This window comes from Oncorhynchus masou, chromosome 28, assembly GCF_036934945.1.
Source record: "Oncorhynchus masou masou isolate Uvic2021 chromosome 28, UVic_Omas_1.1, whole genome shotgun sequence".
In the NCBI taxonomy this organism is placed as follows: Eukaryota; Metazoa; Chordata; class Actinopteri; order Salmoniformes; family Salmonidae; genus Oncorhynchus; species Oncorhynchus masou.
Genome location: NC_088239.1, coordinates 20,949,044 through 21,085,565, shown reverse-complemented (window position 1 = coordinate 21,085,565; position 136,522 = coordinate 20,949,044). Strand labels below are relative to the sequence as shown.

Below are 136,522 nucleotides of genomic sequence, written 5' to 3'. Positions count from 1 at the left end.
TATTGAAACCTTGGTGAATGGCATTTTGTTTTTTCCCCCTGCCATTTATTAGCGTTCTCTGTGTAAAGTTTGCATCAACTCAGTCTTAGTACATTGTATACACAAAAACATGCTTAGCCCCTGTGTATTTCTCAATTAGACTGAGTGAATATCTGATAAAGTGCTGAGACAAGGGGCATGAGGTCTTGGATTTGTAAGTGTCACACTGTTAAAGATCAAGAAGTGTGAAGCTGTTAACAAGGTGATGATGTACTTGTGACATAGCTGGCTGGAAATGGTGTTACATCCTTCAAGACCTGTGCATATGACCCCTGTATAGTATAATGCATGTTGGAGCCCTTTTGACTCTTACAACTTCACACCCTGGCCCTCGCTTCAGCCTTGAGGTTCTGCAATTAGCTTCCACAGCTGAACATACCATCCCCTGCCCTTCAATGACTCGCTAAGGATCCCATTCCCAGCTGCCGTGTGTCGTGCTTGATGTACTTCAACACATGGATTCACCTTAACCTATTCTTCTGTTGTCATTTGTCTCCATATATTGACAGACTGCCAGGCCATCTCTACTGCTCCCACACGGGCTAAGACCATCTCTCCCCTCACCAAGGCACGTGGGCTCCCTGACCGGGGGTGAAAGAAAGATATAGGTTAGTGATGCAGGAGTAGCCTCCACAAATCTTCCTCTAGCAACAGAATCACCACTGACCAAGGTAAGTCATAATGACATTATCTGTAAGTCCTACTGGACTGTCAGCATGCTGTATTCAATGTGCAGGTGCAGGGATATTATCTGTTTAGAAATGTGTGTATTAAATAGCTGCAGCCTTCTCACATAAATAATTCCTGGCCATGAAATAACACATACCTTCCTCAAGCAACTCATGTTAAGATTTTAACAAAAGGGGACTCTACCAAGGGCGTCATGGAAAAAATACAATATATTGTTTATTTTACGCATAATTAAGTAACATTTATCGAATTTACTATTAGTTTCTACTTTCAAATAATAGATGCATTACTCCTTTGCTTTTACCATGGCAGATGTCATTCACCTTCAAAGACAATATCCCAATTGAAACCTTGGTAAATAATATTTTCTATAGTTTTTCTCTTGTGATTTATTAGGATCCTATGTTTAGTGTATGCATTAACTCAGTCTTAAGCCCTGGTTACAACACTGTATTATTTTTATTAGGATCCAATGTTTAGCGTATGCATTAACTCAGTCTTAAGCCCTGGTTACAACACTGTATTATTTTATTAGGATCCAATGTTTAGTGTATGCATTAACTCAGTCTTAAGCCCTGGTTACAACACTGTATTATTTTTATTAGGATCCAATGTTTAGTGTATGCATTAACTCAGTCTTAAGCCCTGGTTACAACACTGTATTATTTTATTAGGATCCTATGTTTAGTGTATGCATTAACTCAGTCTTAAGCCCTGGTTACAACACTGTATTATTTTATTAGGATCCAATGTTTAGTGTATGCATTAACTCAGTCTTAAGCCCTGGTTACAACACTGTATTATTTTATTAGGATCCTATGTTTAGTGTATGCATTAACTCAGTCTTAAGCCCTGGTTACAACACTGTATTATTTTATTAGGATCCCCATTAGCTGTTGTGATAGTTAGGGTTGGATGATCAAAAGACGGGTTGCGAACTGAGTGTGATCAGATCTTCCTGACCACCTCCAGAGATAGTTCGGGACGTGTTGCATAATTGTGTAGATGTGTAAAGGAATCTGGACATTCAAATAGTTTAAATTGGGTCAACGTCAACATTATCCTGCCCTGTGACTATGGATAACGTAATATCACTGGATAATATAATAACTTATTTTATAATGTATTAAAAATGAAGAATGTAATAAAAGGCTAGTTAATGTAAAACAAATGTTTAACTGATATGTTACTGTGTCCCAGATAATGTAATAGGTTATTGCATTATCTGGTGGTCATTACAATATCAGGTGAGCAACAAACGTTTTGACCTGCTTGATACAAGGTCTCTGGCAAGGTTATTATTCAGAAATATTTTTTTAGGGGTCTCAGTTAATGACTACCCAGATTAGTGCAACAGACGTAGGAAGAGACTAGTGAAAGTGTGAAGCTGTCTACAAGGTGGTAATGTAGTGGTTGACATGGCTGGAAAGAAAGTTACCTCCTTCAAGACCTGTGTGCGCAGGACCTGTGTGTGCAAGTGCCCTGTATTGTCTACTGTAATCCCCCTTGACTCATACAACTTCACACCTTGTGCCTCACTTCAGCCTTGAGGTTCTGTAATTAGCTTCCAGAGCTAAACATACCAGTCTGTGTATCTCAATGTGTCCCAATCCCTCCCATTCCCAGCTGCCGTGGGGGTAGGGAGGGTGCATTTGAGACTTGCTTGATGCACTTGAACAAATGTTCACTTGGGGCTGAAGATCTGCCCTATATCGCAATGTTCCCTCATTCTTGGTTGAAGGGATGGTTCAACTAAATTACTAAATTACATATTGGTTTCATTATCCAGTAAGCAGTAAGACAGTAATCCATGCTTTGGTTTTGTTAACCTGGCAACTGTGTACAAATGCAGATTTTAAAAAAGCTGAATTTCTTAAGTACTATTCAACATGCAGTATTGCTTTCCAGAATCTTAGATCATTCCTCAGATATCATATAAAGATTGCTTTACTACATGTACATCAAGCAAATTTTCCTCTAGCACAGAATCAGCACTGACCAAAGTAAGTCATAATGACATTATCTTTAACTCCTATCGAACTGTCAGAATGCAGTATTCAATGTGCAAGGGATACTGTGTTTTTGACAGAGAAAATTGGATATTAACTCAGGCTTTAGATGTAATAATAAAAGTAAAACAAGTTTTTTTTTAAAGTAGTATAATTATAAACAAAAGCAGTACATTTGCTTAAGTGATTGAATTATACTTCAAATAAATTATTTGGGTACTTTTTTGGTTTAAATTTGCCCAAGTCACATTTATTATTTTTCGTAAAATTTATAATATAGCTTCCACAAAATAATGAAATGAAATTATTTATTTTTATAATTAAATGTCTGCTTTTATGTTATTTTTATTTCACCTTTATTTAACCAGGTAGTCCAGTTGAGAACAAGTTCTCATTTACAACTGCGATCTGGCCAAGATAAAGCAAAGCAGTGTGACACAAACAACACAGAGTTACACATGGGATAAACAAACAATCAGTCAATAGACACAATAACACAATAGAAAAATCTATTCACAGTGTGTGCAAATGTAGTAAGATTTGGGAGGTAAGGCAATAAATAGGCCATAGTGGCGAAATAATTACAATTTTGCAATTAAACACTGGAGTGATAGAAGATGAATGTGCAGAAGATGAATGTGCAAAAAGAGATACTGGGGTGCAAAGGAGCAAAATAAAAATAACAGTATGGGGATGAGGTAGTTGGGTGGGCTATTTACAGATGGACTGTGTACATGTGCAATGATCAGTAAGCTGCTCTGACAGCTGATGCTTAAAGTTAGTGAGGGAGATATAAGTCTCCAGCTTCAGTGATTTTAGCAATTTGTTCCAGTCAATGGCAGCAGAGAACTGGAAGGAAAGGCGGCCAAAATAGGAGTTGGCTTTGGGGATGACCAGTGAAATATATCTGCTGGAGCGCGAGCTACGGGTGGGTGCTGCGATGGTGACCAGTGAGCTGAGATAAGGCGGGGCTTCACCTAGCAAAGACTTTGGCGACGAATATGAAGCAAGTATATGGGGCTTTGGTGACAAAACAGATGGCACTGTGATAGACTACATCCAATTTGCTGAGTAGAGTGTTGGAGGCTATTTTGTAAAGGACATCGCCGAAGTCAAGGGTTGGCAGGATAGTCCGTTTATGTTTGGCAGCATGAATGAAGGATGCTTTGTTGCGAAATAGGAAGCCGATTCTAGATTTAATTTTGGATTCGAAACGCTTAATGTGAGTCTGGAAGGAGAGTTTACAGTCTAACCAGACCTAGGTATTTGTAGTTGTCCACATATTCTAAGTCAGAACTGTCCAGAGTAGTGATAAGTGGCAGCATATAACACTAATAATAACAATAATAATGTACTGGGTCTCTGGTTAAACATCTCAACACCATACACAGAGACCTGCACCAACTTATAACAAGTAAAAACAGACATTTAGGGCTCTATTCAATCAGATCCACTTTAGCCGACATCCACATAGCGGTTGTTTTAGCCGTGTCGGAGGTGGAACTGCATTAGAGCTGTCAAATCCACAAGTGGCTTCTGGCATTATGAATAAAGCAGACATTGCCATTGGCTGCACTAAGAGTTGTATTAAGAGAAATCCCATGCAGCCTGGTTTACAAGTTCAAAAACTGGAATGTGAGATGTAATCTACACCTCGATTAGGCTGATATGAATCCTCATTATCTCATTTAAGGATTTTCATCTTGAGTGTCATTATTTATATAAAGAAACAAAATGTGCTTCTCTGCATCGCTGCTAAAATCTGGGTAAAAGATTGAAAGGAATGTGAGTCTTATTCATTACATGTAGATATTGCTTGCTAAAGTCTACCAAACTTCCCAGCAGTTAGACAAGCTAGCTATGCAAACTTGATTGATAGCCTGAAATGGCTTCTAGGTAGCTAGTTATGAGTTTGGGGACCTACAGTATCTGGGCTGGCTAAAGCCAACTTCATAAAATTACTAGGTATTACAGCGAAACAACAACATAAAAAAAATGAACAGGGCAGCTCTGAGGGTGACATTCCCCCGTGCCCCCTATGTGCATTGTCACGCCCTGATCTCCGTCCCCTCCCTCCAGGTGCTCCCTCCTGTTCAGCGCTTCCAGAGCCTCCCTCCTGTCCAGCACTTCCAGAGCCTCCCTCCTGTCCAGTGCTTCCAGAGCCTCCCTCCTGTCCGGAGCTGCCAGAGCCGCCAGTCAGTCAGGAGGTGCCAGAGCCGCCCATCAGTCAGGAGCTGCCAGAGCCGCCCGTCAGTCAGGAGCTGCCGGAGTCGCCCGTCAGTCAGGAGCTGCCGGAGCCGCCCGTCAGTCAGGAGCTGCCGGAGCTGCCGTGGTCGCCGGAGCCGCCCATCCAGAGCAGTGATAAGTGGCAGCATATAACACTAATAATAACAATAATATTAGTGCCGGAGTCGCCCGTCAGTCAAGAGCTGCCGGAGCCGCCCCTCAGTCAGAAGCTGCCAGAGCCACCCGTCAGTCAGGAGCCGCCCGTCAGTCAGGAGCCGCCCGTCAGAAGCTGCCAGAGCCACCCGTCAGTCAGGAGCCGCCCGTCAGTCAGGAGCCGCCGGAGCCGCCCGTCAGTCAGGAGCCGCCCGTCAGTCAGGAGCCGCCGGAGCCGCCCGTCAGTCAGAAGCTGCCAGAGCCACCCGTCAGTCAGGAGCTGCCCGTCAGTCAGAAGCTGCCAGAGCCACCCGTCAGTCAGGAGCCGCCCGTCAGTCAGGAGCCGCCCGTCAGTCAGGAGCCGCCGGAGCCGCCCGTCAGTCAGGAGCCGCCGGAGTTTTTTTTTTCTGTCTCTGTGTCTGCACCAGACAGAACTGTTTCGTGTTGGTCTATTTTTGTTATTTTGGTCGTAGTGTTCTGAGTTAAAATAAATATACATCATGAACACGTACCATGCTGCACTTTGGTCCTCTTTACCTTCTTCAACCCACGACAGCCGTTACAGGCATGCCACCTCTGGTGTCTACTACGGAATGTGCATAATTTCACAGTCATAGTAGTGTTATAATTTCACCCAGGTTGAACTAATGTACTATTATCAGATTCCTCAAATATGGTTAGTTGGATTCCCAGGTATTCATAGGAAATGAGTGAGTGTCATGGTCGGTCTCAAAGACTGAGAAAATAGCCTTCATTTTACAGGACCTCACTTTGATGTTATCTCTATTTTTTGTTTTAGGACAGTCCATGAATTCTGTTAACTTACCAGATGTGTCAGGAGAAGCCAGTACAGAGGTGGTTAATGGTACAGCTTGTTTTCTGCCTTCCCCATGTGGGCAGCGTGGGAAGTACAGGGAGAACATTCTGAGTTTACAGCCTAGGAGGTCACACACACTGGTTTCACCCGTACTGTAGACAGGGGAACCCCCTGCTGTCTGTCTGTCTGCCTGCCTGTCTGCCGTTCCCCCTGGTTTCACCTGTACTGTAGACAGGGGAAACAGAAGAAGTGTTAGCTCATTGTTTCCTTGTAGTCTTTGTATTTTTAATTAAAGGTAAGCAAAATATTTTACTCCTTAGTGGGAAATAGATGTTCCTATATTTACCATCTGTAATAATATTTTGTTGATTAGTACAGTAATGTAATGAATGTTTTGTTGAATAAATATTGTGTTGATCAACAATGTGTAATGTCATTAATTGAATAAATGACTAAGGCAGAACTGTTTCAGTAGCCTACAGTAAGACATGTAGCCATGCTTGGTTAGTTGTCCATAATCTATGACCTAATAATATTTATTATAACCCTACCATTAACATCAGTAGGCCTAAAATGGTCTGATTGACAAAACTTTGCCTTCGTGTCATGCGAAATAGACATCATGCGTTTGAAAGGTTAGCTAGGCTCTTTTGGCTGTTCTGAGACACTTGTTTTGTGCTTTGATACTCTCCAGTGTTAGAGCTATGTACAGCAATATGACAAAACAAAAATGACTTCACTATAAGATTTCTGCAGTGACGCATGGGAGTGAAGTAGCTTAAGTTAATTACATTGACCTCTCAGACTGAAGTGAATCCCTTGCGAGCAGAACTTGTGCATTGCAGGCAGGAAAGCAAGCACAAATTCAAAGGACCAATGCAAATAGTAGAAGCTCACACAACCTTCAACACACAGTCCTCCGTAATTATTGGGACAGTGAAGCATTCTTTCTTCTTTTGGCTCTATACTCCAATAGTTTGGATTTGAAATCAAACAATGACTATGAGGTTAAAGTGCACACTGTCAGATTTAATTTTAGGGTATATTCATACATATCAGGTGAACCATTTAGAATTTACAGCACTTTTGTACATTTGTCCCCATTTTAGGACAACAAAAGTATTGGGACAAATTCACATATGTGTATTAAAGTAGTAAAAATGTATTTGGTCCCATATTTAATGTCTACATCAAGCTTGTGACTCTACAAATATGTTGAATGCATTTGCTGTTTGTTTTGGTTGTTTTTCAGATAATTTTGTCCCCAATTGAAATGAATGGTAAATCATGTATTGTGTAATTTTGGAGTCACTTTTATTGTAAATAAGAATAGAATGTTTCTAAACACTTCTACATTACTGTGGATGTTACCATGGTTATGTATAATTCTGAATGAATTGTGAATAATGATGAGTGAGAAAGTTACAGATGCACAAATATCATACCCTCAAGACATGCTAACCTCTCAACATTACAATAACAGAGGTTAGCATTTTTGGGGGGGGTATGACAGTTGTGCGTATATAACTTTCTCACTCATCATTATTCATGATACATTCAGGATTATCCGTCATCATGGTAGCATCCCCATTCATGTAGAAGTGTTTAGAAACATATTCTATTCTTATTTACAATAAAAGTGACCTCAAAATGACACAATACATTATTTACCATTCATTTCTATTGGGCACAAAATAATCTGAAACACAACCAAAACAAACAGAAAATGCATCCAACAATTTTGTAGAGCCACACGCTTGTTGTAGTCATTGCGTGCTATGAATAGGGGACCAAATCCTTAACTCTTTACTACTTTAATACATATATAAGTGAATTTGTCCCAATAATTTTGCTATGTACAAAAACTACTGTAATTTCTAAACGGTTCACCCAATATAAATGAAAGTACACTCAAATTAAGCTGATATTCTTCACTTTAACCTTGTATGATTTGAAGCATAGACTTGAAGTATAGAGCCAAAAGAAATAAAAATGCTTCACTGTCCCAATAATTACGTACGGCACTGTATGTTCATGAATTTGACAGAATTGATTCATTCCCCAGCCACATCTCACAGCTGGTGGTGGTGCTGCAGTGTGCTTGTTAAGATTCAGCTTCAGCCTAGTAGGACTATTGTATCAAAGCATCACAGCATTTTCAATTGATCTGTTTTTGATCATAGCCAGAAAAAATAATTACCTACAACCATTTACATGTTAGTAATAGAAACATGATCAAATCTCAGAGAGAAAACATCAAATCGGATATCAGAACCCTGAGCCTACCTTGCGCTGAGAACCCTATTTGCTGTGGAGAAGTATTTTTATTTGCCGTAGAGGAGCCTGCTAATTATAGGACCTGATTCATGTCTGCGGGCAAAGACATTAATCAAACACTCCCATGAAAGTCCATAATTGCTCATAATATGGTAAATACATGTAGAATCTGCTCCAATGTCATTTTATTTGACCATTATGTTAAACCTTTCCAAATGCAGGTTGTTCATCAGAAATGTGTGTTAGATAATAGCCTAATTAGTCAATGCAGCTTTTGTGTTTCACACTTGTTCACTATTTTCACAATCAATAACCCAAGTTATAGAGAAATTATATTGAAAGAATTGTATTACTGTATTTATTTCCAGATCAGCTTTTACCTTGTCTGACCAAGTGGAGAGGTTTACTTTGTTAGTGGACACAACACAGACATTACATTTATTTTTAAAAGACTGTCTACCCTCGACATTTTGAGGATGTATCTGTCATTAAGATTGTGTAAGTAAATAAGATGTCCTAAATGCTGTACCATTGTGAGTAGTGTAGTCCTGTATTGTTTGTGCTTGTCCAATTCTTTGAAAGATATTACGATTATTTGATTAGCTAACTCAATAGAGAAAGCAATTTTGTAATTAATGTGGCTAGATTTTGTTACCTGAAGAATACAGAAATCCAACATGTCCCCAACAATGCTTTCCTTAGCAATCATATGATGTGTTGGTAGATACTGTGCTCAGAGCTATGGTCTCTCTTTATAAAGAGCACTGGTGTCGGTTTGAGTGTTGGTATCCCAGGCATCCCACTGCATCAGTTATTGCTGTTGACTTTATTCATTCTTGCTCAAAATTTACAGAAAAACTGAAGAAATGCAGAATTTACATAATACAAAATTTAATTGAAAACAGTGTGTGGCTAAATGTGGGATAAAAGAATAATGAGGCCTAGCTGTTGCCATCTCTCAACTTGTTGGCATAACCTTAGCTGGATCTTTCCATGAAATTAGTCCCTTTTGCATCCCTTTTACCCCCAATTTCATGGTATCCAATTGTTAGTAATTACAATCTTGTCTCATCGCTACAACTCCTGTACGGGCTTGGGAGAGACGAAGGTCGCCGGCTGCGACAGAGCCTGGGCGCGAACCCAGGGTCTCTGGTGGCACAACTAGACCACTGCGCCACCCGGGAGGGGTCCCTTTGATGTTTTAAGTAGAAATTGTGCACCAATATTGAATTTTAAAAGCCCTTTAATGTGACGTGCCCTTTAATATAGACCACATGTGAAATTCAATAAATCCAAATAAAGACTTGCTAAAGTGTAAAGATTTTGCATTTTGACATGTCCCTCTGTCTCTGTGAATTCCAAGAAGATTTTAACCAACTTAACCCCAAAATGTTCCAAGTTTTCATCATCATTGTAAAGACCTTGTTATTTTGTTGCTTTGACAAAGTCATTACTGAAGAGTATTATTGATTTCATGTGATTAGTGATTCATTTTAAGGACGAAAAAAACCTGTCCCTCATTTTAAGGTCAACTCTGTTATGTGAACTGAACAAATATTTTTTTCAAAATAAACTTTTAACTCCTAATAGTCAAATTCCTGTGTAAAAAAAGCCGAGGTGGTTCTACTCTTTTTGGCCATTTGCTGGTGTTTTATGGTGGAAAACGGAGTGGGTCGAGCATAACATGTCAACCCTGTTACCCATAAATAGACAGTCTATAAAATAAATGTGTGTGAAGCTTACATTCAATTGCCCCTCCCTGTTGCAGCGACAAGCTTCCATTCCCACTGTCACAAAGGGATGTATGGCTGATTTAAGATGAAATTCTCAACCCTGTTCTGTCAAGCTGTTGCAGTCAACCCTGTTACTTTATTTGGCACTTAATAGGCACTTACTATAGTATAGAAAATGTTTTGGGATTAGTTGAACATCTACTCTTCATGACAGAATGTTAAAATTAGGTCATATCAAACGTTTTTTTCACCAAGTTACACTACGCAAAAGGGACTCATTTCGTGGAAAGACCCAGGGGTATTGTTAACGCCACATTGTTTCCCTCCCTTTGTCCTTGAGTGCAAAAATAACCCAGTGGCATTCCTGCTGAGGGCCTTTGTTTGATTGAGTCGGACAGCTTGTGAAGTGGCATACATAATAGAACCCACAATCTATACACATTGTGGAAATTCAGTTTTACAGCATGATGGACATTTTAAAGGCAATGTTTCCACTTTAGTGGAGGCTGCATTCACGGTAAAGTTGCATATGTCGGCTCAATCGGAAATCACCTTCACATTTCTATCAGGGAATCTATAACGCTTCGGATTGACTAGAGCCGCAGGTGCTATAAGCATTTGGTCACAAATGAATCCTACCATCTGCCTAATTGTCAAGGTCATGGGCAGGAAATCATTTTTGAGAAGCATTCACTACAAACTGGTGGGTATGACAAGTAGCTGAGGGTGGGAACGTCAATGCTGATCCTGAATGAATTATCCAATGGACTCAAAATGGCAGTTATTTAGTCAGGATCATTTACATGCTTATGACAGCAATTACAATCCATTATAACCCCATCATACAGTATCATACTTGCCAGCGAGTTACCTCATTTTCATTTGATTTACAGTAGACTACATATTGTATCTGTGTGTGAGGGTTGTGATTGCATTTCCTTCTAAAGTATGTATTACTTTTCCAATAAAATGAACAATGCTGCAATTGTACATTTGAAATTTGTTTTCAAAATATATTGAGAGAAAAACGTATGTATTCCCTGAGCCTAGTTTACAGACAGTGTGATTGTGAGTGTTAGCATAACTGGTGAACATATTGACCTGGTACTTGACACCACACACTTTTTCTGACTGCTCTATTTCTGTTCCATGATCCTGGTCATAACTACACAATCACCATCCTATTGCCAGGGAGCTAACATCAACCAACAGTCAAATGTCATGACTTCACAATCACCATCCTATTGCCAGGGAGCTAACATCAACCAACAGTCAAATGTCATGACTTCACAATCACCATCCTATTGCCAGGGAGCTAACATCAACCAACAGTCAAATGTCATGACTTCACAATCACCATCCTATTGCCAGGGAGCTAACATCAACCAACAGTCAAATGTCATGACTTCACAATCACCATCCTATTGCCAGGGAGCTAACATCAACCAACAGTCAAATGTCATGACTTCACAATCACCATCTTATTGCCAAGGAGTCAAATGAAATATAACTGTATTTGTTTTGTCACATGTGATGAATACAATTATTATAATAACAAGAACAATAGTAACACAAGAGTTACTATTGATTGGGTACCAGTACCAGATCAATGTGCATGGAGGGATATGATGTATTTGAGGTAGATATGTGCATGAAGGCAGGGTAAAGTGACTAGGCATCAGGATAGATATTAATAAGACTCAAATAAAGAACAGAGTAGCAGCAGCATATTATGAGTGTAAAAGTGTGTGTTTGTGTGTATTTTATGTCATTTTACACGTGTGTGTGTGTGTGTGTGTGTGTGTGTGTGTGTGTGTGTGTGTGTGTGTGTGTGTGTGTGTGTGTGTGTGTGTGTGTGTGTGTGTGTGTGTGTGTGTGTGTGTGTGTGTGTGTGTGTGTTTGTGTTGTGTCGGTATGCGTGTATTGTGTGTTTGTGTTGTGTCTGTATGTATGTAATGCATGTGAATGTGTGTGGGTTTTGTGTGAGAGTGTCAGTGTAGTGTTAGTGTGTATATAATGTGTATATAAAGTGCATTTGGAAAGTATTCAGACCCCTTGACTTTTTCCACATTTTGTTACATTACAGTCTCATTCTAAAATTGATTATATTGTTTTTGTCCCTCATCAATCTACACACAATACCCCATAATGACAAAGCAAAAACAAGATTTTTTTAAATGTTTGCAAATTTATACAAAAATAAAAAACATAAATATCACATTTATATAAGTATTCAGACCCCTTACTGCTCTGGAGTAGATTTTCATCAAGGATCTCTCTGTACTTTGCTCCATTCATCTTTCCCTCGATCCTGGCTGGTCTGCCAGTCCCTGCCGCTGAAAAACATCCCCACAGCATGATGCTATCACCACAATGCTTCACCGTAGGGATGGTGCCAGGTTTCCTCCAGGCGTGGCACTTGGCATTCAGGCCAGAAAATTCAATCTTGGTTTCATCAGACCAGAGAATCTTGTTTCTTATGGTCTAAGTCCTTTAGGTGCTTTTGGCAAACTCCAAGTGGGTTGTCCTGTGCCTTTTACTGAGGAGTGGCTTCCGTCTGGCCCCTCTACCATAAAGGCCTGATTGGTAGACTGCTGCAGAGCTGCTTGTCCTTCTGGAAGGTTCTCCCATCTACACAGAATAACTTTAGAACTCTGTCAGAGTGACCATCAGGTTCTTGGTCACCTTCCTGACCAAGGCCCTTCTCCCCCGATTGCTCAGTTTAGCTGGGTGGCCAGCTCTAGGAAGAGTCTTGGTGGTTCCAAACTTCTTCCATTTAAGAATGATGGAGGCCACTGTGTTCTTGGGGACCTTCAATGCTGCAGACCTTTTTTGGTACCCTTCCTCAGATCCTCTTCACAATCCTGTCTCGGGCCCCTACGGACAACTCCTTTGAGCTCATGGCTTGGTTTTTCGCTCTGACATGCACTGTCAACTGCGGGACCTTAGATAGTGTGTATGTGTATGTCCAAATCACGTCCAATCAATTGAATATACAGTACCACATGTGAACATCTCAAGGATGATCAATGAAAACAGGATGCACCTGAGCTCAATTTCGAGTCTCATAGCAAAGGATCTGAATACTTATGTAAATAAGGTATCTCTGTTTTTTATCTTTAATACATTTCTAAAATGTCAAAATACCTGTTTTCACTTTGTCATTATGGGGTATTGTGAGGGGAAAAAAACTTTAATTTAAAACATTTTAGAATATGGCTGTAACTTAACAAAATGTGCAAAAAGGAAAGGGTCTGAATACTTTCCGAATGCACTGTACAGTATAGTGTTGTGAGTGTACATAGAGTCCGTGCAAGATAAGGTCACTGCAGACGTAAGACAATGGGGAGCTGACACATGCTCCTGGGCATGGGAAACGTCTGGAGTCACCCATACACTGGTAGACTGTTCCAATAGTATAATAAATATCAGAGGACCAGTAGCTTCATCAATATTTATATACATAAGGTAAAAGCATTACCTTAGATTTATTGCGGTTTAACAGAATTAATGAACAGGTTATGGGAAATAGAATTGAGATGAAATATAGAACAGGGGAAAAAATGCTTTTTTCCTACATAAACACTACCGTTCAAAGGCCAGCATCCTGGAGTCGACTCTTCACTGTTGATGTTGAGACTGGTGTTTTGCGGGTACTATTTAATGAAGCTGCCAGTTGAGGACTTGTGAGGCATCTGTTTCTCAATCTAGACACTCTAATGTACTTGTCCTCTTGCTCAGTTGTGCACCGGGGCCTCCCACTACTCTTTCTATTCTGGTTATAGCCAGTTTGCACTGTTCTGTGAAGGGAGTAGTACACAGTGTTGTACGAGATCTTCAGTTTCTTGGCAATTTCTTGCATGGCATAGCCTTAATTTCTCAGAACAAGAGTAGACTGACAAATTTCAGAAGAAGGTTCTTTGTTTTTGGCCATTTTGAGCCTGTAATCGAACCCACAAATTTTTGTAACGTTTTTATTTCACCTTTATTTAATAAGGTAGGCTAGTTGAGAACAAGTTCTCATTTACAACTGCAACCTGGCAAAGATAAAACAAAGCAGTGCGACACAAACAACAACACAGAGTTACACATGGAGGAAACAAACATACAGTCAATAACACAATAGAGAAAAGTCTATATACAGTGTGTGCAAATGAGGCAAGTTAAGGGAGGTAAGGCAATAAATAGGCCACAGTGGCGAAATAATACAATTTTTGCAATTAAACACTGGAGTGATAGAAGTGCAGAAGATGAATGTGCAAGAAGAGACTGTCACACCCTGACCATAGAGATAACTTGGTAGTAGGTCACGGTGTGATTATGGGGTGTTCTTGTTCAGTGTTGGTGTTTTGTATGGTTTCCAATTAGAGGCAGTGATCTGTGAGCTGCTCTGACAGCTGGTGCTTAAAGTTAGTGAGGGAGATATGGGTCTCCAGCTTCAGTGATTTTAGCTATTTGTTCCAGTCATTGGCAGCAGAGAACTAGAAGGAAAAGCATCCAAATGAGGAATTGGCTTTGGGGGTGACCAGTGAAATATACCTGCTGGAGCGGGAGCTACGGGTGGGTGCTGCTATGGTGTCCAGTGAGCTGAGATAAGGCAGGGCTTCACCTAGCAAAGACTTATAGATGACCTGGAGCCAGTGGGTTTGGAGACTAATATGAAGCGAGGGCCAGCCAACAAGAGACTACAGGTCGCAGTGGTGGGTAGTATATGGGGCTATCGAGACAAAATGGATGGCACTGTGATAGACTACATCCAATTTGCCGAGTAGAGAGTTGGAGGCTATTTTGTAAAGGACATCGTCGAAGTCAAGGATCGGCAGTATAGTCTATTTTACGAGGGTATGTTTGGCAGCATGAATGAATGATGCTTTGTTATGAAATAGGAAGCCGATTCTAGATTTAATTTTGGATTGGAGATGCTTAATATGAGTCTGGAAGGGGAGTTTACAGTCTAACCAGACACCTAGGCATTTGTAGTTGTCCACATATTCTTAGTCAGAACTGTCCAGAGTAGTGATGCTGGCTGGGTGGTCAGGTGCGGGCAGCGATCGGTTGAAGAGCATGCATTTAGTTTTACTTGCATTTAAGAGCAGATGGAGGCCACGGAAGGAGAGTTGTATGGCATTGAAGCTCGTCTGGAGGTCAGTTAACACAGTGTTCAAAGAAAGGACAGAAGTGTACAGAATGGTGTCGTCTGCGTAGAGGTGGATCAGAGAATCACCAGCAGCAAGAGCAACATCATTGATGTATACAGAGAAAAGAGTCGGCCCGAGAATTGAACCATGTGGCACCCCCATAGAGACTGCCCGAGGTCCGGACAACAGGACCTCCGATTTGACACACTGAACTCTGTCTGAGAAGTAGTTGGTGAACCAGGCAAGGCAGCCATTTGACAAACCAAAGCTTTTGAGTCTGCCGATAAGAATGTGGTGATTGACAGAGTTGAAAGCCTTGGCCAGGTCGATGAAAACAGCTGCACCGTATTGTCTCTTATCGATGGCGGTTATGATATCCTTTGGACCTTGACCGTGGCTGAGGTGCACCTATGACCAGCTCGGAAACCAGATTGCTTAGCGGAGAAGGTACGTGGGATTCAAAATTGTCGGTGATCTGCCTTAGAAAGGCAGGGTAGGATAGATATAGGTCTGTAGCAGTTTGGGTCTAGAGTGTCTCCCCCTTTGAAGAGGGGGTTGACCCCGGCAGCTTTCCAATCTTTGGGGATCTCAGACGTTACAAAAGAGAGGTTGAACAGGCTAGTAATAGGGTTTGTAACAATTTCGGCTGATCATTTTTAGAAAGAGAGGGTCTAGCCTTGCTGATTTGTAGGGGTCCAGATTTTGCAGCTCTTTCAGATCATCAGCTATCTCGATTTGGGTAAAGAAGAAATGGGGAGGCTTGGGCAAGTTGCTGTGGGGGGTGGATGGCTGTTGACCATGGTAGGGGTGGCCAGGTGGAAAACATGGCCAGCCGTTCCAGGATACCCGGGCCAGGTCGATTAGAAAGGCCTGCTTGCTGAAGTGTTCTATGGAGCGTTTTACAGTGATGAGGGGTGGTCGTTTGACCGAAGACCCATTACGTACCCAAGTAATGAAGCAGTGATCACTGAGATCCTGGTTGAAGACAGCAGAGGTGTATTGGAGGGCAGGTTGGTTAGGATGATATCTATGAGGGTGCCTGAGTTTACAGATTTGGGGTTGTACCTGGTAGGTTCATTGATCATTTGTGTGAGATTGAGGGCATCAAGCTTAGATTGTAGGGTGGCCAGGGTGTTAAGCATGTCCCAGTTTAGGTCACCTAACAGCACAAGCTCTGAAGATAGATGGGAGGCAATCAATTCACATTTGGTGTTTAGGACACAGCTGGCGGCAGAAGGTGACGATGAGAGACTTGTTTCTGGAAAGGTGGATTTTTTAAAGTAGCTCAAATTATTTGGGCACAAATGCTCATGTTCCAGATACTCAACTAGTCTAAAGAAGGCCAGTTTTATTGCTTCTTTAATCAGACAACCGTTTTTTTAGCTGTGCTAACATAATTGCAAAAGGGTTTTCTAATGAACAATTAGCCTTTTAAAATGATAAACTTGGATTAGCTAACACAACGTGCCATTGGAACACAGGAGTGATGGTTACTGATAATGGGCCTCTGTACGCCTATGTAGATATTCCATAAAAAATCTGCCGTTTCCAGCTACATTAGTCATTTACAACATTCACAATGTCTACACTGTATTTCTGATCAATTTTATGTTATTTTCATGGGGGAAAAATGTGCTTTTCTTTAAAAAAACAAGGAAATGTCTAAGTGACCCCAAACTTTAAAACAGTAGTGTACATACACCATTCCTTACACCCAGACACCCAGTAACAGTTAACAATATATCTACAGTGAGACAAAGAAAAGCATGCTGTCTGTGTATGCAATTACAACACAATATGAGCCCCATACACTGGTAACTAGAACCATAAATGGTTCTTCAATTGTCCCCATAAGAGAACCCTCTGAGAATAATTACGTTTGTTCCATGTAGAATCCTTTCACTAACATGGAACTGTTTCACCACTAAAGTTTTTAAAGTAGAATATTGTTCAGCACAAAAGGCTTCTACCTGGAATCAAAAAGGGTTCTCCTATGGGAATAAACGAAGAACCCTTTTTTTGTAAGTGTGTGTTACAGGAATTACTCCATATGAAAGACACAGATGCTGAAACACTGACCTTTCCATACTGTCTCTGTCCTCACAGTGTTCCCATGGTAGTAGAGCCCAGACGAGTCAGCAGGAGTTCCACACAACTGGTTACGGGATGATGTTTACATTTCAGCTAGTATTACTACAAATAAAGAAACGCTAACTGGGAAGTTCTCTTGTTGAAGTAGCTTTAGGTTACCTTGTTTAAACCACAGAGCCTGATCCATATGTTTTGTCAGGGCTTTCTCTGGCGTTGAGTGACCTCTGCAAAGGAAGGGAGATAAGGGCAAATAATGAGACAGTGATGAAGGTGAAAGGATAGTCACATGCAATGGGGCAGGCAAGACATGCTAACATCCAGTACTCATCCCAGATCCAGAGGAGGCTGTTAGATGAGACACATGGTAGAGGTCAGATTTATACCCCTAGCTGCCCAGCCCTACAAGGCCAAGGACACAGTAGCCATCGCCCCTGCCTAACCCCTAAATCCATTGGATTACCCTTTCATCCATCCATTCATCCATTACCCAAAGGGCCATTCCTGGGCCATGGTCTGACTATTCCCAAAGTGTGTTGTGACTAGTATCTGGGACAGTGTCCAGGAATGCAGGATATTTTCTGTGTCATCTGCCTTATCTGGGTTGGATGTAGACCACAGGACATTGGTGGCACCTGAATTGGGGAGGATGGGCTCGTGGTAATGCCTGGAGCGGAGTAGGTGGAATGGTATCAATTAAAGTCAAAGAAAAAGCAGAACATGTCCCATCATGCTTTACCCAATACTCACCATTGGGGAAGGCATTTAAGGACATTATCAGGAAGCACTGATACATTATTGATACGGACCCACAATTGAAACCCATTTTTAAATATCCCCCATGTATGGTCTTGAAAAGACCCCCAAACAAGGGAGATATTGTGGTTAAATCTGATTACCCTCCAGAGAAAAGGGAAACGTTTTTGGACAAGGTTCCAGAGGGTAATTACAAATGTGGCCAATGTGCTCAATGCAGCTTCACGTACAAATGTAACTCATTTACCCCCCTTTGGAGTAGAAATGGTCAAGATGTCACGTAGGGGACTGGACATTGAGAGGAAACCTCTTGAAAGGGAATTTTTCTGGATCCACAGGGTCAACACACTGTCTCTTCTTGGCCTTAACGTGAAGTTTGACTTGACACCATTTTATAGTTTCAATAATTCCAAATTGTGTTTGTTTTTTCATACTAATTGAATATTGTATGTGTATGTATAATACGGTAAACATTGATCACATTCCCTGTGTATGTTCATATATTTTGATACATTGAATTTTAATATTGTGAAACTATGTTATCCATTTTTTACCTCCTGTTTCAGGAAGTGAGTACTGAGTACTGCCCCATATTATATATACACTGCTCAAAAAAATAAAGGGAACACTAAAATAACACATCCTAGATCTGAATGAATGAAATATTCTTATTAAATACTTAGTATTTAATAGTTGAATGTGCTGACAACAAAATCACATGAAAATGATCAATGGAAATCAAATTTATCAACCCATGGAGGTCTGGATTTGGAGTCGCACTCAAAATTAAAGTGGAAAACCACACTAAAGGCTGATCCAACTTTGATGTAATGTCCTTAAAACAAGGCAAAATGAGGCTCAGGAGTGTGTGTGGCCTCCATGTGCCTGTATGACCTCCCTACAATGCCTGGGCATACTCCTGATGAGGTGGCGGATGGTCTTCTGAGGGATCTCCTCCCAGACCTGGACTAAAGCATCCGCCAACTCCTGGATAGTCTGTGGTGCAACGTGGCTTTGGTGGATGGAGCGAGACATGATGTCCCAGATGTGCTCAATTGGATTCAGGTCTGGGGAACGGGTGGGCCAGTCCATAGCATCAATGCCTTCCTCTTGCAGGAACTGCTGACACACTCCAGCCACATGAGGTCTAGCATTGTCTTGCATTAGGAGGAACCCAGGGCCAACCGCACACTCATATGGTCTGAGGATCTCATCTCGGTACCTAATGGCAGTCAGGCTACCTCTGGCGAGCACATGGAGGTCTGTGCGGCCCCCCAAAGAAATGCTACCCCACACCATGACTGACCCACCGCCAAACCGGTCATGCTGGAGGACGTTGCAGGCAGCAGAACGTTCTCCACGGCATCTCCAGACTGTCACGTCTGTCACATGTGCTCAGTGTGAACCTGCTTTCATCTGTGAAGAGCACAGGGGGCCAGTGGCGAATTTGCCAATCTTGGTGTTCTCTGGCAAATGCCAAACGTCCTGCACGGTGTTGGGCTGTAAGCACAACCCCCATCTGTGGACGTCAGGCCCTCATACCACCCTCATGGAGTCTGTTTCGGACCGTTTGAGCAGACACATGCACATTTGTGGCCTGCTGGAGGTCATTTTGCAGGGCTCTGGCAGTGCTCCTCCTGCTCCTCCTTGCACAACGGCGGGGGTAGCGGTCCTGCTGCTGGGTTGTTGCCCTCCTACGGCCTCCTCCACATCTCTTGATTTACTGGCCTGTCTCCTGGTAGCGCCTCCATGCTCTGGACACTACGCTGACAGACACAGCAAACCTTCTTGCCACAGCTCGCATTGATGTGTCATCCTGGATGAGCTGCATTACCTGAGCCACTTGTGTGGGTTGTAGACTCCGTCTCATGCTACCACTAGAGTGAAAGCACCGCCAGCATTCAAAAGTGACCAAAACGTCAGCCAGGAAGCATAGGAACTGAGAAGTGGTCTGTGGCTAATTGCCTATAATTTCCACCTGTTGTCTATTCCCAAGATAACATGCTAGCTACTTCCAGACACAAATGAGCGAACAACTCACTAAACATTACTCACCCTTGCAGAGAAATAGAAGTAAACAGTAGCCTGCTTGTCTCTGGACACATGCACATCTTTTTTTAGTGTCACTGTTTTTGTTATTGGTTGACAAGAGCAGTTGAACTGGTGTCAGCAATGTTTTGCAAGGTAATAAAGATGATTATATCATTGCCAGCCAGCATTCAATAACACTGAAATTATGTTACTGTCACAAAAACACAATCTGGCCACCAGTCATGTTATCAGAAATAGTGTTAAAAAATCTCTTTACGTTGTTTTCTGGGGGGGAACTTGTACAAAACAAAATGTCAATGATACAATGTTAAAGGCCATGTACAAGATCAATATGATGTGGGGCTGTTAGCTTTCTGACGACATCAATACACAGACAAGACACTTAACAGCCCATTGTTCACTTAACATTTTATTTTCAATTAAATCAGGTTAAAGTTATTTACATAATTACATTGCTGGATTACTTAACAGATCATCTTAAGCAAACAGCATTGTCTAACATTTTATTACTAGTGTCAAGTTGTTAATAGTTATTTTCATCATCAATAATATCAATATTAAAATTATACTTGTTGAGTGCATTGTAAAGAAACTACCAAAGACCGGCAGAGGGAGGTAAGGTAAGTGTATTTTTCCCTCCCTAACTTCAAACCCCATCCTGCCTAGCCCACACCTCTGCCCTTCGCTCAGAGAAGGCTGTGGAATAGATCCAGTGAAAGTCACTATACATGATCTACCATTAATGTCTATTGGGTACAACATCATCCGAAAAACACAACCAAAACAAACTGCAAATGCATCCAACAAGTTTGTATAGTTACCAGCTCGGTGTATTCATTGCGTGCTACAAATATGGGGTCAAATACTACACTTTTGACTAAATGTAATATACTATAAGTTAATTTGTCCAAATACTTATGACACCTTCATATGGGGGGGGGGACTAGTTTTCATTTCTAAACGGTAAAACAGACATGTATGAAAATAACCTTAAATAAAAGGTGACATTATCTACTGTCGCCTCATATGAAACATTTGATCTCAAAATGCTGGAGTATAAAGCCAAATAAAAAGTTTTAGCTTCACTGTCTAAATAAACTCATAGGGGATTGTAAAGGTGTGTCCATCCATTCTCTACCATACATGTCTATTTACACAAGGTTTTCAGCTCTGAATGCACAGACACTCTTTCTATCATATGTTCCTATGTCTTCAGAGGAGCCTACAGTAAGGTGGGTCTGAGAGCCTAGACAAGATTAATGACACATAAACAGTATTGGCTCCAGGCCACATCTGAAAATGTAATTCATATCATTTTATCACATCCAATCAAGTTTGAGGTACTACAGTACATTAAAATGTAATTTTCTCTCTTTTTTATCTACTGATTTTAGGAGGGCGCCTATTACTATTTATTTGATGCAAGTTCACAAAGCTTCCTCAAACAACCCTCAATTATAACGTAACTCAATTCATCTTCAATCAATCCATGTTATTTTCCCCATTGCCTTTAAAAGCAGTAGACAGATGTGATCTATCAACTTGGCTAAGTGCCAAGCACAGTACAAAAGCACTCTTCCAAGATCCAGCACTATGTAACAAAACTCCTACTGTTTTGTATCAACTGATAAGCCAGCATTCATTAAGTTAACGAAACTAGGTTTATGGTGTTTACAGGACAGTAGATCTGCCTCTGTGAGCTGTGTGTGATGCCATGCTCTGTCAGATCATACACATCAAAGGTGGGCGTTCTGGAGCATGAGCACGAAGCAGCTGATGTCCTTCCCTGACACACAGGCCTTATAGGAAAGGTACGGGGGACAGGTCACTGCATGACGAGCACTCTCCACACCGCCATCCGACCGGGGCCACACATATGTGTGCGCATACACACATTCACGTACACACTCACTTCATTGGCAGAAATGGAGACAGACGAACGACGCATGGCCGCCCCACCCACCCACACTCCTGTGTTAGGAATGACTAGAAAATGATATGTTAGGAAAAGTAGATTGTGTGGTTGATTCTACCATGTCCCTTCACTGGCTCTACACAACCATCTTAACCAGACAGCACTTCTCCCTCTTCATTTTCACCCATCTTCCTTTCTGGAGCATGGACCTGGTGACACTCTGGGCTGGCGTTATGACTGAAGTGTGACGTTTGGGCGGCTAGGTCTCTGGGTTGGGGGTGGCCAGCAGGGGAACGTTGTCCCTCCTCCTCCGGCCCAGCGGGGGGCGTCGGTACTGCTCCCCATCGGCCAGCGTCTGGGGCAGTGGTTTCCTCTTGCTCTCAGGCAGCAGCAGGATGGAGAGCACGGCCAGCAGGGCCAGGGTGGAGTACACCACGTGGTGCAGGAAGTAGCCGTAGTGGTTGCGCAGGTCCATGAGGGGCGAGGTGAGGCGGCCCACGCAGCCCAGGCCCAACACCGTGCCCACGCCACTGCCCCTGGACAAGAGAATAAGGTCAAAGGTCAGTGATCTCCAAAAGAGGAAAGGCCAGCGAAGAGAGATAATACGAGAACCAAGCCTGAAATGACACCCATTGACATTGAAGTCTAACATGCCTTTAAGGCCAAATAATACACCTAATACAAAGAACAGGAAGACTCTTGTGACAGTCTATGAGTTACTGGTCCTTACCTGATGATGGTGGGCATGATCTCTGCAGTGAAGAGGACACAGAGAGAGGCAGCCGCCTGGGAGGAGAAAAGTCCCATCACTGAGAACACAGTGATGGCCGTCTCACTTAGATCTAAGAGAGGGACAGGAGGGAGAGTTAACTTAGCACTGAACTCCCCAGTCTCTGACTGGCTTGTGATTACAGCTGAAACTGAGACATGGCTTTGATTTTACTGCCATTTCAGTGTCCTACATGAACTGATATACCACCATTCAGCCACAAGGTGGCAACATGCAAAAAGGATCTGTGCTTCCAGTGATGAATGTCCATTGAAAACTTACGGAGTCATAACTATACTGAACAAAAATATAAACGCAACATGTAAAGTGTTGGTCCCATGTTTCATGAGCTGAAATAAAAGATCCCAGAAATATTCCATAAGCACATAAAGCTTACTTCTCTCAAATTTTGTGCACAAATTTGTTACATCACTGTTAGTGAGCATTTCTCCTTTGCCAAGTTAATCCATCCACCTGACAGGTGTGAAATATCAAGAAGCTGATTCAACAGCATGATCATTACACAGGTGCACCTTGATGCTGGGGACAATAAAAGCACACTCTAAAATGTACAGTTTTGTCACAACACAATGCCACAGATGTCTTAAGTTTTGAGGGAGCGTACAATTGGCATGCTGACTGCAGCAATGTTCACCAGAGCTGTTGACAGAGATTTTGATGTTCATTTCTCTACGCTCACAGCTTAGAGGGAATAGGGGACATTACATCTATTAAGGGCAACTTCCACCTTGAGCACCAACTTACACTCCACCAGTCCGAGGAGAATCAGAGATGCCAGCCCTGTCATTGTCATGGCGAGGAGCAGGATACCACGGCGACCGCACCTGTTCACGGTTGCCCATAACAACAGCCAGGCCCCTCCTCCCGCACAGACGGACAGCAGATAGGTCCAATAGAAGCTGGGGGCAGTGCCTCTGACATCACCCCGAAATGAGCTGTAACAATGACTAATGCCATGGGAAATGAACCTGACAGACAACAGGGGAGAGATGGAGATGGAAAATCATGGTCTGTTTGGCAACTATTATAGTCCTATGTGTGCTTACCAGTACAATGTTGATAGAAGCAAGGGCAAACCTATACATTAGGTTGTTTGTATGTAATGCATACACTATATGTGGCATACATACTGATACTACTATGTTTGCTTGATACTACCAGAATGTTGTTATTACTTGAAATGAGTAACCAGTGCAGTTACTGAGTAACTGTAACTAACATGTAACTAAACAAAGAAGATAAACTTTCATGTACTGTAACTACTGCCGTACTACTAATACTACTATGCGTGCAACTATTTAAGGCTAAAATCATAAATTGAAACAATACCTGTGTGTTTGTAAAAAAGCGAAGGGGTGGGCCTGGGGAAATGTAACCATTCTCAAATTCATAGACGGAGCTATGTGTAACCGATGTGAAATGGCTAGCTAGTTAGCGGTGGTGCGCGCTAATAGCGTTTCAATCGGGTGACGTCACTCGCTCTGAGACCTGAAGTAGTTGTTCCCCTTGCTCTGCAAGGGCTGCAGCTTTTGTGGAGCGATGGGTAAAGATGGGTAAAGATGCTTCGTGAGTGACTGTTGTTGATGTGTGCAGAGGGTCCCTGGTTTGAGCCCGGGTCGGGGCGAGGGGACGGACGACAGCTGAACTGTTACATATGGATGCAAGGACTGACCATCCATGATAACAAAATCATCGTTGTAACCATCTTTTGAGACTATACAGTGTTTGTTTACATATATTTTGTTTACAATTCATTTATATGTCCAAAAATGGATGTCGCAACTATGGATTCCAGCTTTAAAGTGTGACCAAACGTGTGTGGGCTAACTTCGAACAACACAGTTAGGTGACTTACGAGGTGAAGCCGAGCACACACATGTTTTTCCAGATGTTCCGGCTGTGTACAAGCTCTGGGAAGGACAGGTGGGGGTAAGTAGAGGGAGACGGCTCCGAGTCCAACTCTGCAATAACGACAACAATGTCACAACACCATGTCACGTTGGAGGCATCAGCAGAGACGTTTTCAAACAATAGACAGCAAGTCTCATGAAAAGACCGACACAGAAACACAACATGATTCCCACACACCTGTGAAGCTCTCGTCATCCCTCTCTCTATCTCTTCTTTCACTGAAGGAATTCAGATCAGCTGATCTCTCAGAGAGAAGAAGCCAGCGAGGAGACTCAGGAAATACTCCTGGAATACTGAAACAAAACAGACATTTTCATGTCAATTCCTAGCTTCCATATTACAATATACTCTCTCCTGAAACGGCAATGTTATATTAGAATTTAAAAAATAACAATCGAACCCACTATCCTGGCGTTGCAAGCACCGTGCTCCACCAACTGACAGAGGACTGCATTTTATTTTCTCTGTGTCAAATTTGCTATTTGCAATTAAAGTAAATGCTGTTTAAATAAAGGAGGCAGGTAGCCTAGCGGTTAAGAGCGTTGAGCCAGTAACTGAAAAGTTGCTGGTTTGAATCCCCGAGCCAACTAGGTGAAAAATCTGCCAAGGCAATTAACCCTAATTTCTCCTGTTAGTCACTCTGGATAAGAGTGTCTACTAAAATGTAAATGTAAGAACACTGCACCTTGAAGAGAACTGCTAATGTATTCTGACTTGAGCTAATTGTCGAATGAAGCAGTGGGCTTTAAATCAATACAATGCTCTCAACAAGTTAGTTTGCATTTAGGTCTTTAATCAAATTACTACCATATTCCCCATTCCCTTGTGCATAGGTTTCTGTCCTCCAACACAGCACACACACGCACCCGTAGGTGAGGAACAGAGAGAGTGGTGCAGCCCCCGCTCCGAGTAAGCCCCTCCAGGACTGGCAAGACAGAGCAACACCCAGCAACAGCAGCTCCCCAGAAACCGTAGTTAGTCCTGCCACCATGGTGACCAGCAGACGTAGTGAGGGATCACAGAGTTCAAGACCTTTCAATCAAACAAGCAGAACAATTAATGATTACAGACACAACAATGTTGTACAATTAGTAAACAGGTTTGGTCTTTGGTCAATTATCAAAATAGTTTTAAGGTGCAGTAGTGTTTTGATGCTATTATTTAGAACCTTGTGTACTATGGCAGGGGTTCCCAAACGTTTTCACTCGCAGGGCCCCCCCATGGCATCCAAAAACAGTTTTAAAGCTACTTTTCTTGCAATTCTATACATTTCAACATGTCTAATGTGTAGTCGTGATATTTGAGTGACAAAAAAATGATCTATGGGCTAAAAAAACGGCATTAAAAAATGGTAGCTGACATGGGCTAGTTGATCTGGATATTTCTGACACATTATGAATAGCTCTCTAGGGTACAGTGCCATCGGAAAGTATTCAGACCCCTTGACATTTTCCACATTTTGTTACATAACAGCGCTATTCTAAAATTGATTAAATAAAATTGCAGTAATCTACACACATTTATTAATTTATTAAAAATAAAACACAGAAATACCTTATTTACATAAGTTTCACCCTTTGCTATGAGATTCGAAATTGAGTTTAGGTGCATCCTGTTTCCATTGATCAAACTTGAGATGTTTTTACAAATTGATTGGACATGATTTGGAAAGGCACACACCTGTCAAAATAATGTCCCTCAGTTGACAGTACATGTCAGAGCAAAAACCAAGCCACGAGGTCGAAGGAATTGTCCGTAAAGCTCAGAGACAAGATTGTATCAAGGCACAGATCTGGGGAAGGTTACCAAAACATTTCTGCAGCATTGAAGGTCCCCAAGAACACAGTGGCCTCCATCATTCTTAAATGGAAGAAGTTTGGAACCACCAAGACCCTTCCTAGAGCTGGCCACCCGGCCAACAAGAGAAATCGAGGGAGAAGGGCCTTGGTCGGGGAGGTGACCAAGAACCTGATGGTCACTCTGACAGAGCTCTAGAGTTCCTCTGTGGAAATGGGAGAACCTTTCAGAAGGACAACCATCTCTGCAGCACTCCATTAATCAGGCCTTTATGGTAGAGTGGCCAGACAGAAGCCATTCCTCAGTAAAAGGCACATGACAGTCTGCTTGGAGTTGCCAAAAGGCACCTAAAGACTCTCAGATGATGAGACACAAGATTCTTTGGTCTGATGAAACCAAGATTGAATACTTTGGCCTGAATGCCAAGCGTCACTTCTGGAGGAAACCTGGCACCATCCCTACGGTGAAGTATAGTGGTGGCAGCATCATGCTGTAGGGATGTTTTTCAGCGGCAGGAACTGGAACACTAGTCATGAACAAAGGAAAAGATAAACGGAGCAAAGTACAGAGAGATCCTTGATGAAAACCTGCTTCAGAGCGCTCGGAACCTCAGACTGGGACGCAGGTTCACCTTCCAACAGGACAACAACCCTAAGCACACAGCCAAGACAACACAGGAGTGGCATCGGGACAAGTCTCATACCCAAGAAGACTCGAGGCTGTAATCGCTGCCAAAGGTGCTTTAACAAAGTACTGAGTAAAGGGTCTGAATAATTATGTAAATGTGATATTTCCATATTTATTTATTATTATTATTTATTTTTAATCCTAAATCCTGTTTTTTCTTTGTCATTATGGGGTATTGTGTGTAGATTGATGAGGGGGAAAAAACTATTTAATCAATTTTAGATTAAGGATGTAACCTAACAAAATGTGGAAAAAGTCAAGGGGTCTGAATACTTTGTGAAGGCACTGAATGCAATGACTTACATGACAAGAAGAACTATCCAATTTCAAAATTGCACCTTGTGCATTCTACTACTCCAACTTTCAAGAGTACATTTAAAGACAGACTGAGTTCCTTGGGGGGGGGGCGCACCCCCCTCTGCCGACCCTTCGCACAGTTTTGGAACCACTGTACTATGGCATCAGTATCTGGATAGTACTCACGTGTGATGTAAAGCGTGAGGTACACACCAGCACTAGCAGCAGCCAGGCAAAAGCGCATGACAATAAAGATAGGGGGGGAGGTAGAGACGCACACGAGCACGCCAAATACCACCGAGAGGGTTAGCGAGGTGAGCAGTGTCTTCAACCTGCCCAGTCTGAGAAAAAACAAGGAAGAGGAAATACAAAGATCTTAGGGCATAAGCAGAGACCTCTGAACACCATGGGGCAGTTTCATGGAAATTAAAGCCAGGGATAGGCCTCGTAAACATACCTGGATGAAGCTAGTAATGAAAAGGGTCATTTTAGATCAAATGTTTTGTAATGACCATGTAAATACATAGTAAAATACATATTATGGACACCTATTGTATATTCCCAGACTTTATCAGGACTGAGATGACAAATATACTCAAGCCATGTTCATTCCACCACATTTTCAGGATCATTGTCTAGATTCAAGTGCAGTCTAGGCCCGAGTCAGTGAAACTGTCGCCGAAAGCATCATTTTTGTTTGTTAATTCAATTGGCTTCATCTGACTCTCAATCCTCAAGAGGTCTCACCCCCCTAGTCTAACCCTCACCTTTTCCTCTGTATTTCTAGTGTCATCTTACCTGTCAGCAGCAAAGCCCAGTCCCAGGCATCCTGTCAGAACACCCAGGATGAAGGACACCTCCTCAACTGGGACCAGCCAGTACTGACCACACACCAAATCCCACTGGGAGGAGAGAGAAGGAAGGAGGTGGAGAACCAACAAAAGATTACAGAAAGAGAAGAGAGGGAGGTAGACATATGTTTCATTCCATCAATAGGACATTGTTCCAGGTAGTACAAAACAACTAATTTCAACAAAACTACACTATATTGAAATGTTATTTCAATCATTTCCATTTTGTTAGAAATAACTTGAGCATGGCTTTGTTATTACATCTGAAGTGCTCTGTTGGTGCATTTGCTACTGTTGAAAGCTAAGTGATTACAATGAGATAGCATAGTTTCTGGCCAGAGTCAGGAAGCTGCTGCTAACAATGCCTTATGTAATAGGACCCTATGCAGGGACGCATGAAGAGCCTGTCACATACTATCTATCACTCATCCTATCCCTGGTTCGGCATGGCTGAACTATATACACTGAACAAAAATATAAATGCAACACGTAAAGTGCTGGTCCCTTTGTCAAGACCCCAGAAATGTTCCATAAGCACAAAAAGCTTATTTTTCTCAAATGTTGTGCACAAATTTGTTTACATCCCTGTTAGTGAGCATTTGATCCTTTGCAAGATAATCCATCCATCTGACAGCTGTGGTGTATCAAGAAGCTGATTAAACGGCATGATCGTTACACAGGTGCACTTTGTGCTGGGGACAATAAAATGCCACTTTAAAATATGTAGTTTTGTCACACAACACAATTCCACAGATATTTTGAGGGAGTGCCCAATTGATATGCTGACTGCAGGAATGTCCACCGGAGCTGTTTCCAGTTAATTTAATGTTAATTTCTCTACCTTAAGCCGCCTCCAACATCGTTTTAGAGAATTTGTCAGTATGTCCAACCAGCCTCACAACCGCAGACTACGTGTAACCACGCCAGCCCAGGACTATTTCTGTCTGCAATAAAGCCCTTTTTGGGAAAAACTCATTCTGATTGGCTGGGCCTATGCCCTCCCAGGCCCACCCATGACTGCACCCCTGCCCAGTCATGTGAAATCCATAGATTAGGACATAATGAATTTATTTAAATTGACTGATTTCCTATTATGAACTGTAATTTAGCAAAATCTTTGAAAATGTTGCCTGTTGCGTTTATATTTTTGTTCAGTACAGTTACCTCACAAATGAGAGCATGGTCGATAGCATTCATATGGACGACGTGCTTGGAAAAAATAAGAAATGCCAAACTTGCACACAAACAAGTTCACAAACTGCCAAAACCAGTTATGAACATGAATCAAAAGCATTATAATACCCTTTGCCCGAGACCTATTCCATTTCTTCCCTCTTATACTAAAACCTCAATGTCAAAGGAGCATATAGACATCTGCCCTGTCAATTCTACTACAAATTGGTGTTACAAGGCATTTGCTTAAAGATGTTTAGTTCAGTATTTCTACTGAATCCTTATTGATTAATGGTGGAGACTGGTGAGGGTTGTTCTGGCTTCTGAGAGAAGTTGCTGAAGCAGCATAGTGGCGTTATACTGGTCGATCATGACTAAAGGTAAAACTACACTCTGAAATCAACCGCTGAATCGAGCCTTCTGTCTATGAACAGAGAGACTGGAAGGTGTTCCTGCTGTCTACAACCACTGCAGTAGTCTGTCTTTTAAATTACAATGACTCCTTGAGACCAGTGTATGTTTAGCTAACCACAGAGGGCAACAGGCCGACAGAACAGCTTACAGAAGCACCAGGTTTCCCACCCGCGTCACGCATGGAATTCAAAACAAACAGAGAGAGAGTCCACAGTGAGCCAAGTGAGAGCTAAAGACCATGGAAAATTGTGGGTGTGGTGGAAAACAGTTCTGCTAAAGACATTAGGCCTGAAGCGTCATCAGACATTTTATAATAAGTACACACATTATTACTGCTGCAAAGCAATGGATCATGTTTTCTGACACTGAGAGTGCTGTGACTGTTTATGACATTTTTAATCAAAGCAGTGTTAATGGTGTAGGCATTTTTTACCGTGTAAGGGTAGCAGTGCTTCACTTCTTATGAGAATCTACTCAGTAATGCATTACGTAATTTGGATTCTGAGACCGGGAAATACAAACTAATCAAGAAAACAATGAGACCGACAAAGTTCCTTGAGGTACCTCAGTAACAATGTTAATTCTCAATCCTTCTGTGACATTGTAGTCCCAGCCAGCATCGCAGTTCTCCACCCCGGACTGGGTACCGTTGATATACTGCTTGCACTGAGACAGCCCCCCGCTGTCACCCACTCTGCCCCCTTTCTCCCAGGGCAGGGAGGCGTTGAGGACCTGCGGGGCAGGCGAAGGTCCCGGGAGGCGGCAGTGGTGGGGTGACGCGAGGGTGAGCAGGGGATCCGAGGAGAGAAGGAAGGCCAGGAAGAGATTGGGCAAGAGGGAGAGACAGATGAGCATCCTCTGTTTCTTCCTCCCTAGGGCCAGGACCATCACCTCCCCCGTGGGAGGCAGGGAGGGGGGAAGCGGGAGGGAGGAGGAGGGAGCGGGAGACGAGGGAGTGGGAGAAGAGGGGAGGGGGGGAGGCGGACAGGGGGAAGGGGAGGGGAAGGGTGACTCAGGTGATGTCATGACTGAGGGTCAGAGAGGTTGTGATCGATCCTCAGATGGAGTGGGAAATATGGGAAATATCTGTGGAGGGAAAACATTTAAAAAATAATGATACTGACCATGACTACTTTCTTCCAAATATATTATTACCTGCAGAATATGATGAAATAACAACAATTGTTCAGAGAGTGAATGGATCTTCATTCTTATTTATTTACAGACTTAAACAGTCTTTTTTGGGGTTTTGTTACTTTTATAGTGCATAATCATAAACCCTGGCAAATTACATCTCCAATCCCATAATAGAGGGAGCAATGCCAACCACATTAAATCATGATATGCTTTATATTACATTGGTGGATATACCCATTCTATTGCTGGGTGACTCACACAGGAAGTGTTTATTTGTAGCATTTCTATACACTTGTAGGGAATACATTATACAGCTGTATCCTATTGCCCAAGATCAAAACAAGGTATTTGAACATGTTGTTGTGAGCCTACACTATCAGCCACAAGTGCACATGGTCCATTATGTTAATGTTCTAGGCTGCTACAAGGCCAGGAAGTTCTGGGAAAGGAATTCCAGTTACATAAGAGGCTTTTCAGACAGGGAACAGTACTGCATGGAAGGAAAAGAGCAAACGCATATTTTAATAGAGGTAACATAGAGCAACACACAAACCACCCGAAAAAAGAACATTCAAGTAACATTGTACGATCCCACTGGGCAAAGACGTCAATTCAACGTCTTTTACACGTTGGTTCAACGTCATTTCATTGCAATGACGTTGAAACAACGTTGATTCAACCTGTGGGATGAATAAATGACAAGCCTACACTGAAATGGTGGTGTCATATTAGGTCACTGACACAAGTGCACGCACGCACCTGCCCCGGGCAGACAGACAGCAAACTACATTATTCTGTAAATATACAATATTGTCACAGTTTGGGAGGCATGGGGACAATAGCAAAATGACTTACCCCTTTCCAGTGTTACTATAGTCGTCAGATATTATAATACATCCGGTAGGTTAACGATTGCCCACTGTCACTTTCAAACGTCCGTTTTGGTAAAGCCAAAACATTGCAGGGGATAAAGGCAACAGTGTTCCGAACTGAGTTGGATTTTCACCGCATTCCCTTTACTCTTCCTATGCGTCTTCTCTTTGTCGGCTGTCGATTATTCCATCCTCCTGTAACATAGGCTACTGTCCCAGGGTAGTATTGTATGAAGAAGCACTGGAAACTAAAGTCATGTCAGAGAAGAAAACGCAGTTTCAACATAGAAACCTAATGAAGCCATTTTTGGGTTATATTGTCATGCTCGACTTCTATGGTGCCTGATTTCTAATGTTGTTGCGCGACCCAAGTGTATGTCCGCCGACATGAAAGAAGTGTTAAGTAATTAAATAATACATAATTATTTCCGACATCATCTTAAAGGGGACGGGTGACAGCCATAGTCGAACCGATCCTCTCTGGGACAAAGGGGGTGGAAAACTGCAATGGGGGAAGCGACATTCAGACTCGTGAGAAATCGGGTGAAATCGTTGAGGAGACGTCCCCTCTTTCACTGTAAATTAAGACATCTGCCGCGTGGTGGGGCCATAATTCATAGATTATTCTCAAGGTTGAAAAAGCGCACATAATGAGTTGTACTACACTGGACAAAAATCAAAACGCAACATGTAAAGTGTTGGTCCCATGTTTCATGAGCTGAAATGAAAAATCCCAGAAATGTTCCATAAGCACAAAAATACTCTAAAATGTTGAGCACAAAGTTGTTTCCATCCCTGTTAGTGAGCATTTCTCATTTGTCAAAATAATCCATCCACCTGACAGGTTTGGCATATCAAGAAACTGATTAAACAGCATGATCATTACACAGGTGCTGGGGACAATAAAAGGCCACTCTAAAATGTGCTGTTTTGTCACACAACAGAATTCCACAGATGTCTAAAGTTTTGAGGGAGCGTGCAGTTGGCATGCTGACTGCAGGAATGCTCACCAGAGCTGTTGCCAGAGAATTTAATCTTGTTTTAAAGAATTTGGCAGTACATCCAACCTGCCTCACAACCGCAGACCAGTGGTGTAAAGTACTTAAGTAAAACTACTTAAGTAGTTTTTGGGGGGTATCTGCACTTTACTTTACTATTTATATTTTTTGACAACTTTTACTTTCACTTCACTACATCCCTAAAAAAAATATGTACTTTTTACTCCATATATTTTCCCTGACAACCAAAAGTATTCGTTACATTTTGAATGCTTCGCAGGACAGGAAAATGTTTTAATTCACACACTTATCAAGTGAACATTGCCGGTCATCCCTACTGCCTCTTATCTGACGGACTCACTTAACACATGCTTCATTCGTAGACGATGTCTGAGTGTTGGAGCGTGCCCATGGCTATCCGTTACAAAAATATATACATTTTTTTTTAAATGGTGACGTCTGGTTTGCTTAATATTTTTTATCTTATTTTATTTTATTTATTTCACCTTCATTTAACCAGGTAGGCAAGTTGAGAACAAGTTCTCATTTACAACTACGACCTGGCCAAGATAAAGCAAAGCAGTTTGACACATATAACAACACAGAGTTACACATGGAATGAAATAAACATACAGTCAATAATACAGTAGAAGAATAAGTCTATATACAATGTGAGCAAATGAGGTGAGATAAGGGAGGTAAAGGCAATAAATAGGCCATGGTGGCAAAGTAAATACAATACAACTATTAAAACACTGGCATGGTAGATTTGACAGTAGATGAGTGTGCAAAGTAGAAATACTTGGGTGCAAAGGAGCAAAATAAATAAATAATTAGATAAATACAGTAGGGGAAGAGGTAGTTGTTTGGGCTATTTATAGATGGGCTATGTACAGGTGCAGTGATCTGTGAGCTGCTCTGACAGCTGGTGCTTAAAGCTAGTGAGGGAGATAAGTGTTTCCAGTTTCAGAGGTTTTTGTAGTTTGTTCCAGTCAATGGCAGCAGAGAACTGGAAGGAGAGGCGGCCAAAGGAGGAATTGGCTTTGGGGGTGACAGGTGAGCTATACCTGCTGGAAGGCATGCTACGGGTGGGTGCTGCTATGGTGACCAGCGAGCAGAGATAAGGTGGGACTTTACCTAGCAGGGTCTTGAAGATGACCTGGAGCCAGTGGGTTTGGCGACGAGTGTGAAGCGAGGACCAGCCAACGAGAGCCTACAGGTCGCAGTGGTGGGTAGTACAGTGGGGCAAAAAAGTATTTAGTCAGCCACCAATTGTGCAAGTTCTCCCACTTAAAAAGATGAGGCCTGTAATTTTCATCATAGGTACACTTCAACTATGAGAGACAAAATGAGAGAAAAATATCCAGAAAATCACATTGTAGGATTTTTAATGAATTTATTTGCAAAATATGGTGGAAAATAAGTATTTGGTCAATAACAAAAGTTTATCTCAATACTTTGTTATATACCCTTTGTTGGCAATGACAGAGGTCAAACGTTTTCTGTAAGTCTTCACAAGGTTTTCACACACTGTTGCTGGTATTTTGGCCCATTCCTCCATGCAGATCTCCTCTAGAGCAGTGATGTTTTGGGGCTGTTGCTGGGCAACACAGACTTTCAACTCCCTCCAAAGATTCTCTATGGGGTTGAGATCTGGAGACTGGCTCGGCCACTCCAGGACCTTGAAATGCTTCTTACGAAGCCACTCCTTCATTGCCCGGGCGGTGTGTTTGGGATCATTGTCATGCTGAAAGACCCAGCCACATTTCATCTTCAATGCCCTTGCTGATGGAAGGAGGTTTTCACTCAAAATCTCACGATACATGGCCCCATTCATTCTTTCCTTTACACGGATCAGTCGTCCTGGTCCCTTTGCAGAAAAATAGCCCCAAAGCATGATGTTTCCACCCCCATGCTTCACAGTAGGCATGGTGTTCTTTGGATGCAACTCAGCATTCTTTGTCCTCCAAACACGACGAGTTGAGTTTTTACCAAAAATTACTATTTTGGTTTCATCTGACCATATGACATTCTCCCAATCTTCTTTTGGATCATCCAAATGCTCTCTAGCAAACTTCAGACGGGCCTGGACATGTACTGGCTTAAGCAGGGGGACACGTCTGGCACTGCAGGATTTGAGTCCCTGGCGGTGTAGTGTGTTACTGATGGTAGGCTTTGTTAATTTGGTCCCAGCTCTCTGCAGGTCATTCACTAGGTCCTCCCGTGTGGTTCTGGGATTTTTGCTTACCGTTCTTGTGATCATTTTGACCCCACGGGGTGAGATCTTGCGTTTAGCCCCAGATCGAGGGAGATTAACAGTGGTCTTGTATGTCTTCCATTTCCTAATAATTGCTCCCCCAGTTGATTTCTTCAAACCAAGCTGCTTACCTATTGCAGATTCAGTCTTCCCAGGTGCAGGTCTACAATTTTGTTTCTGGTGTCCTTTGACAGCTCTTTGGTCTTGGCAATAGTGGAGTTCTGAGTGTGACTGTTTGAGGTTGTGGACAGGTGTCTTTTAAACTGATAACAAGTTCAAACAGGTGCCATTAATACAGGTAACGAGTGGAGGACAGAGGAGCCTCAAATCAAATGTATTTATATAGCCCTTCATACATCAGTTGATATCTCAAAGTGCTGTACAGAAACCCAGCCTAAAACCCCAAACAGCAAACAATGCAGGTGTAGAAGCACGGTGGCTAGGAAAAACTCCCTAGAAAGGCCAAAACCTAGGAAGAAACCTAGAGAGGAACCAGGCTATGTGGGGTGGCCAGTCCTCTTCTAGCTGTGCCGGGTGGAGATTATAACAGAACATAACTGTGCCGGGTGGAGATTATAACAGAGATTACTTCCTCTTAAAGAAGAAGTTACAGGTCTGTGAGAGCCAGAAATCTTGCTTGTTTATAGGTGACCAAATACTTATTTTCCACCATAATTTGCAAATAAATTCATTTAAACTCCTACAATGTGATTTTCTGGATTTTTTTCCCCTCATTTTGCCTGTCATAGTTGAAGTGTACCTATGATGAAAATTACAGGCCTCTCTCATCTTTTTAAGTGGAAGAACTTGCACAATTGGTGGCTGACTAAATACTTTTTTGCCCCACTGTATATGGGGCTTTGGTGACAAAACATATGGCACTGTGATAGACTGCATCCAATTTGTTGAGTAGGGTGTTGGAGGCTATTTTGTAAATGACATCGCCAAAGTCGAGTATCGGTAAGATGGTCAGTTTTACGAGGGTATGTTTGGCAGCATGGGTGAAGGATGCTTTGTTGCGAAATAGGAAGCCAATTTTAGATTTAACTTTGGATTGGAGATGTTTTATGTGAGTCTGGAAGGAGAGTTTACAGTCTAACCAGACACCTAGGTATTTGTAGTTGTCGACATATTCTATGTCAGAACCGTCCAGAGTAGTGATGCTGGACGGGCGGGCAGGTGCAGGTAGCGATCGGTTGAAGAGCATCAAAATCAAAATCAAATCAAATCAAATTTATTTATATAGCCCTTCGTACATCAGCTGATATCTCAAAGTGCTGTACAGAAACCCAGCCTAAAACCCCAAACAGCAAGCAATGCAGGTGTAGAAGCACGGTGGCTAGGAAAAACTCCCTAGAAAAGCCAAAACCTAGGAAGAAACCTAGAGAGGAACCAGGCTATGTGGGGTGGCCAGTCCTCTTCTGGCTGTGCCGGGTAGAGATTATAACAGAACATGGCCAAGATGTTCAAATGTTCATAAATGACCAGCATGGTCGAATAATAATAAGGCAGAACAGTTGAAACTGGAGCAGCAGCACGGCCAGGTGGACTGGGGACAGCAAGGAGTCATCATGTCAAGTAGTCCTGGGGCATGGTCCTAGGGCCGCGGTTCAGTTGAAACTGGAGCAGCAGCACGGCCAGGTGGACTGGGGACAGCAAGGAGTCATCATGTCAGGTAGTCCTGGGGCATGGTCCTAGGGCTCAGGTCCTCCGAGAGAGAGAAGGAGAGAATTAGAGAACGCACACTTAGATTCACACAGGACACCGAATTGGACAGGAGAAGTACTCCAGATATAACAAACTGACCCCAGCCCCCCGACACATAAACTACTGCAGCATAAATACTGAAGGCTGAGACAGGAGGGGTCAGGAGACACTGTGGCCCCACCCGAGGACACCCCCGGACAGGGCCAAACAGGAAGGATATGCATTTATTTAGCATGCATTTAGTTTTACTTGTATTTAAGAGCAGTTGGAGGCCAAGGAAGGAGAGTTGTATGGCATTGAAGCTCGTCTGGAGGTTTGTTAACACAGTGTCCAAAGAAGGGCCAGAAGTATACATAATGGTGTTGTCTGTGGATCAGAGACTCGCCAGCAGCAAGAGCGACATCATTGATGTATACAGAGACGAGAATCGGCCCAAGAATTGAACCCTGTGGCACCCCCATAGAGACTACCAGAGGCCCGGACAACAGGCCCTCAGATTTGACACACTGAACTCTGTCGAAGAACTCTGTCGTAGCTGGTGAACCAGGCGATGCAATCATTTGAGAAACCAAGGCTGTTGACTCTGCCTATGAGGATGGGGTGATTGACAGAGTCGAAAGCCTTGGCCAAGTCAATGAATACGGCTGCACAGTATTGTTTCTTATCGATAGCGGTTAAGATATAGTTTAGGACCTTGAGCGTGACTGAGGTGCACCCATGACCAGCTCTGAAACCAGATTGCATAGCAGAGAAGGTACGGTGGGATTCAAAATGGTTGTTGATCTGTTTGATAACTTGGCTTTCGAAGACCTTAGAAAGGCAGGGTAGGATAGATATAGGTCTATAGCAGTTTGGGTCTAGAGTGTCCCCCCCTTTGAAGAGGGGGATGACCGCAGCTGCTGTCCAATCTTTGAGAATTTCTGACGACACAAAAGAGAGGTTGAACAGGCTAGTAATAGGGGTTGCAACAATTTCGGCAGATAATTTTAGAAAGAAAGGGTCCAAATTGTCTAGCCCGGCTGATTTGTGGGGGTCCAGATTTTGCCGCTCTTTGAGGACATCAGTTGACTGGATTTGGCAGAAGGAGAAATGGGGAAGGCTTAGGCGAGTTGCTGTGGGGGGTGCAGTGCTGTTAACCGGGGTAGGGGTAGCCATGTGGAAAGCATGGCCAGCCATAGAGAAATGCTTTTTGAAATTCTCAATTATAGTGGATTTATCAGTGGTGACATTGTTTCCTATCCTCAGTGCAGTGGGCAGCTGGGAGGAGGTGCTATTATTCTCCATGGACTTTACAATGTCCCAGAACTTTTTTGAGTTTGTGTTGCAATATAAGGATTTTGAAATGATTTATTCTTTTACTTTTGATACTTAAGTATATTTTAGCAATTACATTTACTTTTGATACTTACGTATATTTAAAACCCAATCTTTTTCGACTTTTACTCAAGTAGGATTTTTCTGGATGACTTTCAATTTTACTTGAGTCATTTTCTATTAAAGTATCTATACTTTTACTCAAGTATGACAATTTGGTACTTTTTCCACCACTGCCTCAGACCACGTGTATGGTGTTGTATGGGCGAGCTGTTTGCTGTTGTCAACATTGTAAGCAGAGTGCCCCATGGTGGCGGTGGGTTTATGGTATGCGCAGGCATAAACTTCGAACAATGAACACAACTGCATTTTATCAATGTCAATTTGAAACCATAGAGATACCATGCCATTCATCTGCCGCCATCACCTGATGTTTCAGCATGATAACGCACGGCCCCATGTCGCAAGTATCTGTAAACTATTCCTGGATGCTTAAAATGTCCCAGTTCTTCCATGGCCTGCATACTCTGTAACAGGCTGCAGGGTTAAATGTAACACTGGTTGTAGTCCACTGCTCAGATGTTTGCATGCATCAACTAATAGTTGCGTGCCACATCATCAACTGTGCCATTGGACACCAGATTGCTATCACATAATTATGTGGTTAGCTGTTATGTAAAATACATATCCAGGCATTTTAAGATTTGGCAGGGGTCAGCAACATCTAAACAGAGAAACACGCCAAACGTCGTCACTGGTAAAGATGAGGGGTAACTGAAAATTATTTGAATCTGATATTTGGATGAAAATACACTAAATTAGGGCCCTCGCTAGTGGTGCAGCTGTCTAAGGCACTGTGTCGCAATGTTGCGGTATTACTACAACCTGGGGTTTAATCTTAGGCTGTGTCACAACCGACCATGACCGGGAGTCTCATAGGGCGGTGCACAATTAGCCCAGCATCATCCGGGTTAGGGGAGTGTTTGGCCGGGGCGGCTTTACTTGGCTCATCGCGCTCTAGCGATTCCTTGTGGCGGGCCTGGCACCTGCAGGCTGACTCTGGTCATCAGTTGAACAGTGTTTCCTCTGACACATTGGTGAAGCTGGCTTCTGGGTTAAGCGAGCGGGTGTTAAGAAGCACGGCTTCATGTTCCGGGAGGACGCGTGACTCGACCTTTGCCTCTCCCGAGACCGTTGGGGAGTTGCGGCGATGAGACAAGATTGTAATCACGAAATTGGTGGGAAAAAGGGGTAAAATAAAATAAAAACAATACACTAAATTGTCCAAAAATATCTTCAAAATGTTGGAAAACATTTGGTGACATAAAGTGGTTTCTGTGAAGGGGTTTAACAAAATTATTCTGAAATAAATTGATCTAATATTTCATAATTTAAAAAAATGTATATTATAATGTAATTTAAAAATATATATATACATATACAATTAGGGGAGCCTAAAGAAAAATGATACACTTGTTAATTAAGAGATCAAAATTGCAAACAGTCTTTACAGTTTTTTCTGATTGCTGTAGCATTGTAGTTGAAACTAGGATATTTTTGCAAAACTCTACACACCTTAACCAAACCTTAACCAAACCAGCAAAGCATTATACATCTCTTTCAAAGCAAACAATTCTTGCAAAACTCTTCAAACTCTTTAAAAAAAGTGTGTTTTTGCATCAATACAGTATACACAAACTATCATTTGAATAAGCACATGAAGCACCAACTACGCACTGATAGTATAAATGAAAAATATTTGTGGCTTTTGCTTGTTCTGTGTGCAGGGCATAGCAGTTTGCAATCAAGTTGTGTTATACATGTAGTAAACACACATACACACAGGTATCCAAATGTGTAAAGTATGGATGTGTATTCCCGAATATAACACACCATCAATACAAATAAGGGGGGAAAGTTTTTTTTTCCTCAAAATGTTCCAACACTCCTCAAACAACTAAAGCGGAGTAGAAGAAAACAAAAACATTTGTGCTAGGAAAAAAAAGAACAGACACAAATTAGGCTACATCTCGCATTCTTTGTGGGTCTGTTGTTGCCACCACTTTGTCCCGGGATGTTGATGATGGCACGTGTCTGATGATATTTCTGCCACGTCCCTTGTTTTTGCAAGGTTGAAACCTGCCTCGTCCACATATATTAGCTCATGATGCACTGCATCTGCTTCTAGTTCCATGACTCTGTCAAAGAGACAGTAGGAAAAGACAGGGATCAGTCAATATGATGTAGCACAATACACTTCCAGATCCAGTACTAATGATAGGATAGTATAGCTTACCTGCACATATTCGTATCTCAGTTGTTTTACACGGTCTGAGTTTCTTTTGAAAGGGCCTCTGTACAGCTGCCTCATACTAATTGAATTGTGTTTCAGTAGACGAGACAGTGCAGAGAGACTCACTCTGTTGACATTTTGGAATATGGTGTTATCTGTCATTATGTGGTCCAGCAGTTGTCTGAGTCTGATGCAGTTATTTGCAATGACCATATTTACAATGTGGGTGAACAGTCGACCATGTTTCGAAGTATCCGGATTATACCTGCAACAGTATAGCGGCTCAGATTTGGGTGAACCCATTGTCCAGCCTCCGTCATGCCATGGTTGACAACATGGTCAACCACAGTCACTCTGATTTCATCAGTTATTGTGTTCCTGACTCCCCTTCCGCTTCCTCTTCCCCGTCCTCTCCTTCTCCGTGACCTACCTCACCTCTTCCTTCTCCTCCTCCTCGTTCTCTTACTTATTCACTTCTTTGTCCTCGTCTTCCTCGTCCTCCTCGTCCTCCTCTAGTTCTCACCCTTCTTACTCTCTACAGTTTTGCTAGAAGTGTGTTATTACATTTCAAACTGAGTGTAAAGCATTGAGTTGTGTTTACAGCTTTGCAAACATGTGTTATAAAATTACAAACTGAGTGTTAACCAGAGAACGTGCATTCAGTTTGGCACACTTGGTAAATGCATTGGCTACAGGTGTTAATGGTTCAGTGTTAAGATTTAAGGTGAGTGTGTTGGGGACAACTGAAAAGAAAAGTGACTAGGCAATCGGGATATATAACAAACAGAGTAGCAGCAGTGTGTGTGTGTGTGTGTGTGTGTGTGTGTGTGTGTGTGTGTGTGTGTGTGTGTGTGTGTGTGTGTGTGTGTGTGTGTGTGTGTGTGTGTGTGTGTGTGTGTGTGTGTGTGTGTGTGTGTGTGTGTGTGTGTGTGTGTGTGTGTGTGTGTGTGTGTGTGTCAGTGTAGTATGGATAGAGTCTAGTGAGTGTGCATAGAGCCAGTGCAAAATAATTAAGATAAATAAATAATAAAGGGGGTCAATGTCAATAGTCTGGGTAGCCATTTGATTAACTGTTCAGCAGTCTTGTGGCTTGGGGATAGAAGCTGTTCAGGTGCCTTTTAAGTCACAGACTTGGCACTTCGGTGCCACTTGCCCTGCATTTGCAGAGAGAACAGTAGGGTAGCCTAGTGGTTAGAGCGTTGGACTAGTAACCGAAAGGTTGCAAGTTCAAATCCCTGAGCTGACAAGGTACAAATCAGTTAACCCACTGTTCTTAGGCTGTCATTGAAAATAAGAATTTGTTCTTATCTGACTTGCCTGGTTAAATAAAGATTTAAAAAACAGTTTTGGGGCCTTCCTCTGACATAGTAGAGGTCATGGGTGGCAGGGAGTTCGGCCCCAGTGATGTACTGGGCCTTAGTCATATGATTAGATGTGCATCTTTTAATCGTCTACACCTGTCTGAAAATGTGGGCACAATCAGAATATAAACAAGATCAGGACAAAGGATGCATGTTCGAACCAGGTATAAACAGGGCTTAAGAGGTCTGAACCTCTTGAAGAGGTGTGTTCACTATGTCGCCTAATTACCCCGTTCCTTTGGGAAAGCATGTCCCCCGCTACATTCTAACAAGTGTCTTCTAACAAGTCGTTTTTGATGGATGTGCTGTGGAGCCATCCCAATTCTGACACCAATGTAGACTGTCAATACACCAAAACCGTGTGATAAAAATCCTGGTTTAAAACTACAACGACAATGACAAACGGTATTAAAACAGGTTTATGGCGGGGTTCAATCAGAAAACAATCAATCAGAAAACTGCTTGATGGGGTACGACAGTTTAACTTAGTTCATGTGGCGATTATACCTGAAATTATTCAATAATCAATGGCTATTTCATTCATTTAAAAGTCAAGAAATGGATGTGCCAAACCCAGATTGCCCCTTTAAGCTTTGTCTATGATGTTCAATATGACAATAAGTGTTTGAAAATCGTCTGTTAATTTCCTGTTGCAAAATACCCCCTCCATTTATTTTCTAGTTGTGGGTTTATATATCTTTTTCTAACATGCTTGCTGTTGAGTAACTTGGGATGAAGTGAAATACTGTCTTTCCTCATTCTGTGGAGACATTGCAGCAGTCCTGGGACCACAGATTGCCCCACAGAGACATTGAGGGTAATTTCAACACACACATGCACTCTCATAGCCATTGCATGCACCAGCATCAGTATACAGCTAACTATGCATTGTCTTACTCCCTGTTTAACAAACACAACATTTCCTAGAGGTAAAGAAAAAAGAAAGACTGTGAGCACATATCATGGTACTTTATCAAAGATATGTGGCCCCCAAAAATGTTTTCCTATCTATCTGTCCCTTGACTGCAATCGCTGCCACAGGAAGGCTCACTCCTGTGTGCTGATGCTATCTTTTTTGGTTTTCTGTCCTGTGCTGTGTTGAAATATTACCCGTCCCACAAAGGCTGGCCCAGCTTTCTACCCATAAAACGACCATGTCATTGTGTTTGTTTTTAACGGCCTTTGTGAACAGAGTGAAGGGGGGCATCTCTATATGTGCCCTTACATAAAATACTTCACTGGATAACTGGGTTTAGGCATAGCCATTACTATAGCCATTTTAGATGCAATACAATCACATTGAGGAGATTGGGCTAAAGTGGAATTATCATTATATTGAGGTGCGTTATGTTATATTATCAGCTAAAATGAGAAATGGCATATGCCTGGATTCATTTACTAATTGTCATTTAAAGCAGTAGTGGTCACAAATGTTTAGTGTTGTTCCCAAAATACTATTTTGGTCCCTTTTTGTAACTTGATTTTACTGTAAGTCAGCTAACATAGACAGTTGAGAAAGAGCTATAAAATATTTTTTATTAAAAAATGTTTGAATTGCACAATGACATAACTTTTGCCTGATATCTAACATTTCTTGACAACTGCCTTATTCTTAGTGGTGCTTAATTCAATGAATCTTTTTGAAACCATAAAAGTTATTGGGTAATCAGATTGGGTAATCATTCTTGCCATGTAATTTCAGAGAAAAGGTAGAGGAGGTAGAAAGTGTGCTGAAATCTATGTCATCTAACCAAAGACAAAAGGCTTTTAAAGTACTTGAACTTTGTGTTCTTTGACTCACAGCCTTTGTTGACTTAGGCACTAACCCTGCATTATATCAACATTTGGGATACTCCCAGATGAAAGCACTTACGTGACTGTTTTATAACAATGTACAATTTCCACCAATGTAACAAAAGAGCATATTTTCATACAGAACCACACATAGTTCCTGTCATTCTCTACAACATTCCCAACACACTCAACAGCCCTCTTCCCTGGCTGCATTCTCACCCCTGGGCTGTAGGTGACGCTGTGACAAGATGTGTTTGAGAGTGTCCAATTCATGTGTGAGTTGCCCTATGAGAATCTGCAGCCGGTGGTTCTCCTCATGCAGCTGCAGAGCCCTTTGGTGGGTGAGCTGTATGCGCCGCCTGGCCTTGTCTCGGCTCTTCCTCACGGCAATATTGTTCCTCTCCCGCCGCAGTCGATACTCCATGGTGTCCTTGGTCAGGCCTCTCTTCTGCAGGGGGCTTCGCAGGGGGCCGGGAGGAAGGGGGAGGAGGAAGGGAGAAAAATCCTGTAGAACAGGGAGGAGGGATGTAGAGGGTTTGGAAGGAAGAGATAACTTTGAAATTGAAAAAGACTAAATGGATGCAAGAAGAAAAAAACGTAACATTGAACTACATGTTAACTGCAACATTATGCATTCTCATGAACACAGAACCCAAGCAGCGTATCCATATACCTGTTGCAGTATGTGACTCTGCTGACCGACATTCTCTGTGGAAGGTGTGTTGTGACAAGGTGCGTAGGACAGGTATGACAATCCCATCATCTGCTCTGTCATTCTGTTACTGCCCGTCCTGACCAATCCCTGAGCCCCCATCGACTGGCTGTATGGAATCCCGTCCATCTGAGTCATATCATTGGTAAAGGGTGCCGGGGTCGATGGGTCAGGGTTCAAGGCCACGGTTGTAGAAGCGTGGGTGGGAGTCTGACCGAAGGTTGTGAATGTGGCAGAAACTGGAGGGCTATACTCTTGAATCACAGAACACTGAGACATCTGTTAGGGATTCAGACACATTATAGTAATGTTCACACACATTCATTATCACGTCCATTGTTAATTAATTACATGATAACTATAGGCCTATTGTAGTGTTTTAAATTGTATAACAACATTCTAGTACTAACATTGTCAAGATTTATTTCCATCTATGATGAAATTCTCTTTTTAAACGACACGTAGCCTACAGTACATAACTGTCGGTTATGTACGCATTTCAATATATTATGAGTATTTCCCACCAGGATAATGACTGACTTACCTCTGAATTTGTTTATCGCCGTACTGCCTTTTCTATTTTGTGAGTTCCTCCCTCAATGTTCTGCTTATAAACACTGTAAAGACAGGTACTCATCTGATTATCACACCATCACTTCCTCTAAGTTAAACACCACCTCTCTCTCGCTCTCGCGCTCTCTCTCTCTCTCTCTCTCTCTCTCTCTCATCACCCATGGGCTTGTTTTTTCTTATCGCCTTGTTTCTTGCCTTTAATTTACTTCTCCTTTTTTAGGATCACATCCTGACATTATTGGGGGTTTTTTACATTTAAAAAATGTATATGTGGCTGTACATGGGCATCTTTAAAGAAACATTCTGGGATATTTATTTACAGTTTTTTCTGAATGCTTAAACACTTAACAGTGATTCTTGAAGTACTATCTCTGAAACCATTAAAACTTGTAGCCAATGCATTTACCAAGTGTGCCAAACTGAATGGATGTTCTCTGCTGTACACTCATATTGCAATTTAAAAACACACTTCTAGCAAAATTGTAAACATTGGTCTCTATATTGATACACTATTTCACCAATTGCTTTTCCACATTGACAGATGTTTAAACACTTTTAGATAATGAGTTCACTTACAAATCGGAGCTTGAGCACTATAAATAGGCCACAGGTAAACATTTGGTTTGGACAACAATGGAGGCCAATATCGGACAGAGAGTAAGATTGTATTTTTATTTAACTTTATTTAACTAGGCAAGTCAGTTAATAAGAACAAATTCTTATTTTCAATGACAGCCTGGGAACAGTGGGTTAACTGCCTTTTCAAGGGCAATGGGTGAGAACTAGAGGAGGACGAGGAGGTGAAGAAGTAAGAGGAGGAGGGGAAGGAAGAGGTGAAGTAGGACGGGGAGAAGGAGAGGACAGGGAAGAGGAAGATGAAGGGGAGTCAGGAACACATTAACTGATGAAATCAGAGCGACTGTGGTTGACCATGTTGTCAACCATGGGATGAGCATGAGGGAGGCTGGGCAACAGGTTCAACCAAATCTGAGCCGCTATACTGTTGCAGGTATCATCCGGATATTTCAAAATGAGATAACACCATATTCCAAAACGTCTCTAGTCTACTGAAACACAAAATAATTAGGACGTGTAAAACAGCTGATATATGAATATGTGCAGGTAAGCTATGCAATCCTATCATTGGTACTGGATCTGGAAGTGTATTGTGCTACATCATATTGACTGATCCCTGTCTTTTCCTACTGTGCTACATTGTTTTGTTTTGTCTCTTTGAGAGAGTCATGGAGCTAGAAGCAGATGCAGTGCATCATGAGCTAATATATGTGGACAGGCAGGTTTCAACCTGGCAAAAAACAAGGGGCGGTGGCAAAAATATCATCGGGCACCGTGCCATCATCAGAGTCCCGGGACAACGTGGTGACAACATAACAACGTGTGCGGCTATTAGTCAAAACGGCGTCCTTCACCATCATGCAAACCTAGGCCCATACAACACTGCACCCATTATAAAATTTCTGGAAACCCTCCACAACAGACGAATCCCTAATGACCAGGGGCCAGAGCAGCCCAGGTACGTTATCATCTGGGACAATATTAGTTTCCACCGGGCTGCTGTGGTACGCAATTGGTTCACAAGTCACCCACTTTTCACTGCGCTCAATCTCCCCCAAAACTCTCCGTTCTTGAATCCTATTGAATAATGATTCTCTGCATGGCGTCGGAACGTGTATGTTCGCCAGCCCCACCAACGCATCTCCTTCTACAGGCAATGGATGAGGCTTGTGGAGACATGGATCAGGGATCATGCCAGGCCTGGGTACGGCACTCCAGGCGATACTTTCCACGCTGCCTAGCTCAAGACAACATCGCATGTGATGTGGATGAAGTTTTATGGCCAGACCCACAAAGAATGCGAGATGTAGCCTAATTTTTTTCTGTTCTTCTTTTTTCTAGCACAAATGTTTTTGTTTTCTTCTACTCCGCTTTTTTTGTTTGAGGAGTGTTGGAACATTTTGAGGAAAAACAAAAACACTTTTCCCCCTTATTTTTATTGATGGTGTGTTATATTCGGGAATACACATCCAGACTTTACACATTTGGATTCCTGTGTGTATGTGTGTTTACTACATGTATGGTACAACTTGATTGCAAACTGCTATGCCCTGCACACAGAACAAGCAAAAGCCACAAGTGCTTTTCATTTATACTGTCAGTGCGTAGTTGGTGCTTCGTGTGCTTATTCAAATGATAGTTTGTGTGTACTGTATTGAGGCAAAAACACAATTTTTTAAAAAGGGTTTGAAGAGTTTTGCAAGAATTGGTTGCTTTGCAAGAGATGTATAATGTTTTACTGGTTTGGTGTAAAATTTTGTGGTTAGTGTGTAGAGTTTTGCAAAAATAGCCAATAGTTTCAAAGATAGTGCCTCAGCAATCAGAAAAAAATGTAATGCTGTTCTATGGTCAATAATATATAACCATTAATTATTTAAGAATATAACCTATAAATGCTGCATGAACTTAGTACATCTCAACTGTCTTATCTATAGAAGTACATCGCCTACAACATTATCGGTCTTATACTACACCAGTGTACAAAATTGCAACAATTTCTAAAAACATGTTTTCCTTGTCATTATGGGGTATTGTGTGTAGATGGGTGAGAATGTTTTTTAAATTCAGGCTGTAACACAACAAAATGTGTCATAAGTCAAGGGGTATGCATACTTTATGCATACTGTATTTGTGTGGATATACAGTATGTGTTATGCACAATGAATGTTCAAAACATTAGGAACCCTGCTCTTTCCATGACATAGACTGATCAGGTGAAAGCTATGAACCCTTGTTGAGGTCACTTGTTAAATCCACTTTAATCAGTGTAGATGAAGGGGAGGAGACCAGTTAAAGAAGGATTTTTAAGCTTTGATACGATTGAGAAAATAATTTTGAATGTACCATTCGGAGGGTGGATGGGCAAGACAAAATATTTAAATGCTTTTGAATGAGGTAGGGTAGCAAGTGCCAGGCGCACCGGTATGACTGTGTAAAGAACTGCAATGCTGCTGGGTTTTTCACACTCACCAGTTTCCTGTGTGTATCAAGAATGGTCCACCACCCAAAGGACATCCAGCCTACTTGACACAACTGGGAAGCATTGGAGTCAACATGGGACAGCATCCCTGTGGAACACATTGGACACCTTGTAGAGTCCATGCCCGACGAATTGAGGCTGTTCTGAGGGCAAAAGGGGGTGTAACTCAATATTAGGAAGGTGTTCTTAATGTTTGTACGCTCAGTGTATAAGTATACATTATACCCTTACCAAATCAAATCTAAGTTTATTGGTCGTTGACACATATATCAAATCAAACTTTATTTGTCACATGCGCCGAATACGACAAGTGTAGACCTTACTGTGAAATGCTTACTTACAAGCCCTTAACCAACAGTGCAGAGTTAAGAAAATATTTACCAAATAAACTAAAGTAAAAAAGAATGAAAAGTAACACAATAACAACAACAATAACGAGGCTATATACAGGGGTACCGGTACCGAGTCAGTGTGCAGGGGGTACAGGTTAGAAGTAATTTGTACACGTAGGTAGGGGTGAAGTGACTGTGCATAGATAGTAAACAGCGAGTAGCAGCAGAGTAGAAAACGGGGGGGGGGGGGGGTTAGTGTAAATACGGTGGCCACTTGATTAGTTGTTCAGCAGTCTTATGGCTTGGGGATAGAAGCTGTTAAGGACCCTTCTGGTCCTAGACTTGGCGCTCCGGTGCCGCTTGCCGTGCGGTAGCAGAGAAAACAGTCTATGTATTGGGTGACTGGAGTCTCTGACAATTTTATGGGCTTTCCTCTGCCACCGCCTATTATATAGATCCTGGATTGCAGGAAGCTTGGCCCCTGTGATGTACTGTGCCGTACACACTACCCTCTGTAGAGGCTTACGGTCAGATGCCGAGCAGTTGCCATACCAGGCAGTGATGCACCCGGTCAGGATGCTCTCGATGGTGCAGCTGTAGAACTTTTTGAGGATCTGGGGACCCATTCCAAATATTTTCAGTCTCCTGAGGGTGAAAAGGTTTTGTAGTGCCCTCTTCACGACTGTCTTGATGTGTTTGGATCATGATAGATCGTTGGTGATGTGGACACTTGAAACTCTCGACCCACTCCACTACAGCCCAGTTGATGTTAATGGGGGCCTGTTCTGCCCGCCTTTTCGTGTAGTCCACGATCAGTTCCTTTGTCTTGCTCACATTGAGGGAGAGGTTGTTGTCCTGGCACCACACTGCCAGTTCTTTGACCTCCTCCCTATAGGCAGTCTCATCGTTGTCGGTGATCAGGCCTACCACTGTTGTGTCATCAGCAAACTTAATGATGGTGTTGGAGTCGTGTTTGTCCCTGCAGTCGTGGGTGAACAGGGAGTACACACCCCTAAGGGGCCCCAGTGTTGAGGATCAGCGTGGCAGACGTGTTGTTGCCTACCCTTCCCACCTGGGTGTGTCCCGTCAGGAAGTCCAGTGTCCAGTTGCAGAGGGAGGTGTTTAGTCCCAGAGTCCTTAGCTTAGTGATGAGCTTCGTTGGCACTATGGTGTTGAATGCTGAGCTGTAGTCAATGAACAGCATTCTCACATAGGTGTTCCTTTTGTCCAGGTGGGAAAGGGCAGTGTGGAGTGCGATTGAGACTGTGTCATCTGTGGATCTGTTGGGGCGGTATGCGAATTGGAGTGAGTATAGGGTATCCGGGAGGATTCTGTTGATGTGAGCCATGACCAGCCTTTCAAAGCACTTCATGGCTACTGACATGAGTGCTACGTGGTGGTAATCATTTAGGCAGGTTACCTTCACTTCCTTGGGCACAGGTACTATGGTGGTCTGCTTGAAACATGTAGGTCTTACAGACTCAGTCAGGGAGAGGTTGAACATGTCAGTGAAGACAATTGCCAGTTGGTCCACGCATGCTTTGAGTACACGTCCTGGTAATCCATCTGGCCCCGCGGCTTTGTGAGTGTTGACCTGTTTAAAGATCTTGCTGACATGTTTTTGCAGGTGCAGCGAAATGCTTATGTTTCTAGCTCCAATAGTGCAGCAATATCTAGCAACACAGTAACAATACACACATGATCCAAAAAGTTTACAAATATTTGAAATATCAGAAGAGCAATATCAGAGTCTAGATATAGTTGTATAGGATGAGCCATGACTACAATACAGTATATAAATATAAAGTGGGTAAAACAGTATGTAAACCTTGTTAAAGTGACCAGTGTTCAATGACTATATACAGTGCCTTCAAATATTCAGACCCCTTGAGTTTTTTCAAATTTTGTTACGTTACAGCCTTATTCTAAACCTTATTTAATAACTAACAATCCTCAGCAATCCACACAAGATACCCCATAACGACAAAGCGGAAATAGGTTTTTACCCCAAGACTTGCTGCTGTAATTGCTGTCAAAGGTGCTTCAACAAAGTACAGAGTAAAAGGTCTGAATACCTATGTAAATGTGATATCATTTTTAATTTTTAATAAATTAGCACAAAAAAATGTAAAATATGTTTTTGCTTTGTCATTATGGTTTAACGTGTGTAGATTGATGAGGGGTAAAAACAATTTAATCAATTTTAGAATAAGGCTGTAATGTAACAAAATGTGGAAAAAGTCAAGGGGTCTGAATACTTCCCGAAGGCACTGTACATGGGGCAGCACTCGTCCATAACCCAAAATATGAGGTTATTATGTTGTGTTAGTTGTTTAAGTTTTATTCACCATGGGCATTTTGCACAAGTGCATTTTCCATCATTCTTTGGATATGGAGTCAGCGTGATACGAATTACGAAACTCTTTCTTGCGATTCCACTGTCCCATAGCAATTTCCGTACACGCAACTTTCAATCAAAATGGCGGCTTCCTATAGCGAAAACGTGAGTTGAGCTTTATGTTTTTCGTTTTATGTCAAGATTTTGGATATCTTTTTAAACGTTGCAAAATTATTAACCTTATTGCTGCAATATCTCATGATTGAACACACCGCAATTATCCAGCCATTTCACACAGGGCCATAGCTAGTTACATAGCTAACAAATTAGCTTAGCCAGTAACGTTAGCTAAATCCTGTAGCTAGCTAACGTTAGCTGTACTAGTTAACTATGGGACAGTGTTTGTCTGGGCTTACCAACTTCGAAAGCAGTACTTATTGTAATATTTTGATTTGCTATTTTCTTTCAGGATTTGATTGACAGTGATGGCCCCAATGCTGTGCGGCTGTTGAACATTCTTACTGAACAGGTTAGGTTCAGAATACAGCTAGCTACAGATTTGACACCAGATAATGAGATATAACCAAAGATTTGTGGCATCCATTACTGAGCGTTAACGTTACAGGTTTGCCTATGCCAAACGACCTATACTAAACGTCTAAAATGTCTGTGACCAGTTGCAGGTGTTTCTTTTACATTTCGAAAAGGCTCCATTATTAAAATGAACATTTTGCTTCAAGAAATAATCCAACAATGTGTACACCGCCATCTTGTATATTTCAAATCTTCTCTCATTGAGTGAGGCAGGTGGGTCCACCCCAAAGTGCTGCATGTCATGATGACACTCCCCTGTCTCGATCAATGAGAGATTTAAAATTGACAAGATGTCTGCGTACACTTCATGGAGCAAACATTTTTATTTATTTTAGAACCACCTGAAACTGGGCACATATACATTTTAGAAGATTCAGTTGAAAAATCTATGACAACGTTTTGTATAGGCAAACCAGTAACGTCCAGTAATTGATACCAAAAATCTTTGCTTATATCACATTATCTGGTGTACGGTCCGTAGTTAGAATTCAGCCGGCTGTTTGTCTTCTGTAGCTTCCTTGCTAATGATGTGACATAGCTACGGTAGTGTTGTTTATAAGTCATATCTATTACTAGTTACTGAGATCTATTACCAGTCACTCAGATGTTTAAGGTCTGTCTGTACACATTCAATCCTAGGTGGCGTCAGTTACAGGGCAGGTTCGAGATTTGTTAAAGAGGGTCCAAGGTGGAAAATTCCAAACATCCAAGGTAAGTACTATAATAGGATTCACACATATGGCCGTTGAGAGTTCACATAAACAGGAAGCATTGTCTCACTCAAATGCTTTATGCAAATGTACATTCCCCACTCTCTTGTAGGGTTTATCTTTCCTTGACCTTAGATATCAGCTGCTGCTGTTTTACCTGCAAGATGTCACTCACCTGATCAGTCTTAAATCAGAGGGTGTTAGTGTGAAAGACAGTGGCGCCCTTCACAGACTGGTCACCGTCAGAACAGTAAGATGCCCTTCATTGCTGATCGCTACATGTTGTACCACTCAGTGTGTGGGGCTGTGCATGTGCAACCTCTCCCATTTTCATCATCCCAAATTCAAATTACTGTTGACTTTTTGCATAGTCTTCTTGGTCTTGTTTGGGCTCATGAATGCCATCTTGGACCTCTGTTGCTATATTCTAACTATTGTGTTGCTCTACTAGGTTTTAGAGAAGATGCGCCCTCTGGACCAGAAACTGAGATATCAGATTGATAAATTGGTGCGCACAGCAGTGACTGGGAGCTTAGGTGAGATGTGATATTGAGGAAAGGAAGCAAGTCTTTAATTGTTATGAAAAATGTATGTACTAATCAGAATGCATGTGATATACATTCCTTGATTGTATTGTAAATTGTTTATTTTATATTTTGTAGGGGAAAATGACCCATTGCAGTTCCGTCCCAATCCGGATAACCTTGTTAGCAAAGTAAGCACTTCTCATCTCTTGGCATCCCTCGGTCTAGATGAATACAATTATAAACCGGGTAGTTTGACTCCTGGATGCTGATTGGCTGAAAGTCGTGGTATATCAGACATAATAAACGAGGTGGTTTGAGCCCTGAATGCTGATTGGCTGACAGCCGTGCGTGGTATATCAGACCATATACCACAGGTTTGACAAAATATGTATTGTTACTGTTCTAATTACGTTGGTAACCAGTTCATAATAGCATTAAGGCACCTTGGGGGTTTGTGGTATATGGCCAATATACCACTGCTAAGTGCTGTATCCAGGCATTCTGCATTGTGCATAAGAGCGGCCCTAAGCCACGGTATGTTGGCCATATACCACATCCCCTCGGGCCTTATTGCTTAATTATGTTATTATTATTCATTGTGTTCTTTGTTCCCTATCACAGAAAGAAATCTGGTTTGCACAACAGCTTATGAATGTCTTTTAATTTAAAAAAAAAATTCCATAGCTAAGTGAATCAGAAGACTCGGGGGATGAAGATGGTGGAGAGAAGGCTGGAGGCGCTGAGAAAAAAGTGCCATCTAGTGGCAAGAAATATGTTCCCCCCAAGATTGCCCCAATGCACTATGGTAATGTCAAATATAAGTTGTTTTTTTTAATCTTCCTCTCTGTTGAATCGTATGTACACATCCCCCCCCATTAAAAATGCACCCAAAGCTGTCTTATTTCTGTGATGGATGATTTTACAAAACCATGGCTGTGATATATAAGACCTCTTTACTTGATCAACAGAGGGAGACCTGACCGATGCAGACAAAAAGAAGGAGCTGGCGGACAAGCAGAGGCGTGCCGCCCTCCGCAGCTCTGTGATCCAGGAACTCCGGCAGCAGTACAGCGACGCTCCCGAGGAGATCCGCGAGCACAGGGACTTCCAGACAGATAGACAGAGCCGAGAGCAGCTGCACAGGTCTGTGCTGTCATCATCAGACACATTGATCACACAATCATCAATTAGATTATTGATTTGTGACTCATTTAACTGTCTAGTACTACAGTAGTTTGAGCTCTCTCATTTGGAGGGAGTCCCTTCATGTATTTATTTTCTTCCTCTAGGAAAAACTTTGAGGAGTCGATGATGGTGCGTCTGCAAGTGCCCCGAAATGAGAGAAGTGCTAAAAAGAGAGGAATGCTGGGAATGTCTGGTCAGCTGAGTGGCATCACACGGTTCAGTGACATCACAGCCCTGACGGGCGGAGAGGGACAGGTGAGTTGGACACATTTATACACACCAGTCTTCTACAGGTCACACTCCTTGCTGACATGCAGTGATTGATCATATAAGATATATATGCCATTTCGCAGCTGCTTTTATCCAAAGCGACTTATGCTTGCATAATATTTTACATACAGGTGGTCCCAGGAATAATGGGCACACTTCAGATTTATTCTCCACTGCTGTGTTATGTTATTAATATATGAAAGTGTTGATATAAACATTCTCTGTGCCTCCCTCCAGGACACGGATAACCCGGGGCCCAAGAAGAAGAAGAAGAAACTAATGAAGAAGAGAACTAAAAGAAAAGGTGAGCCTGAGTTTTGTTGACATCATTGAATATGTATACATGCACAGTATTAATTTGATATTAATCTGATTATGGCAGTAGGCAGATTATGCAATAGTCATGTAAACACCTTACTCTGCTTATCTTAATATGCGTACAGTCAAAAACAAAGTAAGCATACACCGATGAAAACAATCTTTCTAAATATTAAGACACATAAACACCTTAATCGGCGGTCCAGCGGTGTATTTGATCTGCGCATGTGCTGAGCGAGCTTCCCTCTTTAGTGCGAGTGAAGTGTTTGGAACAATTGAATGCATGTGTTTTAGAAGTAGTTTTCACATACAAATGTTATATTTTTTTACCTTTATTTTACTAGGCAAGTCAGTTAAGAACAAATTCTTATTTTCAATGACGGCCTAGGAACAGTGGGTTAACTGCCTGTTCAGGGGCAGAACGACAGATTTGTACCTTGTCAGCTCGGGGATTCGAACTTGCAACCTTTCGGTTACTAGTCCAACGCTCTAACCACTAGGCTACCCTGCCGCCCCTGTCCGAACTCCGATTCAAATATGCTTCCCAAAAATAACATGGACGCTGTGGTAGAGCGTTTATTTTGGTTGGTTATTTTATTCATTTATCAGAGTGCCGTCAAATTAAAACATGTTTTATTAGTTGCATACACATATTTTGAAGATATTGCAGGTGTAGTGAAATGCTTGTGTTCTTAGCTCCAACAGCGCAGTAGTGAAATGCTTGTGTTCCTAGCTCCAACAGCGCAGTAGTGAAATGCTTGTGTTCCTAGCTCCAACAGCGCAGTAGTGAAATGCTTGTGTTCCTAGCTCCAACAGCGCAGTAGTATCTAAAAATTCACACCCATCTAAAAGTAAAAAAAAATGCAATTAAGAAATATTAGGACAAGCAATGTCAGTGGCATGGACTAGTATACACGCAGTAGTGAAATGCTTGTGTTCCTAGCTCCAACAGCGCAGTAGTGAAATGCTTGTGTTCCTATCTCCAACAGCGCAGTAGTGAAATGCTTGTGTTCCTAGCTCCAACAGCGCAGTAGTATCTAAAAATTCACACCCATCTAAAAGTAAAAAAAAATGCAATTAAGAAATATTAGGACAAGCAATGTCAGTGGCATGGACTAGTATACAGTATATACATATGAAATTAGTAAAACAGCATGTAAACACTATTAAAGTGGCCAGTGTTCCATGTCTATGTATATAGGGCAGCAGTCTCAAAAGTGTAGAGTTGAGTTACCAGGTGGTAGCCGGCTTGTGACAGTGACTGTTCAGGGCAGGGTACTGGGTGGAGGCCGGCTAGTGATGGCTGTTTTTCAGCCTCTCGGTCACAGCTTTGCTGCTCCTGTACTGACCTCACCCTCTGGATGATATGGGGGCGTACAGGCCATGGCTCGGGTGGTTGATATCCTTGATGATCAGTAGCCTGATTTCAGAAGTGTCCATGTAAACAGGATTATTAGGGAACTCGTTTTTCTTGCAAAGCATGTAAACGTTAATTGAACTACTACTAATCTGACAATCAAATTGTGTGCATTGCATTTAACAGTACTCATTGTCAGTCCATCAGTGATTTATTTTATGTTAAATTTTGTATTCAATTGATTCTCAATGTTAGACCATTTTACAATGACTTGGAGTGCAGTGATTATGCATCGTTAGCTAATCAACATTGTTCTTCGCCTGCAGCTTTCAGAAGATAGGATCACAAATGGAATCCTAAAACCACAATGCAGGATGAAGAATGGTGATTTAGGCTAAATGGGACAATTCACTTTGTATAACTTTTCAGGATTGTTTTGTGATTGTAGGTGCTTAAACCATGTGTATTATAAAGGAGAATTTCACCCAATGTGTTCATTTTCTTCGATATTATCATTAGTCCTTGTTTGACAGTCAGTCCTGTGTGCATTTCAAGATGATGCTCCAAAACATTTGAATATGCAAATTACCCCCCATTTCAAATTCACAGGGCAGATATGTTTTCCTTATTGGGCATCAATGGTGACTGGTTAAGCCACACTTTTTGGACAAGGGATTTTTATTTAAAACAATGCAATTTAAGGACAATCAAACATGGTCTAATAGAATATGGTTAAACATTTATCCAAACTGAATTCACTCTTGCTCAAATTCAAGTGTATTGTTGAATTACTACTGCCCATATTTTGTAACATAACAGGCTATTGGATAGATAATTTTAAATTGAAAAAAAAACAACAATCCACGGTCACTGGCAGACAAAATACAAAAGTTTAATTTTTTGCAAAAGCAGCACTATCAGTAATTGCATTAAATATTTCCAGTTTTAGCAGAGACAACTAGCAAATTAGTTTCACAGCACCTTACATGTATACCTACACTTCCTTAGTCACCCCGTTCACTCTGTCCAGTTTGAAATGTAGTGGAGACCATCAAACCTGGGCTTTCTGTTAGAGGTCACAGGTGAGCTTTTCACGAGGAAGAAAGTCAATCCACGTTTTAAATGTAGGAGATGAGTTAAAGCCCACAGTAAGAGAATACATTTTTTGCCATAGTATGCGATAATCAAACACTTTCTCTCACATTTTCATTAAGATGATCGAGACACGGGCTCATAAACTGTACATCAACATATTTTCTTTGCAGCAGTATGTATAGACAAATTGGGTAATCTCTACAATTCCAATACATGCATATAAGTTCCACTTTCAGAGATACGTCATTTACAATCAGGAGAAATTTCGAATTTTATGGCATCTTTATTTCCAAGTATTTGATTGTTTCTTCCTAAGCTAATAAAACCTCATTCACTGCTTAAGTAAGGTTTATTTTACATATAACACGAATATGGTATACTCCACAAATACAAAAATGCAATTTGCCTTGAAGTAAAATGTGTAAATTGTTAGAATAGTCATTCTAACTCTGAGGGTGTTAGGCACCTGCATCTTAATAAGGGCGCTGGAAAAGATCACGGTCACTGTTTCTTGTCTGTCCTATCCATGTCCACGAAGCATCGTCCTGCCTTTCAGGAAGAAGCTTTTACTCTTTTTGCCAAAATCAAGCATAAAAGTAGAAACTAGCGATTTAAAAAAAAAACAGCAGCAGGCCAACTTCACTTTCTTAAAAGAACTGTAATTGTAATGTCAAAATGAAGATTTCAGCCTAAATAGACATACACAATATTAATTATTTATCATGATGGCCATAAACAATACCTAGTAATGCTTATTTATACTGCCAGAAATATTAAAATGAGGGCACCTAACAAAGTACAAATAACTTTAAAAAAACATGTTTTCCCCTTTTCAACAGAAGTGGTAGAATAGGGCTTGAAATGCTTTTCTAAATATAGTAAGCTAAATAAACAATTTACTATATTTAACCCTAACTGTAAAATACATCATACTGAATGACAGTACACAATTGGCACCATTTCATAACAGAAGACTGATAATTTTTTATGGAGCTAGATAGCTGCCAAAAGGTTTAACGTACATATTGTTAGGATTGTAAGAAAAGCCATGCGTGAAATGTAGACGTGTTACGATTATGGACTAACATTTTAGGTTTGAACAAATCTTGTTGCAATTCTGACATATAATAACAACGTACACCAAACGGCCTGTGAGTGCTACTCGAATGAGCATAACACTGTATTAAAAAAAAACAGAAGTCAAGGAAAGAGGTATCCTGCACATTTTCAGGTTAAAAGTCTTGTTTCTCTAATAGTCCTCAGTTGAGTTTACTCCACATTTAGGTTACTAAATGTGCCGGGTTCTCTCCAGACCTGACTGCCCTTAACCAACACAAAAACATCCTATGGCGTTCTGCATTAGCATCAAACAGCCCCCATTATATGCAACTTTTCAGGGAAGCTAGAAACCAATATACACAGGCAGTTAGAAAAGCCAAGGCTAGCTTTTTCAAGCAGAAATTTGCTTCCTGCAACACAAACTCAAAAACGTTCTGGGACACTATAAAGTCCTTGGGGAATAAGAACACCTCCTTCCAGCTGCCCACTGCACTGAGGATAGGAAACACTGTCACTACCGATAAATCCACTATAATTGAGAATTTCAATAAGCATTTTCCTACGGCTGGCCATGCTTTCCACCTTGCTACCCCTACCCTGGTCAACAGCACTGCACCCCCCCACAGCAACTCGCCTAAGCCTTCCCCATTTCTCCTCCCAAATCCAGTCAGCTGATGTTCTGAAAGCTGCAAAATCTGGACCCCTACAAATCAGCCGGGCTAGACAATCTGGACCCTTTGTCTCTAAAATGATCTGCCGAAATTATTGCAACCCCTATTACTAGCCTGTTCAACCTCTCTTTGTGTCGTCTGAGATTCCCAAAGATTGGAAAACAGCTGCAGTCATCCCCCTCTTCAAAGGGGGGGACACTCTTGACCCAAACTGCTACAGACCTAGATCTATTCTACCCTGCCTTTCTAAGGTCTTCGAAAGCCAAGTCAACAAACATTACTGACCATTTCGAATCCCACCATACCTTCTCCGCTATGCAATCTGGTTTCAGAGCTGGTCATGGGTGCACCTCAGCCACGCTCAAGGTCCTAAACAATATCTTAACCGCCATCGATAAGAAACAATACTGTGCAGCCGTATTCATTGACCTGGCCAAGGCTTTCGACTCTGTCAATAACCACATCTTCATCGGCAGACTCGATAGCCTTGGTTTCTCAAATGATTGCCTCGCCTGGTTCACCAACTATTTCTCTGATAGAGTTCAGTGTGTCAAATCTGAGGGCCTGTTGTCCGGGCCTCTGGCAGTCTATTGGGGTGCCACAGGGTTCAATTCTTGGACCGACTCTCTTCTCTGTATACATCAATGATGTCGCTCTTGCTGCTGTTGAGTCTGATCCACCTCTACGCAGACGACACCATTCTGTATACTTCTGGCCCTTCTTTTGACTCTGTGCTAACAACCCTCCAGACGAGCTTCAATGCCATACAACTATCCTTCCGTGGCCCCCAATTGCTCTTAAAATACAAGTAAAACTAAATGCATGCTCTTCAACCGATCGCTGCCTGCACCTGCCCGCCCGTCCAACATCACTACTCTGGGCGGTACTGTCTTAGAATATGTGGACAACTACAAATACCTAGGTGTCTGGTTTGACTGTAAACCCTCCTTCCAGACTCACATCAAACATCTCCAATCCAAAGTTAAATCTCGAATTGGCTTCCTATTTCGCAGCAAAGCCTCCTTCACTCATGCTGCCAAACATACCCTTGTAAAACTGACCATCCTACTGATCCTCGACTTTGGCGACGTCATTTACAAAATAGCCTCCAATACCCTACTCAATAAATTGGATGCAGTCTATCACAGTGCCATCCGTTTTGTCACCAAAGCCCCATATACTACCCACCACTGCGACCTGTACGCTCTCGTTGGCTGGCCCTCGCTCCATACTCGTCGCCAAACCCACTGGCTCCAGGTCATCTACAAGACCCTGCTAGGTAAAGTCCCCCCTTATCTCACCTCGCTGGTCACCATAGCAGCACCCACCTGTAGCACGCGCTCCTGCAGGTAAATCTCTTTGGTCACCCCCAAAACCAATTCTTACTTTGGCCACCTTGCCTTCCAGTTCTCTGCTGCCAATGACTGGAACGAACTGCAAAAATCTCTGAAACTGGAAACACTTATCCCCCTCACTAGCTTTAAGCACCAGCTGTCAGAGCAGCTCACAGATTACTGCACCTGTACATAGCCCATCTATAATTTAGCCCAAACAACTACCTCTTCCCCTACTGCATTCATTTATTTATTTTGCTCCTTTGCACCCCCATTATTTATATCTTTACTTTGCACATTCTTCCACTGCAAATCTACCATTCCAGTGTTTTTATTTTTTTAAATTAAATGTTTTACTTGCTATATTGTATTTACTTTGCCACCATGGCATTTTTTGCTTTTACCTCCCCTATCTCACCTCGTTTGCTCACATTGTATATAGTCTCGTTTGCTACTGTATTATTGACTGTATTGTAGCGACCCGCACAGACAGCTGTGTGTTATGTGTTAGGCTAGGAGGTGGTTGTGTTGTACTGACCAGTACCCGGTGTTCGCGGGGTCCGACATGTCAATCAACCTGCTATCTGCCAATCACGGGAATGCCTGGAATGTTCTGATGCCGGGCATCCTGGTGGTTGGCGGAGTGGCATGGAGGGGGTTGGGCAGGGGGTGGAGCATTGGAAGTTAAGACCAGGTTCAGCCTTTGTTCTCTCTCTCTTACGTCTGGGCTTCCCAAGAGAAGGTCACGATTGGCTTGTGGGTTATCTGTCATCTTTTTGGCGTGTGCTACGGCCCAAACAGTAGCCTGTGTAAAGTTGGTTTAATAAACCGTCAATTCGCAAACTCAAGCCTCTGTCTGGACAATTGTTCATTTATGATCTTGTCAGGTCATTACATTGGTGTCAGAAGTAAAAACATTGATACAAGTTAGCCAGCTAGCTAGCTGACTTATGTGGCTAGCTACCGTAGGTGAGAACGGGGATTGAAAATGCGTCAAGGGAATCCGAAAGTGAAGGTGGAGGTAGGGGATGATTATGGCCAAGGAGGTGCGTGTGAATGGACGTCGGGGGTTCTGTCTGAGGAGATCGCCAGGGCGTCGGAGCGCAGAGGCCGCTTGAGGGAGGACGTTAGAGCGATGGCGGCTGAAGCGGGCATGAGTGCTTCGTCGACTGTATTTCGCGCGGATTCTGGTGGGCGGACCGAAGTGGCGACGTCGACACGGCGTGACGAGGAATCTGGGGCTCAGGATGTAAACAAACATGGCGGCGCCCAGTTCCCGGCTGCGTCCGTATCTGTTAGGACCCCGAAGTATTCCGGTAAGGCGGATTGGGAAGCTTTTCATGCTCAGTTTGAACTGTTAGCTCATTTTAGGGGGTGGTCGGATGAAGAAAGGGCACTGCAGTTGGCTTTATGCCTCACGGATGAAGCTCTGGCCTGTTTGATATTGATTAGCCCCGAGGACAGGCATGATTATGGTGCTTTAGTGGGAGCACTGAGGAGGCGCTATGGACAGTGTGTACAGCCCGGGCTACTGCGCTCCGAACTGAGTAATAGGCGCAGGCAGCCTGGAGAGCCTCTACGGGTGCTAGCTAATGACATTGAGAGCCTCTCTCGGCGGGCATAAGCTCACATGCCCCCCTCCGTGCAGAGCGAGCTAGCACGGGACCAGTTCATACAGGCGCTCTCTCCTACGGAGCTGCGCATACAGACCCAGCTGGCTCATCCTGAGTCATGTGCAGACAGCCTTGGAGATGGCTTTGGAGAGGGAGCTGGTGTGGGCTGGGGCTTCAGCTGGGGCTTTGGTGGGGGTGCAGGGAGACACACCCTCTGTGCGAGCTGGGGGGCAGAGCAGCCCGGAGCCGGAAAAGCCTGCTTGGGTGGCCGAAATGACAAAACTCATTCGGGCTGTGTCGCTACAGGCGGCACGAAACACAAGCCCTGGTCCCAGGGTCTGCTGGGGTTGTGGCCAGCCAGGCCATCTGCGCCGAGATTGCCCCATGTCCCCCAGAGCTCAGGGAAACGGCTCGGGGTCCGCATAGACCGGGTAGTGCTGACCCCTGGCTTTCTATCCCAACCACCATCATCTTCAGGAGGAGCCCACCGGCACAGACGGGAAGCAAGGCTCCACTTCCCCCAGAAGCAGACGAGGGCAAGCGGATGGAGCCTGTTGTTGTGGTGGGCCGGACCTGTGTTGGGGACTTTGTCATGTCCCTGTCACTGTGGAGGGGTGCCCTGCTCCGCCCTGGTGGACACTGGGTCCACAGTAACCCTGGTGAGGCCAGATATTGTGCCAGGTTGGACTCAGTGTGAGCCAACAACTGTGCAGCTCCGCACAGTCACAGGTGAGCTGGCACCCATGAAAGGGAAGGGAATAATGACTCTGACAGTAGGGGGCAGGACTGTGCGTCATCCTGTGTGGGTGGCGGCTGTGCAGGACCCTTGTATCCTGGGGTTGGACTTTCTTAGGAGCACAGGCTGCCAGTTAGACCTAAATAGGCACACTGAGCTTCCAGGGAGGGACGGAAGTCACCATGGCCCCCCCTAATGTCACATTCACTCAACCCAACAAACCCTTTACTCCAACAGTTAAAGCAGCAGAGACTCATGGCTGCGCCCCCTCCCCACAGCTGTGTGTGACTTTTCCCCAGTCCCCCTGTCACCTACGGCGGTGTGTTACATTCCCCCAGCTACCTCCATGACACAGCCCTCTGTGAGCCCGGGCCGCAACCCCCCAGCCCAGCTACCCCAGATGGGAGAGGAGAGGACACTGTCTGCAGTGAGGGAGATATGGGGGAGGAACTGTGTTGGTCTTGACCCCGAGCAGCAGGAACGGTTGTGGCAGTTGCTGTTTGAATTCAGAGACAGCTTTGCGTTGAGTGAGGAAGAGGTGGGTCAGACTCATCTGGTGCAGCATGAGATCGACACAGGTGATGCTCGACCCATCAAGATGCGTCCCCGCCGTATCCCGCTGGCACGCCAGGAGGCGGCAGACAAGGCTGTGTTGGAGATGCAGTGGGCAGACTTCATTGAGCCCTCAGACAGCCCCTGGGCGGCGCCAGTCGTCATGGTTCTGAAGAAGGGGGGCAAGCTGAGGTTCTGTGCGGACTACAGGCGGCTGAATGAGGTAACCAGGAAGGACTCATACCCCATACCACGTATCGATGAGTCGCTGGACCTGGTTAGGGGGTCCTCCTGGTTCTCCTCACTAGACCTCCGCAGTGGCTACTGGCAGGTGCCCCTCTCCCCAGAGGCCAGAGCCAAAACTGCGTTCTCCACTAAAAGAGGACACTGGCAGTTCAAGGTCCTGTGCTTTGGCCTGTGCAACGCTCCAGCTACTTTTGAGCGTTTGATGGACAGGGTGCTGGATGGCATCCCCGACAGCAGTGTCTGGTATACCTCGATGACATCCTGGCCCATGGCAGCTCCTTCCAGTCAGTCCTGGGGGCGCTATGGCGTGTGCTGGAGAGGGTGGCTGCCGCAGGTCTGAAGCTCCACCCCGAGAAGTGCCACTTCATGAGGAGAGAGGTGTCCTTCTTGGGCCACCGAGTGGGGAAGGAGGGGATCAGCACCATGGAGGACAAGGTAGGGGCTGTCAGAGACTGGCCCACCCCCACCGACCAGCGTCAGCTGAAGAGCTTCCTGGGCCTGGCCTCGTACTACAGGAGGTTTGTACGGGGCTTCTCAAGCGTTGCTGCTCCACTGAACCGCCTGCTGCCGAAGGACAAAGCTTTCACTTGGACAGTGGAGTGTGAGGAGGCGTTCAACACCCTCAAGCGTGCACTGATCGAGGCCCCCGTGCTCGCCCCCCCTGACCTCACCTTGCCCTTTATCCTGGACACAGACGCGAGCAATGTGGGCATGGGTGGGGTGCTGGCCCAGGTGGGGCCAGAGGGGAGAGAGTGGTGGCGTACTTCAGCAAAACATTTGACAAACATGAGCGCCGCTACTGTGTCACCCGGCGGGAGCTCTTGGCTGTTGTGGCTTCCGTCAAACACTTCAAGTACTACCTGGGTGGTCTGCCCTTTACTGTAAGGACTGACCACTCTGCTCTCCAGTGGCTCATGTCTTTCAGAGAGCCAGAGGGGCAGGTGGCACGCTGGTTGGAGGAGCTTCAGCCGTATGACTTCACGGTGGTGCACAGGGCAGGGGCACGCCACTCCAACGCCGACGCCATGTCCCGTCGGCCCTGTACTGCAGACGGCTGCCGCCACTGTGGACGGAGAGAGGGACGGGAGAGAGAGCTGCGGGCAGAGGAGGGTGTCTGTGCCACAGTGTGTCGGGCGAGCGGGCCTGTCTGCTGCGAGCTGCAGACTGTCGACGTGGCTGAATGGCGGCAGCAGCAGGGACGGGACACAGACCTACAGCCAGTGCTACAGTGGGTAGAGGCGCAGGTGAGGCCACCATGGGAAGAGGTGACAGCGCTCTCACTCGCGACCAAAGGGTTGTGGTCGAAGTTTGAGAGACTGCGGCTGGCTGATGGCGTGCTACAGCGGGCATGGAAGGAGTCAGCTACGGGAGAGGCAGAGGTGGCAGGTGGTGGTCCCAAAAGCATTGCGGGAGGCTGTGCTCCAGAGTACTCATGGGGGGTGGGGACTGGACACTTTGGGGTCACAAAAACACTGCGCCGTCTCCGTCAGGGCTTCTACTGGGGGCAGCACAAGAGGGATGTGGAGGACTTTTGTCGCCGCTGTGACAACTGCACAGCGAGAAAGGGCCCCCAGGCCGCTCTCATGCTCAGCTCCAACAGTTCCCAGTGGGGGCTCCCATGGAGAGGGTGGGAGTGGATGTAGTTGGGCCGTTCCCCACCACAGACAGTGGAAACCGCTGGGTGCTCACGGCCATGGACTATTTCACAAAATGGCCCGAGGCCTATGCTCTGCCTGACCAGGAGGCAGAGACCATCGTCAACGCCCTGACAGCGGGGATGTTCAGCAGGTTTGGAGCTGCAGAGTCCATCCACAGCGACCAAGGCAGAAACTTTGAGTCCCGTGTGTTCGCCACCATGTGTGAGAGGCTGGGTATGCACAAGACCCGCACTACTCCTCTCCATCCTCAAAGTGATGGCCTTGTGGAGCGCTTCAACAAAACGCTTGGACAGCAGCCGGCCATCGTCTCTTCCAAACACCAGCGTGACTGGGACAAGCACCTGCCTATGGTCCTCATGGCATGCCGCTCCGCTGTCCAAGACTCCACCTCCTGCACGCCTGCCCTCCTCATGCTGGGGAGAGATCCGCACCCCTGCGGAGATGGCGTTTGGTCGGCCCCTGGATAGCCCTCATGTTCCTCCGGGGCCGGAGTATGCCCGGAGACTCCAGGACCGCCTGGAGACAGCCCACACCTTCGCCAGAGAGCAGCTGTGAATGCAGGTGTGAGGCAGAAAAGGAACTATGACGTGCACACCCGGGGAAGGCACTTTGTGGCTGGGGAGCTGGTCTGGGTCTACAGCCCCCTAAGGAAAAAAGGCAGATGCCCCAAGTTGGACAGTCACTGGGTGGGGCCCTGCAGTGTCCTGGAGAGGGTAGGGGAGGTTGTGTACGGGTGCAGCTTCCTCCCAGGGGGAGAAAGGTGGCAATGCACCGGGACAGGTTAGCCCCATACAGAGGGGCCTCTTTTCCCCAAACCCCAGGAACCCCCACAATTCCCCTCTCTGGCAATGACATTCTCCAGGCACCCACCCTCAGGTGCCGCAGACAAGGCTCCAGACAGCCCACTCCCCGGTCTCCCCCTGTGTCACCGCGTGGTTCCCCAGAGCCACGGACTGTATTACCCGTTCCCGCTTCCTTGTCCCCCATATCCCTGCCTTCATCCCCTGGTTCCCAGAGGGGCACACTGCGACCATCACGGCCACGCAGGCAAAGGAGACCTCCGGGTCGCTTCAGAGACTTTGTTTGTTCCCTCGGGGACGAGGGACTTTGTGGTGGGGGGGCTGTGTAGCGACCCGCACAGACAGCTGTGTGTTATGTGTTAGGCTAGGAGGTGGTTGTGTTGTACTGACCAGTACCCGGTGTTCGCGGGGTCCGACATGTCAATCAACCTGCTATCTGCCAATCACGGGAATGCCTGGAATGTTCTGATGCCGGGCATCCTGGTGGTTGGCGGAGTGGCGTGGAGGGGGTTGGGCAGGGGGGTGGAGCATTGGAAGTTAAGACCAGGTTCAGCCTTTGTTCTCTCTCTCTTACGTCTGGGCTTCCCAAGAGAAGGTCACGATTGGCTTGTGGGTTATCTGTCATCTTTTTGGCGTGTGTTACGGCCCAAACAGTAGCCTGTGTAAAGTTGGTTTAATAAACCGTCAATTCGCAAACTCAAGCCTCTGTCTGGACAATTGTTCATTTATGATCTAGTCAGGTCATTACAGTATGTTTGTTTTACTCCATGTGTCACTCTGTGTTGTTGTACGTGTCGAACTGCTTTGGCCAGGTCGCAATTGTAAATGAGAACTTGTTCTCAACTTGCCTACCTGGTTAAATAAAGGTGAAATAAATCAACTAATGTAATAGATTTGTTTGCCAGCACAAGTCTAGATAGCGCTAGCTGTATTATACCTACAACAGGGAAGTTCCAGGCCGCTAGGTGTATCTCTACAGCATGGGCATATATCTGGGTGACGTAGACATCCCCATGCATGATCAAAATATTACTAATTCAATATTGCACCATCCCATTCTCTGGGCTCTGCAATCATAACCAGTAGTATATACCAGGAATAATGAAACATTCACTAAACACCCATTATTAATCTATGAATTATGACCACTGGTGTCTTTATAGATTATTTTAAAATGTATTTCATCGTTCAATCTTGCCAAATCATATTCTGTAGGAGGATTTAATATGAATTTAAAGTATTTTGACATTTATATGGATCGGGTCATAAACATCTGAGGTTAAACGTAGGCTAAATCTGGCAATCCCACACTTTACAATACCTCTGTTGCAGTGGTTTTAGGTCTCCGTATTTGCTTTTTTCTCCATCGCGACACTGCTTCCCAGTTGAAGAGTTTGTGATTTCTATGCGCAGCACCATGCGCCTTCCGAAAAGCAACTCTCAGCTTCAGGAGATGCCCTTCTGGAGGCATACAGCCAGTCATTATTCCCTCATTTTGGCCTATTTGCCAAATGAAGTGCATAGCATGCATGATGTGTGCAACTCTTCACTCCAACACATGTGAACATTTAATTATTCCTTCATTCAAGTCAGTCATCCATTGTCATGTGTCTGAATGGCAATAGGAACTAAATCAAAGAGAATGGAAGTTATTGTCTATTGAAATCCGTGTGTATTCAAAATTATCCAAAAGTCCGTTAGTCTATCACTTTAATAATTCAAAGTTTAATTTAGGCCTATTCAAAAAACTGTAGGCATTGCAATTTTGCTATTTTGGGTACTGGTGTCTTGACGAATAACAACTCCATTTGTGTTTAACTTTTTATTTTAGACCCTAGCTCACAGGCCTCTAAATACTTAAGAAAAACAGTTGAAAAAGCACATGCAATGGCTGATAGTGAAAACAGATCTGGCAATAATAGGATCGTCTTGACCATGTGTGACCGCTTGGCTATTTAGCTCAGTTCAGGTTTTTGCAAAGACTTCATATTTTGTTTTGTCATGTATTGTTATAGCCTCTGCGTGGTGGGGTTGGGCAATGCACTTTCTTGGTTACTACTAATGCAAACGGCTATAACAAGCCCACATACAGTGGAATTCAAATACAAAATGCCTAATTTAAGGCCTACAGTTTTTGCTCCCAAATACTGGAAAGTGTGATTCATCAGGTTACATGATCACCACACCAACCCACGCAGCTATAAAATGATGCAATTATATGGCCTTTCCATTCCATTAACAGCATGGCATATTTATATAGTGTAATAGGCTTAGCCTAAATCATATTTACTTACTTTTTTGCAGCTCAGGCGGTTATTCTAGAAAAGGCTCTTCTGTGTCTTAATAGTATAATTCGCACAGGTAATTTGCTTAACAAGACCCAAGCCTATACTACGCCATCTACTGGTATAACATCGTTATTCAAAGCCATTCTAAAACAAGCTCTAGCCTTATCTTGAAAATGAAAACCGGAAGCTGCAAAGAAACTAGCTTCTACGCTAGTTGCTTGACTAGCTAACTTCGCTTAGCTACGTTCGGTTCATGTCATTTGCAGATGCCACATTCCTGACACGTTTGTACGTATAAAAATTATGTAAACAAGTAAAGGGAGATGAACGTGTAACATCAAAATGTTAATTCATAGGGTTTGTACGTTTACGTTTCACGCATTGCTTTACTTACGCTCCTAACAATTTCGGTATGTTCAACTTTTAGCAGCTATCTGGCGCCATCATGTTCTGCCCAGCGTCCTCTGAGCCACACATACGCTATTCAAATGCCTGGCGACTCGTTACAACTTCAGTTTTATGCACGACAGGATTATATTATTGTGTAACCAACAAAAGGCGGTATTATTGTATTTTTTCATGTTGAGATCTAAATCCTTCCGAGAACACCACAGCGAGATTATACTACTTTTGCTACAATCGCTAGGGTCTCCCGTTTCATATGCAGTATTGTAAACGAAGTTGTGAGGATCACATGCAGAGGAAATAGATCCTTTGTCTGGATACGACAAAATGTGACGTGACGCACTGCAAATGTAATTTCACATACTGCATCTCAGATTGAAGCGGAGGACGGCATGTGAAGCGAAACAACCAGGGCCTTAAATGAGAGCACAGAAATGTATGTTGCGCCATTCAGATCGCCCTGTACACAAAAATGTCGGTTTGAACCGCTTAAGTATACCTAAATGCTTTGAAACTCTTGAAAAAAAAAACCCAAAACATGTAATTTTTTACAGTCTTTATTTTTTTTCTAATTACAGACTTATGGGTTAAAAATAAAAAAGCTAAACTTTTTTTTTTAAACCCACTCTTTTTTCCATAAACCAAACCCCTCCACACAAACCCACCCCCCTTAAAATAAAAGCTACACTCTTTTTAATGAATTACTTTAGCCCCTGTGCCACTGTCCGAAACGGGGCCAGGGCCCTGGTCCCCCACCCCTCCTCTGGTCCCCCACCGCCCCTTCTCTGGTCCCATCTTTCTCACTCTCCCAACTAAAACAGCTGCTGCCATCTTGACATTAACTCGCTCTATAAATATGTGTGGTGGTTGGTTGTGTAGTGTCTGCAAAGTGTGTGGGCCTAGTGTGGGTGTGTGTGTGTAAGACAGCTCAACGCTTGTTGTAGTAAATGCCCCCTGCGGTAGCCCTGTGATCGCCCTGGCCCCCTCCCCCCCACACAGAAAGGATGGGGTGAGTGTGCATAGCAGGAGCAGTGAGAGAGAGAGACCCTGCCGAGACATTGGGGGGCGCCGCGGCCACCGGAGCAGGGGTTGTCAGCCTCCACTGGTCCTGAAACCTGAAACGACAAGAAGTGGTCTAATATACAGAGAGAGGAGAGGGGGAGAAAGAAGAGGGACACGGAGAGGAGGTGAAGGACATGGAGATGAGGTGAAGGACAAATGGGAGGAGAAGCAGCACAGAAAGGCAGAGGGGTGCAAGGAGGGGAAAAAAGTACCAGACCCACAAAATAAAGTAAAGTTGGCAGAGCTCTGGCCATGCTTTCTTGGGGTGAATGCCATGGGCTAAAAGGAGATTACATTTATTTTTTTTACCCACTGAAAGGCAATCGCTGTCAGATACTGAAAACAAGAGAGCATGGGATGGAACCAAAGGGAAATGGTAACAAAAGTGATGAGTTAAAGGATGGGGCAGGGTAAGTGGCAACTGGTCAGAGAGACAAGGGAATATGAGAACTCCAATACCACAACCTAAAAAATAAACAACATTTTTGCTATTGGAAGTTTCACATGTACGGTACATAAAAAAAAGCAAAAAAGATTGACTTATCCTCGATGTTTGCTTTTCAAATGTAAGCATTTGGGGGCTGTGTTGGCTGTGACCCTCACACCCAGACAAAGGAGACACATCTGCAGCCTGAGATAACATCTTCTCAAAAGAAATGCCACCAAATCTCCCCAACGGCCATCATATACCTTACCAGGGTGACCGCACCAACTCCGCACACGCACGCTCACACACAATCGCACACTGCGGCCAGTTTGTCTGTCCAGGATATATTTATATATATTTTTTGTCTTTTTTTTGGGGTCTTTTTTCTTCTCAGGATTCCTTCCTTTATTGGGGGACTTTTTTCATTCTTTTTTTGTATGGGGACAAGGAGGTGATAGTAAGGGTGTTTGGGGGTATTAGTAAGGGGAATACCACGATGTTGTTCGCCCTCGGCCCCTGGAAAAGAGAGAGAAAAAGAGGGTGAGTTTCTTGGCTTAAAAAGACAGACACCAATTTTAGGTGTCAAGTGTGTGTGTGTGTGTGTGCAGGTAGAAAGGGGGCCTGGTGAAATCTCAATCCTTCAGGGAGACTGGGGGGGTGCATAAAGATTTTAATGTATACCATCTTAAATGGCATTGTGCCTTAGATAAGTGTTGAATTACCACAATTTCAATTAAGAATAATTGACCGTACAGAAAGAAGCTGAAATCAGCTTTGTCAACAGTGAAATGTGTAATTCTCAGATTATACAGGACTATAAAAATAATAGGGGTGTGGGGACAGTGAGGCACTCGCTCTCTCTCTTTCTCTCTCTCTCCTCTTGCTCTCTGTTGAGAGCAGCTCCTGAGGTCGCTGTTGGGAGAGAACCTGAGAACAGCAGCCTCCAACCCACCCCACAAACCCTCCCAACAGAATGACAGACACACTAGAACAGTCCTTCACATGCTATAGGACAGGCCACATACATACAGCATGCAGACAAAGACTCGACTGACCCATTCTCCCGACAACCTGGACCATCTCAACAGACACAGCCAGCATCAAAATCAAATCACACATTGCTTTTCCATTCTCACACATCACCACCGTCAGACCCAGGCATCCAGTGCCCACAAACACAGGGGTCACACTAAAGTAGAAACCACTGGTTAGAATGCTGAAGTCAAAATCAGGCTGCAGGAATGAACCCTCCATTCCGGAAGTGAAGGCAGTGGGTGGGACTGCCTGGCCAAGTGGCCATCTAGCCTATGTATTTGATGCACCAATGTGTAGTTAACAATCAAGTTGGTTTTAGCCTATGTATTTGATGCACCAATGTGTAGTTAACAATCAAGTTGGTTTTAGCAACAAGACAAAGCACCTGCACTCTCCCCATAGTGGGCAAACCACTACTGGGTGAGCCCATCTCTGGGAAATATGTATGAGCCCAACCTGGTCTCAGAATTTCTTATTCTGTAGATAAAATTCAAGATGCTCCATTTAGTACGTATTAAATTTGTGGATGTTCATCGCCCATTTCATATGATGTAATTCGTAACATACAGTACCAGTCGAAAGTTGACACTCATTCCAGGGTTTTTCCTTAAATTGTTTACCATTTTCTACATTGTAGAATAATAGTGAAGACATCAAAACTATGAAATAACACATGGAATCATGTAGTAACCAAGAAAGTGTTAAATCAAAATATATTTTACATTTAGGATTCTTAAAAGTAGCCACCCGTTGCCTCGATGACAGCTTTGCACACGCTTGGCATTCTCTGAACCAGCAAATTTATGATATTACGAATTCTAGCTAGTGGCTAACGTTAGCTAGGCTAGGGGTTAAGTTTAGGAGTTAGGTTAAAGGGTTACGGTCAGCTAAAACGGTTAAAGTTCTAGCTAACATGCTAAGTAGTTGAAAAGTTGCTAATTAGCTCAAATGATCTGTGATGAGATTTGAACTCGCAACCTATGGGTTGCTAGACGTTTGCAATTTATGTATTATGTAACCATATTAAAAATGTAACATATCATACTAATTTGAGTGTCCCGGTTTTACCTTTACTATATTATATGTAGTCTATGAGACCAGGCTGATGAGCTATCTATCAGAGTGCATGGGGCATGAGATTCTGACTAGACCAAAATCATTTTCAATCACATATAATTTCCAAATGACGTCACCCTACTAATTGTCTTAAATAGGACTTTGCAGATACTTTTTTTTGCCCGGCTAAAATATGCTATCAGTGATTGTTGATTGACAATCATATCAGCAGCTCCCACAGAGGGGACAAATAAGGTACTACAGATGACCAACGGATACAATTAGTCTAGATGAATGGAAAGGTTGTTCCATTGGTCAGAATCTCATTGCATGTCAGTTGGTGAGGATGCTCAGTTTGATTGCTCTGCAGCCCCCAGTCTCAGCAATACATATTGAACAGCACATGGGCCCAGAGACAGAGCTCCACCGTGAGCGCTCAATGAGTCATCATGGGAACCCCCCTCTCACCTCACACTGAGAGACACAGCAGGACACACACTCCAGGGAGACACAGACTCCCAGTGCACAGAGCTTTGATCCACTCCAGGTTTTACATACATAGGGGGTAGGCTTTTGTATGGATTGAAAACAAATACAGATTGCAGGGATGTTGCTTTGGAAAGGTCACAGGCAAAAAAGACAGCTCTGGAGCAGCTGCACCAGGTTAACAAACAGGATGCATATATTCTATTCCTCTGAATACAGTGCACCTGTCTCCTAACAGTGAATCATTAGAACAACATTAGTTAACTGAGAGGAAAAGTACAGCAGGAAAACTAACACTATACAAATATACACACGCGCCAATTAATGTTTAAGCAACAATGCTAACGTGTCTACCTAGAGAACTTATAGAAGCCATTCATGGTACACTAAAGACACCCATTTGCATTTAAAACTTACATGGCATCTTTATTGTCCTTAAGGTCGCGTCAACATTCTAAAATGGAATCCAACCATTAGCACCGAACAAATGAAAACAAAACCAGGCAAGTCACTCTTTGCCTGTCACCTTTTTAAGTATTAATGACCAGCACTATGGGAGAGATGCTCACTCACAGACAGTATGTATACGTAATGTATGTCCAAGTCGTACAAAGAGCCTGCCACGCATACATGTACAGCCTGGGAGGATCGCACTGCCGTGCACTGAGAGTTTGGCTGCCTCCTCTGAAACGGTTGTAGGTGGTGCATGCAACAAGACCGCTCCACACTGACTGACCCATCTGATTCCCTCCACCAGTCTCGCTTACCTTTCCACTCACCATTACCCCACTCTAAAAGGGAACCTATCCTCCACTGTGCTCTGGATACACACCTTCACTGATTTTGCTGGAATGTTGTTCAGCAATGCTAGCCAACGCTTCAGTCCCCTCCCACTACAGGCAGGCTGATAGACGTTCAGTGCCTATAGCAACAGTCTATACTATACCCCCCTTGGATTTCTTCACATTTTATTGTTACGAAGTGGGACGAACATATTTTTTAATTATACATTTATCTACACAATATCCTGTCAAAAAGCAAAATTCAAACTTTTTAAAGATGAAAATTAAAACACGAATATATCTTGAAATGGACAACACCTTTGGCAGCGATTACAGCTGGGTACATTTGAGTCATTTAGCAGACACATATCAAGAGTGACTTACAGGAGAAATTATGGTTGTGCCTTGCTCAAGGGCACAGATTTTTCACCTAGTTGGCTTGGGGATTCAAACCAGCAACCTTTCAGTTACTTGTCCAACCCTCTTAAATCACAAGGCTACCTGGGTAAGTCTCATAAGAGCTTTACTGTATTGTGCAATATTTACCCTTGATTCTTTAAATATATATATATATTCTTCAAACTGTCAAGGATCATGGCTAGCCATAGACTTAAATCAGCTTGAAAGTCTAACTCAGCTACTCAGGAAGAGTCACACTTCTTGGTTAGCAACTCCAGTGTAGATTTGGCTGTGTGTTGTCAGTTATGGTCATGCTGAAAGGTGAATTCCTCTTGCAGTGTCTGGTGTAAAGCAGACTGAACCATGTTTTCCTCTAGCATTTTGCCTGTGCTTACCTACAAGAGCGGCCTACAATTAAAAAAGAAAAAAAAGAAAATTGCATCCCATAACATTTTAACATGGAAATAGCGGTTTTATCATTCAGCCTATAGAGTCAGCCAATATGTGGTGTTCAATGTAGGCCCACATTCCATGAGATGTGAAAAAAAAATACAAAAGGCAGGGCTTGATATTACCCTGTCTGTTTATCCACTTGTCCTTCAGACAAGGTGACTGAAAATGCGTTGTTTGAGGCAAGAAACCACTTTACCAGGGCTCCAGTGGCACAGCGGTCTAAGGCACTGCATCTCAATGCAAGAGGGGTCACTACAGTCCCTGTTTCAAATCTAGGCTGAATCACATCCGGCCGTGATTGGGAGTCCCATAGGGCAGCGCACAATCGGCCCAGGGAAGGCAGTGTTGCAACTAAGAATACCTACAAGAAAATCTCTTGCACAGATCGTTTGGCATACTAAGTCTTGCATAGTTTGTTTTGTTTCGGTATGTTAGATTGAAAGTGGCTAATATTAGGGCCTCCCGAGTCTAGCACAATTCCCACAGTAGAGCGAAACGTTGATAGTGTTAAAAGGGTTCAACTCTAAAAAGTTGAGTAGTTCAATGCGCTCAATACTGTAACATGCTGACCACACCGTTCGCGCTGCAAAATAAAATGTATGCATACATGTTATTCAATCATTGCACCCACACTGCTCACAAGCTTCTGTATGGGCAGGTGCTAAAATAGAACTATGTTCTATTTGTGGGGCGCTCAGCAAGTCCTGCCTCTCCCATTTCCTCATTGGTTTTTAAGAGCATATACCCACATGGGTGATTGGAAGATGAACCAAAGTCCACATTCAGTTCATCTGTGGTAATGCGCCGTAAAATTGGTTGCCAACCACCATATAAAGTCCAAAGAAGAAAAAGCATGAAGGAGGAAAGATTACAAAAAACAAATTGGGTTTACCATTTATTATGAACTCTCAGAGTAGAGGACCTTGTGCATTTCAGGTATAATAAACAACCCAATGTTAATATCCCAGGACAAATTAGCTAGTAACAGCAAGCTAGCTAGCTACATTTCCATAAATGTTTAATGCTTTTCGACCTGTCCCCAGGTTCAGAGTTTGTTTTTGATATTTCAACCTGCGTGTCCTGATCACTTCTGGTGTGGCGGGACAAAATAAACATGCGGACATGCATGCGGTTTGGTCAGCATACAAGTCGCTCTTGATAAGCGCATTTGCTAAATGACTCAAATGTAAACATTTTTTTGTTGTTGTAAAAATCCAATTTTTATTCTGCAACGACTATTTTTGTCCTTTAATTTTTATTCCTTTGTAAAAGTGTAGAATTTTATTTTCACTGACATTATGGAGTATTGTGTAGATCAATTAAATCTATTTCAATCCCACTTTATAACACAACAAAATGTGAAAGACTGGTGTAGACTTTCTATAGGCACTGTACCTTCAATGATTCTCTATACACCCAGTTTCAACCACTAGCCCAGAGACACCTGATGGCCCCACTGAGTCTAGGGCAGGAGCATGTTTAGAATTGAGCATACTCTCTCTTCACTGCACATTTTGAAGCCAGGTCCGAAAACCAACACTAGCACCTGCCCCTTCAGTGTTTGCGCTACCAAATTACTTACACCAATTCGGTGCTTTAAGATCTGCAAACAGTGCGTGTGCGTGTGTGTGGGGGGGGGTTGGCTTCAGGCTTTACAGTGAGAAAATCATCTCCCTCTCTGCTCATCCTCACTTCCTCCATAATCTCACTAATTCTACCTCACTTTTCCCCTCCCCCAGGTAATGGCCTGCTGTCTCTCAGTCTCAGGGTATGAGTGTTCCGGGGTGCTCACCTGAAGGCCCGTCCTCTGCCTCTGGGCGGTGTGTAGCCACTGTAGTAACGTGCACGTGACGGGTTAAAGTTCCCTCCTCGTGAGCGGAAGCGGGCCCGAGGAAACCCGCGGTCTGTGGTGCTGATACCTGGCCTGTTTGTTCTCTTCACACCCACCTGGCAGGATCAAGACAGGGGAAACCAGAAACCACAGGTTAGACAATAGCACCGTGGCCACAGAGTTCAGAAGGGTACAGAGGTCAGTCCCATTTAACACCCAGTTAACGTAGGAAATGGAACTGAAATTCAGTTCATACAGAAATTGCTCAGAATTGAGATTTTCCCCATTTCTTTACTTAATTTGAAACGGAATTGACTGTGACAGTAGCTAGGTTTCCATCTAATTGGCGACAGATCTTCATACAAATATTCTAAAAACTGCATAAAAACAATAAACGCAAATCAGAGATTTGTTTCCATCCAACTGACTTGCTGCGGACAAAAAAAGGCTGTGCGTGATGATGTCGTACAAAGGCGCATCAAACTCATCACCATGCACTTTCACCACCCTGGGAAGTTCATAACGTAATTAATCTATAACCTAATAAACTGTAGTCACGGTGGAAGGACCCACACAGCACATCACGTGACTCCCAAGTTTACTTCAAAATGGTTATTATATCAATATTTGCCCATAAATATCTGTAGTTGCCATGGCAGGCATGACTTTTTCCCCCAACATGTACTTTACTCGCATACAAAAAGAATGAATGGAAACATGGTTTATGAAACAGTGTTGCGTCCTCACCTTAATCTGCCTTCCTCTGAACAGAGACTCGTCCAATGCCATGGCCGTCCTCACAGACTCCTTGTCTGAAAACTCGATATAGGCAAATCTGCAACAGCAGCAGAAATATAAGAGCGTCATGAAGCACTAAAAATCAGAGCACAAATCACTGAACAATCATGGACACCCCTTTTCAATAATTCCCTAATAATGACAATAACATGTGCGATGAGCAACAGTTTAGCAACCTGATCATTATCATCCTAACTGGTTTATCTCATACACAAATACAAGCTTTAGAAAATAACGCCAGGCTATTAGAATAAGCAGTTACTTTCAATTAACTAAAAGTAACACTACTGAGACCTGAATCAAACAGAATAATATTAGCTAGTATAATTGCATTACTTTAAGTGGAAAGGGAATGATAAAAGCTTTTATACTAGCCATGAATTGTACATGGCTATAAAATGGACATGGGCACTTGAGTGAGCTAGACCACCATGTCAGTAAAGAAATCCTCTGTGCTGCAGTCCAAGTCATCTCTATAGAAAGTTAAGGCAATGTGGTTTCAGTCTTTTGAGCGAGCCACTTTCTCCTCCTTAGCTGTTGCTAAGTGATAGACACTTCTACATTGTGCTGTTTATTTCTGATAGTTTTCAAAAAACGCAGATTTGCACTACTGCAAATGGGGGGAATGAGGGTGTAGGCATTTACCCTTTGGGATGCCCTGTGAACTTGTCACACAGGATGGTGACTCTGTTGACGGAGCCGCAACCGTGAAAGTGGGCTTCTAGCTCCTCCGCCGTGGCGCCGTAATCAACCTGTCCACAGAGAGGAAGAACAGTGAGATACAGCTGACAATGGCTAGTCAATTCCGCAAAACAGAATCAACTCGGTACCAAACTCCAAATTAAGGTTTTTACATTCAAAGTAGTGTGAAATCGTGAATGATGTCAATTTGAAACTCTGCTACACTCATCATACGATAGAATCATCTTGAACACCTAACCAGGTGAATTCCACATACACCCAAAATAGAAACACCATCTGAGGTTAAGGAGGGGGTGAAGCCTTACATTTCCAACATAGATAGATCTTGCGTCAGCTTCCATTTTCTCCTCGATGGACATGATGACGGGACCGGCTAGAGAGAGCAAAATTGAGACAAATTTATATACACTACCGTTCAAAAGTTTGGGGTCACTTAGAAGTGTCCTTGTTTTCCATGAAAACATACATGAAATGAGGTGCAAAATTAATGGGAAATAGTCAAGACAAGGTTATAAATAATGATTTTGAATTGAAATAATTGTGTCCTTCAACAACTTTGCTTTCGTCAAAGAATCCTCCGTTTGCAGCAATTACAGCCATGCAGACCTTTGGCATTCTAGTTATCAATTTGTTGAGGTAATCTGAAGATATTTCAACCCATACTTCCTGAAGCACCTCCCACAAGTTGGATTGGCTTGATGGGCACTTCTTACATACCATACGGTCAAACTGCTCCCACAACAGCTCAATAGGGCTGAGATTATAGATAGAATACCAGCTGACTGCTTCTTCCCTAAACAGTTCTTGCCTAGTTTGGAGCTGTGCTTTGGGTCATTGTCCTGTCGTGGGAGGAAATAGTCTCCAATTAAGCGCCGTCCACAGGGTATGGCGTTGCAAAATGGAGCAATAGCCTTCCTTCTTCAAGACCTCTTTTATCCTGTATCACCACCAAAGCACCCCCAGACCATCACATTGCCTCCACCATGCTTGACAGATGGCATCAAGCACTCCCCCAGCATCTTTTCAATGTCTCACGAATGTTCTTTGTGATCCGAACACCTCAAACTTAGATTTGTCTGTCCATAACACTTTGTTTCCAATCTTTCTCTGTCCAGTACCTGTGTTCTTTTGCCCATCTTATGTTTTTCTTTTCATTGGTCAGTCTAAGATATGGCTTTCTTTGCAACTGCCTAGAATGCCAGCATCCCGGTGTCTCCTCTTCACTGTTGACGTTGAAACTGTTGTTTTGCGGGTACTACTTAATGAAGCTGCCAGTTGAGGACTTATGAGGCACCGGTTTCTCAAACTACACTAATGTACTTGTCCTCTTGCTTAGTTGTGCACCAGGGCCTCCCACTCCTCTTTCTATTCTGGTTAGAGACAGTTTGCGCTGTTCTGTGAAGGTAGTAGTACACAGCATTGTACGAGATGTTCAGTTTCTCGGCAATTTCTCATATGGAATGGCCTTAATTTCTCAGAACAATAGACTGACGAGTTTCAGAAGAAAGGTCTTTGTTTCTGGCCATTTTGAGCCTGCAATGGAACCCACAAATGCTGATGCTCCAGATGCAATAAAACTGGCCTTTTTGTTTCTTTAAATCAGCACAACAGTTCTCAGCTGTGCGTAACAATTGCAAAAGTGTTTTCCAATAATCAATTAGCCTTTTAAAATTATTAACTTGGATGAGCTAACACAACCATGCCATTGGAACACAGGCGTGATGGTTACTGATAATGGGCTTCTGTACACCCATGTAGATGTATCTTTTTAATTATTATTATATATTTTTTTAGCTTCAATAGTCATTTACAACATCTACACTGTATTTCTGATCAATGTGATATTATTTTAATGGGATTTTTTGTGTGCTTTTCAAAAACAAGGACATTTCTAAGTGACCCCAAACTTTTGAACGGTAGTGTATATTTGGAAGGGTTTGATATTAATTCATCTCTGCCTTGTAGCTGCCCTGGAAACTTCTGTGAAATACAAAAATCAGTCGGTCTTCTCAAACAGTAATTTTTGGGAGACATGTTCCAAGGCACCTTATCACTCTTTCTTCCCAAATAAACTAACCTGGTGGAGGGCTAAGATTCATCTGTTTCTCCACCTCGTTCTGTAACTCCTTCAGCTTTTCTGCTTCCTCCTCCATCTCTCGCACCCGAGCTTTGATCGCCTCCAGCTCCTGAAAATAAATAAATCAATACATCAATACTCAATTGCAACACACACCACACTAGTCGGCAGGCTTGACAGACATCATGGGAAGAAAACAAAAAAAATGTACCAAATAAATTATTTCATCGTATTCATCCATGCCGTGCAAGCACATGACACACTTGGCAGTTCAGTAGCCTAAGATGACCCTGTTCCTGCACTAGCTGCTGAGTGGAACAGGCTCGCAGCACATGACCATTGGCCCGGGGTCTTTGTATCAGGCTTCACCATTCATTTCACAGACTGCTCGCTCAGCAAGAATCCCCACCGCCCCAGTGATGGCCAATAAGACAGTGGTGCCATACATCCTGTTGGGTGGAATCCCTTATTGGGTTTAGGCCTCCTTGACATTGCTGCATTGCAGCGCAGTGGGAGTTGCTCCAAATCCATCCTGGACTACTGACACAATTTGCATTGCAGGTTAATCCATTCCAGGTCTTGGGGATGTCTTGCATGGCCCCATTGATCATAACAACCAATAGACAAATTCAACAGCTTCGACTGGCTTCAAGAGGAAACAGTGAAATTCCTGGTAACTACATGGCTTACTTGATTCGGAGATGGCTGGCTGCATTTTGTCGCATATTTAGTGTAGTCTCTTCCCTCCTGAAAATATCGAAGGATGCAAGCCCAGCCCTAAACAAAATACCGCACCCCCAGTCTCGTGCTTACATAATTGCTTTCGAACACATTCATGCCAAAGACCACTATCACACATGCATATACAAATCAGAAACATTGTAGATAACATAAATGCAAGCCAACAGCTTTAATGTGAGTATTTTCAAACCGCATCTTTGCACACTACCACAGTAATATCCATTACCCACTAATTTATCAAGAGAATACCTACTTATAATAGTCAAAATTACATGTTTAAAAATGCTTGCGTTTCGCAAGTCATTCAATGACTTTACTGGGAGAATAAACATGCGTGTCAGGTGCATGTCTGAAACATCCCAATTATTAGCAAGCCAACTAGCCAGCCAACTACCATTATCTCGTCGACTCCCTCCCACTAACGTTATATCCAGCCCAAATATCCATAAATCCCTACTACAGAGCAAGTGCAGCATACTTTTCTACGCGCATTTTAGCTATATAACATATAGATAGTAAGTCAAAACATTAAAGCTTTTTTACTAGTCATTTAAATTTTCACGGAGTTGACCATCATGTTCCGTATGCGCATCAGCGCTTCCATTACAGCAGCTGTCAGCGTATGAGAAAAGAAAGGAGGCGTGTTTACCGTGAGCTCTCGCAATGTCTGCGGATGGACTCGCAATCCGGCGGCTAATGGCGGCCTGTCCTATCCTCGCCCCAGTCTACATCTCCGTATTGCATTTTTGCGACGAATATTTTTTCTCCACTAGGTCGACAGCACTGGCGCAGAGAAACTACCAACGCTGCTGCGCCAACATGGCCGCCAAAATCACGCATGTCACCACACATTTCTACTGAGCCTCAATGTCGGATATCAACCAAGAGATTTTAAAAAAGACCACCGGGAATAAAAAAAAATATATAGCTGATTGCAGCTTAAAATAACGCGTGTACACCCGCAATCTCTATCGTACAATACACATGTATTGTCTCAACTGGAGTGAGATTTTGGGCATAAACTATGCCCTTCACTTACCGGGTCCTCGATCGCGGCCTCTCCCTCCTCTAATCCAGGTTCCTCATCGCCAACACCCGGGTCTTCTAGTTCTGGGTGCCCTGGGTCTGAGTCCAGCAGGGATTCTTCCGTTATGCCCGAGTCCATTCCGTTACCGAACTCCGCCATCTCCCAATTCCGGTTTATCCGACGCGCCTCGTGGCTTAAACCAACGTTACAGGCCCCTACTCACACAGCGGGAGAGTGAGTGGGGCGAAAGAAAAAAAACGGCGGAAACCGCCGCTTAGGAAAGTTAAAACGTGAAATAAAAGGCCAGCTTCGACTCTAGCCTCTGTCCGAACGGGTTCCAACTACAATTGCAAAGGCTACTTCAGTTGTGTGTGTGTGTGTATCAAAGTTTCAGCGGAGAGCCTAACGTTACAGTTTATTTACATTAAGAAATATACATAACCTAAAAGATTCTCTTCGCGAGTGCTGTGTCCTCAGTTCAGAAATGGAAGTCGGGGGTGGAGTTACGTACTGCGGGCGTAAACTCGCAATCGTATTACTCAATTAAGCATTGTCGACACACCTTCTACCGTTTTTCGTTGTCGTCTATTGGATATATTGCAGCACATTTATGCATTCTTACCGATTTCGCTTTTACACTTCAAACTCTGATTCGATTAGAAGTATGTCAATCACAAAGCCCACCCATTTAGTCTTTCGACCGATGACTGAATTTTCATTAATTCTCTGCTCCTCCACGAGCACAGAAAGAACAAATGAGACAGATATTTCACCGGATGTATAAATATGAAGCATCCGCTTGGCGTTTGCAAAAACGACCAAATCTGTTTTTGAGAGAAAGCCCAGTGCCCAGCAACGGGAAAGATGGAACATTCTGCAAAATTTCTCATCGATTAAACGTTTTATCTCATTACAGTTTTCTGTTCCCAAAACTAGAATATGTTATGAACAGAGTGGACTAAGTCTTGTACACTTTACCTTTTACGAATATTTTTTTTAAATCACGTTATTTCGAAGGAGTGCAATGGCGAATTGAGTTATTGCACACGCGCACTTCACAGAGTAGGTGTTCCCTAACCGAAATAAACCGACGCATGCTAGAACGGGCCAATAGGCTCTCGCTTGCTCGTGCTTGGCTCTTCCCACTTCCTTGCTTGTTCTGCCCACTGTGACTAATTCTTTCCCATTGGAAATGACAGGCTGTGGTCTATCTTGGTTTAGTTATATAAATATTTGCTGCTAGCGTGACACCTTCGAGTCAGGTGAATCCACCTCAATCAATTACATATCTTTGGCAGCAATACACACTTTCAATATTAAAATAATAAAAAAGACAAAAATTCTCAGAAATGGTGGGGATTGATGTTACTGCAAGAAAAGTCTAGTGAGAGAAAGTGTTGTGAATAAAGCACATAGCTAAATGTTTACCATGTAATTTATACAGTTTGTTTTTTATTAAACTACCAGATCAGGTTGGGTTACAGATTAGGTTTTAATCTTGAAAATAAATTTGCTGGATGTGTAATAACTGTAAATATCTAACTGCAGACAACCAATGTATATTGAGAGCTCCTCACATGCGCAGTAGAACTATCATCAGCTTATGCTACTGCGTCCATGTACCCAGGCTCCATAGGCCTATCCAAATGAGCTTTCACAAAAGCCCTATAGGTATCTCACCTCTGCCACCAGTGTAGCCGACTGATGTACACATAGGTATTGGGTGCTATCGTACTATCCTGCAGTCCAGAGACGAGAGCTCTACCATCCACACCAACAGCCCAGGGGCCTCATTTATCAATCATGCGTAGGCACAAATCCGTGAGTAAACCATGTGTGGGATAATTTCCAAGCAAAATGTGAGATTGATCAATATGAACGGTTGCTTGTGTGTGCATAAATGTACGCACAGCCATGACCATGTGTATGCACAGTGCCAAGTGGTGAAACTGCTTGTCAAACGTAGAATTGGGAAAAGGTGTTGAAAATGTGTGAAATTGTGAGAGAAGGCCTAATAATTAAATCATTTTTCAATTTGTGAATTCATGCAACATACTGTATCTTAACAGATAATTTGACCCCCATCAGTACATTTGTCGTACACACAGGGGTGTACACACAGCGCCAAATAAAAATGTGATTCAGATTTTTTTTTTTTTCACATTTTCAAACTGTCTATTTATATTTTCCAACAGGGTTATCCATTTGAGTGAGTTTTTTTCTCTTGCCTGAATAGCCTTGTTTCACTGCCAAAAAGAAAATTTAACCATCTAGTGTTCAGCAAATAGCAATACAATGTCAAATACAGGTAGCCTAGTCAAATAATTAACATATAATTAACAATAATTAACATTAACATTAACCGTTACTCTCTCGCGGGAATTCCACCAACGGTCCGTATGTAGCCAAACGTAGCTGCTGCTCATTCTGTTTGCTCTAAAATTGATAAATGGTTAAAAGAAGTAAGGCTCACATCCATAGAGACATATACCAGCTCTACTGATAGTACTGCTACTACCAGCAGTACTGCACCTGTCGACGACACAAGTTGTTCTGCTTCCAGGAACACATCCAATGCTAGCATCAGTAATTCTACATTTGTTGTTAGCCCAGCTAGCATGAAAGTTGTGAATCTGATGCAGCCGAAGAGCTACTGCCCCCTTACCCGTCAAAGCACCGAACAACAGGCAGGGGCGTTGGACCATCGAAGAGGCGCAAATATGATGAGAACTTCATTGATTTGGGGTTCACTTATATTGGGGGTAGTGCCTTTCCCCAGTGACAGTGTGTTTTATGTGCAAAAGTACTATCTCACAACTCGATGAAACCTTCACTCTTGCGCAGACATTTAGAAACAAAACATGCCAATTTAAAAATAAGCCACGGGAGTTTTTTGAGTGAGAATTAAGATGACTTTCAAGTAATAAGACATGTATAAAAGCAACAGATACCATTAGTAAGAAGGGGATAGAAGTGTCTTATATGGTGAGCTACCGAGTGGCTAGGACAGGCAAGCCCCATACTATTGTGGAGGACTTAATTCTTCCTGCTGCTACGGATATGGCTGGGACAATGCTGGGGGAAAAGGACATCCTCTTCTGCAAACCACTGGAGAGGATATTTTTAAAGTACTGGACAGCTTTGTGACATAAAGTGGACTTTGGTGGTCAAGATGTGTTTGTATCTACACTGATGCCTCAAAAGCCATGACAGGGAGACATAGTGGAGTGATAACGCGCATGCAAACGGTACACTGCAGCATCCACCGAGAGGCTCTTGCTGCCAAGGGAATGCCTGACAGCTTGAAAGATGTTTTGGACACCCCAGTGAAAATGGTTAACTTTGTTAAAGCAAGGCCCCTGAACTCTCGTGTATTTTATGCATTGTGCAATGATAGGTGCAGCGATCATGTAACCATTATATAAAAAGATGGTTAAATAAAGAGCAAAATTATTGATTATTATTATTTGTGCCCTGGTCCTATAAGAGCTCTTTGTCACTTCCCACGAGCCGGGTTGGAACAAAAACTCATTATTATGTTTAATAAATGTATCGTATGTGGCAGGCTTACAATGATGGCAAAAAAAAAACTACATTTGAGAGTGCGCTGACCCTGGTGCTAGAGGGGGTAAGCAGCTGGAGGTTGAATGTTTGAAGGGGTTATGGAACTATAAAAAGTTTGGGAACCACTGAATTAGAGGCATGTGTGAAAGTGAAACCATTGTTGAAATAACTTTTTTTTTAAGACTGACATAATGGGAAATCGAATGCGAGATGGCTGATCTTGCTCTCTTGGAAGATTTGGCACACGCTACGTTTAGTAGAGAGCGCGTTTTGGAGACAGGTTTTTTGTGCATTACAGATTGGCTCATCAAATATCGTTTCCCAAAACCAATCTTATAAGATCTTTACGAAGATTTAAGACCTACTATAGACATGACATTCCGGTGCACATCAAAGTGCTATCCAGTGGTGGAAAAAGTACCCAATTGTCATACTTAAGTAAAAGTAAAGATAACTTACTAGAAAATTACTCACGTAAAAGTGAGTCACCCATTAAAAGTATTTGGTTTAAAATGTACTTAAGTATCAAAAGTAAATGTAATCGCTAAAATATACTTAAGTACCAAAAGTAAAAGTACAGGTATAAATCATTTAAAATTCCTTATATTAAGCAAACCAGACGGCACGATTTTCTTGTTTTTTAAATTTACCGATAGCCAGGGGTACACTTCAAAACTCAGAGGTCATTTACAAACGAAGCATTTGTGTTTAGTGAGTCTGCCAAACCAGAGGCAGTAAGGATGAACAGGGATGATCTCTTGATAAGTGTGTGAATTAGACCATGTTCCTGTCCTGCTAAGCATAAAAAATGTATCTAGTACTTTTGGGAGTCAGGGAAAATGTAAGAAGTAAAAAGTACATTATTTTCATTACGAATGTAGTGAAGTGAAAGTAAAAGTTGTAAAATAGTAAAGTAAAGAACAGATACCCTCAAAAACTACTTACTACTTGAAAGTATTTTTACACCTCTGGTGCTATCCATCGAAGGGGTTTTGGCCACGACACTTTTCAGCGTGAGGTGAAAAACATCCCTCGATGACGCAATGTTTCTGATGCAATCATCAGCAAAGCGAACTGTAACATAGAATTTTTATACACCGTAGCACAACAGGTTTAATTAAGTCAATGGGTTCCCAAATATCAATGGAGCAATAGACAGCACCTACATCGCCATAAAAGCACCATCCCAAAACGAGTTCAACTATGTGAATAGAAAAGGCTTCCACTTTATGTGCAGGTGATAGGTTATGTGATGCGCAAAAGACGCTGCTGAATGTGGTGGCAAGGTGGAATGCACGACTCGTTCATTCTTCAGAACAGCAAAGTTGACCTATACGCCGACAGGAGGGAGCTGATGGAGATGAATGCTTATTGCTGAGTGGTGCCTAGTCATTTGAAGTATATTTGCCAAAGCAACTTAATTGTCCTAATGGTCCACCTGGATGTGCACCAGAATGGCATGTGTTTGCCTTCATAAAGTAGGTCTACCCTATTAGATAGGTTTAGGGAAATTATATCTAATGAGCAAATCTGTACTTTCTGCAGAAAAAGTCCCACCTGTCTCTTAAAACATGCTCTCTGCGGAATGCAGTGTGTGCCAAATCAAGCAAGATCTGCCGTTTCTCATTCAACTTCCCATTATTTTCTTTTATAGTATTGATGGTCCCATGATTTATGAGCTGAAACAAAATATCCCAGAAAATGTCCATACACACAAAAAGCTTATTTCTCTCAAATTCTGTGCACAAATGTGTTTACATTCTTGTTAAGGAGCATTACTCCTTTGTCAAGATAATCTATCCACCTGACGCATATCAAGTAGCTGATTAAACAGCATGATCAATACATAGATGCACCTTGTGCTGGGGACAATAAATGCCCACTTCCGTCACACAACACAATGCCACACATCTCAAGTTTTGAGGGAGTGTGCAATTGGCATGCTGACTACAGGAATGTCAACCAGAGATGTTGCCAGAGAATTTAATGTTAATTTCTCTACCATAAACTGCATCCAATGTCGTTTTAGAGAATTTGGCAGTACATCCAACCGGATTCACAACCTCAGACCACGTGTAAACATGCCAGCCCAGAACCTCCACATCCGGCTTCTTCACCTGCGGGATCGTCTGAAGGGGGACTGGTGCTGAGGAGTATTTATGACTGTAAAAATGCCCTTTTGTGGGGGAAAAAAACATATTCTGATTGGCTGGGCATTGCTTCCAAGTGGGTGGGCATACGCCCTCCAAGGCTCACCCATGGCAACATCCCTGCCCAGTCATGTGAAAACCATTCATTCGGGCCTATTGAATTTATTTCAAATGATCAATATCGTTATATGAACTGTAACTCAAGTAATATCTTTGAAATTGTTGCATATTGCGTTTATATTTGTGTTCAGTATATATAGCATGTCAAAGATACGTTGCGTTCACAATGACATCGAAAAATAATTAAATGACTCTCAATTGCACACATTTTAAACTTATTTTCCCCATTCTACACTTGACAAGCAGTTCCCTTCATCCAACACTTGGCATTGTGCGTACATTGTGCGTACAAAGCCAATGTTCATATTGAAAAATCTCACACTGTTTGGAAATGAGCCAACGCATGGTTTATGCAGATTTGTGCCTACATATTATTGATAAATGAGGCCCCAGGTTCCTGATGGAGACAGAACTCTCATTACTATATAACCAGTCACACCTTACACACAGCAGAGTACAACCATGGCAAGAAGTCAGCTATGCTATATGTTCATCATGAATTTACAAATACATCAACTCTCTTGGCTATGATAACATGTAGCCTATATTACAAGAGACTAGTGAAATTGATTTACCAAGCAATGAAACTGGTTGACATAGCATGTAATGGGTAAGTAGATCGGTTGTTGTTCAATTTATTTTATTTGTTTTCTGTATACCAAAAGAAAACTGAATGGGAGATCCAACACAAAATGAAAGTACAAGTGAGGAAAAATATAAGCTTCGTCAATATTCTAAACATCTTTTAAACACACTGCCACCATTATTGTTCAATATTCATACCAATACCATCTTCCTTGTGAAAAGAGGCATCATTAAAACCGTTATGGTTCAATAATAATTAAAACCGTGATGAGAGTAATGATAACAATAGCAGAAGTAGTACAGTTATAACAATTGTGATAATCAAGTGACAATGAAAAATGATTAGAATAAAAAGCACGTCTCCATAAAACCTATCTACCTTGGACAATGCAACATTGTGTAATCCCATACTTGAAGCCCTGCAACCCAGTCCTTGTTTTAGACAAATGCTACAGCTCCACACCATTAAAAAAATTATTAGTAATTATGGAGGACATTTTAAAATGTTTAGTCTTTGAGCCCAATATAATGCCTTCCTCATGTTGTGAAGGCTGAAATGCATTAATCTGTAGCTCATGGTAAAAATGTTGGACTGGCTCAAGTGTCAAGCCATGGGAGTTACTTTACAGTTTGCATGAAGAACATCTCTCCTGCTCTCTGCCAACCTCAAGATTGCTTTTTGGTTTTTTTAAATGACAGAAAGCAAAAGAAAGGGTAACTTTGGAATATCAGTTTTTTGTAATATATTTCTTTTTAAAAAATCATTTAGTTTAGCATTTTGTTAAAACTATTAATAGTAACATTATTAATAACAATAATATACAACATAAAACCGAAGGAAAAGGTATTTAGTAGTTTGTGTCCTTCAAAACAGCACCTTCTTTGTTAGCTCCGTCTTGATTTTTTGTATGTCCCTATTGCTTACAAAAAGGTGACTAGAGTACCAAACTGACTCCCTTCTCTTTGTTTCTGGACGAGTTGCATTATTTCTATCCAGTACAAAGATGACAAGTATTAGCTTGCAACCACATGTTTCAAGACAAAAATATATATAAATTAAACCCCAAAAATTCAAACCCTGTTCTTTTCTTGGTCAAGTCTTTTTCATTTGACCTCCACAGGAAGTTGATGTATATTGATGGTTATAAGCAATAGCACTTGTTCCAATCTTATGCAATGATCCGTTGTGGATATTTTCATTGACCAAATAATAAAAAAGGGAGGAAACATACAATTTTCTTGCTCCACATACTCATTCAATAGATCTTGCACACCAGTGATGCATTAATAGATTGGAAATAATTTAACAATAGTTACTGGACTAAGACTCTCCTTGCACGGCGTTAAGGTCTGATCCGTCTTTTGTTTGGAGTTTAATAAGCCAAAACATACCTTTTTTGACAGACTGCAACAAAACAATGTTTCAATTTAATTATTGAGACTCACCATAAGACATCCAACATGCACATATTTCATTAAGTAGAAATACGCTCTGCATAAGAATGCTTAAGAATAAAAACGTTTCATACAATGTGAAACGCATCAAAGTGCTGTATAATGAGTCTGCCCTCTTCAGCCTCTTCTCCCCCCATCTATAGAGGATTGTCATGAAAACAGAGTGAGTTGGTCTCTAGTCCCATAGGGCTCTAGTCAAAAGTAGTGCACTATATAGGGAATATCATACCATTTTAGCCGCAGGCAATGTGCTAACAGGAGGGGATAATAATCTGTTCAGTTTAACGTGCCAATTCTAGTCACAATCAGTTAAAAGTACCTTTAAAATCCAAGTGAAGTGAAAAACACCATCTCTCACTGAACACACTCCACCTGTATCCGAACAAAAAGTTGGGGATACAGATAAAATCAAGACTGCTTTCGTTCAAAGCCACTAAAACAGAGCTACTTTTCATTTGTTCTGGTCAAATCTATCCATGTACAGTCAATCCCAGCAGTCCCAGTCTTATAGGATGCAGTTGGACTAACAAAATGACTTGGGAAGGAGTATACTGCGGGAAATGTAATATCAGACCCAGTCTCAAACAAGTGCCTGGTCCACTATTAAAACTTCAATTTCTAGGAGCACTTATGAGGATAAGAATCTTGCAGTCAGTCATATAATGGCCTAATCGTTTTGCATAAGCAGTCTTTAGGGGATAATACACAAGTATTGTAAGAGTCATTTTAAGGACAAGGATGAGACGACAAGGATTATAACTGCAGACCAGGAAAATATCAAAGAGGACTGGTACATGTTCATCAGTCATTTGATAACTTTTGATTAAGCGTGAAGCAGTGTAACAATAGTCGGTGTATCCAAATGAGTCCAGTTTGGAAACAAGAACTCGGCAGAAAGACGTCCAAGGAGAGGGAGAAAGGGCAACCGAGCCTTTCCAAACATCGAAAACCAAAGGATATTAGCTTGGAAGACCAGTGCCCAATTTTTGTTTCTTAAAATGTAAGGAGCCCAATGGGTCCCGAGTCTCTACCAGCACCGACGGGTGCCTTAGCTGGTACTGCTGGCTGGGGGTGGGGAAGCTGGAGGGTCCTCTACAACAGACCCTAAGGCGGAGACAGAACTGGACCCGGTATCAGATCCGTTGTTGATGATGGTCGCCGGCTGGCCAAAGTTAGTGGTTCTCAGAGTGGCTAGATGTCGAGGGGAGAAGACATGGGATCTTGCTGCTGCTCTGGACTCAAAGCCTGCATTGCAGGCCTCGCACCTGCCTCTCAGCATCTCTCGACCTGCTGGCTGGCCCCTGGCTGGGGGAGAAGATGGCTCCAGGACCGTCAGCTGAACCGGTTTGGGAAGGATAGGACGGTGGGCTCGCAGAGCATTGTACTGCAGATAGCTGCCTGAGCTCATGTCAACCTTCTTGGAGGGATCTGACGACACTGGAGACTAGAAGAGGGAGAGAGAGGGACAGAGAGACAAAGACGTTACTCCAACAAAAAAGGTTAGTGGTGAGTGACCTCAATGTACATATACACACTTCTAGACAAGGAGTAAAGTTTTAGGGACGGTTGCCCAGACACAGATGAAGCCTAGTCCTAGACCAAAAATCCTGCACAGTGGAGATCTCTATTGAAATATATTTTTAATCCAAAACTAGACTTAATCTGTTTCTGGGAAACTAGCCTTCAAAGTAAAAATAATATGAACAACTTCCCACACCAATGCATAGCAAACTGTACAGTCAAATGTCTCACCAGTTTCTCCTGCTGCAGCCTCCAGCGTTTCTCCTTGGCGCGGGTATTCTGGAACCAGATCTGCACCACCTTGAGTGGCAGCCCCAGCTCCGTCCCTACTGCCTCACACTCCAGCGCATTAGGGTGGGCGCACGTCTCATAGCAAGACTGCAGGATGGACAGCTGCAGACAGGACAGGTGTGTGCGCGGCCTGCGGGTGGTGGATTGGTGCAGGAAGCTTCCCTCCGATGGAGCAGTCTTGGCGATGGTGACAATGCTGACAGTGGTCTGAGGGCTTGCGCTTGCTGTTGTGGTGGTGGTTGCTACGGTAGAGGCAGCAGCAGAAATATTGAGCGCAGTGGTGGCAGCAGTGGCGCCGACAACTGTGGGAGCACGGGGGGTTGACAGACCCAACTGTTCCCTAGAAAGTGTGTTGATCTTAAAGGGGCCCTTGGCCGACCAGTAGTTGAGCCCATTTTGTTTTTGAGATGTCGCAGCAAGGGACTTGCTAATTGGAGTAGAGGGCATTTTTGGTACCATGCGGTTAGTGGATCCAGGCCCAGCTAGTGGCTTCTCTTGGTTATGATCATCCACTTCTTCGTCAGAGTCATTTTCCCCAACATCCTCTTCAGGTGTATATTTGGGAAGGGGGCAAGGCGGGGTAGGACGGGTCTCCTTGGGTACGACAGGGGGAGATGGAGCGATGCTTTTGGGGGCGATTTTGACCATTGTGACATTGTTTGTCACCTCCATTTTGGTCTTTGGCACTGCAGACACACTGCTGCTCACGGAGGAAATGGAAGAGGCCACCTCCTTGGGCCTGTTAGGAACTTGGTTTTTGATTTTGACAATTTCCTCTTTCACCTCAGTCTTTGGGAGGGCCAGTACTGGATTGGCTACAGTTGAGACGCTACAGTTGGTGTTTGATTTGGGGGTGCTGGAGAAGATGGGTTGTGACAGTGGCCAGGTGAACTTGATGAGCGGTTTGCCCACTGCTGCCAGAGTGCCATCACTGACGAAGCGAACCTCACCCTTGCGCTCCCGAGCCCGCATGTTCTGGAACCAGATCTGTACAACTTTCTTTGGGAGATGGACCCACTCTGATATCTGCTCAAACTCATGTTTCCCAGGATTTGGATCTTTGAAATAGCAGCCATAAAGCACATCGAGCTGCTCAGCCTGGATGATGGTCCTGGAACGTCTCATGTCCCTGTACCGTCGTGCTTTGGGCCTGCCTTTCTGGTCTCTCTCCTTCTCTTTTTCCCTCTCCCGCTCCTTTTCTCTCTCAATTATGGAGGCGTTCAACCTCTCTGCTGCCCTCATGTAAACAGTGCTGGCCTTAGCCATGTTATTGCCACGGACAAAGCCACTGCTGTTGGACGTTGCTTGCTCAGGTTTGAACTTGACCACACCGAGTCTCCCTTCCTCAGGTAACCCAAAAGCTGTGGGCCTTAGACCTAGCCCGTCAAGCAGACGGCCCTTTTGTGCTGAAGTCTTGTCACCCATGAGAGAGGTGGAGGAAGCAGATGTTGAGCTGTGGCTTTTCCTGATGCTGAGATCTAAAGCAGCCTCACAGTCTCCACCATTAGACATGTAGTGGGAGGTGTGGGTTAGGAGGGAGAGTGGCGATGTAATGAGAGGGTCAGAGAACCGGGTGATGTTAGGAGGATTTGGAAAGGCAGGTACTTTGCCTCCATCTCCTTCTGCAACTCCAAGCCCAACCACTGAGGGAGGGAGAGAGAGAACATAGGGGCTAAGGAATTGAGTAGAGAATGGAGCCAGGGACAGAGACAGAGGGAGGGAGTGTAGAATGCCACTTGGAAGCCCTCGATGGTCAATGGCGATAGAAAGTTGGGAAGGAGGATCAGCTTGGGCCTCTAGTTCCAAATCCACGTCGGGGTCTAATCTCTCCTTCTTGACCTCCACCTCCAACTCCCTCTTTCTCTTTCTTCTCTTTGCTCTCTGAGATGCAGCCTCCTCATCATCATCGTCATCCTCGGCGTCTGAGAGAAACACAGTGGTGGAGCGCAGCACCTTTCCTCCTCCTGAGCCCTTGTCTCCTGCCAGTTCTACCAGAGCCTCCTCTTTAGCAGGGCTGCCTGGCCCCTCCCTCATGGAACCAGTCAGACTGTCCTCCTCACTCACGATGACAGAGGTGTAGAATTCTTCATTGTCTGAATCAGAGGCCAGACACGAGTCCCCTTGGCTCTCCCTCCCCAACTCTTTCCTCCTTCCTCCACTATTGGACAGATCCATTGCGTGACTGCCAGAGGCCTCACCGCTGTCCCTTCCTTCAAGCATATCTATTGTAAGGGCACCTTCCTCCTCTTTGTTATCAAGATGCTTGTATCTTTTACCGTAGGCTGCAATGCTGCGCATGTGCTCTGCGCCCCCAGCTTTCTGCTTTTCTTTGGCGCGTCGGGCGTCAGTGAGCCACTTATGTACTTCCGCCTCGGTGAGCCCCACCTCCCTGCCCAACGACTCACAGTCATCACGGGGAGGACTGGCTGCGTCAGCCCCACTACGCGACTCCAGAAACGCACGCAGAACCTGTATCTGGAACTCTGACAGTATCGGGGGCACTGGGGAGAAGTGCCGAGCCCTCAAATTAGCATGGGGATTAGTTGGATCAGAGGAATTTAAGGCGCGTTTAAAGGGGCTCAATTTTGGTGACAAAACAGAGGCACAAGGGCTTGTGCCAACTTGAGATTTTTGAAGGGTACAATCAGGGCTAAGCATAAGATTTAAAGTGGTAGGACTTAGGCTTGAGTTGCTGGTAACAGACGGTGAGCGGTCAATACACTTGTCAATGTCCTCCCCTTTTCCATCTGCAGAGTTCCCTTCGTATGTTGTGCCATCTTTCATTTCATTATCTTCATCTATCCTACATGACTCAACCCTGTTATTTTTGCTTACTAAGGCGCCGATGAGATCTTGTGCATATCCTTTACTGTCCTCCTCAAAAATCTCTCTTTCTCCATCACATTCCAGGGGCCAATTTTTCCCTTTTTCAGCCTTAAGTGACCTTTTCTCAATTGTCGTCTCGTTCGTCTCTTCCTTCAATTTGCTCTTGTTTGTTTGGTTGTCTTCTGAACAGGTTTGTGTGGTTGCTTGGAGGTCGACAGCTGGCCACTGGTTCTGTAAGCTACTGAGTCTTTGGGCCAGGATAGCTTGCTGGGCAGCATTGAGACCTAGAAGGGGAACAGACTGTGTCAAAAGCTCTGGGTTTAGACTCTGGCTTTGCGTTTGGAGCCCATTCACGATAAAGGGCATGAGCATCTGATGCTGGGGTATGAGCTGAGGTGTGGCTGTGGCAGGGGACGCCCCAGCCGCAAACAGAGAGGGGAGGAGGGAGTGCGAGAGAGAGCTTGGGCTGGACGTGAGGAGGGTGAGAAAGGCAGAGACTGCCTGAGCAGAGGCTACAGGGGAGGAAAGCAGCGAGGGAGCCGGCTGAGTTTGAATAGGTTCTCCGTCTTTGGTAGTCATTGCTGCTGCTGTCAGGCTTGCCGGGATGACACAATTACTGCTGGTGGTGCAAACCAACTGTGCAGTGCTGCCCCCAGAGGTAACAAGTAAGTTAGTAGCCATGTTGTTACTTCCCGAATTTCCAGTTGCACCGTTGGCAGAGATTACTGCATTTCTGCTGCGGGTCTGGTGCAAAACAGATTTCAAATGACTCTCCAGGGTAATGGCATGGTTGTAAGAGACTCGACACACAGCGCACTGGTAGGGCTTGTTTGATAAATATGGCCGAGACAGAAAAGAGACTGAGGGAGCAGGGGTGTCATTTTCCCCACCCTGTTTTAGGGATCCTGTTCTCATCCGTTGCACATGGGATGCAGAGTTGTAGTGAACACACAATGTGGTCCTGGTAGGAAAAGCCTCTAAGCACGCATTACATTTGAATGGACGGCTGTCATCGCCATCAGCCATTACACCATTTTTTCCTGTGGACTTTTCATTGTCGACAAGTGTTTCTGTGGACTGATCGCTCTCCTGATCCGACTCCAAGACAACTCCACCTCCCTCCGGGTCTTTCACTTCAACTTCCTTATCCATCTCTTTGTCGCCAGGCCCAATGAGAGTGTGCCTACTGTTGTAATTCTGCTGGGGTCCTTCAGAGTTCTCATTATTTTGACATGGGTCTGAGAGAGAGTCTGAAGCTTCTAAAAGCTTTAGTTGTAATGATGCAGCATCTGATGTGAAGCAGAAAGACAAGATATTTCAGCAGGTGTTTTGGGTCCATGGAACCTTGACAGATCCTGATTAACTGACAACATAAATACAGTCATAGCATATTGATACTTTTAGGACTAAACCTTCAAGGAACAGGCGTTTAAAATTAACACAAGCTAATTGTTTAGGCTACTCAATATGTCAATGTGCTTGTATCCATTCAAATAATGCATAACTAAAATTCATAGACAGTGCAAAACTGTAGGTAATGCTGTTAATCAGAGGACAAACTCACCTGTATCATGCTTAACATCGGTGTCCACTCCACTCGCCCCCTGTTTGGGAGCAGCCTGGTAAAGAGAGAAAACTAACATTTTACCTTAAGACTCAATTTCGCAGACACAGGAACCCACTGCTTAGTGCTGCAATCCAACAGAGCATCTTGGTATAAATTGGTGACTCGTTCTATGATTCTATGACCTGCCAACCCTTTAAGAGTACCAGACGCACGCGGTAAATTGGAGATTCAACTCGCGCGCAGAAAACGCCAAATTGGAGTTCTCTTTCCCCCAGCACGCTCGTGAGCGCACTGTCTGCGAGTCTGATCGCAATTATAGAACTATACCAAATAAATTCTACAAAAGGTTGGAATACTTACTTGACAGCATTCCATTTACACAGATGGTAAAAATCACTAACAAGATCTAATTAGAAAGAACACAAAGGGCCTTTATTCTTGGAGTTTTTAAAATTTTATTAAACAAATAAGTTAGTCTCAGGTTGCGTGATCCTCGTAATGTTGTGGAAAATACAACTAATGGGATGCAGAATTAAAATGTATATCACACTCGCACAAATGCAACAAGTTACTCGTATTTTAATTTAAATTTCTTTCACGAGCAAATGCGAGTGAAGTGCTGGCACTTTCGAGCCCACTGAATGTCCATCTTATGTTTGCTTGAAACAATTAGTGTTTACCTTTCCAGAACACATGGAGTCGAAAAGGGATTTGTCCATGTGTTTACATACAGCTGACAGTCGGCAAACCCAGCATCACAACAAACAGGAGGGGCAGACACGGGGTAGCTACGTCGAAAAATTAGGTATTAATCTCCATTGACTCAAACTCTGTACATGTCTGTGTGTTGCCACTCGAAAAAAAAACAGGCCCTATTCATTTCTGCGTACTTTTAACTCAGATCTCGTATATGGACAGAGAATTGCGTAGTAGGTACGAAAAATGTGTGCATGTTAGAAGGTCTGTATAATAATGCACTAAATAAAGATTTGGCACATTGCACAAGTTACGTATCGTGAAATACAGTACCAGTCAAAAATTTGGCAACACCTACTCATTCAAGGGTTTTTCTTTCTTTTCACATTGTAGAATAATAATGAAGACATCAAAAACATGAAATAACACATATGGAATCATGTAGTAACCCCCAAAAAGTTATTTTATATTTGAGATTATTCAAAGTAGCCACCCTTTGCCTTGATGACAGCTTTGCACACTCTTGGCATTCTCTCAACCAGCTTCCTGAGGTAGTCACCTGGAATGCATTTCAATTAACAGGTGTGCCTTGTTAAAAGTTCATTTGTGGAATTTCTTTCCTTCTTAATGTGTTTGAGCCAGTCAGTTGTATTGTGACAAGGTAGGGGTGGTATACAGAAGAGAGCCCTATTTGGTAAAAGACCAAGTTCATATTATGTCAAGTACAGCTCAAATAAGCAAAGAGAAACAACAGTCCATCATTACTTTAAGGCATGGTCAGTCAAACCGGAAAATGTCAAAACTTTTGAAGTTTCTTCAAGTGCTGTCGCAAAAACCATCAAGCGCTATGATGAAACTGGCTCTCACGAGGAACGCCACAGGAAAGGAGGACCCAGAGTTACCTCTGCTGCAGAGGATAAGTTCATTGGAGTTACCAGCCTCAGAAATGGCAGCCCAAATAAATGCTTCACAGAGTTCAAGTAACAGACAACATCAACTGTTCAGAGGAGACTGTTTGAGCCAGACCTTGGTCAAATTGTTGCAAAGAAACCACTACTAAAGGACACCAATAAGAAGAAGAGACTTGCTTGGGCCAAGAAACCCAAGCAATGGACATTAGACGGGTGGAAATCTGTCCTTCGGTCTGATATGTCCAAAATTGAGATTTTTGGTTCCAACCACCGTGTCTTTGTGAGTGGATGATCTCTGCATGTGTAGTTCCCACTGTGAAGCATTGAGGTGGTGGTGTGATGGTGTTTTGCTGGTGACACGGTCAGTGATTTATTTAGAATTCAAGGCACACTTAACCAGCATGGCCACCACAACATTCTGCAGTGATAAGCCATCCCATCTGGTTAGCACTTAGTTGGACTATCATTTGTTTTTCAACAGGATAATGACCCAACACACCTCCAGGCTGTGTAAGGACAATTTTATCAAGAAGGTGAGTGATGGAGTTCTGCATCCGATGACCTGGCCTCCACCATCACCTGGCCTCAACCCAATTCAGATGGTTTGGGATGAGTTGTACCACAGAGTGAAGGAAACTCATCCAACAAGTGCTCAGCATATGTGGGAACTCCTTAAAGAGGTGAAGCTGGTTGAGAGAATGCCAGGAGTGTGCAAAGCTGTCATCTAGGCAAAGGGTGGCTACTTAGAAAAACTCAAATATATTTTGATTTGTTTAACACATAGTTACTACATGATTCCATATGCTGTTACATCATAGTTTTGATGTCTTCACTATTATTCTACAGTGTAGAAAATAGTAAAATTAAAGAAACTCTTTAATGAGTAAGTGTGTCCAAACTTTTGACTAGTACTGTATATTGAGGCAAATTTATAGACAGTAGTAAAATAGAACTCAACTGAATATACATTAAATGTTTTTAAATATTCTTGAATTATATAGGCCTACGTAGTTTATACTGTAGGCCATTTATCTTTTAAAGCAGTCATCTTGGTTTCCTGAAGCATATTTTTATTTGCTTGTTTGTAACAGTTAAAGACTTGCAACTTTGTAGTTGTCGTCAACTTCATTGTGAGGTTAACAGTCAGACAGAACCATTTGATGATGTTTAGTGGAGATCTGTCTATAAAGTGGCACGGTACACACAAAAAAAACTGCTTACGACGCAATTAGCTGTTCTATGAGTGGTCTAAGGCAGTCCGAAACTAACAAGCGTTTTCAAATGCAGCTTTAGTAACAATGGTTTTTGGAAACAGCTCGGAGATTTAACCATGTTCTTACAAAGATTCTAAGTTAGTTAAACTTATTCTTAAGAGGCTTTTGGGAAACGTTCTAAAATACTACAATAACATATACAAATAATGCATGTACAATAATTGAAAATGTATTATATTTGATGTCATCCAATAATCATTAATTAAACACAGACACAAAAGTCAAGTTCTGTTGACTCATGCGATGGGAGAAAAAATAAATAAATACTAGTCCAGAATGAACTTGCATTGCACTACTTACAATGTCCAGCAACTTGTCTACACAGTTAGGAAGCACACTATGTCCATCATTCAGGTGCAGAGCAAGGGAGCCCCTGTCTGGTAACCCTTGTTGACACAGGGGGCACAACCACACCGCCACTCCGTTGCGGTCAACGCACACTGTCTCACCAGACTCCTCCTGCAAGATCGAAATGTATTTTAGTGGAATTAAAAATATTTATTTTAAATCATGACCAAGGGTGTTTCTCTGTAGAACCAACATAAAAGCTAAACAGTGCAAATGTTCAGTAAGTATGTTGGAAATAAAAATAAACCTAAACAGAAAGTAATCCAAGTTCAGCCTCAATATAGATAATTAACTATTAGATAACAGAAATAGATAGCCTAATTGTTTAGGCTACATTAGACCTACCTAAATTGGTATCAATTAAACTTGGTCCAAATCAATTAAATCAACTTCAAATTAAATTCCTCTGAGGACTACAATTAACAAATTAACAGTGCAATAATTTTTTTTTTTACATTTCTGACATGTAATTGCAATGTCATGTGACACGAAGAAACATTTAAACCACTTCAATTAAAATATAAGTGAATGGCCTGAATATTGACCTTGACCAGCATAAACTGCCAGCGACGAGCATGATATTTAGGGTCATGCAAAACATGTCGTTTTATAACTAATAAGCGAATAATAGCCATTTGAACATCATACACACACTAACGTTAACAAAATAGCCTAATGGCCAACATACCTCACCATGAGAACTCAATGCAGTATTGTCCTTTTCCAATGCTACTCGGCAGAAATTGAATTTTGTGGTTAGGTTTAACGACTTACATCGTCGCTATTATTAAGATCCAAATTTGAATACTACTAAATTAATCGAGGCGCGATAAAAACAAAAACAAATCCCAAATACCAACACTTGTATTTGCCCACTTCCTTCCTCACCAATTATCTAGCCGTGCCCAGAAAATATCGTTTAACCAGCAAGGTTGCATGATTATTATAGTTGAGAAAGTGCAGTGAGTAATAAAACATAGTTTAAGGCTATATATAACAACGGCGTGGATAAAAATGCCCAAATGGCTCGTGATTCTTTAGCTAATTAACGTCCAACCTAATTAGCTACGCCGAAGTGTTGAATCAATTAGCTAGCAAGCTAGCTAGCGTTAGTTAGCCAAGCTATCGACGTCGCAATAGTTGTTTCTAGCTTGTGTTATGAAATGCAAGAAACACACTAACTCTGTCCTGCAAATATCAGACGGTTAAAAACTGAGACTCGAAACTACGTACCGCCTTGTCTATTCATTAACGTTGCGAAATTAAACAAAAGGACCAAAATAACAGTCGTGGCACTTAGCCTACTAGCTAACAAGAACTTAACCCGTCGCTGTCAAGCTTCCTCAACTAGTCAAAAAAAAAAACTAAGCCCAGGTGTATATGGCTACACATTCGGAAGTATACCGATCTACTACAAATAGATACACTGTAGGCTTTAGATATTCCGTCCAAAACATCGGCCTCGAGTGCTTCACTTATCCCTCGGATTGTGGGCTGCCAATCGGGGATCCAGTATTACACCACCCGCAGCCTGCTCAACAGCGCAAATTGAGGCCTACATGGACTAAGCTATTTAATTAATGAATATGGGTTCCCTTTACAGATGTGTAAAAAACGGCGCGCCCCCTACTCCCCCACCATTCCACAAAATCTGATAACACATTTTAATGATCTACTTCATTATACAAAATATTTAGTATTTATGAACATCTCTACAATCATTTTAGATGGCTTCGTGCAATAATTGACAAAAGAATCTAATGCTAAGCTACTTGAAACAGACTACTTGCACACTGCGCACGGCAAAAGGGGTGGTGGGGTGAAAAGAAACGGAGACGGAGGTTGAAAAGTTTGGAATTTAATGTTCGAATCCGGTGAATAGAACCATTTGATATACAACATTCATCTTTCGATTGAAACTATAATTTGCACAGCAATCTTTCAAACGCACAATCACAATTAAGCAAACGGCAATATCGTTTAATTAACTTCAGAGCAATTAGCTAATGCATTTACCTGCATGGTCGTCGCTCCAGCGCACGCTTCCTCTCGCTCTTTAAAACTGAAAAGTTTTCTCTTGCTCGCCCTCCCTCGCCTGTTCTCTCCCTCCCTCATTCGCCCTCTCTCTTTCCCCTCTTCCCTCTAGTAAACACACGACAGCTCCCCCCAAGGCTGATATCTATTCAGTAGGGAAGAATACATTTGGCGTCACTATAAAACCTTTATGTAACAATATTAGTTTATTCAGATAGCCTAATATTTGTCTCGTCGAACCAGTGCTGCAGTTTAATGTAATGAAGCATGATGAGAGGGACTCTCCAGAGCCATGTCCCTTGATCTGAAAAAGCATTTGTAGAATTCAATCAATCGGATTGCATACCCAAAATCCTGAACCTCTATGGAGTCATCAGATTAGGATGAAAATAAACAAGCAGGGCGAATAGCCTACATATTGAAATGTTAAACAATCACAACATGCATAGAACATGTATCTAGACAAAACGCTGCGTAAAATTTTACATCTACTTATAATCATGGTGAGACAATATATGTCTTTGATTCGAGCTATTTGGTCTCTATTTCGTTTCTCAATCCATCAGTAGGCTATTGAATGAGATTGGCATTTCCCAATTAGGCCTAATAGGACCCCTGTCCAATTAGGACACTTGTTACAGTATGTTCACCAAGCCCTTTTATAATACTGTACATCATATTGTGTAGTACTGCATGACAATAGTTTAATTATTCACGAAATATGGGGGATTACGGTTATAACAAAAATACAAATAGTATAGATTATAGGTCTAAAAACGGTACTAACAGTGGTTTTCCAATCTCTGTAAAGTAATTGTTCTGCGTTATTATGACGGGCTATGATGCTCATGAATGCAGTAAGCACCTAGGTGTCCACACTGCGCCTGCCTAAAATACTTGCGGCTGTCAGTGATTTAGTGAAAGCTCAATCAACAGTCTTGAACCTATTTTACAAGACTGTTGAATCGGTAATAGCGGTCGTTAAATGGAGGTGAGGTGTAGCCTATATGAAATGTTTAACGCTAATGTACTAATCTAGTGTTACTCCTGCACGCGCTCTGTATTACAGATCGTAGCGACGTTTCCACACGGCAGCAAGGCCAATATTGGGATTTATCATGTGAATTTATCATGTGTAGTTGTTAGATCAATTTATTTCACAGTGAGCATTTTGATGCTGATAAATTTGTGTCATTACAGAGTACAATGAGTGTGGAAGTGGAGAGGAAATTTGTCTGTGACGCTGACATTCAGAAACAATTGGAAGAGATAGGAGGTGTGTAGCCTCCAAGTTGTACCATTGTGCCCAGAGGGCATCTCCATAACTCTTGATTTTATATTAGAAACACCAAAAAATATGATTTATGTGGGCTACTTACAATATGCACCATTTTAATGTATAATGTGGGCTAACTACTAGATTAATTATAGTGGAATGCTGCTGATGAAGGTTGGTAAAGAAAGCTCAAATGTAGACTACACTGTTCATTTAGTTTTATCAGGACAGATTTTATTTCTAATACTTACTTGATATCATTTCTCAGTATACTTAGAAATTAAAAACAAAATTGCATCCTTTTCAGCAGTGAAAACTATTCATTCAAACGATATGTAATACATTTTCTCTGCACCCTTCCCTCTTTCTTGCAACTTTTCTCTCACCAGCGGTGTGTATTGGTCAGAAACAATTCCAAGACAAGTATTTTGACACCCCAGACTTCCTTCTCACCTTGAGAGATGTGTGGTTGCGTTGTCGCCAGGGATGTTGGGAACTCAAATGCACTACAGTTACAAAGGCAGAAGACATAGTGGGGGAGCCTCAGAAGGCAGAACTGTGTTCACGCTATCAGGAGATAACCAATCTGTCTCAAATTCAGTTGAAAGTGAGAGAGTTCATGACAGAAGGTAATGGGGAGCAAAAAACTGCCAACCAGACGCACCCAGTGGTCCATCAAGACACACCCAAAACTGAAGGTGCAGAGAATTGCCCTACAGGGAATGAGTCCTGGCTAATGGAGCTGAATCTGGTTTGCTTTGCAGAGTTCACAACACAGAGGTGTTCATTCACTTTTGGGGGGGAAGGAGATGAAAGTGGAGTGCGTGTAGACCTTGACCAGGCCGACTTTGGCTATTGTGTAGGGGAGATAGAGGTTCTCGTGCCACAGGGAGAAGACATTCAGTCTGCACTGAGGAAGATTGAAAAGACTGCCCAAAGACTGGGTGAGCAGGGGATGCTGGGTATCAGTCATTTATGCACTTATTATTCTTTCTCTTTTAATTTTCATGGTAATGCTTGTTTCTGCCAGAAAGCATGCATCATACAGATTGATGGCATATATGTATTGTACGAATGTCTTCTTATAGATAATTTGGTAGCACTTTATGTTACATCATGGAATAAAATGGTGATAACATGGTAATAGTAATGTAACAAATTATTTATACTCACAATAAAACATTCATAACCGTTAATTTCAGTATAATTACATTCATGTTTAAGGGTAATAGTTTGTTATAAGATTTTAAGGATGAAATAAGAGTTTAATAAGGAAAATGGTTGGAAAAAGGGATCTGTATTGTTACCCCTCTATACTATGGCACAAAGTATGTGGTGTAACCCTGAAATAAGAATATAATTATACTGAAATTACGGGGTATCTGGGCAAATAACGTTTCAATGTGAGTAACTATAACTTGTTACCATATCATTACCATGTTATTACAACTTTATTCTGTGCTGTAATGTCACATTTTACAGTTAATTTTGTATTTATGTTATATTTATTTTAGAAATATTTAATATTTTCTTTATTTTTCCCTATTTCACCCTCTCCCCCTCATCTTTAGGTTTGTCTGGCGATCAGAGGGTTCAAGGAAAAATGGATGTGTACCTGCAAAGATACTGCCCAGAACACTATGCAAAATTACTAAGTGCATATATATTGTAAGAAATAGTAGCTGGAAGGTAGCTGACTAATGTCATTGAAAATTCTGCATGTCCTTAACTTTATCTAATTCAAGTGGTTAACACAAAAATTATGGTCTATCTTTGTTATTACAATAAACAATGAAAATATATTATGATTGTTGCCCTTGATTTTGCTATCACAAGACATAATTTCATAATCTCATATGTCCTGCTATGCTGTCTGGGTGTCATCGGCCCAGTACATGGTATTCAACCACTTCTAAAGAATAATGAACTACCACCCTGTCCACTTGCAGAGTCACTGAATGATAATGACATCTGCCATTCAGCATGTTTTGGATCCACTTTTGCTGGAGACATAGGATGATTGGGAATAGGAATGTCTTCCAACCTCTTATCTCCACATGGTGTGGTTGGTCTTGTCCTGCTTACCGACCTTGAAATAACAAATCAACTAATACCATTGAGTTAGTATAGTATATAATAATCCCTTGCCAAATGAAATACAAAACTTTTTTTTTTAAAGATCATGTGCAATCATGCATTAAGATAGTTGTGTACCTACAGTTGAAGTAGGTCGGTTAGGACATCTTCAATGTGCATCACACAAGTAATTTTTCCAACAATTGTTTACAGACAAATTATTTGACTTACAGTTCACTGCATCACAATTCCAGTGGGTCAGACGTTTACATACATTAAGTTGACTGTGCCCTTAAACAGCTTGGAAAATTCCAGAAAATTATGTCATGGCTCTGGAAGCTTCTGATAGGCTAATTGACATAATTTGAGTCATTTGGAGGTGTAGCTGTATTTCATTTCCTACCTTCAAACTCAGTGCCTCTTTGCTTGACATCATGGGAAAATAAAGAAATCAGCCAAGACCCCAGAAAAAGAATTGTAGACCTCCACAAGTCTGGTTCATCCTTGGGAGCAATTTCCAAATGCCCGAAGGCACCACATTCATCTGTACAAACAATAGTACCCAAGTGTAAACACCATGGGACCACGCAGCCGTCATACCGCTCAGGAAGGAGATGCATACTTTGGTGTGGAAAGTGCAAATCAATCCCAGAACAACAGCAAAGGACCTTGTGAAGATGCTGGAGGAAACAGGTACAAAAGTATATTTTTCCACAGTAAAAAGAGTCCTATATCGACATAACCTGAAAGGCCGCTCAGCAAGGAAGAAGCCACTGCTCCAAAACCGCCATAAAAAAAGCCAGGCTACGGTTTGCAACTGCACATGGGGACAAAGCTCGTACATTTTGGAGAAATGTCTGATGAAACAAAAATAGAACTGTTTGGCCATAATGACCATCGTTATGTTTGGAGGAAAAAGGGGAAGGCTTGCAAGCTGAAGAACACCATCCGAACTGTGAAGCACAGGGGTGGCAGCATCATGTTGTGGGGGTGCTTTGCTGCAGGAGGGACTGGTGCACTTCACAAAATAAATGGCATCATGAGGCAGGAACATTATGTGGAAATATTGAATCAACATCTCAAGACATCAGTCAGGAAGTTAAAGCTTGGTCACAAATGGGTCTTTCAAATGGACAATGAGAAAATGGCTTAAGGACAACAAAGTCAAGGTATTGGCGTGGCCATCAGAAAGCCCTGACCTCAATCCTATAGAAGATTTGTGGGCAGAACTGAAAAACGTGTGCGAGCAAGGAGGCCAACAAACCTGACTCAGTTACACCAGCTCTGTCAGGAGGAATGCCAAAATTCACCCAGTCTATTGTGGAAGGCTACTTGAAACATTTAACCCAAGTTAAACAATTTAAAGGCAATGCTATCAAATACTAATTGAGTGTATGTAAACTTCTGACCTACTGGGAATGTGATGGAATAAATAAAAGCTGAAATGAATAATTCTCTCTCCTATTATTCTGACTTTTCACATTATTAAAATAAAGTGGTGATCCTAACTGACCTAAAACAGGGATTTTTTTACTAGGATTAAATGTCAGGAATTGTGAAAAACTGAGTTTAAATGTTTTTGGCAAAGGTGTATGTAAACTTCTGACATTAACTGTATATCTATAATAAACTAAAAATATATATTTTTAAGAAATATTAACAAAAACAAATGTATATCAGCCATATGAGATTAGGCTAGCTTGGGGAAGTGCTAGGTAAAGTGCTAAACCTTATGTCATCTCTATAATGTGTTGCTATCCCTGCGGTTTTTTGGATGTCCTCATTTCAGAGTTTTCCTGTGGAGAATGCCATCCATGTGTAGAGTTTTGTAGGCATGAGGTGAATTTTCTGAGGTCTTCACATCTAAGTTTCAACATGTCCTGTCAATTTGCACTGGCACAAATTGACTGACTTGGTAGCTTGTTCTCGCGTGAATAGGTCATGTGACACCAAAAGGGCTGGGGTTCTCGCGCAGTTTGCTCCAGTATTGTAAACCATAGAAAAAATAATGAGTTTCTATGTTGTAAACAACATGGCGCATCACGGACTTCGCAACTTCGGTCTGGTTTTATCTTGAAAACATCGGCAGCGAAAACGGCGTATCATCCACAGATAAAAACCGTTTTCTTAAACGGACTCGTGACAACATAATTGGCAAGTTTTTTAGCTTAATATACTACAACAAATAACTGTCAAGCGCGTGTAACCTTATACTTAGAACAGTGTAGGTATCTTTAGGCTAGGCTAGCTGTATTAGCTAACTAGGTAGCTCGTCAGACAATTCATGCGATGGTTAGCTCGTTTTTTGTAACGAACGTTAGAGCAAGTCGCTTGATGATTTTTGCCACTGCATTTTCTTAGCTAGCTAAGTCTTTGATAGTAGTTGTATGTCTGTGTCAAGAAGACACGGTCAATCTCTTACACGTCAGGCAGCTCACCCATACAGGTGAACAGATTTTTATTTTAAAGTAACTATCCTGTGTTTCCAGATTGTTATGAAATATTACTTATAGTTAATTACAACATGAGTTAAATAGTTTACCTTCCCCAGAATGTTAATTAAAGCAGCTATATGTAACTTTTTGGGGCGACACGAACAAATTCACATTGAAAAGCTATTTCACAGCGGTTTTGACAATATTTGTCGACATCAACGTTACTTTTTTTGTCACAAACTGAAATTAGATTAACTATTAGAATAAAAAAAACAGCAAATTGCGGTGCGATTTCTGCATATTGTACCTTTTTAAGTAACTATGTTAATAAGCAAATTTTCTGTGTTGGAATGGTGTTGGTGTAACCCAATGGTGTGGTTTTATGTAATGGAAAAATATGTATGCGAGTAGACAGCTGATTAGCCAGTTCATTCTCCGTAGGAGGATGACATCCTCTATAAGGAATTAGCAAGTATCAGAGCCATATACACTGAGTGTACAAAACATTAGGAACAACTTCCTAGTATTGAGTTGCACCGCTTTTTTTTCGCGCAGCGTTGGAGTTATTGACACACAAACCGTTCAAAGGCACTTACATCTTTTGTCTTGCCCGTTCACCCTCTGAATGGCAAAGTATGTTTTATTTGCCGCCAGGCTTACAGCTGTAATATGTCACTTTTTGGCGACCCTACCAAATTCACATGGAAATGTGTTATAGATCTGTCATTCAAATATCTGGGGGGTAGTTTTTTTTTTGTTACCCCTTTTTTTCACCCCAATTTCGTGGTATCCATTTGGTAGTAGTTAAAGTCTTGTCTCATCGCTGCAACTCCCGTATGGACTCGGGAGTGGCGAAGGTCGAGAGCCATACGCCCTCCGAAACACACTGATCGCTTAACCCGAAAGCTAGCCCCACCAGTGTCGGAGGAAACGTTGTACAGCTGGTGACCGAAGTCAGCGTGGTTGCGCCCGGCCGCTACAAGGAGTTGCTAAAGCGAGATGGGACAAGGACATCCCAGCCAGCCAACCCTCCCCTAACCCGGATGACGTTGGGCCAATTGTGTGCCGCCTCATGAGTCTCCCGGTTGTGGCCGGCTACGACACAGCCCGGTATCAAACCCGGATCTGTAGTAACTACTTTAGCACTGTGCCTTAGACCACTGTGCAACTCGGAAGGCTCGATCTGTCATTCTGGAAGCAAGTCTGAGAAGCGCTAGATCTGTCCTATGTACGCTATTTCTATGCTTCCCGTTCTTAAGTTTAGTTTTTGCATCTTTTATTTTCGGTTTTGTACACCAGCTTCAAACAGATGAAAAAACAATATTTTTGGTTATGGAAAAGATATTTCAGTGTTAGATCAACTGAAATTAATCAAACTATGTGACAAAATAAGTATAGTACAAGGATTCCATACACTCAGAATTTTTTGCAACTATGCAATGAAGGAGCGATTTCGTCTTAGTGTGGGAGATATATATAAAACACAGGAAATCACGTTTTTCACTGCACTGGGCCTTTAAAGCATTTGTCATCATTATTCACTTTTCATAGACAACATCATTGACTTCCCTGGCAGGCTCTCGGTATATGGGCTCTCAGTCTAGTTCTGGGATGTCCGGCGGTCGGGGCTCCAGCGGCAACCCTGACCAGTCTGAAGCGGAATCCAACCAGAGCAGCAGCAGTAATAACAGTAACAGCAGTAGAAGTCGTAGATCAGCTGAGGGGCAGCAGGGTGACAGGCAGTCAACAGCAGAGGAGGACGTCGATTTAGCTCAAGTGCTGGCTTACCTATTGAGAAGGTAAGTTGAAGCTGGGACTGGGAGACAGTCTGACCATAGCCTGTACAGTAGCCAAAGAGTAGACCTAGCACTAAAGAAGTTCACTCTGCTCCAAGTAAAAAAAAAATACTCAACACAAGCTCACATTACTGCTTCTCAGCAGAGGGGAAAACGTTAGTTTTTCTTTTATCATGGCGCTTATAAGGAAATCATGCCAATGCAGAATGGAGTGCGTTCTCCTCTGGAGTTGTGTCCTATGTGTAGCCTCATCCTAGTTCATGACAATGAGCACAAGTGTTCCCCATCCCCCTCCTCATCTTTGTGTGTACATGAAGGGGCCAGGTGAGGCTGGTCCATGGGAGTGGAGCAACAGGCCTGCAGCTTGTCCAGTCGTATTCGGACTCTGACGAGGACAGCGATGGGGCCTGGGAGGGGCGTCTTGGAGACCGTTACAACCCTCCCGGTAAATTAAGCTGGGTTTCATTGAGTGCACTAGTCACATTTAATCCTACTTTTTAATTTGTGTGCAAGCAATGGAAGACAAATGACCAAAAATCCGATATAGTGCTATTCATATAGATATTCCAATGTACTTGACACCACAGTTAAAATAAAAAGTATTGGCATTTTTGTTACACAAGTGTGTTTACACATGTACACCTACTTGCATGCCTCACTGTTCTCTTGCTCACTGCTCCTGTGTCTTGTCAGTGGACTCCCAGCCAGACACTCAGGAGTTGGACCGGAGTGAAATCCGGACTCAGATCCTCCTGACCACGGCCTCATCTGACTTGAAAGGCAGGCAAAGCTTCACCCACATGCTAACAGAGGTGAGGGCAAGTATTGTTGGGCAAGCATGTTGGGTCTACTGTGTTCCTCAGGTCTAGAGGGTGATTCTGATTTGTGTTACTCTCTCAGAGGGAACAAGGCCGATGTCGAGGCTCCAGTTTTTCTCACGGAGAGTGTAGTCGCATTCGCTCACAGTGAGTATTACCAAAACGCCTCTCATCCACACACTAAAACTAAGCACCATAAACCCATTGCAGAAACAAGTGAAAGGGGATGTGTTATGAATTGTTCCACTTAAAAGTTGTAATGAATAAAGCCTTATTTATCGGACCATTGACCTGAATGTTAACAGATGAGGAGCCTGTTGTTGCTGAAATCCATTGGTGTTCCATTTACACTTCTCAGTTTCCTGCCCAATCATGTGACACACAAGGACACATACCAGCAGAAAGCGTTCTGTGGTGTGTACAGTGACGATGGCAACATGTTCCTTTCTGCCTGCCAAGGTAAGGACGTGAACACAACCATTACAGTACACTGGGGAGATGGTTGAAATTCCTTTAGTTCCTAACCACATTGCTGTGTTTACATGTACATTTACAAAATGGATATTAAAACAATTTCACATTTTTATTTGTAGTGACCACTGATTTCTAAAACATGCATCCTTCCCTGGCTTTCCTAGACCAGAACATCCGTTTGTATGACACCAGTAGCGGGCGCTTTAACCTGAAGCAGACTGTGAAGGCCAGGGACGTGGGCTGGAGCGTGCTGGACGTATGCTTCACCCCCGACTCCCACAACGTGCTCTACTCCAGCTGGTCTGATTACAGTAAGGCTAGGCCACCAGAGCGAAGATACCACCCACACTGGGGGGTGCTGCTATTTTATTCACCCTGACCATACCATAGATGAAGGAATGGGTAGGATTTATAACTTAATTTGAAGATAGTGAGGTGGAAGGACGGCGCTTCAACCAACATGAGACGAGGCGCAGTCGATAATCACAGCTATGTCGATCTAATATAAAAGAACTCAACTCTAACGAATTTTGAAAAAAATGATTTCTAAACATTAAAACGGATGTTTTTTTGCCATCATGATCTTTACCAGAATATATCTATTTTGGGCTTCTTGTCATGATGTCACTGGGTTGTATTTTGTACTGATGTGTGCTCTCTTGTACCCCTCTAGTTCATGTCTGCAGTGTAGATGGAGACAGTGAAACCCATACCGCCCTGGACCTCAAGTTAGTGGTTCCCCTCATAGTACTTATAGCTTAACCAATCAGGTAATAAACTGTTCTACCTTCATTCACAAGGATGCCTGACCTTGGAACTAGCTATCATTTCAACTGGTTATTGTTCATTGTGTGTGCCACTGTAATGGAGCAACAGGAACCATTTAAGTTAGATGAGTTCATAATGTATTGCATGAAAAGCTGAGTGACTCCATTTATGTGATTTTCCCACTTATTTCCTGCTGTTTGGGCTAAATCCTAACTTCTTTGTAACTTCAATGCTTTTGTTTACTTAAATTATATGAATTTGTGTAAAAGGGGCTCACTGATCAGGTGGCTCATAAGTCTACACTTGCACTGAAATTTGAGTTACACGCGTGTTTCTCTGAAGCTAGGATTCAACTTTTTGAGAGCAGCACCATTTTAGGCCAATTATTTCCATGGATTGTAGATGATGTTCCATAATTGGAGATGTGTCTCAGTGGAGGAGGCTGGTTAATGTTCTGTTCTTCCCTCTTAGCCCAGACGAGAGGAGGTTCTGTGTCTTCTCTCTGGCTGCCTCCACAGATGGAAAAGAGATCCTTGGAGGGTTGGTGCACACAATTTCTTCATCCCAATTTTACATTTTCAGATCATTTTCTAATATTTTTTTAGTTAGTTAGGGACACGTTTAATAGCCTACAGTGCATATCTCACTCTTCGTTGCTTTATTTTCTTCACAGAGCAAATGATGGCTGCCTCTACGTCTTTGATCGTGAACAGAATAGGAGAACCCTTAAGGTAGGTGTCTGTGCTTATAGACCATATTTGCTGTTGACATTGCACTGCAAGTATTTAGTCACACTCTGGTCACCCTCTGTCTGTCCACCAAGCCTCACACTATTGCCTTGCTGACGATACAGAGCGTCCCTCTTATCTTGGAACCCCTCTGTGTATATCACAACCCTCCTCACTGTGTTGACCTCTGCTATCTCTTTCCTCCTCACTCTTTTACACACTTCCCCCCTCCTCTTCCCTCCTCCCCATCTCCTTAGATTGACGCTCACGAGGATGACGTGAACGCGGTGGCTTTTGCTGACAGCTCGTCCCAGCTGCTGTTCTCGGGCAGCGACGACGCGCTCTGCAAGGTGTGGGACAGGCGGACGCTGCGGGAGGACAGACCCCAGCCCGTGGGCCAGCTGTCTGGACACAGAGACGGCATCACCTTCATACACAGCAAGGTAATAGAAAAAAACACTAGCTGCGTGTGTGTGTCCAGCATTTGTAATCACTATCTATCTACACATCAGGATACAATGTATGTAATCATCCATATCAAAGTACTATTTGAGTGCGTACAGTGCCCACAGAAAGTATTCATACCCCTTGACTTAGTCCACATTTTGTTGTTACAGCCTGAATTCTACACTGATTACTTTCTTTTTCTCATCTACACACAATACCCCATAATGAGAAAGTGAAAACATGTTTTTCTAAATTTATTGAAAATGAATTACAGCAATATCAAATTTACATAAATGTTCACACCCCTGATTCAATACTTTGTAAAAGCATCTTTGGCAGCGATTAAAGCTTGGAATTGTTTTTGGTGTCTGTATCAGCTTTGCAAATCTGAATTTGGGATTTTCTCCCATTCTTCTTTGCAGATTTTCTAAAGCTCTGTTAAGTTAGATGGGGATTGGCAGTGAACAGCAATCTTCAAGTCTTTTCACAGATTGTCAATGGGATTCAAGTCTGGGCTTTGGCTGGGCCACTCAAGGACTTTAACAATTTTGTTCTGAAGCCTTTCCAGCGTTGGTTTGGCTGTATGCTTGGGGTCATTGTCCTGTTGGAATGTAAATCTTTGCCCCAGTCCAAGGCTGTTTGCATTCTGAAGCAGGTTCTCATCAAGGGTTTGCCTGTATTTGGTTCCATTAATTTTTCCCTCTATCCTTACCAATCACTCAGTCCCTGCTGCTGAAAAGCATCCCCATAGCATGATGCTGCCACCACCAGGCGTCACGGTAGGGATAGTGTTAGACGGGTGATGAGCTGTGCCTGGTTTTCTCCAGACAGCGCTATGTGTTCAGACCAAAGACTAACATTTTTTTAATCAGACCACAGAATATTTTGCCTTATGCTCTGTCTTTCACATTGCTTTTTTCAAACTCCAGGTGTGACGTTGTACCTTTTTCCCAGGAGTGGCTTCTGTCTGGCCACTCTCCCATAAAGCCTAGATTGGTGACATGCTGTAGAAACTGTTGTCCTTCTGGCAGGTTCTCCCATCTCAGCCAATGAACTCTATAGTTCAGTCAGAGTGGTCATTGGGTTCTTGGTTACCTCCCTGACCAAGGTTCTTCTTGCCCGGTTGCAGAGTTTGGTCAGGTGGCCAATATTGGAGACCACTGTGCTCTTGGAAACTTTCAATGCTCTAAAAATAGTTTTTTACCCTCACAAGATATAAGGGGATACCCAGTCAGTTGCACAACTGAAGGTACTCAACCAAAATGTGTCTTCCGCATTTAACCCAACCCCTCTGAATTGTACATTTACATTTGAGTCATTTATCAGATGCTTTTATCCACAGCGACAAGCAAGTGTATTCATTTTTATACTTTTTATTTTGTACTGGTCCCCCTGTGGGAATCGAGCCCACAACCTTGGTGTTGCAAGCACCATACCAACTGAGCTACATGGGACCATATCTGAATCAGATATATGCCTCCTCACAGTTCTATCTAGGAGATCTACGGACATTTCCTTGGACTTCATCGTTTCTGCTCTGACATGCACTGTCAACTGTGGGACCATATATATAGACAGTTGTTAATTTCTAAATCATGTCCAAACAATTGAATTGGCCGCAGGTGTACTCCAATCAAGTTTTAGTGACACCTCAACGATGATCAAAGGAAATTTGATGCACCGGAGCTCAATTTGGAGTGTCATAGCAAAGGGGTGTGAATACTTACAGTACCAGTCAAAAGTTTGGACACATCTACTCATTCCAGGGTTTTTCTTGATTTTTACTATTTTCTACATTGTAGAATAATAGTGAAGAAATCAAAAACATGAAATAACACATGGAATCATGTAGTAACTAAAAAAAAAAATCATATTTGAGATTTGTCAAAGTAGCCACCCGTTGCCATGATGACAGCTTTTGTACACTCTTGGCATTCTCTCAACCAGCTTCATGAGGTAGTCAACTGGAATACATTTCAATTAACAGGTGTGCCTTGTTAAAAGTTCATTTGTGGAATTTCTTTCCTTCTTAATGTGTTTGAGCCAGTCAGTTGTGTTGTGACAAGATAGGGGTGGTATACAGAAGTTAGCCCTATTTGGTGAAATACCAAGTCCATATTATGGCAAGAACAGCTTAAATAAAAAAGAGAAACGACAGTCCACTACTTTAAGACATGAAGGTCAGTCAATACGGAACATTTCAAGAACTTTGAAAGTTTCTTCAAGTGCGGTCGCAAAAACCATCAAGTGCTATGATGAAACTGGCTCTCATGAGGACCACCACAGGAAAGGAAGACCCAGAGTTCCACCTGCTGTGTGTTTGTGAGACACAGAGTAGGTGAACGGATATTCCTGCATGTGGTTCCCACCGTGAAGCATGAAGGAGGAGGTGTGGGGGTGCTTTGCTGGTGACACTGTCTGTGATATATTTAGATTTCAAGGCACACTTAACCAGCATGGCTACCACAGCATTCTGCAGCGATACACCTCCCATCTGGTTTGTGCTTAGTGGGACGATCATTTGCTTTTCAACAGGACAGTGACCCAAAACACACCTCCAGGCTGTATAAGGGCTAGGAAAGTGGAGTGTTGCATCAGATGACCTGGCCTCCACAATCACCCGACCTCCAACCAATTGAGATGGTATGGGAGGAGTTGACCCGCTGAGTGAAGGAAAAGCAGCCAACAAGTGCTCAGCATGTGTGGGAACTCTTCAAGACGGTTGGAAAAGCATTCCTCATGAAGCTGGTTGAGAGAATGAAAAGCTGTCATTCTACAATGTAGAACAATTAAGAAAAACCCTTGAATGAGTAGATGTCATCTTTTGACTGGTACTGTATGTGTAAATTAGACATTTCTGTACTTAAAAAAAAACATTTCTAAAAACACGTCATTATGGGGTATTTTGTGTAGATAGGTGAGAGAGAAAAAACTATTGAATCCATTTTGATTTCAGGCTGTAACACAACAAAATTTGGAATAAGTTGAGGGGTATGAATACTTTCTGAAGGCACTGTACATGGTAAAAAAAATATTCATCTGAACAGGTCAAAGCTATGCAGTGCTGTTTCACCAATCAGAAAGGGTGTCGATCAGTGAGGAAGGATGTATATTTACCCTCATTCTGTGGTAACCTTCTGTGTGTCCGTTGACTGCACAAATCACCCGCAGGGACAACTATTTCTGTCAGGAAGATGTACATCCATCATTAATCTGCCCTCTCCATCTGGCAGGGCGATGCACGTTATCTGATCAGTAACTCCAAGGACCAGTCCATCAAGCTGTGGGACGTGAGGAAATTCTCCCCCAAGGAGGGCCTGGCGGCCTCACGGCTGGCCGTTACCCAGCAGAACTGGGACTACCGCTGGCAGCAGGTGCCCCAGAGAGGTGAGAGGCCTGGGGAAGGGGGTTAGGGACGTTTGAGGCTAAAAAAAGTTGTTATACATTACTGGTTCCTCTTCTAGCTTGCACATTAGATTAGCAAGTGGGCCACTCCAATTGCAATCTTCAATCATAAGGTACTATGCAAGTATACATGGTTAAATCTATCCAACCATTTTTTTCTATTTATTACACAGTTGAAGTCTGAAGTTTACATACACTTAGTTTGGAGTCATTAAAAGTATTTTTTTCAAACACTCCACAAATGTCTTGTTAACAAACTATGGTTTTGGCAAGTCGGTTAGGACATCTTCTTTGTGCATGACACAAGTCATTTTTCCAACAATTGTTTACAGTCAGATTATTTCACTAATTCAATGTATCACAATTGCTGTGGGTCAGAAGTTTACATCCACTAAATTTACTGTGCCTTTAAACAGCTTGGAAAATTCCAGAAAATGATGTCATGGCTTTAGAAGCTTCGGATATGCTAATTGACATAATTTGAGTCAATTGGAGGTGTACCTGTGGATGTATTTCAAGGCCTACCTTCAAACTCAGTGCCTCCTATGTTTGAAATGGGAAAATGAGAAGAAATCAGCCAAGACCTCAGAAAGTCTGGTTCATCATTGGGAGCAATTTCCAAATGCCTGATGGTAACACATTCATCTGTACAAACAATAGTACTCAAGTATAAACACCATGGGACCACGCAGCCTTCATACTGCTCAAGAAGGAGACGTGTTCTGTCTCCTAGAGATTAACGTACTTTGGTGCGAGAAGTGCAAATCAATCCCAGAACAGCAGCAAAGGACCTTGTGAAGATTCTGGAGGAAACCAGTAGAAAAGTATCTATATTCACAGTAAAATGAGTCCTATATCGACATAACCTGAAAGACCGGAAGAAGCCACTGCTCCAAAACCGCCATAAAAAAGCCAGACTACCTTTTTGCAACGGCACATGGGGACAAATCGTACTTTTGGAGAAATGTCCTCTGGTCTGACGAAACAAAAATAGAACTGTTTGACCATAATGACCATCGTTATGGTTGGAGGAAAAGGGGGAGGAGAACACCATCCCAATCGTGAAGCACAGGGGTGGCAGATTCATGTTGTGGGGGTGCTTTGCTGCAGGAGGAGTGGGAGTACTTCACAAAATAGATGGCATCATGAGGGAGGAAAAGGATGTTGAAATATTAAAGCAGCATCTCAAGACATCAGTCAGGAAGTTAAAGCTTGGTCACAAATGGGTCTTTTATTTGGCTAAGGTGTATGTACACTTCTGACTAAAGTACCAATTGGATATCACGAAATTGGGACGAAAAAGGGGTAAAAAGTTAACTTTTTACCCCTTTTTCGTCCCAATTTCGTGATATCCAATTGGTACTTTAGTCTTGTCCCATTGCTGTAACTCCCATAAGCACTCGGGAGAGGCGAAGGTTGAGAGCCATGCGTCCTCCGAAACAGGACCCTGCCAAGTCGCACTGCCTCTTGATACACTGCTCGCTTATCCCGGAAGCCAGCCGCATCAATGTGTCGGCGGAAACACTGTACAGCTGGTGACCGAAGTCATCATGCATGCGCCCGGGCCGGCCACGTGGAGTCGCTAGAGCATGATGAGACAAGGACATCCCGGCCAGCCAAACCCTCCCCTAACCCAGACGACGCTGAGCTAATTGTGCACCACCTCATGGGTCTCCCGGTTGGCTGCGACACAGCCTGGGATCGAACCCGGGTGTGTAGTGACGCCTTAAGCACTTCGATGCAGTGCCTTAGACCGCTGTACCACTCGGGACGCCGATCCAACCATTATTACTAAATTTCTTAGAGGATTTGTAGACTAAGTTAGCTTTCGGGCTAGGTTTGGCAACCGGGCTCCCATCACTGGTCTAGAGATTTAACACTTTCTTTCAGAACATCTCATAACTTCTGCATCAAGTATTGATGACATGGGTCTACCTACAGTTAGGGCAGGGAATTGCCAGGGACCCCTCGATATGATATCACGATACTTAGGTGTATTGCGATTCTATACGTATCACAATTTTATGTTTTGCTATTTGATTCAGTGATATATTTTTTTTTTTTTTTTTTTGCGATTCGATGTTCCATACATATAGCTCATTATATGTCTGCTGCAGAAGGACAAGACAATGCCATAACAACATGTTTTGGGGAGGAAAAATTCTCAACATGTCGACTCACCATTTAAAAAATAAAAAATGTAAATCTGAAATCCTTAAGCCACGTCCATTTCCGGTATCATAATGACAAAATCAAATAAAATTGTATTTGTCACATACACATGGTTAGCAGATGTTAATGTGAGTGTAGCGAAATGCTAGGGCTTCTAGTTCCGACAATGCCGTAATATCCAACGAGTAATCTAACAATTTCACAACTACCTTATACACACAAGTGTAAAGGAATTGATAAGAATATGTACGTTAAAAAAATATATGAATGAGTGATGGTATAGAACGGCATAGGCAAGATGCAGTGGATGGTATAGAGTACAGTATATACATATTTTTATTTTACCTTTATTTAACTAGGCAAGTCAGTTAAGAACAAATTCTTATTTGCAATGACGGCCTAGGAACAGTGGGTTAACATATGAGATGAGTAATGTATGGTATGTAAACATTATATGAAGTTGCATTGTTTAAAATGGCTAGTGATATATTTTTTACATCAATTTTTCCAATTTTTAAAGTGGCTGGAGTTGAGTCAGTATGTTGGCAGCAGCCACTCAATGTTACTGGTGGCTGTTTAACAGTCTGATGGCCTTCAGATAGAATCTGTTTTTCAGTCTCTCGGTCCCTGCTTTGATGCACCTGTACTGACCTCGCCTTCTGGATGATAGCGGGGTGAACAGGCAGTGGCTCGTGTGGTTGTTGTTCTTGATGATTTTTATGGCCTTCCTGTGACATCGGGTGGTGTAGGTGTCCTGGAGGGCAGGTAGTTTGCCCCCGGTGATGAATTGTGCAGACCTCACTACCCTCTGGAGAGCCTTACGGTTGTGGGCGGAGCAGTTGCCATACCAGGTGGTGATGTTCTCGATTATGCATCTGTAGAGGTTTGTGAGTGCTTTTGGTGACAAGCCAAATTTCTTCAGCCTCCTGAGGTTGAAGAGGCGCTGCTGCGCCTTCTTCACCACGCTGTCTGTGTGGGTAGACCAATTCAGTTTGTCCGTGATGTCTACGCTGAGGAACTTAACTTACTACCCTCTCCACCACTGTCCCGTCGATGTGGATAGAGGGGTGCTCCCTCTGCTGTTTCCTGAAGTCCACAATCATCTCCTTTGTTTTGATTGACGTTGTGTGAGGTTATTTTCCTGACATCACACTCTGAGGGCCCTCACCTCCTCCCTGTAGGCCGTCTCGTCGTTGTTGGTAATCAAGCCTACCACTGTAGTGTCTTCTGCAAACTTGATGATTGAGTTGGAGGCGTGCATGGCCACGCAGTCGTGGGTGAACAGGGAGTACAGGAGAGGGCTCAGAACTCACCCTTGTGGGTCCCCAGTGTTGAGGATCAGCGAGGTGGAGATGTTGTTACCTACCCTCACCACTTGGGGGTGGCCCGTCAGGAAGTCCAGTACCCAGTTGCACAGGGCGGGGTCGAGACCCAGGGTCTTGAGCTTGATGATGAGTTTGGAGGGTACTATGGTGTTAAATGCTAAGCTGTAGTCAATGAACAGCAGTCTCACAGGTATTCCTCTTGTCCAGATGGGTTAGGGCAGTGTGGTTGCGATTGCGTCGTCTGTGGACCTATTGGGGCGGTAAGCAAATTGGAGTGGGTCTAGGGTGTCAGGTAGGGTGGAGGTGATATGGTCCTTGACTAGTCTGTCAAAGCACTTCATGATGACAGAAGTAAGTGCTACGGGGTGGTAGTTATTTAGCTCAGTTACCGTAGCTTTCTTGGGAACAATAACAATGGTGGCCCTCTTGAAGCATGTGGGAACAGCAGACTGGGATAAGAATTGATTGAATATGTCCATAAACACACCAGCCAGCTAGTCTGCGCATGCTCTAAGGATGCGGCTGGAGATGCCGTCTGGACCTGCAGCCTGGCGAGGGTTAACACGTTTAAATGTTTTACTCACGTCGGCTGCAGTGAAGGAGAGTCCGCAGGTTTTGGTAGCGGGCCGTGTCAGTGGCACTGTATTGTCCTCAAAGCGAGCAAAGAAGTTTAGTCTGTCTGGGTGCAAGACATCGTGGTCCGCGACGAGGCTGATTTTCTTTTTGTAATCCGTGATTGACTGTAGACCCTGCCACATACCTATTGTGTCTGAGCCGTTGAATTGAGACTGTACTTTGTCTCTATACTGACGCTTAGCTTGTTTGATTGCCTTGTGGAGGGAATAGCTACACTGTTTGTATTTGGTCATGTTTCTGGTCACCTTGCCCTGATTAAAAGCAGTGGTTTGCGCTTTCAGTTTCGCACGAACAATGCCATCAATCCACGGTTTCTGGTTTGGGAATGTTTTAATAGTTGCTGTGGGTACGACATTGCTGATGCACTTGCTAATGAACTCGCTCAGCGAATCAGCGTATTCGTCAATGTTGTTGTTGACGCAATGCGGAACATGTCCCAGTCCACATGATCGAAGCAATCTTGAAGCGTGGAATCAGATTGGTCGGACCAGCGTTGAACAGACCTGAGCACGGGAGCTTCCTGTTTTAGTCTGTCTTTCGGCAGGGAGCAACAAAATGGAGTCGTAGTAGTCAGCTTTTCCGAAAGGAGGGCGGGGAGGGCCTCACGGCGTCACGGAAGTTAGAATAACAATGATCCAGGGATTTGCCCGCCCTGGTAGCACAATCGATATGCTGATAGAATTTAGGGAGTCTTGTAATATAATATCAGCGTTTTGGCTCAATATTCTACTGTATACACCCCTCCCATCCCTACCTACAGTCAATATTCCCTCTAAGTTGCGAGCGTGCGCAGTAGCCCCGGGACAACCGTGCAGAAATATCAGCCCACGGACAGACAGAATTTGAACTTCACTCAATTCTCTAGAGCAGTGGTCACTAACCGGTAGATCACTATCGTAGTCGATTGCTCAGATTGTCTGCAGAAACGTAGCGGGCATAAAAGAAAGCCACAGCAAAGTTGTTGCTGTGAGATTTAAAAATGTTTAAAACATGACTAGAGAGAGACTGTCAACAAATACAGCAAAGAGCTGCTGTTTTTGAGTGAGTTCATGTATAAGTTCTTACTCAGCACTCTCAGCACTTTGTATTCAAAACTTTTATGAGCCATAAAATGCACTTTCTTTCTTTAAAAAAGCAGTGCAGCAGTAATTAATTAGTAGGGAAGTGCATCTATAGGCTTGCGTTATTAGTGGCGAGGATATTTTTTAATATCAAGGAATATTTCACGTTCTGTTCATAGGAGTAACAACATGAATTTGTGCATGAGGCAGGAATAATGCAGTGCGACTCGTGTTGCGCCTTCAGCTGGAGAGTGAAGGGATGTTGAGAGGCGGACCCTCAGATTTCTGCTCTCCCTCCGCTGATACTGACCATCAGATGCAGGCACCATCAGCCCAGAAAAATAAAAAGCAAATTATTTAAATGTATGCTCACTCAGATGTGCCTCATAAGTAATACAACAACAGATCGATTACCGGTGTGATCATATAGCCTACCATAAATGTTTAAATATAATGGTACAAACATCAATGCATTGGCAGGGCAATTCAAGCAAAGCTAATATGCGGTGATAATGTATTAGGCCAATAGCTTACTGCACAAATCTCATTGCTACAGTACTTTTCATTTTTATTTTAATTGGAAAATTTTGAATTGGCTTATGTTTTTTAAATCAAATCTGAGCGGTTGATCTTGGCTTGCATTTTGATATTGACTCAAAAGGTTGGTGACCACTGTTCTAGAGTTTTCCCTGTTAACACTATCAACGTTTCCCTTTGCTGTGGAAATTGTGATCGAATCAACGCAATATTAGTTATTTCCAATGCAACATCCCGAAACATAATTAGCTACAAAACAATTAGCTACTAAACAATAGTCATGGATACCACAAAAAACGGGGTAAAATTCCCCAAAAGATTTAGAGAAAAAAATGTTATGGGATGCATTTTCTCCATTGTTTTTGATGGTAGTCCACTCTGGTAGGCCTACATTATGATCAAATAGCCACATTAGCCCACGTGGCCACTGTTAACAGTGACTTATAGCAGGTACAGCCTCAGTGTTCACAGTAAACACGCGCTGGAAGACCTGAAAATCTGCTCAGTGCCGAGGGAACATTGCCTACAGTATCTTTTGAGCATTTATCCTCTACTACATGTCCTATTGTAAATCTTTGGCCATAAGGCAGCTGTATTTGACTGTGTAAATAGTAGGCGGTGTTGACTGACCTGTCGTTTGCCTGCTGTTCTTCTTTTCGCCTGTCCTCCCAGCCCTGAAGAGACACAAGCTGACCGGCGACACCTCGGTGATGACCTACAGGGGTCACGGCGTTCTGCACACACTCATACGCTGCCGTTTTTCCCCGGAGTTCACCACCGGACAGAGGTTCATCTACACCGGCTGCTCTACTGGGAAGATCATCGGTGGGTCACTATGCCTGGGTGTGGATGTGTTTGTGTGTTGAGAGAAATATAGTTTGATTCTGTTTATGTAGAATGCAAAGTGTGTACGTATGTTGGTCTGTGTCTGTGGGAGAGAGAAATGGGAGTCAAAAGCATTGTAAAGGGGTATAACGGACTCTGTGTGTGTCCAGTCTATGACGTGCTGACGGGCAGTGTGGTGACCAGACTCTCTGAGCATGACGCGTGTGTGAGGGACGTCAGCTGGCATCCCTACCAGGACAACATAATCAGCAGCTCCGTAAGTCTCTAGCTGGCTCAGCTCCACTTTACTGAGGGTATGGCTTCAATTCAGGAAGTTAATTTAGACCATTCAGAATACCTATCTCATTAAATCAATGTGCTTGTAAGTTCTCTTATCTTTCCTGTTATTTAACATATTGTTCCTTTTCCTCCCTCTAATTCCCACTTCACTCATTATTTTTCTCTTTCTCTCCCTCAATCTTTATTTTTTTTTTCACAGTGGGACGGAGCAGTGCGTGTTTGGGAGCACAGGCAGACACACCCACTGGATGAGGAGAGGGAGAGGGACTGAAAGAAGGACTGGAAGTGATGATGTCATAGGTATGGGATAGCCTGACCGTGTCAGTCAGTGACATCACTCTGGGGAGAGGTGGAACCACAACAGAGGGAGAGAGCGAAACAACAAGCTCAGAGCGAACCGTGAAATCTCATTGATTCAATGCTGGATAACAATAATTATAGTGTGATTGTGAAGTGTTAATCTCCCAATTCTACCTTCTTACTTCTCTGTGTTGGTGCAGAAGCCATTATTACCCCCGTATTCGCCAATCTGCAGAGAACGGCAACATTTTTAGCAAGACAGTTGAGGCATTGTCTTCTGACAGGTGGTGGTATTCCTACACAGCACTAGTCCTTCCACCAACAGTGCAGACGGAACCATGCTATCTAACTTTAAGACCAGGACAGTTAAGAAGAGTTGATGTCTCTCCTCATGCTAGTAGAGGCTAAAGAAGACTGCAGCCTTTTCTAAGTTGGGCTGGAGTCTTTTATGCAGAACCTATTAAAGCTCAAAGCTAACTAAATGCTTGCTCCGCGAGCCCCCAACAAGCCTCTTAACAACAGTATGTTTTTGTTGCTTTGAGTAAAAAGCATCACCCAAATAATGTATACAAAAACAATGTTATAAATTACAGGCGAATTGTGAACAGCCACAAAGACTTGTGACAATTCTGTATAAGATATAATACTTTAATGGTATTAATGTCCATGGGTAAGAATAACTTATTTTGGAGTCCAACAATTCCAATTCAAATATTTGAATGTGTGAATAATGTATGTTGGGGTTTAAGACACAGTGAAGGGTTGGGAGATGTGTGTGTGCACGTGTGGATACCCACTGGGCAAAAACTGGTTGAATCAACGTTGTTTCCACGTTAAAGCAATTTATGTGGAGTTGAATCGACATGGAAAACTGATTGGATTTACAAAAAGTCATCAACCTAAGGGAATTTAATATTGTTTTCACCAAACTTTTAACCTAAATCCGATGATGAAATGCTTTGTTGATTTCACGTTGAATTCACATTTGCTGACAACTCAACCAATTGTAAATCAAAACTAGACGTTAACTAGACATCTGCCCAGTAGGTACACACACATTAATGTGTGTATGTTGTTTGACTGTGTGTTTATATCGATGTTCAAGTTCCAATCTCAATTGTTTTACAATATCAATAAAACATTTATTTGAACATATTTACCAGAGTTATTTTGTAGAAGTACATAACCTGCCAAATACAGTTGTCAGAAATAATATGAAGGGAATTGCCAGATTGATATCAGGAAAGGTTATCTGATAACAACTGTAATTGTTACTACTTTAGTCACCTGTCTTTGCAGTAATTTGCTTTACAGATGGATTTTCACAAAAGTCACTGCTTGAGCAATAAGAAGCAAGAGGGGATTTTTTTTTTAACATAATGCATAGCCAACCACAGCTAACAGACAATTAGTTGATATAGAGCCACATCATAGGTCCGTGGGGGGTATTGTAACGGCAGGAATGTTGTTTGAACTCTAATATTCGAGTCAGATTTCTTGGCACTCTCAGAGAGCAAGGGAGGAGAACGAGTGAACAATTAACACAAATATAGGATGGGAGCTGTCTGGAGACTGGCCTCTGAGGCTATTAGTAAGTATCTCTGAGATAAACCACCAGGGGCTCGTATCTGAATGAATACAGGCAGATGTTAAATGGTGGGATACATGGAGCAGCATATAATGGAATGTTAAGTGGTGGAATGAGTTTGAGAATGCTCTGTGAGGCATGCGTTGCTTGTGACAAACACAGACAACACGGATGGATTCAAATAAGCTTTGACATCGACATCTGAGCCTTTGAATGGAGGGCCTAGAAAAGAGGACTTGGCCAAAAAAAGAGACTGGCTTTTACTCTAAATGTATTAACAATTTTTGTGACATATGACACAATTATACTTACATCACAATACTGGTGTACGAAGAGTATTGTACTGTATTGCATTAGTACAGTACTCAACTCTGGTTGGAAACATTTCACAATCTATTAGGCTGATCTTGTGTGCAGGGCCAGATTAAGAAATCATAGGCCCAGGCACAACATTTTCTTTAAACAAATCTGTGCACCAAGATGCAATCCAATGTGTGGTAAAATGTACTGTTGAAGAGAAGGGCACTTTATAATAAAGCCATAATAACATTTGCAATGTGGTATAGGCTACAGTAGAGCAGAGGCGTTTTTCAGATTTCTGAGTTTAAATGTATAGAGAAAGTAGAGGGAACACTGGAACACCAATGATAGGAGTGTACAGCACAACACTGAACAGATAAAGCTGCAGTACATAGTGATGCAAAAAAGTATTTAGTCAGCCACCAATTGTGCAAGTTCTCTCACTTTAAAAGATGAGGCCTGTAATTTTCATCATAGGTACACTTCAACTATGACAGACAAAATGAGAAAAAAAAATCCAGAAAATCACATTGTAGGATTTATAATGAATTTATTTGCAAAATATGGTGGAAAATAAGTATTTGGTCAATAACAAAAGTTTATCTCAATACTTTGTTATATACCCTTTGTTGGCAATGACCGAGGTCAAACGTTTTCTGTAAGTCTTCAAGGTTTTCACACACTGTTCCTGGTATTTTGGCCCATTCCTCCATGCAGATCTCCTCTGGAGCAGTGATGTTTTGGGGCTGTTGCTGGCCAACATGGACTTTCAGCTCCATCCAAAGATTTTCTATGGGGTTGAGATCTGGAGACTGGCTAGGCCACTCCAGGACCTTGAAATGCTTCTTACGAAGCCACTCCTTCGTTGCCCGGGCGGTGTGTTTGGGATCATTGTCATGCTGAAAGACCCAGCCATGTTTCATCTTCAATGCCCTTGCTGATGGAAGGAGGTTTTCACTCAATCTCATATATGGCCCCATTCATTCTTTCCTTTACACAGGGCGGCAGGGTAGCCTAGTGGTTAGAGCGGTGGACTTGTAACCGGAGTTGCAAGTTCAAACTACCTGTCGTTCTGACCCTGAACAGGCAGTTAACCCACTGTTCCTAGGCCGTCATTGAAATTAAGAATTTGTTCTTAACTGACTTGCCTAGTTAAATAAAGGTAAAGAAAAAAAAGTTCAGTCGTCCTGGTCTCTTTGCAGAAAAACAGCCCCAAAGCATGATGTTTCCACCCCCATGCTTCACAGTAGGTATGGTGTTCTTTCTTTCCAAATGCTCTCTAGCAAACTTCAGACAGGCCTGGACATGTACTGGCTTAAGCACTGCAGGATATGAGTCCCTGGCTGCGTAGTGTGTTACTGATGGTAGGCTTTGTTACTTTGGTCCCAGCTCTCTGCAGGTCATTCACTAGGTCCCCCCGTGTGGTTCTGGGATTATTGCTCACTGTTCTTGTGATCATTTTGACCCACGGGGTGAGATCTTGCGTGGTGCCCCAGATCGAGGGAGATTATCAGTGGTCTTGTATGTCTTCCATTTCCTAATAATTGCTCCCACAGTTGATTTCTTCAAACCAAGCTGCTTACCTATTGCAGATTCAGTCTTCCCAGCCTGGTGCAGGTCTACAATTTTGTTTCTGGTGTCCTTTGACAGCTCTTTGGTCTTGGCCATAGTGGAGTTCTGAGTGTGACTGTTTGAGGTTGTGGACAGGTGTCTTTAATACTGATAACAAGTTCAAACACGTGCCATTAATACAGGTAACGAGTGGAGGACAGAGGAGCCTCTTAAAGAAGAAGTTACAGGTCTGTGAGAGCCAGAAATCTTGCTTGTTTGTAGGTGACCAAATACTTATTTCCCACCATAATTTGCAAATAAATTCATTAAAAATCCTACAACGTGATTTTTTGGATTTTTTCCCCCTCATTTTATCTGTCATAGTTGAAGTGTACCTATGATGAAAATTACAGGCCTCATCTTTTTAAGTGGGAGAACTTGCACAATTGGTGGCTGACTAAATACTTTTTTGCCCCACTGTACTCCACAACAGAGTACACTCTCGGCCAACAGGAAGAGGTTGGAAGAGGATGATAAAAAAATTGAACATCTAAAGATGTGACTGAAGAAAAGTGAAAAGAAACAACGGACCGAAAGATTGAAGACAAAATCAAATGGAATTTTTGCAAATGAACATAAGTAAATTACACCAGTGGCTCAGGAACAGAGCTGACCAGGAAAGCTTGTCATGTTTCTCAACACAGTTCTGGTGGTTGTGACAGACCTTTGGGCTGGACTGCTTGGTAGTGCCATATTCAGACACCCTTTTCACCTCCTGTTGTCAGGCTTGGTTCTGTTTGGACCAGCGCTGAGTCTGTGGGTGTCCAAGTACAGCATCTTTGCAAACAGAAACCACTACCTCTGCAGGTGAGAAGACTGTCGCGACATAGACCAACACCAAACAGTATTATGGGGATTAAACGGGCATGATATAAAATATTGGATTGAGTAGATAAGTTATTATTTTTCTCTTACTGTTGCTTTGTGATCAATGAATGTATTCTTTATGCTACCTGATTTTACACATAATATTCACCAAGTATCCATACCATCTAGTTCTGTCCCGAGCTATATAGCCATCTAACATTTACTGTAGAAGGTCTGCTTTGAATTCTCTCAGGATGTTCCTGTGATCGTGCTGGGGTTGGGCCTGTGTCTTCACGGGCTCCTTCCTCTTCTCCATCTGTCGATAACCCCCTCTCTCCCTTCGCCACCTCTCACGGATAGCTGTCATGGGAGTGCTGTGGTGGTGCTGTCACCATCTTCTGACTCTGCTGGAGAATGCAGCAGGTAGCGGCTACAACCCAATGCCTGCTACACTGGATGGGGGCCTGAATCTGGGCCAGGGAACCAGTGTCCCAGGTCAGTCTTTACTCTTGCTCCATGAGGGCAAGGCCTCATGCCTGAAAGTGGGCATGCTGTTGCGAGGCTTAGAGGTCTCTGAGGACACCCTCCTCCTCTGTTGCCTCCTCCTGGCCGAGGAGACTGCCATATTGGGGCCCTACCTAGCCCTAGGAGGGCCTGCTCTGTGTCTCCCTGCTGGGCTTGTGGCTAATCATGCTGTTCTGTCTGCTGGCTCACTTACCATAGGTTCCCCTCCCAGCTGCTGGGGGGAGCTCTAGGATATCTGGGCTGGAGGGGGCTGTAGCAGGGCTGGTATCATTTGCAACCCAGCTGATGCGGTCCTGGGTGGCCTGGAGAGGGACTACTCACCACCACTCAGAGAGATGTCCATGACATGTGGAGGCACTGACCAAAACAATGTCTTAGGATAAGAGTGGTTGACACTCCACAGCAAAAAAAGGCTCTGATAGTTTTTATAAAATAAGTTATGATTTTTTCTTGCGCTTTTCTGGTGCTTTATATTCAATGAGAACTCCTAACACCAATAAGATCGAATTGGATAACAGGACGATGATGTACATTACCACAGGATGGAGTAAAGTCTCACATTTTTCACGTTTCCTAAACAAAATATTTAAATACTTTCAAATCTCACCTTGAGGCATAAAAGCACGACTCACTTCATTATGTCTTATCACTGCTTTATTTTGAAATCTGAATAAAAATGAGTGTAATACAGCAGGGTTATTTTTATCATTGAAAATGAAAACATTTTTAAATGAACTGTCTGAATGTATTCAGTTACCCAACAATCATCTTAACATGTTGCACTACACTATTTGTATCATAACCAGTGAATGGTTGAGTAGGTGTATTGCCGTCTCCAGTGCACATACAGCAGTCAGTTGATCATCAGTAGATGAGGGCTTTGCAGTCCCCTCTGGGCTTCTTGATCTTGTCATAGTTCTTGTTAATTATGTCCAACAGCACGGCCTGGTGAGTGGGTGACAGAAATAGCAGGGTAATTACATCACTGAAATATTTCATCATCTCTTACACCATCCTTTCATGTCAAGGGCATCAAACAGTGGAAGATGTCAGGGTAGGTAAGTACAATGAAAATAGCAGGAGGCATTGTAATTATCGACTCAATCAATTGGTACGGGTAAGATTTCCAATGACAACTTGAGGTCTCTTGAGGTTAATGTTATTCAACTCTGGGTTGAACATTATAGGGATGCTGAGCACTTGAACTCTAATGAAGGGAAAAAAGGAATGATACATCAGACATCTTGGCTTACATAAGTGTTGCGGATCTCCAGAACCACGATGCGCAGCTCACAGTACTGGTACTGGTCCAGCTCATGCACCAGCTGCCTGTAGTCTCCCTTGAGTTATAAGTATACGCAATATGGTTAACACACACACACCAATGAAAGTGAGCATGTGCATGCGCACACACACACACACAAAACACAGTTATACTAACCACATGTGGCTCTTTTGAGGCCTTGTCAACAGCATCCCCTCTCTCACTGTAGTACCTGACAACACCAAATAATAAAGGTGTGTGTTAGTCACATTAACACATTGATTACATACATAATTAGATAGTATGTAGGTAAAGAGTAATTACACAACTAATTGAAATTATTTTGGTCTAAGTCTCTTACTTTGAGATCTCTGTCTGGAATCCCTCAATCTTTGTGCGAGTGTTGGTCAACAATTCAAACACTTTTTCCTGTGGAAAAACATTAATGAAAATAAGCCTGCACAGGTAACAAACATAATATGAATATATATAATAGATATGACAATATCTTAATCGGTAGCCTAGTGGTTAGAGCGTTGGACTAGTAACCGGAATGTTGCAAGTTCAAACCCCGAGCTGACAAGGTACAAATCTGTCATCCTGTCCCTGAACAGGCAGTTAACCCACTCTTCCTAGGCCGTCATTGAAAATAAGAATTTGTTCTTAACTGACTTGCCTGGTTAAATAAAGGTAAAATAATCTCAGAAATTCATAACACTGACCTGCACAGCTACCCCAAAGTTGTTCCCATCTTCAATTTTGGGAATCTGAAGTTGCACCCACATTGACACCTGCCAGAGCAAGAGATTATAGAATGTATGTATTTCTATACACACTTTCCTTACAATTACACATGCCTTTTCACCTATTTAGCAATAGAGATGTGCTAGTGAATCTTAGATGTAAAATAACAGTTTGGCCAATAAAGAGTAACAGAGACAAAAGGCTGACTGACGGTGTTGAGTTTCTCCTTCAGTATCTGGATCTGAGGCTTGATCTCCTTCAGAAGACTTTCCACTCTCTCGTTGCAGGGGATCGGACCACAGGCAGGCCCTAGGGAAAAACACCATCAGAAAACCCAGAGTAGGACAAAGCTATCCCAATGCACTGATCTAAGATTTGATTTGTGTCCCCCCTCTAATGGTTAAAAGTTCAGACACAGCTACTTTAAATAGAGCATACAAAACATTAAGAACTCTTTCCATGACAGACTGACTAGGTGAATACAGGTGAAAGCTGTGATCCCTTATTGATGTCACTTGTTAAATTCACTTCAAATTAGTATATGAAGGGGAGGAGACAGGTTAAAGAAGGATGTTTAAGCCTCAAGACAATTGAGACATGGTTTGTCTATGTGTGACATTGAGGGTGAATGGGTAAGACAAAATATTTAAGTGCCTTTGAACGGGGTATGGTAGTATGTGCCAGGCGCACCGGTTTGGGTCAAGACTGCAACGCTGCTGGGTTTTTCACGCTCAACAGTTTCCTGTGTGTATCAAGAATGGTCCACCACCCAAAGGACATCCAGCCAATGACAACTGTGGGAAGCATTGGAGTCAACATGGGCCAGCATGCCTGTGGAATGCTTTCGACATCTTATTGAGTTCATGCCCCGAAGTATTGAGGCTGTTCTGAGGGCATAAGGGGGGGTGCAAATTAATATTAGGAAGGTGTTAATAATGTTTGGTATATCTCAATATCAAACCATTTCTGGGTAATAATTAAGTACCTTAAGTGTGATTCTTTTACATTAAAATGGTCAAAAATAAACAAAAGTAGCTTAACAAAAAGCAATTTCTCAAGAAAGAATTTTGCTAGGACTGTCTGGCAGTGGTCTGAAGAGGGAGGGGAAAACTAGCTGTTATTGGCAGAGAGGTTTGTAACTCTTTCTTATTGGTCTATTCCCAAATTTACCACCTGATGATATCACCAGGCAGGCCAAAACCCCATCCCACCAAAACAGGATGAAATTATTCCAACCTAAGTGTGGAAATATATATAAAACGCGGGTAAATCACATTTTTGACTGCATTGGGCCTTTAAAGTGTCACTCTAGTCTCATGTTCACCTGATTTAACCTGATTTACTTAATAAAATGTATATCTCAAAAGGTGGTCAAGGTATGTTATGACATAGCACAAGTGGGGATATCGTTTTTTCAACAGTAAAAAAGTACAACAATATCTGGAGGACGTTTTTAAGATTAGGAGATGATCCCAGATCTGTACATACAGCAATTTAACAACTAACTGTGGTGGTACATCGGTGGTATTGAGTCTTTACCTGCATCGTCATCTTCTTTATCGCTGTCCTTGTCTTTCTTTCCTTCCTTTGCTTCTTTCTGACAAAAAAAGAGGAATGGGGTAAAGGATTTGCAAGATTCATCAATTTGCATGGTTGATACTACTTGTAATGATTCCAGTGTAATCCAAGGGGTTAATCATGATTTAATGCTGAATTAGTGAAATGTATGTACCTCCTCTTTCTTCTTTCTCTTTGCCTCTTCTTTAGCTGGGTCTGGCATTGGGATGTCCAGAGGTGACTTCAGCGCTGCCAGGCCATCAGTGCTAAAGGATTTCTGGGGTCCATTTCAAGGGGTATGAATGATAAACAAAGCATTGACAAACAGCTCGTATTTGCCTACTTACAATAGCATTGTGTCAATGTATCTGGACTGAAATCGAAAGGTGTTTTTTCATGGTCAACATCTGTCCATACCTTCAATAGCATCTCCATCTCTGCAATCTTCTGAGGGAAGAATGATGTGACCAGGGACTCTGCCTATAACGCGCAGGAAATACATCAGTTACCAACGTTGGACGTAGTCATGATTACCATCTAAAATGTGCTTATTAGACTATCAAAAATACATATGTCAGTTACCTCTTTAGTGAGCTGAGTGCAGAAGTCATCGACCTAGGAAATTGAAACCAAAGAAATACGATGTATTTATTTTTGTAAATGAAACTGTATGCAAGGCACAGCAGCAAACCCAACTCCCACTGTCTCTACTTTACACCTGACTACGATAGCCGGGGTAAGGTCACCTGATGTGGCCTCACCTGGATCTACTGTTGGTCTAATTATCAAAACGCCTTGAAGATTATCAGGGCTGGTGAATTATCTAAACACACATAATATTGGTAGGCTACAGCCATGAATGATTCTAGGTTACATTTGGCTTCTGTTTGTTATTACACTTATTACATTTAAATTGACAACCTACCATCTTCTTGGACTCCGGGCGAATGTCTATGGAAGTCATCTTGTGTGATGGGAATATATTTATTTGATAGTCAAAAAATACCCGTTTCAATGCAATAATAGGCAATAATTAAATAGTTGAAAGAATGCGCGATTATCCTAAATGTCTAATTGTACACAACGCGGAAAACAGTCGCAGTTAGTCAGCACAAAAAGTGAAAATGAAAGCAAGTAAACACTTTTCAGTGTTCCGTACTTTCCAGTTTTGAAGCTCAAGATGCAGCATCGTGGGATTTGTAGTTTAATTGTGGGTTTAATAACCTGCAGACACTAGGCCCTCCATTTAATGAGTTTGACACCCCTGCTGTAGAAAGCAATAGTAATGGCGTCTTTTTGTAGGAACGAACGCTGCCATGGCTCTTTGGCAAAAAGCCTATGGGGCAATGAAATGGAAGACCACTGCCATGTTGGGGTCAACACCTTGAATGGGACTTCGGTGCTCACACATTCTACTGTGTAACTCCCCTGAGGTCTCACCAACACAAATTAACCAGCAATCGTGTAGATCACATTGTGAGAATTTCAATTTATGGTAATTTAGATTGTCATGGATTTGATCCAACAACCTTTTGGTTACTGGCCCAACACTCTTACCACTAGTCTAACTGCTGTACTTTAAAGTACTACTTAAGTAATTTTTGTGGGTATATGTACTTTACTATTTATATTTTTGACAACTTTTACTTTACTACATTCCTAAAGAAAATAATGTACTTTTTACTCCATACATTGTCCCTGACAACCAAAAGTACATTTTGAATGCTTAGCAGTACAAGAAAAGGGTGAAATTTACGCATTTATCAAGAGAACGTGTGAAATGGTGCCATCTGCTTTGCTTAATATAAGGAATTTGAAATGATTTATACTTTTACTTTTGATAAGTATATATATATATTTTTAAGTATATTTTAGCACTTCCTGACACTTAATCCTAGTACAAATTCCATGTTTTAGGTCAGTTAGGATCACCACTTTATTTTAAGAATGTGAAATGTCAGAATAATAGTAGAGAGAATGATTTATTTCAGCTTTTATTTCTGTCATCACATTCCCAGTGGGTCAGAAATTTACATACACTCAATTAGCATTTGATAGCATTGCCATTAAATTGTTTAACTTGGGTCAAATGTTTTGGGTAGCCTTCCACAAGCTTCCCACAATAAGTTGGGTGAATTTTGGCCCAATTCCTCCTGACAGAGCTGGTGTAACTGGTCAATTTTGTAGGCCTGCTTGCTCACACACGCTTGTTCAGTTCTGCCCACAAATTGTCCAATGGGATTGAGGTCAGGGCTTGTGATGGCTCATGATGCCATCTATTTTGTGAAGTGCACCAGTCCCTCCTGCAGCAAAGCACCCCCACTTTGTTGTCCTTAAGCCATTTTGCCACAACTTTTGAAGTATGCTTTGGGTCATTGTCCATTTGAAAGACCCATTTGCGACCAAGCTTTAACTTCCTAACAGATGAGATGTTGCTTCAATATATCCACATAATTTTCCTCCCTCATGATGCCATCTATTTTGTGAAGTGCACCAGTCCCTCCTGCAGTAAAGCACCCCCACAACATGATGCTGCCACCCCCGTGCTTCAGGGTTGGGATGGTGTTCTTCGGCTTGCAAGCTTCCCCCTTTTTCCTCCAAGCATAACAATGGTCATTATGGCCAAACAGTTCTCTTTTTGTTTAATCCGACCAGAGGACATTTCTCCAAAATGTACATTCTTTGTCCCCATGTGCAGTTGCAAACCATAGTCTGGCTTTTTTATGATGGTTTTGGAGCAGTGGCTTTTTCCTTGCCGAGCGGCCTTTCAGGTTATGTTGATCTGGGGCGGCAGGGTAGCCTAGTGGTTAGAGCGTTGGACTAGTAACCGGAAGGTTGCAAGTTCAAACCCCCGAGCTGACAAGGTACAAATCTGTCGTTCTGCCCCTGAACAGGCCCTTAACCCTCTAGGCCATCATTGAAAATAAGAATGTGTTCTTAACTGACTTGCCTGGTAAAATTATAGGACTCATTTTACTGTGGATATAAATACTTTTGTACATGTTTCCTCCAGCATCTTCACAAGGTCCTTTGCTGTGATTGATTTGCACTTTTCACACGAAAGTACGTTCATCTCTTGGAGACAGAACGCATCTCCTTCCTGAGCAGTATGACGGCTGTGTGGTCCATGGTATTTAAACTTGTGTACTATTGTTTGTACAGATGAGCGTGGTACCTTCAGGCGTTTAGAAATTGCTCCCAAGGATGAACCAGACTTGTGGAGGTCTACAATTTTTTTCTGAGGTCTTGGCTGATTTGTTTTGATTATCCCATGATGTCAAGCAAAGAGGCGTGGTAGGCCTCGAAAGGTAGGCCTCGAAATACATCCACAGGTACACCTCCAATTGACTCAAATGATGTCAATTAGCCTATCAGAAGCTTCTAAAGCCATGACAACATTTTCTGGAATGTTCCAAGCTGTTTAAAGGCACAGTCAATTTAGTGTATGTAAACTTCTGACCCACAGGAATTGTGAAATAATCTGTCTGTAAACAATTGTTGGAAAAATGGCTTGTGTCATGCACAAAGTAGATGTCCTAACCGACTTGCCAAAACTACAGTTTGTTAACAAGAAATTTGTGGAGTGGTTTGACAAGTATGACATTTGGGTACTTTTTCCACCAGTGCGGGAAACTTTTCATACATTTGGTGTACTGGCATTGGGTACAATTGCCACAATTGCCAGGGTGGATAAGCAGGAGCCTGGTCTTGTTTGAGCTTGACATCGGATCTGACAACACTGTCCAACCTGGTCTCAGAGCATTTCGTATTATTCTTTACGTAAATCCGTGTCTGTCCATTTAGTATATGATATGTTTCGCATGGTATGTATTGATTTGTGGATGTCCATCACCCATTTCGTATGATATGTTACAAATTACAATTAGTATTATACACTGAACAAAAATATAAACTCAACATGCAACAATTTCAAAAAATGTACAGAGTTACTGTTCATATAAGTAAGTCAGTCAATTTAAATAAATTCATTAGGTTCTCAGCAATGGACTTCACATGACTGGGAATACAGATATGCATCTGTTGGTCACAGACACCATGGTCTTGCAGTCAGGTCAAGAACGTGGTGAGGACGATGAGCACGCAGATGAGCTTACTTGAGATGGTTTCTGACAGTTTGTGCAGAAAATCTTCAGTTGTGCAAACCCACAGTTTCATCAGCTGTTCGGGTGGCTGATCTCAGATGATCCAACAGGTGAAGAAGCCAGATGTGGAGGTCCTGGACTGGCATGGTTACACTTGGTCAGCGGTTGTGAGGCCGCTTGAACATACTGCCAAATTCTCTAAAACAACATTGGAGGGGGCTTATGGTAAAGAAAGTAACATTCAATTATCTGGCAACAGCTCTGGTGGACATTCCAGCAGTCAGCATGCCAATTGCACGCTCCTTCAAAACTTGAGACATCTGTGGCATTGTGTTGTGTGACAAACATCACATTTTAGAGTGGCCTTTTATCATCCCCAACACAAGGTGCACCTGTGTTTAATCAGCTTCTTGATATGTCACACCCATCAGGTGGATGGATTATCTTGACAAAGGATAAATGCTCACTAACAGGGATGTAAACAAATGTGTGCACAACATTTGAGAGAAAAAAATGCTTTTTGTGCATATGGAAAATGTCTGAGACCTTTAATTTCAGCTCATGAAACATGGGACCAACACTTTAAATGTTCCGTTTATATTTTTGTTCAGTATATGTTACGGATTTTCAAAACGTAGGATATGTTATGAATTCTAGCTCGCGCTAACGTTAGCTAGGTTAGGGGTTAAGGGTTAAGGTTAGGGTTAAGTTTAGGAGTTAGGTTAAGGTTAGGGTTCGGGGAAAGGTTAGCTAAAAGAGTTAGGGGAAGGGTTAGCTAACATGCTAAGTAGTGGCAAAGTACCTAAAAAGTAGTAAGTAGCTAAAAAGTTACTAATGAGCTAAAATCTTAACTGGTGTGTCTTGGAATTATGTACAGAATAATAAGAAATGCTCTGAAACCAGGCTGCACTGTCTTTAAAGTTTTTAGCTCGACAGTAAGCACTGCAGGAGGCTGCTGAAATGTATTCCCTAGAGCTGGGTCTAAGCATAGCATATCCCAATGTTTTTGATGATGCCTAGTAGTTCTGGACTTTGCAGGGTGTAGGTAGTGATCAGTTGAATGGAGGGTCTAGCTCTAGGGCTTCTGGGCTTGCTCAGTAGTTGTGCTCTAGGAACATCTTTGAGATGGTGATGGTTATAAAAAAGGGTTCTATGTTTGCTTCATATATGGCACCCCTTACGGTTCTAGAACTGAAATTGGTTCCATATAGAACCCTTTATGGAACCCAAGGGTACCATATATGAAGCAACATAGAAAAAAAGGTTCTGGAAAAGTGGTTCTAAGAGTGTAGCCTACAATTGTTATTGAAAAAAAAGTGCTATCTTCAACCTAAAAGGGTTATGAGGCTGTCCACATAGGAGAACACCTTGGAGAAACCTTTTTTGTTTCAGGTAGAACCCTTCTGGGTTCCATGTACAACCCTTTTCACTGAGGTTTCTAAATTGAACCCAAAAGGGTTCTCCTATGGGGACAGCTGAAGAACCCTTTCGGAACAATTTTTTTTAGGAGTGTATTCAAACATGCTTGTGGGAGCATATCAGTTTGACAGACATCCAGTATTTACCCTACAGAACAATGAGACAAGACCAGAAATGTATACCAGGCAACTATGATTACGACCCCGTCTCTGCTCCAGACCTCCAATAAAGCATCAGCAGCTTAGTTACTTGTCATATAGGACTGTATTGTCTGCGGGTCCTTGTTTTGCTATGGTGTGTTGCAATGATGGAATGATCTAATTTGGCTGACATTCAATTTCAGTCAAAGGAGAAAGATGCAAAACCAGTTACAAGCACACAAGGAAATTGATTGAAAATGTCTTGAATTTTCTCTTGGCTATGTACTTAATGTGTACGCTGAATGTACAAAACATTAGGAACACCTTCCTAATATTGAGTTGCACCCCCTTTTGACCTCAGAATAGCCTTAATTCGTTGGGGCATGGACCATACAAGGTGTCAAAATCATTCCACAGGGATGCTGGTCCATGTTGACTCCAATGCTTCCCACATTTCAAGGCTCAGAGTGGCGCAGCAGTCTAAGGCACTGCATTTCAGTGCTAGAGGCGTCACTACAGACCCTGGTTTGATCCCGTGCTGTATCACAACTGGCTGTGATTGGGAGTCCCATAGGACGGCACACAATTGGCCCAGTGTCGCCCGGGTTAGGGGAGGGGTTGGTCGGGGTTGGTCGTCATTGTAAAATAAGAATTTGTTCTTGCTTAGTTAAATAAAGCTTAAATAAAAAATAAATAATAATAACTGTGTCAAGTTGGCTGGAAGTCCTTTGGGTGGTGGCCCATTCTTAATACACACGCGAAACTGTTGAGCGTGAAAAACCCAGCAGCTTTGCAGTTCTTGACACAGTCAAACCGGTGCGCCTGGCACCTACTACCATACCCCGTTGACAGACACTTAAGTCTTTTGTCTTGCCCATTCACCCTCTGAATGC

The 136,522-nt window shown here is 42.7% G+C and overlaps 8 protein-coding genes, 1 long non-coding RNA gene and 1 pseudogene across 16 annotated transcripts; 4 read left to right on the top strand and 6 right to left on the bottom strand.

The window, feature by feature from the left end:
- Positions 1-509: 509 nt before the first annotated feature.
- LOC135518542 (uncharacterized) lies at positions 510-12,388 on the bottom strand. The gene is made up of 3 exons (XR_010452166.1): positions 12,191-12,388; positions 5,944-6,159; positions 510-620 (listed from the first exon to the last, which is right to left on the bottom strand). It is a non-coding gene; the product is annotated as an uncharacterized LOC135518542 (long non-coding RNA).
- Positions 12,389-20,835: 8,447 nt separating this feature from the next.
- Positions 20,836-32,339, bottom strand: slc22a17 (solute carrier family 22 member 17). Of its 2 annotated transcripts, none has more exons than XM_064941564.1 (10): positions 31,806-32,339; positions 30,378-30,899; positions 28,174-28,277; positions 27,589-27,716; positions 25,461-25,626; positions 24,772-24,887; positions 24,539-24,644; positions 23,428-23,651; positions 22,624-22,735; positions 20,836-22,429 (listed from the first exon to the last, which is right to left on the bottom strand). In XM_064941564.1, the coding sequence occupies exons 2-10, from the start codon at positions 30,837-30,839 to the stop codon at positions 22,153-22,155; spliced, it is 1,695 nt and encodes a 564-aa protein (XP_064797636.1). In that variant the 5' UTR covers positions 30,840-30,899; positions 31,806-32,339; the 3' UTR covers positions 20,836-22,152. The 2 variants fall into 2 exon arrangements, with proteins under 2 accessions (XP_064797636.1, XP_064797635.1); XM_064941563.1 differs by having other exon boundaries at positions 27,562-27,716; positions 31,806-32,338.
- Positions 32,340-43,267: 10,928 nt separating this feature from the next.
- cebp1 (CCAAT/enhancer binding protein (C/EBP) 1) lies at positions 43,268-44,910 on the bottom strand. The gene is made up of 3 exons (XM_064943712.1): positions 44,803-44,910; positions 44,220-44,537; positions 43,268-44,051 (listed from the first exon to the last, which is right to left on the bottom strand). Exons 2-3 carry the CDS (start codon positions 44,535-44,537, stop codon positions 43,734-43,736), a joined length of 636 nt encoding a protein of 211 aa, XP_064799784.1. The 5' UTR covers positions 44,803-44,910; the 3' UTR covers positions 43,268-43,733.
- Positions 44,911-50,651: 5,741 nt separating this feature from the next.
- Positions 50,652-56,006, top strand: ngdn (neuroguidin, EIF4E binding protein). The gene is made up of 11 exons (XM_064941560.1): positions 50,652-50,721; positions 51,026-51,085; positions 51,790-51,861; positions 51,973-52,110; positions 52,312-52,396; positions 52,523-52,575; positions 53,072-53,192; positions 53,356-53,530; positions 53,677-53,827; positions 54,080-54,146; positions 55,844-56,006. Exons 1-11 carry the CDS (start codon positions 50,698-50,700, stop codon positions 55,855-55,857), a joined length of 960 nt encoding a protein of 319 aa, XP_064797632.1. The 5' UTR covers positions 50,652-50,697; the 3' UTR covers positions 55,858-56,006.
- Positions 56,007-68,515: 12,509 nt separating this feature from the next.
- pabpn1 (poly(A) binding protein, nuclear 1) lies at positions 68,516-81,550 on the bottom strand. Of its 3 annotated transcripts, none has more exons than XM_064941555.1 (7): positions 80,863-81,550; positions 79,083-79,191; positions 77,311-77,378; positions 76,949-77,055; positions 76,253-76,340; positions 75,467-75,621; positions 68,516-69,089 (listed from the first exon to the last, which is right to left on the bottom strand). In XM_064941555.1, the coding sequence occupies exons 1-7, from the start codon at positions 81,007-81,009 to the stop codon at positions 68,903-68,905; spliced, it is 861 nt and encodes a 286-aa protein (XP_064797627.1). In that variant the 5' UTR covers positions 81,010-81,550; the 3' UTR covers positions 68,516-68,902. The 3 variants fall into 3 exon arrangements, with proteins under 3 accessions (XP_064797627.1, XP_064797631.1, XP_064797628.1); XM_064941559.1 differs by lacking the exon at positions 80,863-81,550 and adding an exon at positions 80,473-80,560; XM_064941556.1 differs by lacking the exon at positions 68,516-69,089 and adding an exon at positions 69,267-69,979 and having other exon boundaries at positions 80,863-81,437.
- Positions 81,551-87,288: 5,738 nt separating this feature from the next.
- Positions 87,289-100,277, bottom strand: zfhx2 (zinc finger homeobox 2). Its single transcript, XM_064941552.1, has 5 exons — positions 100,175-100,277; positions 98,111-98,269; positions 94,927-94,981; positions 90,477-94,651; positions 87,289-90,168 (listed from the first exon to the last, which is right to left on the bottom strand). Exons 1-5 carry the CDS (start codon positions 100,271-100,273, stop codon positions 89,773-89,775), a joined length of 4,884 nt encoding a protein of 1,627 aa, XP_064797624.1. The 5' UTR covers positions 100,274-100,277; the 3' UTR covers positions 87,289-89,772.
- Positions 100,278-101,075: 798 nt separating this feature from the next.
- Positions 101,076-103,264, top strand: thtpa (thiamine triphosphatase). 2 transcript variants are annotated; one of them, XM_064941554.1, is made up of 5 exons: positions 101,076-101,183; positions 101,393-101,468; positions 101,858-102,097; positions 102,233-102,412; positions 103,040-103,264. In XM_064941554.1, exons 1-5 carry the CDS (start codon positions 101,178-101,180, stop codon positions 103,138-103,140), a joined length of 603 nt encoding a protein of 200 aa, XP_064797626.1. In that variant the 5' UTR covers positions 101,076-101,177; the 3' UTR covers positions 103,141-103,264. The 2 variants fall into 2 exon arrangements, with proteins under 2 accessions (XP_064797626.1, XP_064797625.1); XM_064941553.1 differs by having other exon boundaries at positions 101,858-102,412.
- Positions 103,265-105,542: 2,278 nt separating this feature from the next.
- On the top strand, positions 105,543-122,726 carry dcaf11 (ddb1 and cul4 associated factor 11). Of its 4 annotated transcripts, none has more exons than XM_064941549.1 (15): positions 105,543-105,698; positions 107,556-107,778; positions 108,093-108,220; positions 108,469-108,587; positions 108,676-108,740; positions 108,952-109,052; positions 109,232-109,378; positions 109,741-109,795; positions 110,307-110,375; positions 110,509-110,566; positions 110,821-111,006; positions 114,244-114,397; positions 120,819-120,971; positions 121,142-121,248; positions 121,471-122,726. In XM_064941549.1, the coding sequence occupies exons 2-15, from the start codon at positions 107,567-107,569 to the stop codon at positions 121,540-121,542; spliced, it is 1,626 nt and encodes a 541-aa protein (XP_064797621.1). In that variant the 5' UTR covers positions 105,543-105,698; positions 107,556-107,566; the 3' UTR covers positions 121,543-122,726. The 4 variants fall into 4 exon arrangements, with proteins under 4 accessions (XP_064797621.1, XP_064797620.1, XP_064797623.1 ...); XM_064941548.1 differs by having other exon boundaries at positions 107,531-107,778; XM_064941551.1 differs by lacking the exon at positions 105,543-105,698 and adding an exon at positions 105,709-105,990.
- A 2,972-nt stretch (positions 122,727-125,698) lies between these two features.
- Positions 125,699-126,763, top strand: LOC135516960 (fat storage-inducing transmembrane protein 1-like; annotated as a pseudogene).
- A 275-nt stretch (positions 126,764-127,038) lies between these two features.
- Positions 127,039-131,141, bottom strand: LOC135517337 (proteasome activator complex subunit 1-like). Its single transcript, XM_064941547.1, has 11 exons — positions 130,893-131,141; positions 130,550-130,582; positions 130,385-130,447; positions 130,143-130,244; positions 129,950-130,007; positions 128,622-128,719; positions 128,389-128,457; positions 128,028-128,095; positions 127,844-127,898; positions 127,656-127,742; positions 127,039-127,347 (listed from the first exon to the last, which is right to left on the bottom strand). The coding sequence occupies exons 1-11, from the start codon at positions 130,929-130,931 to the stop codon at positions 127,267-127,269; spliced, it is 753 nt and encodes a 250-aa protein (XP_064797619.1). The 5' UTR covers positions 130,932-131,141; the 3' UTR covers positions 127,039-127,266.
- Positions 131,142-136,522: the final 5,381 nt, after the last annotated feature.

Excerpts from the sequence above, each read along its gene's own strand:
- dcaf11 (XM_064941549.1), top strand. The coding sequence starts at position 107,567 with ATGGGCTCTCAGTCTAGTTCTGGGATGTCCGGCGGTCGGGGCTCCAGC. Across the intron at positions 107,779-108,092 it reads CTGGCTTACCTATTGAGAAG|GGGCCAGGTGAGGCTGGTCC; the intron begins GTAAGTTGAAGC and ends GTGTACATGAAG. Across the intron at positions 109,796-110,306 it reads CATACCGCCCTGGACCTCAA|CCCAGACGAGAGGAGGTTCT; the intron begins GTTAGTGGTTCC and ends CTTCCCTCTTAG.
- slc22a17 (XM_064941563.1), bottom strand. The coding sequence starts at position 30,839 with ATGACATCACCTGAGTCACCCTTCCCCTCCCCTTCCCCCTGTCCGCCT. Across the intron at positions 28,278-30,377 it reads GAATTAACATTGTTACTGAG|TGGGATTTGGTGTGTGGTCA; the intron begins GTACCTCAAGGA and ends CTCTCCTCCCAG. Across the intron at positions 25,627-27,561 it reads CCTCACGCTTTACATCACAC|GTCTTGAACTCTGTGATCCC; the intron begins GTGAGTACTATC and ends TTTGATTGAAAG.
- pabpn1 (XM_064941555.1), bottom strand. The coding sequence starts at position 81,009 with ATGGCGGAGTTCGGTAACGGAATGGACTCGGGCATAACGGAAGAATCC. Across the intron at positions 77,056-77,310 it reads GATCTATCTATGTTGGAAAT|GTTGATTACGGCGCCACGGC; the intron begins GTAAGGCTTCAC and ends CTCTGTGGACAG. Across the intron at positions 76,341-76,948 it reads TTCACAGGGCATCCCAAAGG|ATTTGCCTATATCGAGTTTT; the intron begins GTAAATGCCTAC and ends CTGCTGTTGCAG.
- ngdn (XM_064941560.1), top strand. The coding sequence starts at position 50,698 with ATGGCGGCTTCCTATAGCGAAAAC. Across the intron at positions 51,086-51,789 it reads TGAACATTCTTACTGAACAG|GTGGCGTCAGTTACAGGGCA; the intron begins GTTAGGTTCAGA and ends ATTCAATCCTAG. Across the intron at positions 52,576-53,071 it reads CGGATAACCTTGTTAGCAAA|CTAAGTGAATCAGAAGACTC; the intron begins GTAAGCACTTCT and ends AAAATTCCATAG.
- zfhx2 (XM_064941552.1), bottom strand. The coding sequence starts at position 100,273 with ATGAGGGAGGGAGAGAACAGGCGAGGGAGGGCGAGCAAGAGAAAACTT. Across the intron at positions 94,982-98,110 it reads TAGACAAGTTGCTGGACATT|GCTGCTCCCAAACAGGGGGC; the intron begins GTAAGTAGTGCA and ends TCTCTTTACCAG. Across the intron at positions 94,652-94,926 it reads CGATGTTAAGCATGATACAG|ATGCTGCATCATTACAACTA; the intron begins GTGAGTTTGTCC and ends GCTTCACATCAG.
- LOC135517337 (XM_064941547.1), bottom strand. The coding sequence starts at position 130,931 with ATGACTTCCATAGACATTCGCCCGGAGTCCAAGAAGATG. Across the intron at positions 128,458-128,621 it reads TGAAGGAGAAACTCAACACC|GTGTCAATGTGGGTGCAACT; the intron begins GTCAGTCAGCCT and ends TTGCTCTGGCAG. Across the intron at positions 127,743-127,843 it reads CCTCAAAAGAGCCACATGTG|GGAGACTACAGGCAGCTGGT; the intron begins GTTAGTATAACT and ends TTATAACTCAAG.
- cebp1 (XM_064943712.1), bottom strand. The coding sequence starts at position 44,537 with ATGTCTCAGTGTTCTGTGATTCAAGAGTATAGCCCTCCAGTTTCTGCC. Across the intron at positions 44,052-44,219 it reads AGAGTCACATACTGCAACAG|GATTTTTCTCCCTTCCTCCT; the intron begins GTATATGGATAC and ends CCTGTTCTACAG.
- thtpa (XM_064941553.1), top strand. Across the intron at positions 101,469-101,857 it reads ACAATTGGAAGAGATAGGAG|CGGTGTGTATTGGTCAGAAA; the intron begins GTGTGTAGCCTC and ends TTCTCTCACCAG. Across the intron at positions 102,413-103,039 it reads AAAGACTGCCCAAAGACTGG|GTTTGTCTGGCGATCAGAGG; the intron begins GTGAGCAGGGGA and ends CCTCATCTTTAG.